This window comes from Rhinatrema bivittatum, chromosome 8, assembly GCF_901001135.1.
Source record: "Rhinatrema bivittatum chromosome 8, aRhiBiv1.1, whole genome shotgun sequence".
In the NCBI taxonomy this organism is placed as follows: Eukaryota; Metazoa; Chordata; class Amphibia; order Gymnophiona; family Rhinatrematidae; genus Rhinatrema; species Rhinatrema bivittatum.
Window position 1 is genome coordinate 35489999 of NC_042622.1, and position 144179 is coordinate 35634177.

The 144179-nt window shown below is 44.3% G+C and overlaps 1 protein-coding gene across 1 annotated transcript; it reads left to right on the forward strand.

Moving 5' to 3' along the window:
- The first annotated feature begins 3822 nt into the window (after window positions 1-3822).
- SLC13A3 (solute carrier family 13 member 3) lies at window positions 3823-109216 on the forward strand. Its single transcript, XM_029612300.1, has 13 exons — window positions 3823-4121; window positions 15013-15278; window positions 26695-26858; window positions 60192-60258; window positions 60935-61114; window positions 65268-65393; window positions 69075-69170; window positions 72417-72521; window positions 74232-74329; window positions 81122-81234; window positions 87566-87727; window positions 91747-91884; window positions 108953-109216. The coding sequence occupies exons 1-13, from the start codon at window positions 4011-4013 to the stop codon at window positions 109130-109132; spliced, it is 1806 nt and encodes a 601-aa protein (XP_029468160.1). The 5' UTR covers window positions 3823-4010; the 3' UTR covers window positions 109133-109216.
- Window positions 109217-144179: the final 34963 nt, after the last annotated feature.

The following is a 144179-nucleotide window of genomic DNA, read 5'->3' on the forward strand; positions in this document are numbered from 1 at the left end:
AGGTTAATTGCATGTAGATGAGGGCATTAGCTATTATTCTCAATGCAGTAAAGCACTGAGCACCCAACTTCCACTTTTTAATGCGGCAAATTTAATTCCAGCTTTGGAGGTGTAGTAATGTCAGCTTCAGTCAAGGGGCTCATGAAAAAATTAAAAAATACAGTAGGTTCTCTGTGTTGTGATAAGTATGTGCTCTGCCTTAGTATCATCGTGATACTTTAATTTACTGGTATTGGGGGAGAAAAATAAATTGTATATTTTCACTTGATTAAAAGAAACCCACTTTTCTTATCACCACATAATTTGGACGTCCATAGCAAGGGGCGCCTAATATTTTGCTGAGGTTGCTGAAGTGAATTATAGCAAAAAAAAAAGAAATGGTATGAAAACAGATGCTTGTAGTTCCCGTTGCAATAAACTATTGAGTGCTATGGACACTCAATTGTCCATTAGCACACCCTTTTTAATGCTGCCTCTCGTTTACATGTTGCATCGGGCACCCAAGGGATGCGGCTGTGCACATGTTAGAGTAACGGGCGCGCAATACAAGCGTCCGTTTTCAGCACACGTCTTATTGCATCAGCCCCCCTGCCCCCCCAAGTGCTTAAAGCATGCGCTCCACGTCTCACTCCGCCTAGGAAGAGGACAGAGGCTGGAAGTACTCATAGAAGGAGGCTCAGAAGCGAGAAGATGGGGAGCTGCTGTGTGCATTGTCAGGCCGAGGCAATAAAACGCCTGCCAAAAAATGGGGCTCAACGCAGGCAGAACTACCTCACCTGTGTGCCTGATATTCAAATGAGAGTGAAATCAGAGCGGCGTACATAATGGGCCGCTAAAGAGAAATGTGCTATTAAAGCGCTCAAAAGCTAATTGCATCTTGTGCACGGGCATCCACATTGTGCATTCCTTACAATTTCAGGTTAATTGTTGAAAATGCGTTTTGAGGATACCAATTAAAATCCTGACCTTTTCTTCAAGCTGTACATTCCCTTCACTTATTAAACTGGTTCCAAGGAAAGGAGGTGGCTGTATGTATGCTGTAAAACATATACTGCGACGACCAGGGAACCCGGAGAAGCGGCAAATATATTGCTATGGAGGAGAACACATTTATCGCAACACAGAGGAACAATTTTTTCTCTGTTTTTCATGAGCCCTTGACTGCGAGTAAACTTTGCTTCACCTCCAGAGCTGGAGTTAGATTTCTGTTGTAAAAAAATGCTGGTTATGTGCCCAGCCTTTGGGGCATTGGGCAGTAATAAGTAATGCCTTCCTTTTCATGGACAGTTTTCTCAGTGGAAGGGAGTGGACAGTGGAGTGCCTCAGGGATCTTTATTGGGACCCTTACTTTTCAATATATATATCAATGATCTGGAAAGAAATACGACGAGTGAGATAATCAAATTTGCAGATGACACAAAATTGTTCAGAGTAGTTAAATCACAAGCAGATTGAGATAAATTGCAGGAAGACCTTGTGAGACTGGAAAATTGGGCATCGAAATGTCAGATTAAATTTAATGTGGATAAGTACAAAGTGATGCATATAGGGAAAAATAACCAATGCTATAATTACACAATGTTGGGTTCCATATTAGGTGCTACAACCCAAGAAAGAGATCTAGGTGTCATAGTGGATAACACATTGAAATCGTCGGTACAGTGTGCTGCGGCAGTCAAAAAAGCAAACAGAATGTTGGGAGTTATTAGAAAGGGAATGGTGAATAAAACGGAAAATGTCATAATGCCTCTGTATCGCTCCATGGTAAGACCGCATCTTGAATACTGTGTACAATTCTGGTCACCGCATCTCAAAAAAGATATAATTGCGATGGAGAAGGTACAGAGAAGGGCGACCAAAATGATAAGGGGAATGGAACAGCTCCCCTATGAGGAAAAACTAAAGAGGTTAGGACTTTTCAGCTTGGAGAAGAGACGACTGAGGGAGGTTATGATAGAGATGTTTAAAATCATGAGAGGTCTAGAACGGGTAGATGTGAATCGGTTATTTACTCTTTCGGATAGTAGAAAGACTAGGGGGCACTCCATGAAGTTAGCATGGGGCACATTTAAAACTAATTGGAGAAAGTTCTTTTTTACTCAACGCACAATTAAACTCTGGAATTTGTTGCCAGAGGATGTGGTTAGTGCAGTTAGTATAGCTGTGTTTAAAAAAGGATTGGATAAGTTCTTGGAGGAGAAGTCCATTAACTGCTATTAAGTTCACTTAGAGAATAGCCACTGCCATTAGCAATGGTAACATGGAATAGACTTAGTTTTTGGGTACTTGCCAGGTTCTTATGGCCTGGATTGGCCACTGTTGGAAACAGGATGCTGGGCTTGATGGACCCTTGGTCTGACCCAGTATGGCATTTTCTTATGTTCTTATGTTTCATAGAATTTACATGCATTGGGTGCTATTGGATATGAGTTTGTCTGGGCGCACGTTTTGGGTGGGCTAATCTCCTTACTGCATTGGATGCTATTCTAGCACGCCCAACCGTGTGAGTAAACCTGGGCGCCAGGCTGGGTGCACTTACTGCATCAGCCTGCACAAAGCAGCCAGGCCCGGCGCGACCAGGTGTGCAAACCGTGCAATTGCACGGAGTGGCACACCCAGGGAGGCGGCGGGCTCATACCCTCTTCCGGCGGCGGTGCTCTCTCCTTTTTCGGCCCACGGAAGAGGATATGAGCTCATATCTTTTTCCGGCTCCCGAACAAACAGAGGGCAGCAGTGTGGGGGCAGCAGCGGGGACTCTATGCACAGGGCGGCGCAGAAGCTAGCGCTGGCCCTGAAAGCAGGGTCCAGCTATCCATGCCCTGCATGCAGCCCATTAATGACCACACTCAGGGGCTCACATGCACTGATGACTCTTGCTGCTGTGAGGTGCTGAGAGCAGAGCTCAGGTGCCTGCCTGGATTTGAGCATCAGGTAGTGGTGCCTTTTCCGTGGCACAGCTGATCAGGTGTGAAGGCACACCAGTTTGGTTGGGAAACAGTGGCTTTATCGTATGAAAATAAAGGTCAATAAACACAAATAAAGTGGTACCTATTTATTAATAGTTATCTATATAACTTAATAGATTTCTTGACTGGCTTTTGGGAGTTAAACTCCCTCCACCGGGTCAAAAGAAAATTGCAGGCCCATTTGGAGGCAGTTTAAAAACAAACAAACCCCTAAAACCCGCCTTGCTTGCAGGCCTGTGGCTACAAGGATGTGAAATGGAACCTCCGCAGCAGGTGCAAAGTCTGCCCTCAGTTGAACATGAAATGTCCAGACCCGCCCCTGCAAGCCCTGCTCCTCGCCCAGCCCCACCCCTTCCTGGCATACGTTCAAAGTAGCCAGGCCGGGGCAGGCAATGTCCAACCAGTGATTTAAGTCGGGTAAACATTGTCCTCCTTAAAAATAAACTGATCACACACTGCAATGCACAATGTAGAGAGACCGAACTTTGTGGTTTAGAAGATTCTAGGCAGTAAGAATATTAATCACAGCAACACTATATACTATGAAAAGGAGTCATGTTTTCAGGCTGCACTAGTGATGAATAAACAAAATGTGAGTGGTTACAAATTGGATCTGGGAGATGAACAAAGAGTGCTATGCGGTGTCTGACAAGTTGAAATGACGGGTATAGAAGAACAATGCTGTGCCTGGAGGAGGGCAGATGTGCTAACAACATCTGCAAGCAGCAGCAAAGGAGGCCGAACTGCAGTCGCTTCCCTAACGCACCGGCAGGAGATGTGTAAAATTAGGCGCTGTTAACTTTGGCTCTCCTGCGCAGGAGTTATGAATGGATGGATGGCTGGGAGGGCTTTCCAGCACGTGAGGAGTGCGCGTCGGGACGATGATAACTTGGGTGGTAACTGAGTAAAAGCCTTAAACTGGGCGTCCCGCCAGAGGCCGGACTGCTGACCTGTGACCCCTTTGCACAGTTCTGATAAACCTGCTGGCCCACTGGGAATGAGCCTTATAGTGCAGTGAACACGGCAGCACCTCTTTCTGCAGCCATGGCAGCCCTGGTCACTTTAGTCAAGAAAGTCTGGTGCATTAAAAGACAACTCATTCTGATCATAACGCCATTGGTTCTTCTGCCCATACTCTTCTTCCTGCCTCCAAAGGTAAAGTTGGTTTCATTTTATAAATACAATTATTTCTGTTGGAGTCCGCGGCTGCCTTTCTGCCATTGTCTTTCTCTTGTTGATTTTGTAAGAAGTGGGAAAGGTTTCCTTTTACACATTGTTGTTGATATGCAATCAAGTTGGGGTAAAAAGTTACATTTAAATGGAAAGAAGAAGACAATGTAACAGTATTTTATAGAAAGGGGTTCCAGCTGTGCATGCTGGAATGTACTAAATGCAAACGTTTTGGGCATGTACTGAAATGCTAGCAATTTTTATGCTAAAATTGAAGTGCATCACCTTAAAAATTGCTTGTAAATTCAATACACCTTTTTACTTCATTGCATGCTTAGAGAAGCATATGATAAAGCTGCAAATGATTTTGCATTTTTGGTTTGGAAGAATTCCTTGTTGTGCTGTGTGCCTGTACTAATTTGCTTTTGCCATTTTTTGTGAAAATTGTTGCCAGATTTTGACAGCTTGCATGAACATTTTTTCTATTGCGATTCACCAAAAGAGAAAAAGCAATAGCACAATCTCCGGAATTCAGTGGGGAACTGAGAAATTGACTTTTTCACACAGGCTGCAGTGTTGTAGCCTCTCTGTCCCGCTCAGAAAGATGGGGAAGGGGCCCCTTTCAAACACGAGTCGCCTGCTAAGTGCAATCCAATCCCCTTGTAATAGAAACTGCACACGGAGGCATATTTTACATCGGTATTCTCGTTAACCCCTTGCCTCCCAGGCAGAAGGATGCACGCGCTGGCTTGGGCTGGGCACGTTGGAATGTCAGCCTGCTTCCAGTTTCATGGAATTTGCAAAATTTCCCCACACGTGCTGACAGGGAAATGCAAGGCATTTTCAGAAAAGTCCACTTGGATTCAGTGAGATTCGATGCAGAAATTCATATCTGGTTTTCCCCCTTTATGACTATCTATGACTTTTCTGTTTAAAATCTCTTTTAACCCTCAAAAACTGGTTGAACTGTTTTAAGTATTTGTGGAATTCTTAGGGAATTGAACCAGGGACCTTATGCATAGAAGGGAGCAGCCCTTGTCATTGAGTGGCAGGGCTGGCCTTATCCTTCTGGTTTGTTTTTTTTTTAATATTTACTCGTCTAGTGGGAATAAGGAGCACAGCAGTGACCCCGTGTCTGAGGTTAGACAGACCCACAACCCACCCACCTAACTGATCGGCTGGATAGCAGAGCTGTGTACTTCTTCAGCCTTCTCACACACAGGCATTAAAGGGTTTCTTTGTTTCTTTTCAATTTTTTTTCCCTGCCTTGTTCTTGCTTTAATCTTTTAATCTGACTGCAGACTTATAACTGGTGTGTAATCGGACTGCATAAACAATGTGTATACATGATACTAATTTTAGGTAAAGGGATACACTCCATGGCTGTGTGCGCCAATAGAACAGAATGGTGGCTCTAGTGACCGACACTCACCTTTTATAGTAAAAGGTATGTTATGTAATAAAAGATTATAACAAAAAAAATAAATAAATAAAAGGGAGTAGGAATAAGAGAAAGGCTTAATAGGGATCAGGAAACAGGCTCGGTGAAATTCCTATTAGTATTTCTGCCATAAACCCCCAGGGCCATGGATTTCCTACTCCAGACTTTTCTTAGAATAATGCTGTATGCATACATTTCCAAATGACGCATAATCCAGTTATGCGCTTGCTTTGCCACAAACTCAAAAAGGCTGAGGAGTGAAGGATTCTTCGGTGAGTTCATCTTTCATAAATGTTAGCATGCTTTATAAAATAAAATTTGAATTGCATGGTAGTTTACATTTTATTTATTTATTTAAAAACATTTTTTTGTCCGCCTATAATATTACAATCATGCTAAGCGCATCACACCTGAATATACAATAATAATAAAACCAAATACATACATTTAAACAATCTTCAGTTTCACAAATCAATTAAAGGCTTCTCTAAATAATAATGTCTTCATTATCATAAATAATAATTGTCTAAAAACCCTCAAATCAGACATCATCCACAGATCTAAAGGCAACTCATTCATTAACGACAAAGTTTGATTCCTTATAGACTGCAAGCCAAACTTCCCCCATAGATAGAATCACTAGAAGCTGTTGGGTAGCAGATCGTAATCACTAGAAGCTGTTGGGTAGCAGATCGTAAGCAACAGGATACTTGATAAAATTTAAGACAAATTTGTAAAATATATAGAATAGTTCCCCTTTAAAGCTTTCAAACCATAATTAATGTTTTAAATTTCACCCAGAATGTAACCAGTAACCAATGAAGTTGACACAGTTGGGGAGTGATGTGCTCCTTTAATGGACTTTTTGTAACAAAACCCACTGCAGAGTTTTGCAAAACTGCAAAGCACGCAAATGGTTTTGGGGTAAACCCACATATAGGGGCCAATTCTCAAAGCCTGGGGCACACCAATAGCGGCAGATCCGCACGTGGCCAGGCCACGCGCGCCAAGTGCATTTTCATAGCGGCCTGACCACATGCATATCTGCCACTATGGTTGTTTAATAGGGGCAGGCCGGGGCAGGCCTGGCCAGGTCAGGGCATTTTGCACAGTCTGCCGGCATGCAGAACTTACTCCTGCTCCACTGAGCGGGTAAGTTCGAAGCCAAAAAAAAATAAGATAGTTAGGGTGGGTTTAGGGGTCAGGGTGGAGAGGGGAAAAGGGAGGAAGGTGAGTTAGGGGGATAGGGAAGTTTCCACCCAGTCCACTCCTTAATTGGAGCGGACTGGGAGGGAACTGGGCAAAGAGAATTTAAAGAACTAGAAAGCAAGACAACTGGACAGACAGAGTGGGCCAATTGTTCCTTATCTGCTGTCGTGGACTATGTAATTCATCATTTTGTCTTCATTTCTAGCAAGGAGCATGGAGAGAGAGGACTGGGACTGATGGAACAGAGAGGGAGAGAGAGGACCATATTAGGGAGGAGGAAAGATTGAGAGTGTACAGATGATTAGGGGCGGGGCAGACCAAATCTGAAGAAGAAGGGGACAAAAAGAGATACTCCTGGGGGAATTCTGTGCACAAAAATGTAAAATTCTGCTAAATTATATTGGTCAAAATAACACAGTATACATCACAGTATAAAAATAATTCTTTTAAAATGTAATTCAGAAAAGTTATTACTTAAAGATGGAGAGTTTTTAAATATTTTGAGCAGAATTTCCCTAGATATACACATTGGGGTAGATTTTATAAAGTTGCGACACGCGTACTTTTGTTTGCACACCAGGCGCGAACAAGAGTACGCGGGATTTCATGGCAGGCATAACTTGCGTGCGCCGGGCCGGCTGCCGGCGTGCCATGTTCCGGTCCGGGGGCTGGTCCAGAGGCCGCGGCCACGCCCCAGGGCCGGAACCACGCCTGTGGCCCCGCCCCCGATTATGCGCCACTGCATCACGCCTCCCCAACACGCCCCCGATGACGCGCCGGTCGCGACACACTCCCCGATACGCCACCCCAGGAAAGCCTCGGGACTTACGCATGTCTCAGGGCTTTGCGCGCGCCGGAAGCCTATGCAAGATAGGCTCGGCGTGCACAGGGGGGGGGGGGGTTTGGGGTAGGTTTTCAGGGGTTACGTGCATAACATACGCGCGTAACGCTCTGAAAATCTACCCCTATGAGTGTCCCTTCCACCCTTTCTCTCTACTTCCCTGGCCAGACCCCTTTTACTTTGCCTTCTCCACCTGCCACTATCTCTCCCCTCCCCCTCTAGGCTTAATTCCTTCCACTCTATCTCCACTCCCAGAGTTTAACCTTCTCTCGATACTGTCCCTCACACAGGCTCCCAACTGTCCTCTCTCTCACACACCCTCACAGGCTCCCTCTATCTTGCACACATACACCCTTCTTACAGGCTTCCTCTCTCTCCCTTACACAGGTTCTCTCTTTCTCTTGCACAAGCACCCTCACAAGGCTCCCTTTCTCATTCTCACACAGACATTTTTTCACAGGCTCTCTTTAATTATCACACACAACATCCCGTTCACACAGGTTCTCTCTCACACAAACATACACACACAATCCCATTTTCACACACACCAGTCTCTCACACATATCCATTCACCCTTACAAAGGCTTTCTTTCACATACGCACCCTTGCATACAGGCTCCACCTCTCACACACACACACACGTTAGCTTCCTCTCTTTCACCCCCCCCCCCACACACACAGACTTGTTTTCTCACACACACAAACACACACTCTCTCACTCTCACTGGACTTGTGAGCGGGATGGGCTCCACTTACAGCACACTGGGCCTGCTTCAGCTTTGCCATGACCAGAACAAGCTCTACTCATGGCACACAATGCTTCTCTCTGAATACAGCGCAAAAACTGGAAATTCTGCGCAAATTCTGCACTCCACAGTAGCACAGAATTCCTCCAGGAGTATAGAAGACACAGGGATAGAGGGAGCTGGAGAGGAGAGTAGGGATGGGCGAATGAAGAAGGAAAGAGGACTCAAGGTGGCAGAAAACAGAGGCTGGAGCTAGTGGCAAGGGTGAGTGACAGGAAAGGCACTTGAGTTGAGGGGTAGAGAGGCAGAAGAATGTAGATGAGGGAATGCGGCAAGTATTAAGTATGGAAATGGGGGGAAAGGGAATGGATGAAAGGGAAAACAGGAGACGAGAGGGAGTGAGAATGGGGGAAATAGGAGATGAGAGGGGAGAACAAAGACTATGAAGGGGGGCTAGATTAGAAGATAGAACACTAGTAGGTAGGCGAGAGATGAAAATAGGGAGATTATGATGACAGGGAATGATAATGGGGTTAGGAGTTTGAGTGGTAGGATTGGGAGAGGTGAGGTAGGGTGTAATATGTGGACAAATGGCAAAGCAAGAGATATAAATAAATGGGTATAAGAGAGTTTGATGGAGGTTAGCTGGAGTGAGGAAGTCAGAAAGGAGGCAGCAGTTAGGTAAGGACACTGGAACCAGATAACTGGAGATTGGGGAAGGGGAGATGGAAGGCTGGGATAGTTAGGGAGGTTTAAAGCTGATGCAGTGCAAACTAGATGGGGAGAAGGAGAAAGATGAGGTGAAATCTAGCTAGGTGTGATCAGAGGCAAAGGAAAAGATCAGTGTCAGAGACAGATATAGGGGAGTAAGTGAAACAAACAGAAAATGGAAAGGACACTCTGGAAAAGGAAAATGGAGCAAGGCACTGAAAGCAGAAAATAAGACCAAGACCAACACAATTAGAAAAAAATAAAATGTCCGGACAAAAAAGGTAGAAAACATTTTGGGGTCCATTTTCAACCGCAGACTGACCAGCAAAGTTAGCTGGATAAACTTTCCTGGTTCACTTTGGTGGAATATTCAGTGACATAGCCACTCTATTGAATATATCTTACTAGCTTAAACTTATCCAGATAAGTTAATCAGCTAACTTTAGGACCGCTCTACAGTATTGCTAAATGTGAATTTTGGAATCAGTTGGATAACTTGTCTGGCTAATATAACTTCATCCCGGAACACCCTTGGAACAATCGTATGTTATCTGACTAAATTTTAGCCCGAGAATGAGTTATCCAGCTAAACTATAATCCCAGATGCATGACTCTGCCAAGAAGTGCAGACTCATGCATTTGGGTGCAGTAATCCGAAAGAGCTCTATACTATGCAGTGCACAGACCAAGAGAGCAACCTTGGAGTAATAGTGTCTGCTGATCTGAAGGCAGTGAAGCAATGTGATAAGGAGATACCGAAAGCCAGAAGGATGCTGGGCTGCATAGAGAGTAAGAAAAAGGAGGTGCTAATGCCCTTGTACAGGTCATTGGTGAGGCCTCACCTGGTGTACTGTGTTCAGTTCTGGAGACAGTATCTGAAAAGAGATGGAGACAGGATAGACGCAGTCCAGAGAAGGGCATCCAAACTGATGCGGAATGTGCATTGGAGGACTTATGACGAGAGGCTGAAGGTTCTAAATTTGTATGCCCTGGAGGAGAGGAAGTGCAGGGAAGATAGGATACAGACCTTCAGATACCTTCAGATATTAATGATGCACAAACTTCCAACCTTTTCAGTTGGAAAGGAAACTGTAGAACTAGGGGGTCATGAAATGAAACTCCAGGGGGGACGACTCAGAACCAATATCAGGAAATATTTCTTCATGGAAAGGGTAGGGAATGCCTAGAATGCCCTCCAGAAGAGGTGATAAGGATGGAAACAATAATTGACTTCAAAAGAGCATGGAATACACACTGCAGATCCCTAAATATTTTATTTATTTATTTATTTATTTATTTATCTATTTATTTATTTATAGATTTTATATACCGACAACCGTTTGCACATCGCATCGGTTTACATACAACTTGGAACTATGATAGCATGGCTATCATTTAGGCATGGCCTTTACAGTGAACAAGAATATTAGATATATTGGAAATGAAAAAAAGGGGAGAAGAGGGGTATCAGGTACAGGGTTGCAGTTACTACCCTTAACAGAAGGCATGGGGGTAACCTGCACAGAGCGGCAGTTACTACCCTTAACAGAAGGCATGGGGGTAACCTGCACAGAGCAACAGTTACTACCCTTAACAGAAGGCATGGGGGTAACCTGCACAGAGCGGCAGTTACTACCCTTAACAGAAGGCATGGGGGTAACCTGCACAGAGCGGCAGTTACTACCCTTAACAGAAGGCATGGGGGTAACCTGCACAGAGCGGCAGTTACTACCCTTAACAGAAGGCATGGGGGTAACCTGCACAGAGCGGCAGTTACTACCCTTAACAGAAGGCATGGGGGTAACCTGCACAGAGCGGCAGTTACTACCCTTAACAGAAGGCATGGGGGTAACCTGCACAGAGCGGCAGTTACTACCCTTAACAGAAGGCATGGGGTAACCTGCACAGAGCAACAGTTACTACCCTTAACAGAAGGCATGGGGGTAACCTGCACAGAGCGGCAGTTACTACCCTTAACAGAAGGCATGGGGGTAACCTGCACAGAGCGGCAGTTACTACCCTTAACAGAAGGCATGGGGGTAACCTGCACAGAGCGGCAGTTACTACCCTTAACAGAAGGCATGGGGGTAACTTGCATGGAGCGGCAGTTACTACCCTTAACAGAAGGCATGGGGGTAACCTGCATGGAGTAGCACTTAGTGCCCTTAACAAATTGGCAATATTAAGTCGGAGGTCCTGAAGGGTAAAAAAAAGTAAAAAGAAAAAAAAAATTTGAAGTCGGCCTGCGACTGTCGGGTCGAAAACCAGACTCTCAATTTTGCTGGCGTCTGGTTTCCAAACCCGTGGCTGTCAGCGGGCTCGAGAACCGACGCTGGCAAAATTGAGCGTCGGCTGTCAAACCCGCTGACAGCTGCCTCTCCAGTCCAAAAGGAGACGCTAGGGATACACTGGTGTCCCTAGCACCTCCTTTTGCCCGTTTTAACCGCCGGGCCTCATTTAAATAGAGAATCGCGTGCACAGGAGAGCAGGCATTCGCCCGCTCTCCCGCAGACTTTACTGTATCGGCCTGTGAATGAGGGAAAGTGTATCCTCCCCCACAGCCCTTAAGAGTTGGGTGCATAAGGAGGGAGGAGCGATGTTAATCTCTCCACCTCACCATAGCAAAGCTTAAGGAGTGAGTTGCATTCCTATCACAAAGAGGACTTTCTGCAAGCTCCATTGTAGCGCAAGCTTTTTCTTAATAACACCAGTTAATATTTAATAAATGCCATCCCCAGACTGATCAGTCTTAGTTTTAACATTCTCTTCTTTCCTGAACTTCTTTACTCATGGAAGTAAAGGTCAATAACAAATAGATCAAAGGTGATAACCTTTGATTAGATACAATGAATACTTGACTAGCTTTCGGGATGTAACTTTTTTATGAAGCCATTTCTTATGGGCTTTTGAGCCTCCTGCCTGATAAGGAATAATTCCTCCAGGCTTGAGCTATTATCCTAGACTGCCAGGTTTACTGTTTGCTAAGGGCTGGGAGTACAGCGCTATCCAGTTCTAAAATACAATGGCTTTCCTTGCCTGGGGCAGGGCAGATTAAACTTTGACTTAGATCCCAATGGATTTCTGTCTCTGTCTCTCTTTCTTTCCAGGGCTTCTTTTCCAAAAGCCTTTGCTAATAGTTAATTATTGCCAATAAGTTAACTTACTCACATTTTTTCCAAGACTATTCAGGTTATCTTCTGGTACACATTTGTCCCAAACTCTTCTGTCTGAAATAGGTGGTGGGGGGAATGAGGCTATTTTTAAACCCAGAGCCCAAACCTATAATGATTAGTAATGCTATTAAGCCAGTGGGCTGGTTACGGGTTCTGAAGAAAATATAAATATTACTGATGAACAGTTGTGACATACATATGACTTTTTGACTGTAGTGTTAGAACCATGAGTTAAAATGAAATTACAGACACTTTATTTATATTCCACTTTTTTCAGTGCTTCAAAGTGGATTTACATTCAGGTACTGCCAGTATTTCCCTATCCCCAGAGGGCTTACAATCTAAGGCCTGGATTTATCAAAATGCACTAGTAAATATCGCATGCGATAGGAAAAGGGGCGTGTTTTATGGTAATAGGCAGTTTATGCTGATACCTATGTGAAGTGCCATCTTACCACCAATTGTGATAACTTGTTTGCAGAATTGTTGTATTTCCTAAATACAACCACTTGGCTATCAGGGCCCTCCTACCCCCACTGGGGGGGGGGAGGGGAGGAGAGAGAGAGAGAAGCCATAATGAGATTTGTGCAATGTTCTCTCAACCTAGCTTGATGGACTCTCTACCTGGTTAACATCAAGCTAGGTTGAGAGAACATTGCACCAATCTCATCTTGGGGTGAGTTTCCTCATGCCGAAGGTCATCAAATCTTCACAAGAGAGCACTGTTTTGTTCGTACGTCTCACTTTGAATGTCAAAGTGGCCCCTAATCCCTACACTAATATCTAAACCTCACCTCGAGTTACTAGGTGGGCCTCCCATACAGATATAAATACCTATCTAGTGTGAGAGTATTATGGCTAGTCTCTCTCTCTCTCTGGCAAAAATACCACAACACACCATAAAGTAACTCCTCCACTTAAAATCTGAGAGTGTGAGGAGGGTTGTTATTTGTTTTATGTTTATTTGGGGTTGGGAAGTTTGTTTGTTTTGCTGATTTTATGTTATATTACGTTGAGCCACACCTTTGGCAGGAAAGTGTGTAAGAAATAAATGTTATTGTTATTATTATCCACAAGGGATATATAAAGAGTGTTTTCAGTACATTCCTTTTTATCACTGTGTTTGAAGTGAATCATAGTCCTAAATGAATATTTAAAATTAATCAAATTCATGGTTTCGAGGGTTTTATTTCTTTTTGTTGCTTTGTACACAGCCCATACAAGAAAAATAAAACCATAGTTATCTAAACACTCTTAGCAATGGGAGCCTGTGCTTTCCCAAGCAATTATTTATTGAATTGACTGTTAAAAAAAAAAGGCCAAATATCAAATCATACAGGTTATAATCTCCTGGACAGTTCTAACAGGCGGTCAGTGATTCAGGATGCCATAACAGCGATCACATTCACAAGCTCTCTATGGAAAGTGCCTCAGTTTTATGTATATTTGCTGTTTTTTATTTTATTTTATTAGCTTCAAAGGAAGACCAAATAGTTTTTGACAGTCAGGCAGAGGTCCCCTGGAGCTTCCTTCTCTTAAGAAATTTGATAACTCAAGGTTTGCCCTCAGGAAGACTGCAGTGGATTGTGGGAAGAATGCCCCTAATGCCCCCTCTAGATTTCATGTTTTTTTTTTACTATTTCTCTGAACAGAAAGCCACTGACATACTGCTTACCTAACATTCGGTGACTAATTATTCTTTGCTATTAGTCAATGAGAGACAGGGGAATGACTGCTAATTAGCCAAATAATAGTTTTTCCTTTGAAGATTCTGCTTTAGAATGAGGATCCCTTGGCTTCAGACACACAGACTCTGTGATGTCGACCTTGGGGTCTGTGTCTCTGCTGACTGCTGAGTGGAAATGAAAGTAAATATTTTTCTTTGTGCACAGAGCAACAGGGAAATAGCTTTAGCATTGCTTAGCAATGAAAAAACTTTTGTTTGAAAGTCCCTGGAAATGTACAGGCTCTAGAGAAGTTTAATTGTCTAGAAAGACTTTCCCTAGTCTACATGTCCCTTCTCTTCAGCAAGCTAAGTTAAAATTATTCTTCCTCCCACTCCATCCATTGCCCATTCCCACTCTTACCCCTCCCTGGCCACTGCCTCCACTCCTTCCCACCTAGTTTAATCCGCACCTTGGCAGAATCAAACCAGCAGGAAGGTTGTGTTGAGTGTGGGCCCGTGAGCTGGCACCTGACAGCCCGATCACGTCTTCTGCGGGTTTCTTGTTTGAAGGTGGGGCAATCAAAGCCACGATCACAACTGAAGAATACTGCTCACAGTTTCTGAGCTTCCAACTGGTATTCTTGAGGGCTCGTCAAGAACATTAAAAAACTGAGTTTTGAGGACAAGCCATAGCAAAGTATATAATATTTCGGTTCCAAGTCTGTGCAGTTGGATGATGAATTACTGTAGTTTTTTTTTTTAAACTGTAGAAAGTTCTGGTTATAAAAACATGGTTATACTAATTGTGCACTGTGCTTGCTTACCTTGTAACTCATTCAGCAAAAGGATATTACAAATATCTTAATGATGTTTTGGGTTGTGCCGTTAAGTACAGAAATAAAAAGAAAATGTTTAGCAATCATGGTGGAATGGTAACACGTTTTCTATGTCACTGAACCATCACAAGAGTAATCAAATGATGTTGAGCTTTTGGAACCAAATAGCTTCTTTCTTCAGATCTTATATTAAAAAACTGATCTTTAATTTCTAACCCTATATGCATATATATTCACTTTTTTTTCTTCTTAGGAAGGAAGATGCCTCTTTGTGGTCCTTCTTATGGCCTTATATTGGTGTACAGAAGCCTTACCACTGGCAGTCACTGCTTTGCTTCCGATAATCTTATTTCCATTCTTGGGAATTCTGCCTTCGAACAAAGTTTGTCCACAGTACTTCTTAGATACCAACTTCCTTTTCTTAAGTGGCCTCATCATGGCAGCTGCTATTGAGGAATGGCATCTTCATCGCAGAATTGCTCTTAAAGTTCTCATGCTAGTGGGAGTTAAGCCAGCCAGGTAATCTGAGGAAACGTTTTCCATTATTATTAACACATCAAGTTATAACGTTTTTCACAAGTCAGCCCCATGGCCTGGCCTGTATGCATTGGTGCAGGAGATTTGGTATTGGATTTCCTGTCCGTTGAGAATCTGCATAACTTGGATGTATCGCGGAGGCAATGTACATGGGCCTTGGGTGGGAGGAAGAGAGATGGTTGCGACTTTGGTGAACGCTGATGGTGCTGAGGGTTTCAGACTTGGAACAAACTTCCTATACAGCCATCGATGAAAAAGGAATCCAGTAGTCGCTCAGGTTAATATCAGGATGAACACTCAGATTGGACTGAACCATTCCTTAAATACAGAAGTGTATTGTTGTTTTTCCAGTATTAAGAAAAGATTTCACTATATAACTTTTGCTTATTAAACAGCTCAAAAGTGGAACTCTAGTTGCTTGGTGTATAAAGTTCATGCTCAGCAGAAGAAGTAAAGAACTCAACTCCTCCTCTTCTAGTGGCCTTGATCAGGAGGTGTGGCCTAGCTGTTACCATACTCAATGATGACTCATGAGATGTTCTAGTTCAACACTTGCCACTGACTCTTTGTGAGTGACCTTGGGCAGTTTAGTTTATTTCCCTTTGGCTTTGGGACCCACTTGAAAACAACTTATTTGACTTGATCTGATTTTCTCAGCCAATCAAATAAATACACATAGTAGATGACAACAACTAAGAACCAACTTGCCCACCCAGTGTGCCTGGTTGATTCTTCTCTGGTTATCTACTACTTTTGGTAGATAAGCATATAAACTCCCTTAGTTTAACCAACACCAGTTTCCTCCTCTCTCTCGTCTTATACCCAGCCTCTCAACCCTGTTCAGACCACTGCCCTCCAGATCTGTACCAAGCATGTTTGTATGCCATTACAGTACTGGACTCCACCGCCTCTGTTGGTAGGTTATTGCAGGCCTTGTTTTCCTGTTTGGTTCATATAGTTACTGGGTGTTTTTTTGTGGTTCATATAGGCCCCATCCTATATTTTACTACCGATACAGCAAAAATCGCGGGAGAGCGGGCGAGCGCACAGGCCACTCTCCTGTGCATGATATTCAGTAAATTTATTTAAATTAGAGCCCGTGGTAAAAAGAGGCGCTAGAGACTCTAGTGCGTCCCTAGCGCCTCTTTTTTGACAGGAGCGCGGCGGCTGTCAGCGGGTTTGACAGCTGATGCTCAATTTTGCTGGTGTCGATTCTCAAACCTGCTGACAGCCACGGGTGTGGAAACCGGACACCGGCAAAACTGAGCGCCCGGTTTTCAACCCGTGAGCCGCGGGCTGATTTCACATGCTTTTTTTTTTTTAACTTTTTTTAACTTTCGGGACCTCCGACTTATTTATTTTATTTATTTATTTAAAGCTTTTTATATACCGAGGTATAACTAGCTGCCTTCACTCCGGTTTATATCCACTGGAGCGCACTGTACTGTATTGGCCCGAAACTCTGTAATAATTCAAACAGCTGCCCCATTCTTATTGCTATTAGGGTAGTAACTATTGCCACTGTGTAGGTTATCTCAGGCTTTTTGGAAGCCTAAATCAGTTGTACTGCTGACAATAAGGGCCACTCCATGCAGGTTATCCCAGCCTTCTTGATAACCAGATGCAACCGTACTGCTACAAATAACATTATTTATCCCATTGCTAGTATAAGAGTGTCACCAACATGTATGTCCCTTAATAGTGACTTCAGTGTCTCCACAGACACTGGTAGATGAAGTCAGAGAGAGTAGGAGTGTAGTGATATATCTGACACCCCCCAAAGTGGGTGGTTTAATAAAACTCATGAGCATACCTGGGAACTCTCCTGAAATTTAGACAAATTATCGTCCTGCCTAAAATCTCCAGGCTGCTGGTATTTCCAGGCTGCCGGTATTTCCACACTTCTTGTGCTGGAGCAACTGTATTTCTATGCATGCCGAAAAGCACTTGATGGCTTCAATCAAGGTGAGAGGAGAGAGAGAGAGAGAGAGAACTAACGAACGAACACTATAAAAAGGCAAACACGATGACTATATATACACCACAGTAAGAGCACACTTTCAACTCAGGGTGAGTGGGTTGGGCAGGGTTTCATTGGTCTGCCTGATGAATTGATGATTAATATTAAATATTGATACTGATTATATTGATTGAATAGTAGTGATGAATTGGTGATTAAAACAATGATTATGAATATAAGAATGATAATTAACATACCTGGGAACTCTCTGGATTTGGCCCGGACACTCCGGAATTCTAAAAGAATTACCGGGAATCCGGGCCAATACTGGAAATCTCTGGGTGCTGCAGCAAAACCAATCTGCTTGGACCCGGAAAGAAGAAAGGAACGTCATTGTCTTGCGTGGCTGAAAAAGGAGGAACTCGGCAGTGATTTCTACCATCTCTGGACCTTTTTAACTCTTAACTTCACTTCCTCGTGACACCACCTGCTCCTGCACAGCCTGTTTCCTGTATCCAGCCACTTGCCCGCCCCATCCTGTTTGCCTCGGCCAATTGACATTGCGATTTCCTGCCCGTGCATCAAACGAGGAGTAAGAAACAGGCAGCGTCCACTTCCGTAGCACAGGAGGAGAAGGAAGAGGCTGCTGCTGCTCCAGGAGCCCAAGTTAGAGTCTGCTGTTGCTAGTGTGTTTTGAAAGGGGGAGAGAGAGAATGAACGAGCACGTCTGAGAGAGTGAGTGTTATTTGTGTAGGAAGAAGAGATCTGAGTGTATGTAGGTGAGTAGGAGAGAGCTGAGTGCAAGTGATCATGGGTGTGAAAGTGAGTGGGCATGTGGGTATGGAAGAGGGAGAGACGTGAGTGAGAGTGTGTGAGTGTTGGTGGGAGAATGGCAGAGGTAAAGGTGTAAATGGATGTGAGAGAATGAGCAGTGAAAGTAAGTGTGAACAAGTAAGAGTGTTTATGTGCATCCGGTCCCACTGTGCAGTTGCCCCTCCCTCGCTAATCCATGGTAATCTCAGGGTGACTGGAAGTCAAAAGTTCCCATGTATGCTCATGAGCCGACTTGGCTCCGAGTTCCTTCCCTCCTCTCTTGTCCTGAGAAGCTGGTTGGTGGTCCAAGGGCTGTCAGGCCTTTAGGATCCGGGAGGGTTTGTCTTGGAGTCCTAGAGTAGATTTCTAAAATAATCTGAGGACCTTGGTAAGAGTTCATAACAAGGAAGAGGGGAGCGACTCCCATACTCCTCATCTGTTTGAGAGACGTTTCGTCAATATTTTGGAGAAAGAGGATTGTCTTGGAGGAGAGTCAGAGGGCAGACTGGCTTGCAGGGATCCTGCAGAGCTGACCTTTAAGATAAGCACCAGGAGGAATTTCCGGTTTCCTACTGAGAAGGAACCTTTATCCAGCTTGCAGGTATTATTCAGGGGAGGGTCCCTCGTCAAGAGTTACCTACTGCTAGGGAGTGTGCAGATTTTCCTGTGACTTTATTTTCTGTATTGAAGTGCATTGTTTAAAGGCGTGAATTTTCCTCTGCAGTCAAGCAGAGCTGCCAAGTAACCCGGGTTGTATGAGGGGAGACTTTATGGCCAGACATGGTTTTAAACTTCCATCCCAAAGGCAGTGTGGGATTTGTGGTGCCTGATTCTCCCCATTGTCAGCGTCTCATACTGCAGTGGGTGGGGATCAGAAATCCAGGACTGGCCTGAGAGCTCCCTTGTGTAACAGCTGTGAGCAGTGGAAGGACTGCTTTTTAAACAGCGGCTGACTAGGAGCAATGATTCCTTTATGGAAGAAGCAGAAAGCTGAGGGCCATGAATGACAGACTTCTCCCCCACCCGCCCCTCCCCGTTCAGGAAGGAACCCCTGGAACGTTAGTGGCAATCTGGCTCCCAGCCCTCCCCAGTGAGCCCCTCAGCCCTGTGGCACAGGGATTACCATGGGAAGACAATGCATGCCTTCAAAAAAGCTGCAGAGCTCCGGCAGTGAGCACTATAATCTGTGAACAAATCTTTAAAAAGGCAAGCACCGCCTCAGCCCTCTGGCTGGATGCTACAGTAAGAATGATTTTGATAAAGGCTTTCCTCTAAAATCTAAGCCATTTGTCTCACCCAAACAAGATAAAAGTACAGTTCTACCTCTTCTTGGCTTTTAACTGAAAATGTTCAGTCAAGTTTTCACTATTTTTTTTTTTTTTTTGCGCCAGACTGAAGAACGTGCCTATGATTTGAAACGAAAAAAGGTTTTGTATTTCCCAGATAATAACTCTGAAGTCAGAGGTTGATTTTACAAGTCTGGATTCCTCTTTCTCACTGTCTAGCTAGCATTGCCACTGCCGTTGCCTGTTTTGCATAGAGTGGGACGCTGAGATAAGCACCTGCGAGTAAAGGCAGGAATACTTTTGCCGGAGACTGATACATTACTGAAAGTGAGACTTCAGCTTTGCTGACTCATCATTTTTCTGGGTGGAAATGTAGCCTAAGGGTGAATAGAACTTTAATTATAGGACTGTGCATATTCAGAGGGTGAGAGAGGACAGGGATAACTTCTTTGTCACAAGTCCATGGGCTGAGTGCACATGTGGTTACTCAATAGGGTCCATATTCTGCGGCCTTTAGCAGGATAACTCATGAGTTATCTGGCCACATGCCAGCTCTTTAATATTTCAGCTGCTTATCCAGCCAAAGTTGTTGCTGGATAACTCATTATCTGGCTCAGATTTACAGGCCGATACAGTACAGTGCGCGCCAATGGAGCGCACTGTTAGCCTGCTATTGGACGCGCGTTTTCCCTTACCCCTTATTCAGTAAGGGGAGGAAAACGCTCGTCCAACCTGCAGCACCTAATAGCGCCCTCAACATGCAAATGCATGTTGAGGGCGCTATTAGGTATGTGCGCGGGATACAGAAAGTAAAATGTGCAGCCAAGCCGCACATTTTACTTTCAGAAATTAGCGCCGACCTTTGGGTCGGCGCTAATTTCTTCCGACACCGGGGAAAGTGCACAGAAAAGCAGTAAAAACTACTTTTCTGTGCACCCTCCGACTTAATATCATAGCAATATTAAGTCTGAGGTCCCGAAGAGTAAAAAAAGTAAAAAAATTTGAATTCGGACCAGATGCTCAATTTTGCCGGCGTCCGGTTTCCGAGCCCATGGCTGTCAGCGGGCTCGAGAACCGATGCCGGCAAAATTGAGTGTCGGCTGTCAAACCCGCTGACAGCCACCGCTCCTGTCAAAAAGGAAGCGCTAGGGATGCGCTAGTGTCCCTAGCGCCTCCTTTTACCCGGATCTACCGCCGGACCTAATTTAAATACTGAATTGCGCGTGCCGGGAGAGCGGGCGTTTGCCCGCTCTCCTGCAGACTTTACTGTATCGGCCCATTAGTTAGATAGTATAGAGACATTCCGGGGATAGAGTTAAGTTAGCTAGATAAGTTATCTGGTTATCTTCAACATTCAGAGCTAGCCGGATAACTTTATTTAACTCTAATCATGCTGTAGAGTAGTCCTAAAGTTATCCAGCTAGCTCTAGAATAGTCAGGGTATATTTGGTAGTGCAGCTGCAGCACTGAATATCCAGCCAGAGTTAGCTGGTTAAGTTTATCTAGCAAATTTTGCAAGACAGCCAATGGCTGAATATTACCTCCTGTGTATTTGGTTGTTAGGCTCTTAGAAAGGTCTGAAAACTAATATACATAAAATGGGTTATTCATTGTGCCAAATGATGATGTTGCAGTGTAAGTGTATTTCATCAATTTTAAATAAAAAGTAAAAAACAAAAAAGAGAATGGGGAGTCCCAGAGAGTACCTGCCATTTGAAATCTAGGTTAAATAGGTAAGTCAGTGATGCCAGAATTCTGATGAACAGAATAGAGCTGAGTCATTTCCACCGAGGTGGTGTTTTCTGCTAGACTCCAAAAATTAACATTTTTAACTGGAAACAAAGGTGATGAGCAATCCCATGGGATTCAGTTTTTTTTGTTTTTTTTTGAGGAAAGGATGGAGATAGAATGGTTTAAGTCAGGCTAGGTAATTCTGATCTTCATGTTTCACCAGTAGGTTTAATTTTCAGGATATGTAGAATGAATAGGCATGAGACAGATTTGCATGCACTGTCTCCCAGTTTGTGTCATTCAAAGGCCAGAGCTGACTACCCCTGGTCTTCTCTAGTGGTAGTCCAAGCTCCAGCTCCCAGCAGAGCCTACCACGGGACTAAATGCTCTTGCAGCAGAGTTTTGATAGGCCTAGTAAGAGGTTGTAGGTATGCATCCACAACATATCCCAAATATCATAGAGAAATTAATCTGCAATCTCAAAGTTATTGTCTCCCAAGAGTGCATAATGCTATATTTTAATGTTTTGCTTCCTCTAGTTGCATTGGAATCTTGATAACTATTAGACTCAGTCAGGCTGAAGTGCCTCTTTAGAGAACATTTTCTGAAGGATCTCAAAAATGAAATTTCAGATCTATGTGTTAAAATTTGTAACCTATCATTAAAATCATCCATTGTACCTGAAGACCGGAGGGTGGCCAATGTAACCCCAATATTTAAAAAGGGCTCCAGGGGTGATCTGGGAAACTACAGACCGGTGAGCCTGACTTCAGTGTCGGGAAAAATAGTGGAATCTATTCTAAAGATCAAAATCACAGAACATATAAATAGACATGGTTTAATGGAACACAGCCAGCATGGATTTACCCAAGGGAAGTTTTGCCTCACAAATCTGCTTCATTTTTTTTGAAGGGGTTAATAAACATGTGGATAAAGGTGAACCGGTAGATGTAGTGTATATGAATTTTCAGAAGGCGTTTGACAAAGTCCCTAATGAGAGACTTCTAAGAAAACTATAAAGTCAGGGGATAGGAGGCGATGTCCTTTCGTGGATTACAAACTGGTTAAAAGACAGGAAACAGAGAGTAGGATTAAATGGACCAGTGGAAAAGGGTGAATAGTGGAGTGCCTCAGGGATCTGTACTTGGACCGGTGCTTTTCAATATATATATAAATGATCTGGAAAGGAATATGATGATGAGATAATCAAATCTGCAGATGATATAGTTGAGCGATAAGGATGCACCAAGCTAGAAGTTTTTAGTAACCTACATAAGCATATTAATGTTAAAATCAAACTGCCTAATTTGTTCCTAACAATCAGGTTTAACTTACACACCTAGTTTATTATTTTACATTGTTACCGTTCTATGATGGCACACGAGTAATTTGTAATCTATACCACCCATATTTCTCTTTATCGTGCCCTTCTGTAAACCGTTGTGATGGTATTTAACTTAACGACGGTATAGAAAATTTTTTAAATAAATAAATAAAATATAAATTAATTCAGAGTAGTTAAATCACAAGCAGATTATGATAAATTGAAGAAGGACCTTGTGAGACTGTAAGATTGAGCATCCAAATGGCAGATGAAATTTAATGTGGACAAGTGCAAGGTGATGCATATAGGGAAAATAACCCATGCTGTAGTTACACAATGTTGGGTTCCATATTAGGAGTTACCACCCAGGAAAAAGATCTAGGCGTCATAGTGGATAATACTTTGAAATCGTTGGCTCAGTGTGCTGCAGCAGTCAAAAAAGCAAAGATAAAATGGAAAATGTCATAATGCCTCTGTATCGCTCCATGGTGAGACCACACTTTGAGTACTGTATACAATTCTGGTCACCACATCCAGGCCCGGCGGCACAACCAGTGCGGGAGCAGGGAGAGGCCCATGTTGCTGCCGGTGGACTCGTTCCGACTGGCAGCAGAAGAAGTGGAGGCCGGTGGTGCTGCTGGTGGGATCGGGTCCACCAGTGGCAGAAGAAAAAGTCATGTCCAGTTGCTCCTCCTCTTTCCTGCCTGTGTGGCCCCAGAAGAAAAATGTTTCCAGAGCCGCACGGGTAGGAAGAAGGAGGAATCGTTTTGGCAGCCTGCGAAGACAATAATCTGAAAGTCCGGCAGGAGTAGGGGTGAGGGTGTGGAGGTGGAGGCCGAGCAGCAGTTGCATGCGGAACCATTCCTTGCCAGAGGCTACAGAGGGGAGCCCAGGGCAGTTCGGCATGGTGGTGTCAGTGGAGGCTCCCTCCTGGGGCAGGTGCCAGACGTTCTCTCCACGTGACTTCTGCTTCCTGGCCAATCAGCGGTGCTTCCGAGCCCCACACCTCCAGAGGCAAACAGGAAGAGGCAAGGACTGCCACTCCAAATTTAAATTTGGGGGGGGAAGTTCGGCGACGGAGTAGAGTAGTTTACCTGAAATTTGGATGTTATGGTCTTTCGTCATTTGTGAAAAGATAGTCATGTATGATTGCCAAACAGGGTTGTCAACTTTTAAAAATAGAAAAACCAGCCAGGGTCCTCAGCCCTTCTCACGCCCTCTATCTCCTCCCTTTCTTCACCCCCTTCTCCCTAGCTCCTAACCAAGAGCTTTTTTCCTGAAGCAGGGGCTGATCCTTTGCCCAACTATGACAGCAGTGGCAGGTAGTGAAGGAATGCAGGCCAAGGACTGGCTTCCAGGCACACAGCTTCTGTTCTGTTCTCCGGCCCCCCCCCCCCCCCCCAAGCAGGAAGGCCCGCGGGGGCCGTGGAGGTGCTCATCCTGCCACAGCCCGAAGATGTCAGGAGGCCCGCTCATCCCACCACGACCTGAAGATAACAGGAGGCCATGTGTGTATGTATAGGAGTGATTGACAGCAAGTTTGTGTCTGAAAGCCTGTGATTATGTGTCTGTGTGAGAGCCTATGTGTGTGTGTGTGTGAGAGCCTGTGTGTATGTTTCATGTCTCACATATAGACTCTCACTGGCACACACACACACACATAATGTATCTGTGAAGGAGAGGGAGCCTGGATATGTAAGAGAGAGGGAGTGTGTGAGAGAATGAATGTGTTATTGTGCATGTGTGAGAGAGAAGATAAAATGTGGGCGTCTCTACCTCCCCCACTCCACGACAATCTCAGGGTGACTGGAAATCAGAAGATCACATGTATGGAGAGCAGGAGATTTAAAAAAAATCCTTATTGGTTTTAGTTATTGGGTGTAATTTGATGATTCTGCTCTTTTGAAATATTTAATTTTTTGGGGGGGGGAATAGAACATTTTTAATTATTGGATTTTTTATTAATCAGAGGTTTTGAAATATTTTATTGGTGTTTGGGAAATTTTGTATGTTCTATTCAGTAACTGTTTGAAATATTCTATTTATGAATATGATTTTACCATTATGATTGTTTTATATTTACTGATTTTATTATTTAATGTTTTTATGAAAGAATGGTAATGTTTCTGTTTTTCCATTCTTGCTTTGCTTGTTGTGGGTTCCAATTTAGTTCTTCTCAGCACATTTCTATTTATACTTTCTAATTTCTTTATTCTGTTGGTGAGGGTCTGTCTGAGTTCTGCATATGTGATCGAGGTGAGGTATTTTGTTGGCATGTAATTTCGGTGACGGGATCTGTAGCAACCTGGTTTTCTAATAAGAGCTTTATTGGTGTTCTAAGGCCTTGTGTAATGTGTGCAGTGTTGCCTTTTCATAGATAAGGTTGTTAGGGTTGTTTTGATATGGAAGATTTACTATATTGTAATGGTAATTCTGTTCATGGCTTTCTGAGGGCCAAGCTCACACCCAACATGCATTACAAAAAATCTAATTCCATAGGAGTTCCAAGTGTCTTTTTTGCAGAGTTTCTGGTTGGCACCACAGGACTGCATGAAAATATAATCTGCATGTTATAAGGGTTATTTTTCCTTCAGCAGACTATACTTTTGAATGTTCTTTTTAATGTCAAATTTATTATAAATGCATCATTAAATTGTGTGTGTCTGTAAAGGATGTGGGTGTGTGTGGAGTGACGTGTGTGCAAGGCTGTAAGGCTTTCCTAGAGTACCTAATGCCTTTCCCTATCCATGGGTTCTGGGGTGGGAGGCATGTCAGATTTTAAAAATATAGATTGCAGGTCAGAACTGGGTTTTATTTGATGGGCCTGGGACAGGCACTGAATGAATCGGGGGAGGGGGGGGGAAGCAGAGTAATTTTTTGCACAGGCAGCAAAAAAGCTAGCACCGGCCCTGACCAAATCTCAAAAAAGATATAGTTGAACTGGAGAAGGTACAGAGAAGGGTTACCAGAATGATAGAGGGGGTGGAATGGCTCCCCTATGAAGAAAGGCTAAAGAGGGGAGGGCTGTTCAGCTTGGAGAAGAGTCAGCTGAGGGGGAATATGATAGAGATCTATAAAATCATGAGATTTCTAGATAGGGTAAATGTGAATCGATTATTTACTTTTTCAAATAATAGAAGGACCAGGGGGCATTCCATGAAGTTAGCAAGTAGCACGTTTAAAACAAATTAGAGAAAATGCTTTTTCACTCAATGCACAGTTAAGCTCTGAAATTTGTTGCCAGAGGATGTGGTTAGGGCAGTTAGTCTAGCTATATTTAAAAAAGGTTTGGATAAGTTCTTGGAGGAGAAGTCCATTAATCGCTATTAATCAACTTGACTTATGGCCAGATTTTAAATCGTCAGGGTGTGTAAAAAACGGGGGTTACGCGCCTGGCTGGGCCTTGTGCGTGCCGCACACATAACCCTCGTTACACACACAAGAGCCGGGCTGAAGAAAAGGGGAGGGGCGGGGCTGAAGGTGCTGGTACAGCGGCCATTTGCTGCTATGCCGTAGACGCGCACGCCGGCAGTCAGCCAGCGCGTGCATGTTGCTTCTGCTCTGGAGGAGCAACAACTTAAAAATACCCCCCCCCATGAAGGTACATAACATTTAGGGGGTGGGGAGTAGAAGGGAAGGGGAAGGGAGGTTAGGGTAGGTGGTAGGAAAGTTCCCTCTCAGTCCACTCCTTAATTGGAGTAGACTGGGAGGAAACCGGGGAAGGCTGCAATGTGTCGCCGTGCAAAATTCTACCCCACCTTGCGCACGCTGCCCTGGATTTTATAACATGCATGCACATGTTATAAAATCACACATCCATGTGCACGTGCCGGGTAGTGCGCACACATGGACGTGCGCGTGTATATTTTTAAAATCTACCCCTTAGGGAATAGCCACCGCTATTACTGGCATTAGTAGCATGGGATCTAGTTAATGTTTGGGTTCTTGCCAGGTACTTTTAGCCTGGATTGGCCACTGTTGGAAACAGGATGCTGGGCTTGATGGACCCTCAGTCTGACCCAGTATGGCCTGTTCTTATGTTCTTATGGCTATTTTCTTCATTAAAAAAGTATGTGCTTTGATTGATAGCTCATAGAACATTCCAGGAATCTTGCAGTTCCTTAGGAGTGCCCAAATTGAAAAATATTGGCCTTTAGACATGTTTAGTAGGCCTTCCACTATTATTTCTGATAGTTTTATGATTGCAAATGTATATTTTGACAAGAATAAATAACTTCATCTTAAAACCTAGGTGACTTGACATCTAATTTGCATGTTTTGTAGGTTAATTTTAGGGATGATGTTGACCACTGCCTTCCTCTCCATGTGGTTGAGCAACACAGCCTCTACTGCTATGATGCTTCCAATTGCAAATGCCATTCTCAAGAGTTTGTTTGGAGAAAAGGATGAGCCTACAGAAGATAGCGGGCTTATTGAAGACATTCCAGGTAAATCTAACTCTTGCAGTCTATCATATATTGTATTTATAAACCTTCAATAATATGTAGCAATGTATAGAAATATTGGCATTAAAAGAGAATTTGCAAAAGCTGGAGTTTTGTCCTTTGCCAAATATTACCAAAACCAATACTTTATTTCTTTCAAGTCCATAGAAGAATATTTGAATTGATCCTTTGATTTTGCACCAGATTTTGCTAGTGAGCACTATCAGATTGACAAGAATTCACGACATTTAACCTTTTATTAAGTGAACAGGAAAGCTTATTTTTAATAGAAAGGCAAAAAGTGGCAATTTCTTCTGAAAGTATTCACAAAAACCACAAAGTATGATTTTTGCACATCATTAATTGTATTTCTATGACAGTATGCTTAAGGATAGCAAAACATGAAGTCCTTCTTTTATAAAGAGCTGAATGGGCTGCACTGGTGTCACTTAGGATCGGTATCAACTCATGGCTTAGGAACGGTTTTAGGAAGCCTTTCTCCAGTTGACTGCAAAACGTTTTCTTTCTCTGGCTATCCAACTTGCCCATTAATCATCCTTGACGAATGCCAGATATCCCTGCAAGGTAATGGCATCATCACTGTATACACTGCATGGCTTGTGAATACAGTTTGTTTTCAAATTAACAGGATCATTCATCAAAATGCATTATGGCATTAATGCCCACAATAACGCCAACGCATGCGATAGTAAAGGTAGCACGAGCAAGACAGCGAATGCAAATTTTTCAAAGGGGTGGGATTGGGGAGGGTATAGAGTCCATCAAGTTAGGGTGAGAGAACATTGTAGAAATGTCATCTTTGTGAGACCTTCCTCAGTCCAAATGACATCAAATCTTCACCGGCCTCAAAACCCTAAACCACCACCAAAACCTCATGTCGAGTTATTAGCTGGCTTTCCTATAGTGATATAAATAGTTGAATACTATGATGGCCTTATAAAAAGTCTCTCTCTCTCTCTCTTCCCCCCCACACAGTAAGTAAATTAAAAAATTATCATTAACATGCCCCTTTTTCTTATTGCAGCCATTATCCATGTGAAATTATAGCATTTTGATGAATCTAGGGGTAAAATTGATAAATAAAAGAAAATAGATAATGGCAAAGATTGCATATAGGTTTAGGTCCAATAAATGAATACCTACAAAATCAGTTTATACTTTAGCATTCACCATCCTAGGACTTCTCGCTTTGTATGACCTCTTCAACTTCCAGAGTCCTAGGGTGGTGAACGCTAAAGAATAAACTGTTTTGTTGATTTTACATGCTTGTTCACCAAGAGGCTGGAATACAAAGAAGGAAGTGGACAATACATTGAAATCATTGGCTCAGTGTGCTGCGACAGTCAAAAAAGCAAATTTAGGAATTATTAAGCAAAGAATGGTGAATACAGCAGAGAATGTCATGGTACCTCTGTATCTCTCCATGAACAGTCGGCACCTTGAGTACTGTATGCAGTTCTGGTCATCGCATCTCAAAAAAGATATAGCTGCACTGGAAAAGGTTCAGAGAAGGGCAACCAAAATGATAAAGGGGATGAAACAGCTCCCCTATGAGGAAAGACTAAAGAGGTTAGGGTTGTTCATCTTGGAGAAGAGATGGCTGAGGGGGGATATGATAGAGGTCTTTAAGATCATGAGAGGTCTAGAATGGATAAATGTGAATTGGTTATTTACTCTTTCAGATAATATAAGGACTAGGGGGCACTAAAATGAAATTAGCAGTTAGCACATTTAAAACAAATTGGAGAAAATTATTTTTCACTCAACACACAATTAAGCTCTGGAATTCATTGCCAGAGGATGTGATCAGGGCCGGTGGAAGCACTAGGAGAACTAGGCCTGGGCCTAGGGTGCTGAGTATTAGGGGGCGCCGCGAGCAGTGGTATCCCGAGGGGAGCCAATGCCCCCCGGGTGCAGGGAGGCTCATGCGGCCGCCGGTGGACCTCATCCCACTGGTGGCTTAGCAGCGACACGCATATAGCAGGCAGATCGGCAGGGCCATGATGGAGCTCACGTCACCACGGCCCGAAGAAAAAGATCGCGTTTAAACGCGCTGTTGCTCCTCCTCCTTCCTGCCTGCTCAGCTCCGGAAGTAAACGTTGCAGGAGCCGTGCGGGCAGGAAGGAGGAGGAGCAGTAGCGCATGCAGAAGAGGAGCAGCGCTTACGGGCTCCCGCGAATCCCAAGTTGCAGCGGCCCGAGAAGAGGAAGAGGCCCGGTAGCAGGGCTGCTGCAGAACCCATCATGCGGCGACTCACGAAGAGGAGGCCCAGAGTGAGAGAGAGGCTGAGGGTCTGTAGAGTGTGTGCGTGTGCGTGTATGAGATGAGTTGAGAGATTGTGTGTGAGAGTGAGGGCCTGAATGTTTGCAGAGACAGCATGTGAGAGCCTCTGTGTGTGAGTGAGACAGCATGTGCCAGTGAGAGACTGTGTGTATGAATGATTGTATGAGAGAGCATGTGACAGTGAGAGCCTGTGTATGTGTATGAATGATTGTATGAGAGAGAGCATGTGACAGTGAGAGCCTGTGCTTGAGCAAGACAGCATGTGGGAGTGAGAGAGAGCCTGTGTGTGTGAGTCAGACAGCATGTGCCAGTGAGAGACTGTGTGTATAAATGATTGTATGAGACAGAGCATGTGACAGTGAGAGCCTGTGTGTGTGTGTGAGAGAGAAATGCATGTGAGAATGAGAACCTGACTGTGTGTTTGAGGGAAGAAGATGGAAAGAAAAGAAACAGAAAAAAAGACAATATAAAAGGAATTGGCAAAAAAATAAGAAGGGAAAGTGGAAAAAAATAAGAAAGGGAAGGCAGAAAAAAAAAAGCTTGTGACCAACCGATTAGAAAACTAAGATCAGACAGCAAGGGTAAAAAATAAATAAATTGCTTTTTAGTGATTGGCACATGTAATCTTTGGGAATGTGCAAGAATAGCATTTTCTCTATGCGGATCTCACAATGTACGAGATCAGCATGGAGAAAGTGGAAGCCCACGGGTCTGCACAGAGGAGGCAGCAGAATGGACTTCAGTGTCAGTAGCAGCAATCAGCACCTCCCCAATAGCCACGCGGCAGCAGTGACAGTGGCAGCAGAGGAATGAAAGAGGTTCCGAGGTTGTTGGCAAAAGAAAGAGAGGGGGTCTCTGCCTTTAGTGTGTGCATGTGTATGAATGGGACTCTGCCTGGGGGTGTATGTGTGTGAATGCATGGGTGCCTGCCTGGGGGTCTGTGTGTGTGAGAATGAATGTGTGCATGCCTGGGGGATGGGGAGGGAGTGGTGTGAAAATGAATGGGAGCCTGTCTGGGGGTCAGTGTGTGTGAGAATGACTGGGAGCTTGCCTGGGTGTGTGTGTTTGTGTGTATGTGAGAGAGCCAGTGAGTGTGAGAGCATGAGTGTGTATGAGAAAATCCAAGGGAGTAAGAGTTTGTGTGTGGAGGGGGAGAGAGTGTCTTAGAGCCTGAGAGTGTGTCAGTGTCAGTGAGAGCAAGAGGTTATGGTGCATATAAGAGCATGAATGTGTATGTATGTGACAGTGTATGTGTGAGAGAGAATGGACATGTGAGTATGTGTGAGAGAGGATAACCTCCTAATCCTCGACAATATCAGGGTGACTGGAAATCAAGAGCTCCCACAGAAGGGGACAGCAGGGGCTTTTTAAAATCCTTATTAGTTTTAATTATTGAATGTTATTTGATATATGTGCTGTTTTGAAATATTTTATTGGTGTTTGGGAAATTGTAAAAAATGTATATGATTTTAATTAATAGAAATTCTATTTATCAGTAGTTTTAAAATATTCTTTTATTATGGTTTTACTATTATAACTGATGCTTTATGTTTCTTGATTTTATTTGTTTTATGAGGAATGGTGGTTCTATTTTTCTATTGTTAATACACGGAGTCTGGCTTCTTGGAGTTTCCATTTCAGTTTTTGTGCTCCTTCATTTTGTATTCTGTATTTGATGAGTCTGTCTCTGCTCTGTGTGTGTGACCATGATGAGAGATTCTGCTAGCATAGGGATCTATAGCAATCAGGTTTGTTTTGTTTCCTCAGTAGGTGGTGTATTGTTATTCTAGGGCCCAGTGTAATATTTACCCTTGCTTTTTCACAGGTAGGGTTATTGTTGTTTGAGTCCTTGGTGTTATTACTGTTATGTTACGATGGGATTGCAGTATAGATTTTGAGTGTCTTTTTTTGCGGGGTTTTGTGTTAGTTCACAATATGCCTTGCAGTGGAAGCTGTTTGTGCTGCTGTTACTGTGAAGTGACACCAGAATTTGAAAATATCTTTTACTATGATGAGCTGTAAGGGAAACATCCAAGCTCCATTGTTTGGGGGAATTTCAGTGGATTCACAGAGTTAGAGAACTGGAGGTGCAGGATCTATATTGACATTCTGTCCCTTCCTATATATTCCAGACTTCACTGTCATAGCCATATAGAATTAGTTGAATGAGGCTATCAAATAATTTTATAGTGTGAAACTGGCCAGCTTTTTAAATTACGCAGAAGACCCTTTGGACTTTTTTATTAACACATTTTTTGTAACCAATTTGAAAGCAGGATCCATGCTATAGAGGTGGGTGTGATGAAGAAATGTCATTTTGGCTCCTCCCCTCCAAAAAAAAATTCTTCTGTCTAGCGACGCCAATGATTTTCTGTGACCTTAAGCATTAGTACAAGAAGGATTGAGGGGGGGGATGCTGGAGAGGCACACAAATGCATTAGCCCCCGGGCGCCGGAGACCCTTGTTACGCCACTGGGTGTGAGCCATATGGGGCCACAAGCGGCGGCAAAGAGGAGTGGAGATTTGGCAGGCCCCGAGCAGTGTGCAACCTGCTCGTGACCCAGAAAACCACACAGCTGGTGGGCGTGATCGAGAATGAGGTAGGAGTCGGGGCTGAGACCGGGGGGGGGCGCAAGGGAGAAGGCTCGCCTAGGGCGCCTAATCCCCTTGCACCGGCCCTGGATGTGGGGGAGCGGAAGGAAAGTTCCCTCCGAGGCCGAGGTACACCCCCTTGCGCGCGCCGACCCCGGATTTTATAGCATGCGCGTGGCTGCGTGCGCATGTTATAAAATCAGGCGTAGATTTGTACGCGCTGGGTTGCGCACACAAATCTATATCCACGCGTAGCTATTAAATCCCGCCCACATTGAATATGTCAGTATTCAATCCCGCCCACATTGAATATGTCAGTAGATGCATATAGTTTGTCCTGCTTATCCCGTTCTGCAGAAATAGCAGGGACAATGTATGTGTAACTGTTAGCCACTTCTCAAAGGGAAACTATAACTACTATGCAGCTTTGTGAAAATTACCCCCTGAGAACAGCAGGTTAGTGTAATATTTTATTTTATTTGGGAGTTATATATTATGTTAGATTGTGCTTATATATTGCCTTCACCAAGCAAAAGTTCAGCTCAGAGCTGTTGGATAAGTTACGCTGCAGCACAAACAGAACTTTCAAATGAAATATCCCTGTGCTTTGCATCTTACAAAGGAAAGAAACCTATTCAGGTTTCCTAGTCTTAGAAGCATGAAAACATGGAATATGACAGCAGAAAAAGACCATCATTGTGCATGTCTAAAATCTCTTATCAGTGGACTTTTAGAGCCTGATTTACCAAAACTTTTCTCCCATTTTGTGTCTAAGGGAGAAAAATTTAGTAGGTCAGGCCCTTAATCTAAATATTTGCCAACATTTAAATCAAAATGGTTAAATCGTAGGTGATGACAAGCCTGGGAACAGAGCCAGAATCTAGAGACGAGGTCAAGCGTGCAGAGGTCAAAGTCCTGGAATCAGTCCGAGGAGTGGTCAACAAAGCAGAGGTCAGACGAGGTCACAGGCAGGCTGAGGTCAGGAGGCAGGCAGCAGGCAGGCGAGTTGAGTAGCAGGCTGGAGTCAGAAGGCAGGCAGCAGGCAGGCAGATCGAGGAACAGGCTGGAGTCAGAAGGCAGGCAGCAAGCAGGCAGGTCGAGGAACAGGCTGGAGTCAGAAGGCAGGCAGCAGGCAGGCAGGTCGAGGAACAGACTGGAGTCAGAAAGCAGGCAGCAGGCAGGCAGGTTGAGGAGCAAATCAAGGTCAGTACCAGGGGTGGATTGTGGGAAAATAGTGGCCCGGGGGATTTTTCTCCATACTGGCCCCTGGGTACCCAATTACACATACAAGATAATTTACATATATAATTTACATATATATGTACACATCCCTTAAAACATTAAAAAAAAGCTACCCGGCACGCACACCTCTCCCTCTCTTCCATGCCAGGCCTAATTCTGTCCTCCCTACTCACCCACACACCTTCTTTCCCTTCCCCCCCCCCCCACTCCTCCAATATTCTTCCTCTTCTTAGGTTGTCTTTCTGCTGGGGAGAGGAGAGAGCCTTGCTAGCACCCATCTTCTTTATGATATTCCCTCCACTCACCTCTCATATTCCCTCCTACACATTCACTTCCTTCCCACCTTTCCCTCTCATCTCTCCCCTCTCTTCATTTAAGCCTCATATTCCATACCTTCTGCCTTCTTTTCCCTTTCTCATTCACTCCACTCATTCTCTCAACAATCTCACTCCCTTCACCTCGCTTCCTCTCTCATCTTGTCCCTTCCCTTCTTCCTTAACTCGGTTGTCTTTCGCTGGGGGGTGGGGGGGACGGGACGGAGGGGACGGGACCAGGGGCCTGGCCTTCCCCCCTGCGGCTCTTCCTTGCAGCGGCCCGAGTCCCAGCACTTTTCTTCATTGGCAGGGTCTCACTTCCAGGCAGGGCTAGTGCAAGGGTATTAGGCACCCTAGGCAAACCTTACAGCCTGGCACCCTCCCCATACACAATTTTAAATTATACATTTATAACATATGTCACTTTTCATGTAAAATTCAGAGATAAAATTAATATACAAGTTGTTGTGATAATTTCATGCACTGTTGTGATGCCAACAAGAAAACTTTGCATTTTGGAATTCATATGGCATCACACCTATTGTGATATATTTCGGCATGGTCCTCCCGTATCAACACAGTACTATCTGCCAACACTCAAAGAATAACAACTTCACCTGTGAAAAAGAATACCACAAAATTACACCAGAATCTAAAATATCAATACACCTCCTATCAGGAAAACAGAACAGGCCAAGCTACTACAGATCCCTAAAGAGAAACCACGTGCTAAAAGAATGCTTCATCTCAGTCTTTGCATGCAGAACACAAACCCCCGCCAAATACAGAATAAAGCCATATAAAGTATAAATAGAAATGTGCAGACAAAAACTAAACTGTAAAACGTATCACACCAGACTCTATACAGTGCAACAATGGAAAAACAAAAATGTCACCATTCTTCATGAAACAATCAATAAAGTCAAGATATATAAATCATGAATTATAATTATAAAATCATACTAATAAAATAATTTCAAAACAGCTGATGAATAGAATATCCAAACAATATTTCAAACAGCAGACACATCACATACTACCCAGTAATTAAAATGGTAGTCAATCAAGAAAAATGAACTTAAAAAGCTACTTTTACTTACCTTCTCCAGCAGTTCTCCTATTCCTTTCCCTTGCAGGCCACACTAGAAGCAGCAGTAGCTGCTGAAGCTGTCCTCACAGTCCTCTTCCTTAGTCTCTTCTCTCTCTCTCTCACACACACACACACACCAGTCACACCCTCAAGACCAGTTTGTGTCTCTCACACACCAATCATCTTCCCAACCAGTCTCTCTCTCTCTCACACACAAGCACACACATACCATCATCTCCCTGATCAGTCTCTCTCACATATACACACGTCACCTCTCTGGCCAGTCTCTCTCAATCACACAATGCTCTCGCTCTCTCTTACTTACACACCGGATTTCAATCACACACATGCTCTCTCTATTTCATTTACACACAAGCTCTCAATCACACACATGCCCTCTCTCACAGCCACAAGCCAGCCAAAAACATGCTCCATCTCTCTCTCGCACACACATTGACACATACAAGCACCGTCCCTGACTCACACACAGAAGCACCAATCCTTTCTCACATACACACACATACCATTCCTTTCTCACATACACATAAACACAGAAGCACCATTCCTTTCTCACATACACACACACACACACACACACACAAGCACTCTTCCAATCTCAAATACATCACACAAAGGTCCCCAGCTGAACAGCTTGTCTCCGGCGGCGGTTAGCAGTGCCAGTGTTCATTTCTTCGGCCCCCACCGGCTTGGTCTCCGGTGGCGGCTGGCTACGTGACATCCATCTTCTTTTCTTCGGCCCTGCCAGCCTCGATTTTCATTTCTTTGGCCCCCGCCGGCCTGTTCTCCGGGGGCGGCTGGCAGCCACAGTCTTCATTTCTTCAGCCGCGAGTAGCATGCGACATACCTAGGTCCTGCAGCCCGATCCCCCAATAGGCCAATCTGCCCCTGGTCAGTACCAGAGAGTCAGTCTGGAGGTACTACCTGGGAAGACGGACAGACGAACAGGAGGACGCTGGAACTAGGATGCAGGAACAGAACTGGAACAGAAGGATCCTGGAACGAGACTTGGAACAAGACTAGGACAAGATTCAAACGCAGTGATAATATAGCAGAACGCCGACCCGATTGCCAAGGCAAGGAAGTACAAGCAGAGACTTCCTTATAACAAGGAATCAATCAGGGCGTGCCACGGAGCTAAGACCCGCCCTTGGCCCTACAAGAGGCTGGGCGGTCCGTGCGTGGTAGGGGCATGGCCAACTCAGCCGAGGAAGCCGAGCTCTGGCGTGAGGTCTGGTGCACAGTGGAAGGCCCGGCGACCACCGCCGCGGGACGCCGAGGCCTGGAAGTGCTAGCAGCTGCCGCTAGGGAGGCCAACCCGGGCCCTGCCATGGAAACATGAAGGTGAGCAGGCCCGTGCGTGGGACGGGTGCTGATGGGACGCATAACACATGTCTTAAGTTCTTATACTCTTATTACCTTGGACCGGTTACTGGATTTTTCTTACTCGCTGCCTGCCTTGACCCCGGATTGTGTTGGATCTCACTTGCCTTCCATCTGCTGGACCATCTGCTGTTCAATAGATCCCTAGAAACGGGAGTGGTACCAAGAGATTGGAGAAGAGCGGTGGTGGTCCCGCTTCACAAGAGTGGGAACATGGAGGAGGCTGGCAACTACAGACCGGTTAGCCTCACTTCGGTGGTGGGAAAAGTAATGGAGTCACTGCTGAAAGAGAGAATAGTGAACTATCTACAGTCCGGAGAATTGATGGACCAGAGGCAACATGGATTCACCAGGGGAAGATCCTGTCAGACAAATCTGATTGACTTTTTTGACTGGGTAACCAAGGAATTGGATCAAGGAAGAGCGCTCAATGTCATATACTTGGATTTCAGCAAAGCATTTCATACGGTTCCGCACAGGAGACTGGTGAATAAAACGAGAAGCTTAGGAGTGAGTGCCGAGGTGGTGACCTGGATTGCAAATTGGTTGACGGACAGAAGACAATGTGTGATGGTAAATGGAACTTTCTCTGAAGAGAGAGCGGTTTTATGTGGTGTACCGCAAGGATCGGTGTTGGGACCGGTCCTGTTCAATATCTTTGTGAGCGACATTGCGGATGGGATAGAAGGTAAGGTTTGTCTTTTTGCGGATGACACTAAGATCTGCAACAGAGTGGACACGCCGGAAGGAGTGGAGAGAATGAGACGGGATCTAAGGAAACTGGAAGAGTGGTCGAAGATATGGCAGCTGAGATTCAATGCCAAGAAGTGCAAAGTCATGCATATGGGGAGTGGAAATCCGAATGAACTGTATTCGATGGGGGGGGGGGGGGGGGGGGGAAGGCTGATGTGCACGGAGCAGGAGAGGGACCTTGGGGTGATAGTGTCTAATGATATGACGTCTGCGAAACAATGCGACAAGGCGATAGCAAAAGCCAGAAGAATGCTGGGCTGCATAGAGAGAGGAATATCGAGTAAGAAAAGGGAAGTGATTATTCCCTTGTACAGGTCCTTGGTGAGGCCTCACCTGGAGTACTGTGTTCAGTTCTGGAGACCGTATCTACAAAGAGACAAAGACAAGATGGAAGCGGTACAGAGAAGGGTGACCAGGAAGGTGGAGGATCTTCATCGGATGACATACGAGGAGAGATTGAAGAATCTAAATATGTACACCCTGGAGGAAAGGAGGAGCAGGGGTGATATGATTCAGACTTTCAGATACTTAAAAAACTTTAATGATCCAAAGACAACGACAAACCTTTTCCGTCGCAAAAAAATCAGCAGAACCAGAGGTCACGAGCTGAGGCTCCAGGGAAGAAGACTAAGAACCAATGTCAGGAAGTATTTCTTCACGGAAAGGGTGGTGGATGCCTGGAATGCCCTTCCGGAGGAAGTGGTGAAGTCTAAAACTGTGAAGGAATTCAAAGGGGCGTGGGATAAACACTGTGGATCCATCAAGTCTAGAGGAGGCAGCAAAACACTGCACGGAGCGGCAGTAGCCACAGAGGCATTCACGGAGTGGGATGCCAGTGGCCAGTAGTTGGTGTTCCACCTTCAGGCAGCAAAACACTGCACGGAGCAGCAGTAGCCACAGAGGCATTCACGGAGCGGGATGCCAGTGGCCAGTGGTTGGTGTTCCACCTTCAGGCAGCAAAACACTGCACGGAGCGGCAGTAGCCACAGAGGCATTCACGGAGCGGGATGCCAGTGGCCAGTGGTTGGTGTTCCGCCTTCACGGAGGGCTGCCATCTCCAAAAAAAAAACCAAAAACCAAAAACAAGAAACAAACAAACAAAGCAGGGGTGGGTAAGAGTATGGGGCAGGGGTGTGGCCTGCTTGTTGCGGTGGTTGCTACCCCTGATTGAACTGGATGTTCACTGGGATGCGGATACGGCGCTGCTCTCTGCATGGTGGAGGGGTGGAAGGGAGTTGGGGCCGGAGGGTGCTGGAAGCCAATAGTGATGGGTGGGAGGGAGAAAAAGGGTGGGAAAAAAATAAATAAATAAATGGATGAACTGCGTGGCTTGCTGGGCAGACTGGATGGGCCGTTTGGTCTTCTTCTGCCGTCATTTCTATGTTTCTATGTTTCTAGGTCATTTCTATGTTTCTAGACCTTCTGTCGGATTCTGCTGCGGTATTTTTCAGTTCGGCTTGGTTCCTGAATCCGGTTCAGTCTGGTTCCCGTCTTCGGTTCTGCTCCAGTCTTCAGTTCTGCTCCAGTTCAGCTTTGCATTGTGTAAGTCATCATTCTTGCCTCAAGCCATCAGCGTTGCCCTTGCTAGTTCTCTGTTTCAACTTGTTTTTGTCAAGCCTTCAGCTATACATTCTGCCTTCGTACAGACTCGTGGACTCTGTCTGGTGCATGTCTGGACAAGCTCGCTTGCCGTTGGCGTGGGCCTTGCCTTAAGGTTGCGCCGTGGCACAGGGACTCACACATTCGCTGTTCCTGTTCATCAATCCGAAAGGGCTTTGGAGTAGCTGGAGGGCTACCCCCAGGAACCAGCAGAGGGCTGCCCTGCCCTGACAGCTTTATTAAATCGCAGCACCCAGTGTCTATTCTAAGCATCTAAAGGGCCTTACCACAAAGTTTTCAATCATTGTGAATTCATGAAATTTCAGAAATTGAGAGGCTGCCAAAGTGAAGAGGACTAATGTGGCAGTCCTACCACTTTATGCAATAATTTGAAATTAAATTGGGTCCAGTTTGGACTTCTCCTAGCCTTTTGGTTATTAAGCAGTGAGTAAATGAAAGCTTCTTTGCCATTAGTAAGAAAAGTGCATGAGATCTGCACCTCCATTAGCAGGGCCCAAAGGTTGTATTTGTGCTGTGCCATTTGTGTGCACTTTTGATTTTATTTTAGATATTCTTTGTTGTTTAGTTCTTACTGTTCCTGTCTTGTTCTTTCAGTGTCTCACCCAGTAGTGCAATAGACCTCTGGTCACTGATGCTGGAGGACTAATCGCTTGTATGGTTTTTTTTTTTGTTTGTTTTTGTTTTTTTATCGTCAGCCAGTCCTCGTCTCTTGTGTCATGGAGAGGATGACAGACTTTCAAAGCCATTTATATATGTACAATAGTGATTTACATGCACACGAGCCGGCTGTCTTAAAAATACCTCCCCCCTCCCCATATGCTGCTACTTTTCACCGAATTTAGAGGAGGCATTCTCCTCAGGGAGGAAAATGAGTATGCATTGCATTTTCAAATTCATGCACATTATTTTCCTTAAATAATAATTTTAAAAAAATTAGCTGCATAAAAAGCATCCCCATGGCAAGTTTCAGAGGTGAACAAAGACGTGCACGCTAGCTTTATTTATTTATATTTCGCTTTTAGCCAGTATCCTGCCCATAGTGGGTTGCAGTAAAAGAGCTAATCATAAAATTGAGGCACAGTCTGTGTCCTGAGATCAAGCACCTTGCTCCAGAGATCCTTCTGGAACCCTGGATCAGGGGCTCCAAACACTCCTGGGACCTTGCCACAGGGCTTCTGTGTCCTTCTTACTAAAGAGGAGGTGAAGCGATCCTTGGATTCTCTCTGACCAGTTCATCGCAGGAACTAACAGCTGACCAGTCGTTAGTTCCTGCAATGAATGAAGCAGACATTGTAGGTAATCATATAGGGGCGGATTTTAAGAGCCCTGTTCGCGTAAATCCGGGTGGATTTACGCGAGCAGGGCCTTGCGCGCCGGTGCGCCTATTTTACATAGGCCTGCCGGCGCGCGCAGAGCACCGGGACTCGCGTAAGTCCCGGGGTTTTCCGAGGGGGGCGTGTTGGGGGCGGGTCGGGGGCGGGGCCGATCGGCGCGGCGTTTTCGGGGTGGGCCCGGGGGCGTGGTTTCGGCCAGGGGCGGTCCGGGGGTGTGGCCGCGCCCTCCGGGAGGCGTAAATCCCCCAACAAAGGTGGGGGGGGGGGTTTAGACAGGGCCGGGGGGGTGGGTTAGGTAGAGGAAGGGAGGGGAAGGTGAGGGGAGGGCGATAGCGAATTCCCTCCGAGGCCGCTCCGATTTCGGAGCGGCCTCGGAGGGAACGGAGGTAGGCTGTGCGGCTCGGCGCGCGCCGGCTACACGAAATCGGTAGCCTTGCGCGCGCCGATCCAGGATTTTAGCAGATATGCACGGCTATGCGCGTATCTACTAAAATCCAGCGTACTTTTGTTTGCGCCTGATGCGCCAACAAAAGTACGCGAAGGCGCGCTTTTTGAAAATCTACCCAATAATGGAAGAATACCACCTTATTTCGGCTCACAATGCCTCCATTATTCAACAGTTTTTCTTCACTGTAACAGTTCACGTTTCCTTGTCTTTTTGAGGCGGTGATTCTCTGATATGGCATTTTTTTTTTTTTGGGATAAACTTTCATGATTGTTATGTGTCCTGTGCTGTTTTCATTGAACTAAGGTTCGTAGCTATACTTAAATGACCAGCTTCTGCTTTCTTCGATCTGGGAATATGAATAGGGCAAGAGAAGACGGGAAATCTATTTTACCGTTTAGTCTTTTATTTTTCCTGTGGTAATAAGACTTTATTTTTTATTTTTTCTTCTTCTCCTTTTTTGGTTCACAATCATCTTGGAGTATTGGTGACTCCCGGAGCCTTTTTTGGTTCACAATCATCTTGGAGTATTGGTGACTCCCGGAGCCTCAAAATAATGGAAAAACTTGTCAACTTCCGTCTCACCGACTACTTGGACTCCCACAATATCTTATACCCTTCTCAATTCGGTTTCAGGAAACGCCTAAACACAGAATCCCTCCTTCTTTCTTTAACGGACACCATCCTGATGGGCCTTGACAAGGGACAATCTTACCTCCTAGCCCTACTTGATATTTCTGCGGCGTTTGACACGGTAAATCACGACATCCTCATCAGCCGTCTAATGGAAATAGGCATCTCTGGCTCTGCACTGCTCTGGTTTAAATCCTTTCTGAACAACAGGCACTACAAAGTTAAAATAAACGACAAAGAATCCCACCCCGTCCCATCAAAACAAGGAGTACCACAGGGCTCTTCTCTGTCCCCTACCCTGTTTAACATATACCTACTTCCTTTATGCCAGCTGCTCAATAGCCTCAACCTCATCCATTTTATATACGCAGACGATGTGCAAATCATAATCCCCATCTCGGACCCCATCTCCTCAACTCTAAATTTCTGGAACGACTGCCTACATGCCATCAACCAGCTTCTCACGAATCTCAACCTGGTCCTAAATACGTCCAAAACGGAACTCCTGGTTATCTCACCTAGCGATAACCACCCCTTCACTAATAACACAATAACCCCACTAGCAAGCCATGTCAGAGACCTTGGGGCCACCCTTGACTCCAGAATGAATTTCAAAAAATTCATTAACGCTACAACTAAAGAATGTTTCTTCAAGCTACAGGTCCTGAAGCATCTAAGACCGCTCTTACACTTCCAGGATTTCCGTTCTGTGCTTCAAGCAATACTGTTTTCAAAGATTGACTATTGCAACGCTCTTCTACTCGGTCTCCCCGCCTCTTCGACCAAACCTCTACAGATGCTGCAAAACGCAGCAGCCAGGATCCTTACAAACACACGGCGCAAGGACCACATCACACCTATCCTAAAAATCTTACATTGGCTTCCTATTCAACATAGAATACTGTTCAAAGCTCTCACTATCATCCACAAATCGGTCTACCAACAATCCTCTCTCCAACTCACCTTCCCTCTGGAACTACTTACATCTTCAAGACCAATAAGAACTGCCTACAAAAGTAAGCTCAAGGCCCCTCCCAACAAATCATCAGTTCACAACTCCATCCACAAGCGAGCTTTTTCAACAGCAGGTCCCCTACATTGGAATTCGCTTCCTCAAGACTTACGCCAGGAACAATGCCATTTAACCTTCAGAAAAAAACTTAAAACCTGGCTGTTCACACAAACCTATCGTTGAAGGATTCCACATTAACCAACTCTCTCTCACCCTCCAACCCACCCTTCTCCCTCCCCGCACTCCCAAACTTTTTCTCTTTTTTCCCTTTTCCACTCGCAACCTCAACCCACCCTTTTCCCTCACCCCCGCCACTCCTCCCATCTGACATAACATGTATATTCCAGCTGTATATATTCCATATATATATATTTCCATGTATATTTCCGCTGATTATAATCCATGTTTTTTGTATTATTAATTTATTGTTTTATGTTAATTTATAGCTTGTAATTTTGTTAACTTATTGTTCAATTACTTAATTCTGTCCTATCTTCCGACATCCATGTTTTTACTCTCCCTGTTTTAATGTAACTTCTCTTTTCCACTTATACGTTAATTGATTTTTCCCCTTGTTCTAATGTAAACCGGTACGATAAGACCTGGTCTTGAGTGTCGGTATAGTAAAAGAAGTTAAATAAATAAAAAAAAAAAAAAAAAAAATGGTCATGTATTAGGTCTTGGATCCCGCAGCGGTGGAGTACGTGTCGTGAGAAGAGAAAAGCGGGATCTGGACTTGAGCAGACTGTACTGGGATACAGAGTTATAGTTTGTCGATTTATGGGCAGTTATGTTGAGTGTGTGTGTGTGTTGTAAGGATGGTAGCATGTGTGGTTTTCATCGCTGGGCAAAACAAATTGAGAAATACTGAGCTACTCCCATGGGATGCACGGAGGAGTGGGGAGTGGGATCTGAGCTGGGGGTCCTTCTCTCTTTGAATAATTTTGTTTTCTCTATGGCATTCAATTTCCTAGACGATCATGGGTGTTCTGAAATTTTGTATTTTGAATATCATTGGTTTACACTCTTATTTATTTATTTTAAAACTTTTCTATACCGTCGTTCAGTAAATTAACCATCACAACGGTTCACATAAAGGCACATACAGTAATAGAAATTAATTAGGATAGCTAAAACATTATAGACGTGCCAAAAATATGCGGTAACAGGATTCTTTCAATATAAAACTGTTTGTTAATTATTGATTTTATTAGGCTGAGGTTATATTGCAGTTCATCTAAGAAACTGCTCTCAGATTTGCATGAACGAAAAATATCAGTGGCATTTTCACAAGAAACCCGCTTGCTAAATAAGCATGGCATGCTTCAGAGAGAATGGATAGGTCACAGCTACTACTCTTATACATCACAGCAGTGTGGTGTAGTTACCTTAATTAACAAAGCTGTGCATTTTGAATGTGAAAAAATTCTCAGAGATTTGAATGGGAAGTATGTCATAATAGTGGGTGTTTTGCAGGGTGTCAAAAGTCATTCTTGCCGATATTTATGCCCCAAATTCTTATTCTCATGGCTTCTTTATGGAGGATATGGTTCAATTATCTTAGTGGGAGGATTATTCCATTATTCTTGGGGGGATTATAATTTTGCAACAATCCAAACATAGATTATAAACTTTCTAACCCCCCCCCCCCCCACAAAAAAAACAAACCAAGTTGACTTGGAGGTAGGATATCTTTGCCATGAGCTGCAATTAATTGACTCTTGGAGAACTTTCCACTTAGAAGATAAGGAATTTACCTTTTTCTCCAATGCTCATCATTTTTACACTCGTATTGATTACCTATTGATTGCTGAAGCGTTGTTCAACAAATTATCTCATAGTTATGTTAGTGATTTGCTTTTTTCTGATCACTCCATTGTGGTCACCACACTGAAGTCTGGTCAATGCAACCATGGCTATATAATGATAAGGTCTTTGTTTCTTTCCTCAGGGACCACTGGAAAGAATATGTTGAATTTAACTTCACTGCTGACATAGATCCAATGCGGTATTGGAATGCAGCCAAAGTGGTGATGAGGGGTCATATCTTGGCATATCAGATTAACAAAAAATATGAACAGTAGATTATTAGATCTAACAAAGAAAATAGCTAGATTGAAACATATTCATGTGCAGAAACTTTCCAGTGCATCTAAGTTTACCTAACTGCAGCATAGAAAGAATTGGACGAGCTCTTAACAAGCAAAGCTCAAAATTCTTTATTATATTATAAATTCAAATTGTATCAATGGGGGCATAAACCTGGTAAGATGCTTGCAAAATTGGTAAAACAAACTAGCCAACCTAAAAAACTAGAGATGTGGTTAGATTGGGATTCATATATTTTTGGATCCACCCCTTCAATAATACAAGCTTTTCAGCCTTATTATGAAAAACTGTATCAAGCAGGGGGCAAAACTGAGTTGGAGCGCCAAGCTTTTTTTTCTGATTTGGTGCTTCCCCAATTGGACCTAGAAGAGACTATGAAATTAAATGCCCCAATTAGGGATCAGGAAATCTTGAATGTTATTACTGATTTGCAACTGGCTAAGGCGCCGGGGCCTGATGGCTTTGGCCCTGAGTTTTATAAGTTATTGGGAAGTTAGATATTACCCCAATAAATAATATGTTGGTCAAGCATTGAAGACTGGAAGCTTTGAACCTGGCCACAATCTGGCAACAGTTGTTTTGCTGCCCAAGCCTGGTAAGGACAATAGATACCCTGAGTCTTACGGCCAATTTCCTTATTGAATCGGGATATAAAACTTCTTACAGCTGTGCTCACCTGTAGGTTAAATGGGGTTATATAATCGCTTGTGGTCCCAACAATAATTTGCTCAAGGTTGAATTGGGCCTTCATGTTTCAAATTCGTTTAGTAAAGATGGGGTTTTAGTGAGTGTAGACACTGAAAAAGCTTTTGATAGGGTGGAATGGCCTTACCTAATGTGGATTCTGGACAAATTCAGCCTGGGCAAATCAATTTATACAATGGATTAAACTACTGTATAATGCCCAGGGCGCGCAGTTGTTGGTAAATGGTTCACTTTCTGATATATTTTATTTGCAGAGAGGCACATGTCAGGGGTGCCCTTTGTCTCCTTTACTGTTTGTTCTTGCTTTGGAACCCCTAGCAGTAAAGTTGAGAGCTTTGCCGCGCGCATGTTATAAAATCCAGGGTCTGCGCGTGCAAGGGGGTGCACAGTTGTGCAACTTGCGCGAGCCGAGCAGCCTTCCTCCGTTCCCTCCGAGGCCGAAATCGGAGCGGCCTCGGAGGGAACATTCCTTCGCCCCCCCCCCCCCCGCCACACCTTCCCCTATCTAACGCGCCCCCAGCCCTAACTAAAACCCCCCACTGACCTTTGTTGGAGAAAGTAACTAGCGCACGCCGGCTCTCCATCCCCCTGCCTGGTGGCTGTTCTGGAGGCCTCGGTCCTGCCCCCGGCATGCCCCCAGGCCGGCACCCTGCCCACTGCCCCACCCCCGGAACGCCCATTTTTTCAAGCCCCGGGACTTACGTGCGTCTCAGGGCTTGCGTGCGCCACCGAGCCTATGCAAGATAGGCTCGGCGCGCGCAGGGGGAGGAAGGGGTAGGTTTTCCAGGGTTGTGCATGTATCTTATGCGCAACCCTTTGAAAATCTACCCCTATATTTTTATACTGCTTGCAAATGCTTCTATTTAGATTTGAAACAAGGATATCAAGCAATTGCACGCTTTGACAAGCGCCTTTATATGGAACAGCAGAAGAGCAAGAATAAAGTTCAATGAGTTAAGGCTGGATAAGCATAAGGGTGGTGTAACTCTCCCTGATTTTCACCTTTACACCTTTACAATATCTTCTATGTCATGGTCAAGATTGGGTCTCCAGTCATGCTAAATTTGATGTTGAAGGTCTGATCTTTGATAGGGCACATCCATATAAACAGTGTAATCTGTTACATGGTATTCTGAGACAGTTGGGATGTTGGCAATTCTAATTCATGTTTTTTGGCCATTCGGAAAGCTTGGAGTTGGTGGAGGAAATTATTGGGATGAGGTAGGGCTCTTTCCCCATATCTTATGCTGGTGGGTAATGCTGACTTTCCCCCAGGGTTCGGCTCTTCTGTTTTTGAGGAGTGGTTTTGGAAGGGGTTTATGATTCTGAATCTCTTACTTTATATTCATTTAATCAATTGTGAGAGCAGTGGACTATCCTTACGACCCAATGTTTTGCTTACTTGCAAGGGTATCACTATTATTTGCAATTGGCAAGGGGAGATTTAGGGCAATTAGCTGGCAATGATGATGAGAAGTCTTTTTGGGAAATAATGCCTAGATATAATCAAATTGCTGTTTGGTCCATGCATGTTAAGCCATTGCTTCCTTCTGCGCACTTAGCTAGATTAGCAGTACCATGGCGCGCAGACTTGCAGGAGGTTGTTGATGAGGGCCTTATAATCCAAGCTTTTACAATGCTATATAAATACGTTCCATCTGCCGTGATAAGAGAAATACATTTCAAACTGATTCATAGAGTTTATATTACCAGACTCTTGGAAGTAAAATTTAAGACCCATGCGTGTGTGCACACGTGTGCGTGTTTGCCGGCATGCGCATATGGACACACTGATTTTAAAACATGCATGCGTATATGTGCATATATGTATGCGTGTTATAAAATTGGCTATCCACATGTACATGCATGCACAATTTTATATTGACGCGCGCATGTGCACATGAATTGCATTTGGAGTGCATAAGTGGGGGGAATTTTAGTAGGTACATGTAGCGATGCAATTGGCTTTTATCCCAGTTCACTCCCAGAGTGCCCCAGCAAAGGAGAGGACTTCCTAAACCCCCTAGCTAACTTTCCTCCCTTTCACTCTTTTACCCCTGACCCTTAAAACCCTGCTAACTAGCAGTTTTTTTTTGTTAAATGACTTACTCGCCGTCCATAGCAGAAGTAAAGTTATGCGGTGGAGGACCCTGGTTTGCATTTGTGCACGTAAATACTTATGCCCTGCATTCATGCTACAGACTCAGCTCACCCATGTCCCACCCATGCTCTGCCCAGACCACGCCCGTCCCCTTTTGGCGAGAAACATTTTTATGTGCGTACCCATGCTGGTTTTAAAATCTGTGCGGCACGTAGGGCTTTTAAAATCCACACATTAAGGTATAAAATGAACCTTTGGCCCTCAAACCTATGTCTGAAGTGTAATTATCAAGAGGGTAATTTGGGACATAAGGTTACGGGTTGTCATAAACTGAATGCCTCCTGGAGACAGATTTATTTTACTCTTGACAGGGCTATGGGAATGTCAGTGGATTGGCTGGGGTCTTCTATTTATTTAAATGCAGCCCTTAAGGACTTTCCTCTCCCAAGAAGTTCAGTGCAGTCACATTTCTGTTGTCCAAAAGAGTGATCCTTGCCACTTGGAGGAGTGATGAGCGTCTGACACACAGAATGTCTCAAACAGCTGTCCTAGAGCTCATGCGAATAAAGTCTCTTTGGAACCCCAAAGCTGTGGTTGCTTAGAAAAGTTACCTTTTTATTATGAGAAAAAAACCTAAATATATCATTGAGAGCTTACTTGTATACAACTGGGAGGCTTGATTTGTTCATATAGGGGTGGATTTTAAAAGGGTTACGCGTGTAAGATAGGCGCTTACCCCCCGAAAACCTGCCCCAAGCTCCCCTTGCGCACGCCGAGCCTACGTTGCATAGGCTGCCAGCGCGTGCAAAGCCCCAGGACGCGCGTAAGTCCCAGGGCTTTCCTGGGGGGGGGCGTGTCGGGGGCGTGTCGCGGCCGGCATGTCATCGGGGGGGGGCGTTCCGGGGGCAGGGCCACGGGCGTGGTTCCGGCCTGGGGGCATGGCCATGGCCTCCGGACCAGCCCCCGGACTGGAACATGGCGCGCTGGCAGCCGGCCCGGCGCGCACAAGTTACGCCTGCCTTGGGCAGGCGTAACTTTTCGAACAAAGGTAGGGGGGGGGGTTTAGATAGGGCCGGGGGGGGGTTAGGGAGGGGAAGGTGCGGGGGGTGGGAGGGAACGGAGGCAGGCTGCGCGCTGACCCTGGATTTTAAAAGATACGCTCGGCTACGCGCATAGGGGTAGATTTTCAAAAGCATTTACTCGAGCAAAACTGGTTTTTGCTCAAATAAATACACTTTACTCAAGTAAGTGGGCTTTTCAAAATTGCTACAATATATGCCATTGAATTGTCCATAGGATTTACTCAAGTAAGTGCACTTTACTCGAGTAAATAGCTTTTGAAAATTGCTACGATAGTATGTCACATTTACATGCGTAACTCCTTTGAAAATTACCCCCATATCTATTAAAATCCAGCGTACTTTTGTTTGCGCCGGTTGTGCGAACAAAAGTACGCGCGGACGTAGTTTTTTAAAATCTACCTCATAGTGTTCTTGTAACTGTCCTAAGGGAGCTGGGGTTTCCACTTTGTTCAGCTGCATATTGGTGGATACATTTCTTATCTAAAGGATGAAAGTGTGTGTGGTGAGTGGTGTGTATGAAGGAGCTTTAGAATAAGTAAAAAAAAGTTGATGGTCACTGGGGCAAATGACATAATTGCTCATGTGCTTCATTCACTTATGCTTTGTTACTGTGCACAATTGGTTGTGTTGTCCTTGGTGACTTAATAAAATGATGTTTAAAAAAAATCAATTTGCATATCTTAGTTGCTGCACCACTGATAGGAAAGAAATGTCAATATATATTTTTTTTATTAATCTTGCAATTGTCCATAGAGTTACCTTGCTGTCAATTGAGAGTGGCTTAGTGGTTAGAAAAATAGACAGCACACCACATGTACTGGGTTCAAATCTTGCTTCTGACTCTCCTTATGACCTTGGTAAAATCAATTTATCTCACATATCTTTGTGACTGGAAGTTCTTCTGGTGGGTTGAAACTCCTTGTACCTCTATACAATTTGATTAAAGCACTCTGGCTTAGGGTGTTATATATATAAATGTAATTAGCATTTTTCTCATCACATGAGCCTAACATTGCGGTTGCTACTCCAGGAAATGTATGCTCTGACCTCACTATTATTTTAACATTCTCCTTGATGGGCTCAGTGTAGTATGAAAAATAACTACTTGGTTAGTGTCAGATCTGTCATTTCACAAAGGCAGACCAATCAATCACTATTGAATTTACAGGGCAAGTATAGTTTGCATTCCACTGGAGATAATTGCCCTTTTATAAAGGCAAAAATTGCTTTTATTTTAGTTCAGAACCTACAGTGAAATCTTGACTCATAAAAGAATGTTTGTAAAATTACAGCACAGTGGACAGATGCAAACTCTGTTCCTGAGTCTAATTCAATTGTGGGAGAAAATAGTGTGTTAGTTTAGCCATAAGACCAGAAGTATCAAAAGCGTTTCTTTCTTTTTGTGTGTATTGAAAGCCTTTCTTATGACAGGGCAGAAGGCCTCTCAGACCAGAAACCCAGTTGGTTAAGATTAATGATAACCATATGGAGGCAATTTTCAAAGGAGTTACATGCGTAACATGCTCATAGCGTAGCAGTTTTCAAAAACCCATCTACGCATGTAAATCCTTCTGAAAACTACCTCCTAAGATGGATGCGGCCATTTTAGAACATACACGTGTATATTTTGTCTCAGTTTGTTTGTCATTTGACCAGTATTTTTTTTACCTATGCTTGTCTCCTATATGTGTATTTCATGCTTGTATTATTGTTACCCACGCCGAACTTCAGCAGGTGCAGGATTAAAATGGTTTTAAATGAATAAATAAATGCGCACATGCTATAAAATAGCCTGACCGTGTGCGCATGTGCGTGCAATTTTAAGTAGGCGTGCGCCTGTGTGCACGAATACTGCTTCTACTGCATAAGTGGGGGGATTTTAAAAGACACAAGCGCTGACGCCATTGCCAGTTTTCCCAGTTTGTTCCCAGTTCATCCAGTTATTGTATAGGACTTCCAAACAGAGAATATCATAATGCTTCTGTATGGTGTGACCTCATGTTGAGAATTGTGTGCAGTTCTGTTCATCACATCTCAAAAAGAATATAGCAGAATTAGAAAAAGTATAGAGAAGGGCAAACAAGATGATAAAAGGGATGGAACAATCATCTTATGAAGAAAGGATAAAGAGGTTAGGACTCTTCAGCATGGAGAAGAGACGGCTGAGGGGAGATATGATAGAGGTCTATAAAATAATGAGTGGAATGGAACAAATAAACGTTAATCAGTTGTTTACTCTTTCAAAAAGTACAAACACTAGGGGGACACACAATGAAGTTACTAGGTAATATATTTAAAACTAATAAGAGAAAATAATTTTTTATTCATCGCATAAATAAGCTCTGGAATTCGTTGCCAGAGGATGTGATGAAAGCTATTAGTGTAGCTGCGTTTACAAAATGTTTGGACAAGTTCCTGGAGGAAAAGTCCATAAACTATTATAAAGGTAGAGTTGCAGAAATCCACTGCTTATTCTTGGGATAAGCAGCTTGGAATCTATCTATGTCTTGGGATCCTGGCTCGGTACTTGTGATCTGGCTTGAAAACACTTTTGAAAACAGGATACTAGACTTGATGGACCTTTGGTCTTATCCAGTATGGAAAGTCTTATGTTCTTATGTTCTAACATGAAAATAAAAGCACAGGTGATGTCAGCCTAAGCAGAAGAGATTTGAGGTGTGTTGCAGCTTCAGGTACAATGGAAAATACTTAAGCTGCCCAATGTGATTTGCCATTTTGGGATCTAAGAATACTCAGATATGTGGCTACAAATTGGCTGTGTTAGATGTTTGAACTGGGCCCTTAGTAATGAATTTTCAAAACCTGGTTTCGTGCATAAATGGCGATTTCAAAATAGTCTCAGACCCAGTGCACATGAAGGTGCACTCGTAACCCAGTTTCACCAGCACTGTTTCACAGACTGGGAGCAGGTGTTCTGGAGGGCGGAATTAGGGTGGGGATTGTGCTTTACACACTACAAATTGGCTGTGTTAGATGTTTGAACTGGGCCCTTAGTAATGAATTTTCAAAACCTGGTTTCATGTGCATAAATGGCGATTTCAAAATAGTCTCAGACCCAGTGCACATGAAGGTGCACTCGTAACCCAGTTTCACCAGCACTGTTTCACAAACTGGGAGCAGGCGTTCTGGAGGGCGGAATTAGGGTGGGGATTGTGCTTTACACACTTAAGAATGAATTTTAAAGGCCTGGCATGCCTCAAAACTGTATGTCTGGTCACATCTTGCCGTATGGACTTTAAAAAATGCCTGAGTACACGTGTGTTTCCTGGTACTTTCACAAATAACAAATTGCAAAAAGTGGGCAGGGACAGGGAGTGGGCGTGGTCTAGGCAGGACATGGGTGTTCTGGGACTTTAATATGAAATATGCGTGTAAATATTTACGCACACAAGCTTGCGCCTGGGTCCCCTGCCGCGTAACTTTACTACTGCTATGGATGGTGAGCAAGTAATAAAATAAAACATTCTAGGCTAGTCAGCGAGGTTTTAAGAATTGGTGCTAGAAGGTTAAAAGGGAGGCTATTTAACTAGCGGGTTAGGAAGTCCTATCCTGGACGAACAAGGAATGAACTGGGGAAACACATTGCATCAGCACGTATCTACTAAAATCCCCCTACTTATGTGGTAGAGATGGTATTTGCACGTACATGCACACGTCCATATAAAATTGTGCGCATATGTTCACGCATACAGCCTATTTTATGCCATGCGCATGTATACGCACATATGTTGTAATATGACTGCGTCTTTTGGCCCAAGCCAGCATACACCCATTCGTGTGCGCCTGCACGGCTGTTTCAAAGTTATCATCCCTAGGGGTAATTTTCACAAGGATTTATGCACTTAAAACTGGGTTTTACACAGGTAAATGCATTTAACATGAGTAAATGGGCTTTTGAAAGTTGCTATGATAGTATCTTACATTTACATTTTCCTTTGAAAATTATCCTGATACTATTTTCAAAAGTATGTACATAAGTTACCACGTACAGAGTTACACCTGTTTGGAGCAGGTGTAACTCTGTACGTGGACAATTCCATTCTGTCCAATTAAAGAAGAATTATTGAAAACGTATGCACTCTGACGGCAGCTTTTAAACAGGTGTGCGAGCGCATACGTGTGCGCAGTTCGTCGGCCTGCACCCAGAGACGTGGCCATTTTATAACATATGCACGTACATGCGTGCATGTTATAAAATAGCCTGACTGCGCACACATGTGCGCGGTTTTAAGTGGGTGCAACTTGTGTGCGCAAACCCCACTTCTAAACATAGAAATATAGAAATGACGGCAGAAAAGGTCTGATGGTCCATCCAGTCTGCCCAGAAAGCTTCCCATGGTAGTATCTGCTGCACCGTGCAAGTTACTCCCATGTATCAGTTAGTTTTGCTTGACGTGCTTTGCTTATGGACTTGGCTGTAGAAGCAGTCCTGTATTTTTTTCATGGCTCATGTTGTTTGTCCCTGAATCCAAATTTCTCTTTCAGCCCCCACCCTCCTCCTTTGACGCAGAGAGCAATGTTGCAGTTGCATCAAAAGCATCAAGGTTTATTGGTTAAGGGTAGTAATCCCCCATGCCTCTATTAATGGTTACCCCCATGCTCATCAGTTCCGCAGACCGTGAAAGTCGGGGCCTTGATGGTTGCTGCCTAAATCCAATTCCCCTTTTCCCCTGCCGTTGAAGCAGAGAGCAGTGTTGGAGTTGCATCAAAATTATCAAAGGTTTATTTGGTTAAGGGTGGAAACCGCCACACCAGCAAGTTACCCCAATGCACGCTTTCTTCGATTCCTTTAGGACTTGGCCATAGAAGCAGTCCTGTGCTTTTTCCCTTATGTCCGTGTAACAGTATCCCAGACCATGAAAGTCGGGGCCCTCGGTTGTCATCTGAATCCAGTTCCTCTTATCCCTCTGCCGTTTAAGCGGGTATCAATGTTGCAGTTGCATTAAAAGCATCAAAGCATATTGGTTAAGGGTAGTAATCTCCATGCCTTCTGCTAAGGGTAGTAACCGCCGCACCAGCAAGTTACCCCCCTGCAGGCTCATCTCATTTCTGTCTTCTAGCCTTTAGAGATCCATAGTGTTTATCCCATGCCCCTTTGAATTATTTGACTGTTTTTTCCTTCACCATTTCCTCTGTAAGGGCATTCCAGGCCTCCACCACCCTCTCCGTGAAGAAATATTTCCTGACATGGGTTCTGAGTCGTCCCCTCTGGAGTTTCATTTTGTGACCCTAGTTCCATTGTTTTCTTTCCAAGGGAAAAGGTTTGAAGTCCATACATTTTTTTAAACTTTTTAGGTATCTGAAGGTCTGTATCATATCTCCCCTGCAGCTCCTCTTTTCCAGGGTGTACATATTCAGATCCTTCAGCCTCTCCTCCTAGTTCTTCCGATAGACCCCACACCATTTTTGTCGCCCTTCTCTGGATCGCCTCCATCCTGTCTCGATTCTTTTTGAGATACAGGCTCCAGAACTGAACACAATACTCCAGGTGAGGCCTCTCCAAGGACCTGTACAAGGGCATCATTACCTCTTTTTTTCTTACTGGTTATTCCTCTCTCTATGCAGCCCAGCATTATTCTGGCTTTAACTATCGCCTTGTCACACTGCTTTGCCATCTTCAGATCATCAGACACTATCACCCCAAGGTCCCTCTTCCAGTCTGTGCACATTAGTCTTTCACCGCCCATCATATACAGCTCTTTTGGATTACCGCACCCCAGATGCATGATTACACTTCTTGGCATTGAATCCCAGCTGCCAAATCTTCAACCACTCTTCCAGCTTTCTTTAATCTCTTTTCATTCTCTCTACTCCTTCAGGTGTGTCCACTCTGTTGCAGATCTTAGTATCATCCGCAAATAGACAAGCTTTACCTTCTATCCCTTCCGCAATGTTGCTCACAAAAAATATTGAACAGAACCGGTCCCAACACCGATCCCTGTGGCACTCTGCTTAGCCCCATTCTCTCTTCAGAGTAGGTTCCATTTACCATCACACGCTGTCTCCTATCGGTCAACCAGTTTGTAATCCACGCCACCACCTTGGCGCTCACTCCCAAGCTTCTCATTCTACCGCATAAGTGGGGGAATTTTAAAAGACACACACTCTGATGTGATTGCCTGTTTTTCCCAGTTCACCCAGTTAACTTTAACCCAGCCCTCCTTCCCCCGTTAGCCCTGCCCTTAAAACCCTGCTGATCTGTTTAGTTTTTTTTGTTTTCTGACTTACACGCCATCCATAACAGAAGTAAAGTTAGGCGGCAGGAGACCCCGGTTCGCGCCTGCGCGGGTAAGTATTTACGTGTAGATTTCAATGTGACATCCAGGAACGCCCATGCCCCACGCAGACCACACCCAAACCCCGCCTCCTTTTTTGGAACTTTTAATTTGTGTGCGCAGCGGGGGATCCGTGTGTACTTGGTTGGCTTTTACAAATCACTTGGCGTGTGCCGGCCCGACATATTCACGTATATCCCGGTTTTTGCGTGCGTCGGACTTTTGAAATTTACCTTTATGAAGGAGTTATAAAATTAGCCTCTCTAAGACTATTCCTGTGAAAAGAAACAGGGAAAGCAGATGGATTCTCTTCAATTACTTAGGAGACCAGCAGGCAGTCTGTTTATGAATTACAGAATCAAACTTTATAATTCATCTTCTGTTGCCAGCAAATTAGCAACAATTTGGAATCAGGCTTCAGTTACCCTCATAAAATGTCTCAGTGGAAAACAGAGCCTTGAATCGGCTAGGCTTAATTTTTCCAAAGTGCATGCAGTGAGCTCAGATTTATTCAAGCACTAATTCAACTGTGGAAACCAATAGTGCATTGCTTTTAAATATGAAAGGCCAGAAGTACCTTCTGCTTGTGTTTGGTGAAAGCATAAGCACGAGGCATTTAAGAATAATAATAATTATTATCGTTTTTATGGCTGTACTGGACTTGCATATTCAGCCCCTGACTAAGACGACTTATAATCTAAGGCCCTAATTACTAAGCATTTTTCCCAAAAACACAAAATGGGAGAAAATGTTTACTAAACAAGCACCCAAGTGGGTACCTGACAGAATGGGAGACAGCCACTTGTCCGAGGTCACAAGGAGTGGTCAATGGCAGAGGGAGAATTTGAACCCTGACTTCCCTGGTTTCTCAGCCCATTGCTCAACAATTAGGATTGGTTCACTCCTCCTATTTTCAAAAAGCCTAGTTATCCAGTTGATTAAGATGAATGATAATGATATCATAGATGAAAATGGCAGTGCCACTGAAGTCAGCCCAATAGGGAGAGATTTGTGGTCTCCTGGAGCAGCAGGAAAAAGCCCTGAGCTGCCCAACATGATTAGCTGATTCGGGCCTTGAGGACACTTGGATATGTGGTTACAAATTGGCCTAAGTAGAAGTCTGAATTGGGCCCTTGTAGCAGGGTTTCTGAAACCTGTCCTGGGCACCCCTCAGGCAGTCGGGTTTTCAGGCTATCCACCATAGAATATGCATGAGATAAATTTGCAATCACCCAGTCTCCGATGCAAGCAAATGGTCGTCATGCATATTCATGGTGGATCGCCTGACAATCCAACTAGCTGGGAAGCCCATCTTAGAAATTTTCCTTGTGAGAAGAAATGGGGAAAGCAGATGGATTCCCCTCAATTAGTTAAGAGATCCAGCAGGCAGCCTTCTTTTTAATTACAGTTTCTAACTTTTAGAATTGATCTTCTGTTACTAGCAAATTAGTAACAGTTTGGAAACAGGCTTCAGTTACACTCACAAAAGAACTCAGTGGAAAACAGAGTGCTGAATCGGGCTAGGCTTAATTTTTCATGAGTGTAAGCACACAAAGACAGGAACGCTTGAGAACAGGTCATCACTATATGCTCTATGTTTCATTTATTATTTGCAAAATAATGTGTTCTGGATAAATCCTTCATTCATAGAAACTGGTAATTTAGAGCATCTGGGAGATCCTTCGGAGTATTGCACGTCCCTTTGGAATGCTGTGGAGACTGCATCTGCCCGACTGAACCAGCCCTCCAAGAATTTTATTAGAGGAACAGCCAGATAGATGGCTTAGACTGCTGCTGCATATGCCCATAACTCATGAGCAGTCCCAGGCGTGAGGTGCTTCAGTGATTGATCATGTACTGGATATGCTGAGTACTGCTGGAAAGCGAGCACATCTTCCTCTATAATATTTAAAAGCAGCAAGAGTCCTGATGCAGCCTCGGAACCCGTTCGCAGTCGGAGAGAAGCATTTCCATTAGGGAGCCACAAGTAATCTGAAATGTGCTTGTTAAACTGGAGCCCAGGGGAGGGTAAATTTCAAAGTGGCCTGACACACATAAGCCTGCTTTGAAAATTAGCCTCCCAGATCTACAAGTTACACCAGCTACTACTGGTGTGCAGTGCACAGAAGTTCTTCATGGAAGTTTCCATGTACACTCTTTAATATCCAAAAAAAACAGGAGTGCAAGCCCTGATCCCTCTCACAGGAACAACCCCGCTCAGTTTGGGCAAATTTAAATGTGGACATGAATTACACCCATAGGTGTACTAACATATCAGGTGGGCAATTTTCTTAGTGTCCTCTTCTGTGCATGAATCACTGTTTTACCCACATAAGTCCTTTGAAAATTACCCCCTTAGTGTAGAAATTCAATGATTATGTTATAAAGCTTCCATAAACAGTTAAACAGTTCTGCCAGTCTTAGTGTGGAACGCTTCCAGTATGTGAAGGAATCCCAGATATCTGATCAGCCAACAGATTGGCTGAAATTCCCAATTTTATTCTGTTTGCATGTAAAGAAGTTTCAGAATACTTACTCCCAGTCCTAAAGTCTTTCAAATTATATTTACTGATATGAAATGTAAAAGAAAACAGAACATTAACAAGTCTTTCAAGATATGCCAAATAAAACCAAAACATACTTAAATATATAAATGGATACAAGGCAACATTCATAAAAAAGGGCTGAATTAGCAGTTGTGAGCATTCAGCCCTTTTCTCTTATGAAATAGACTAGAAAATATGGATCGACTGAAAGCCAATCTGAGTGTGCAGCCAAGCGCAGCGTGGTAGAATCCATTGCATAAGGTACTTCATGGCAGTTGTCCAGTAGGATGCCTCATTGGGATGAGATTTATGAAGCTGGGGCTGTGAAATTAAATCTTACACAAACGTTAAGTTCAGCAGGTCACAACATTCTGTCAACAAAGCAGCAGTAATGCAACTAGAATTGTGCATTTTCAAAGCAGGCAAGTGGCAGACTGGCAGCAGGCATTTATTTTTAAGTAGGAGTTGCAGTATCTTCTTGAATGCTAATATTTTTATAATTTGAGAAAAAATGAAAGAAAGATTTCAACCTAAATAAGCAGAGTGATACACACCTTAAGAAGCTAAAAATAATTTTGTAAAATGTTATCCTTCTATAGTTTTTTCCAGTTGCACGTCTTCTGCATTATTATAGGTATCTAATTAGTGTTTGTCTCATAGATGAATAATTTAGAACAACATTTCTATTTCACCTTTTGGGACACTTCAAGATACTGTAGATATTGCCCTATCCTCAGAGAGTTCATACCTGAGGTAATGGAGGGTGAAGTGACTTGCCCAAAATCACAAGGGGCAGCAGTGGGATTTCCATCCTGCCTTCCCTGGTTTACAGCCCTGCTGCTCCGACCTCTGGGCTCCTCCTCCACCGAGGCTCAGATGTCATAAGGTGTGCTCAGCTGTGTGCATATGTTGATGCAAGGCCGTGCATACATTTTTGTGTGTATTTTTATTCCCAATTTATTAAGGCGTGTAGCACACAAAAAAAGTGAGCCACAATTGAGAGTATATCTCTGTACACAGATTTATGTGCATTCATGTAATCCCATGTTAATCAAGGCATTAGCTATTACATAGGTGCATAGGATTAACTCATGGTTTCTTAATACTGGAAATTTAACACCTGGTCAGAGATGGAGTAGTTTTTGTGGATAATGTTAGTCTATGAGGCTGAACCTGAAGTTCATAGTGCTGTACTCAGGAATTTATATGCACACAAAATGTCTCTTTCTGTGTGCATTTTTGGGTTAATGAACCTTTTTTTTTTTTTTAACACTCCTGATGTAGAAATACGCCAGTAGTATATTGCATCGGGGGCTAACTCTGTTTTTCATTGCCTAAGTAAACTGCACTGCAGTTCACTGCACATTTTCAAATCACTTCTTATTACATTGGGGCCAGCATGTGTAACTCCATAGACCACAACCGGGAGTATAAGACCTGAAAACCAGCCAGAATTAAGAAAAAATAACTCTGGATGTTATTTTCTCCAGAAGATGCACAGTAATATACTCTGCACAAATTTCTCTCTGAGTTTACTGTATTTATTAACGACCCTTTCGCAATACAGCTGTGTTTTTAAGAAATAATTAAAATTGGGTTTAATGTACCATTGGGACTGGAAAGGAAAAGTTAATTTGTTGCTTTCTGACTGATGATTATGTTTGGTAAATTTAATTTATCCTTTTTTTTTCAAGTCAGCTCATCAGTAATTGTATTCTGTATCTACATCTGTGCATCATTTCCACATGCCTGATTTTGGTTGGCAATGTTAAGATTATGCATTAAGAAAAGTCTTTTATAAATGACTATCCTACCTGCTAAACATCTTTGTCTGCTATCTGATCTCTGATATGATGCTAATTTGTAGTGGAGATCCAATCAGAATGCATAGAGAGAAAGGGAGTCTGCATAGTCTTTCCTCATTATAATAATAATTTATAGCCTGCACTTCCTGTTTGTTCTCAAGGTGAACCAAATAAAAATAAGCCAAAAACACACCTGAAAACATACATAAAACATAACACCCACATCATAAAAACAACCTTATATATGAAAAAAGTTACCATAGACCAATTATAGCTTTTTCTCTCTCATTGCTGAAATATCAGAGATGTTAAGGGTCTTGCTAACTTATTCCTGGGTGGTATAGGCAGGGCAGTATACAAAGGCATAGGACAGGTAAAACTGTCAGTGCTAATCTAAGGAAATGGCTTGTTATAATATTGTACTCCCGAGATGCAGGTATATCCAGAACTGAGCAGAGGCGTTCCAGAGTCAGGAGTTGGGGAAGGGATTGCACTTATGCGCATACTATCACATTTTCAAAAGTCTGTGCATACATTTTCTGGAAACGTTTCTGTGCACATAATAGCAGATGAGCAGGTAAATGGGGCGGGCGGACTTTCATAGCAGACTTGTGCTCCTAAGTCCACTTTGAAAATTGGTATAACTCGTGAGAGTGCGTCTATGCCGCTGTTATAAATTACCCCCTAAAAGGCCAATTTCGAAAGTCCCCATGGTAATTGCAGGCCTGTGGGTGCAAGCCGATTTTCAAAGAGAAACCCTCCGGGGAGTTTCCCTTTGGAAATCCAGTGCCACAGGAGTCTTTACCCCATGTGTACTTAAAGGGCCCCACTCTAACTCCACCTCCAGTGTCACCTTTTCCCCCATGGGGAGAAGTACGCCCGCTTTAGACAATGCACACACTTTTCCTTCCAGAGAGGTTAACCCCCCTGTTTACCTACGGAAATCTTTTTAATTGAAAATAACCCTCCTAAATTACTATTGCTGCCTGACCAAGATCAAGTTTAACTTATCCATTTCCGGTTTTCAGTTCCCTGCATTTGGGATTCAGGATCCCTATTATAGACAGTAAAAGTGCCAGACTGCAGTAGGAGGGAGTTTAAGGAAAACAAATAGATTAAATGTGGCTCAAGTGGAAAAACCAAGCGAAATCTAACTATCCAACAACTGGAATGCTTTACAAACATTTACAAAAAACCCCCAAAACAAACCATAATTTCCTTCGGCTTTGATATAAAAAATACACCTGATAATTTGTTGGTCTTCATGTTAAGAACATTAAAAAGATGGTATCAGATTTGCGGTAATCCAGCCCCTTTTTGCGTCTGTGCCCGTGCATCCAATGACGGTGAATTGTAAACAGGCGTGCGGGTGCACGCGTGCGGACAATTTTAAGTGGACGCGCGCCTGTGCACGCAAACACTGCTTCTGCCATTTAAGTGGGGGGATTTTTAAAAGCCACATGCACTGACACCATTACCAGTTCTTTCCCAGTTCGCCCAGGTAAGGAACAGGACTTACAAATCCCCCTTGTTTAATAGCCTTCCTTTTACCCTGCTAGCCCCGACCCTTACTAGCCCGCTGATCTGTCTATTTGTCTTTATTTTATAAATTGCAAGTCATCCACAGCAGAAGTAAAGTTATGAGACAGGAGACCCCCAGCGCTCGCCTGTGCACGTAAGTATTTACGCGCAGATTTCGGTGTGAAATCCAGGAACGCCCGTGCCCGGCCCACACCCCGCCCCTTTTTGGGAACCTTTCGTTTGTGCGCGTAGCGGCAAGTACGAGTGTACTTGGGCAGCTTTAAACATCTGCTCGGTGTGCGCCGGCCTGGCTCGTGTGCATAGTTCCAGGTTTTGGTGCGTGCCAGGCTTTTAAAATTCTCCTTAATATGTGTGCGCGTATCTGTCGTGTCATTTTTAAAACTGGGGTTTGTTTTTTTTTTATATTCCAGCTGCCTTACAAGAAAATGGGCTTCACAGTGTGCCGACAGAAATGCAATTACTAACGCTTAATGAGGAGTAAGTACAATTATTTAGGTCGCTTTTGAGATTTCACTTTGAGCAAACCGTCTTTGAAACAAATGCTGTTTTTTCTATTATTTATCAAGCCCTAGAAGTGACAAATCATCACCTTGAAATTAATCACTGCATCACTTAAATCTCTCATGCCATTACTTAATCAACTCCCCAGCTCCCAGACTCACTCACCGTGACTGCAGACATCAATAAGGAATCTAATCTTCCTTGATGGTGGGTTCAATGGATCCTCACTTCCAAAAATAGATTTGGTTAGGACAAACAGATGAGTTGTTAACATACTTAAATTTCCAAACAGTAAAATGTAATTGCAACTTGTGTTTAAGTAATTGATTACTGTCCTTCCAAAGCAAATACATACCAAGACCCAATCAACATGTGAAGTACATGTGTATAGAAGGCAGTGGGCAGTCTTCAACCAACTTATAGCAGTGGATCTGACTGTTCTGCATATATTCAAATATATTCTGATTTAACAGTATCATATCATTGTGTGAGGATATATAATATAATTCGATGAACAGCAAGGTGCGTCTGCATGCTTTGATCCTTCTCTTCAGATCTTTTTGGTTAATCATCTGATTTCTTTCTTACCCTTGCTTTGACCTGGATTTCTCTGTTTTTAAATGGCTTGTTGTGTTTTGTGTTTCTATCACAGCAAAGATTTGCCAAAGAAGATGTCGGTGGAGGTGAATTCTGATATGAGGAAAGAGAAGGAAGAGCAGAACAAGATCTGGAAGGGATTCCTCATCTCAATACCTTACTCGGCTAGCATTGGAGGCACAGCTACCCTTACGGGGACTGCGCCAAACCTCATCCTTCTGGGGCAGCTGAAGAGGTATCTGGCCAGAGGCGCCAGAGCAGCTCCGCTCTTTGAAGGGAGGAAGAGCGGACGATTATAGGGCCAAGATGGGAAACGAAAAAGCATGGGGTACATTTTCAGAGGATTCAGGAGTTAGGCAGTTGGACCTAACCTCTTGAAAATTCACCCCCCATGAGCAGCTAAACACAGCTTCCTTTTTTAGCCCCTCAAAATGCAGGTCATAGGCTGGGAGGAGAAATTTAGTCAGCTAGGACAAATTTTCAGCACTAACTGTCTGTGTTCATGCACATGGACAGCAGTTTTAGAAATCTAATTTGCTGCAATGTTGGCTGATCGCTCCCTAACCTATAAGACGGTAACTTTCAAACCGGCGCACATTTGGGCGCGTGCGTAGGCCTGCTGCTATTTTATAACTTGCGCACATATCTGCGAGTGCATGTTAAATAATAGCCTGGCCGCGCACACATGTGCGCCAAATTTTAAGTGGGAGCGAAAGTCCCGCTGCTACTGCATAAGTCGGGGGATTTTAAAAAGGGACACATGCCGCGCCATTCCTAGTTTACCAGTTTGTCCACCAGTGCACCCAGTTAACAGCTAAATCCTCCCCCCCCCCCCCCGCCCCGGTTTGACAGCCTACACCTACTCCAGTTACCCCAGAACCTTTAAACCCCTCAGAAACGGCTCCTTCCTTTTATTTTAAGACTCGCACATCATCCAGAGCAGCGGTAAAGTTACGCAGCAGCGGGGGACCTTGGGGTGTGCGCATCCTTGGGCAGGGCCCGACTCGCCCAGACAATGCCCTCGCCCTGCACCTTTTTGAAATAGTTTGAGATGTGTGCGCCGCAGCATTTTATGTGCATATCTGAGCGCTTTTTAAAATATGGTTGGTGCACCCAATCCCGACTTTTATTTGGCCATCCCCTGATTGATGTGTATGCCGGGCTTTTAAAATTCACCTCTATCTGTTTAGTGCCCCTATGGGCTAAGTCATGCAAGTAATTAGCAACAAAACCAGGCATGGAATGCCCAAATAGTATTTTTATTTGTAAGGCGCTACAAGGAGACCTGACAGATGCACTATTCATTGGACTTCCTCAGTTCGCTCTCAGCTAGCAGTGGTTACACCTTCCTTTTTTCCTAGCGTGTAGCCAGATGGACTCAGGACCCCAGCGGGTTATGTGCTCTTCTGCTAGCAGATGGGAGATGGAGTCAGATTTCAAAGTTGACGTCACCCTAGATATACCCCTGCGGTGAGCTCAGCTCTTCAGTATCTCTCCGTCTCCTAGCAGATGCGGACACTATCCCACACACTAGAATAGTGTTAAGAGAATTACAACAAAGAACAAAATAAATTTTACCTTAAAGAAGATCCATTTTATACAGTTTCTTTACACAGCCTAAATCATCATGGCAGCATCCATTTTCCCATACAAGGTTATAGCTGATGGGTCATTAAAGAGTCTGAAAGACGGAATGTAAATCAAATAAATAAATACATTACGTTCCTATGCCCTATATCATATTTAGTTGTGTTTTTGTCTTTGTCTCTAATGTCTGTAATCTAGTTTGAACAGGTATTTTCGAGTTTTCTCAGCTCCCCACTTGTGAGTGACTTGCTCATCTTACGTAATGGCTGACTGGCCTCCATTTCGCTCTTGGCCTGTATCTCAGCGTGGGTGTGCGTTATACATAGATTTGCTCATATCTCGACATAGCCACCTGAAACTTCACCAAAACTTCGCCAGCTGTAATATAGTTGGCTAAGCTGCCCCTGAGTGGCTTGTTGAAGATCAATCCCGTAACTCTTTTTTTTTGTCTCAGGTTGAGGACAGAGCAAACAATGGTCATAGAGGTTATTGAACAGTTTGGAATGGTTAATGCTGAACAGTTAACCCAGCAGTAAAGGAAATAATAAACAATAAATTGATAATAAATGAGAAATATTAAAATGTTAAAACAAAATATATGACAATAACAATATAAAAAACTTTAATATACAAGTTAGATAAAACAGCAGAAATGAAACACACATCTTGTATATCATTAAAATACACAACTAGTGTTTCATTTCTAAATTCATGGAATCTGTAGTATTAGAACATCTAGGGAGTTGATATTTAGCTGTCATCCAGCTAACTTGGCAAGGATACTATGTGGATACGTTTATTTGGCTAACTTTAGACCTGCTCAATAGCAGATCTAACTTATCTGATTAATGTACTCAGATAAATATGAATATTGTCACTTATCCAGCTAAGGCCTAGATTTATCAAAATACTTTAAATGTAGCGTAAACAGCGCCCGCGATACAAAAGGGGGCATGGCTAGGCTAATTTCCCTGTTCCTGCATTGCATAGATAATTTCTGCAAGGTGTGATATATGTATCACTTCTGTGCTATTTGTCGCTTCATCTGCTGATCAGTGCACTGCAAAGAGCGTTGCCGGGAAAAGGTTTTTATGGCACATGCCGTTCGGGCACAGGAGAGAGAGAGAAAGAGCACTATGTCACTCTACTATTTATACCACTGTAAGAGGGGGCACTTTTACCTCAGAGTGGGGTTTGGGGGGTGGGATAGGTTTCGGGAGGGGGGGGGGCAGTTTTACATAAGGTACACAGTAGGAGGTATGAACTGCAAAGTTGACATCACTGAAAATTTTCTACTGTTTGAATCGATGAAAGTTACTCTCTACCTAGCTTCAAACAAGCTTGGTAGAGAGTGCAACAAGCTAGGTAGAGAGTGCCTTGTACAAATCAATTCCGCTTGTAATTTTCATCAATTCAAACAGTAGAAAATCTTCAATGATGTCAACTTTGCAGTTCGTACCTCCTACTGTGTATGTAAAACCGCCCCCCCCCAACCTACCCCACCCTCCCAAACTCCAATCCAAGGTAAAAGTGCCCCCTCTCACAGTGGTACAGTATAAATATTAGAGTGACATGGTGCTCTCTATAGAGTCACTCTCTCTCCCTCTCTCTCTCTCCTTCTCTCTTCCAGTTTCCTTTGATAATTGGCCTCTTCACATATTTCATGGGGATTTATATGTATGATTCATCTGTCTATTATCCTTAGCTATTCTAATCTGTTTTCTTTTCTTTGTTGGTCATTCCCCTTTCCCCAAGGGACTAATATTTCACATTCTGAGATGAATGTGGACGTTTAATATTTTAAAATGGCAATGAGTCTGTAAGATAAAAACGAGTCCAATTTTGGCATTACAAAAGATTAGAGAAACTGGGTCTGTCTCTCCCTTTCCCCTGCCAATTCTTCATTTTTGCTTCCTTCTCACTCCTGAATTAGCAGCTATTTGAGAATATGAGGTGGGTGACAAGCTCAGGGCACAGAGGAATAATGAGTATGAGTCCTTTTAAGGATGATTAGGAACAATTTATTCATCTTTCAGCTAAGGGTGGGTGGATTAAAACCCCTTTTGGACCTCCTCCTAATTCGTTATGGCTCAAAATGAATTGGAATTTGTCCAGTTCTCCTATTTAACCTGTCTCACCAAACAAGGGATAGAGGTGACTGATCTCACCATTTGATGTCCAGCTGCTTACAGATTGATTTATTTATTTGGGCATTTTATATACCATCGTTCCAAAAGAAGATCATAACGGTTTACAAAAGCAATATTCATATTCTAGGTCAAACACAACATGAAAAACATGTTAAGTAGGGGGCTAGGACAGTAGTTTGTGATTTCAATTACCTTCAAATATTAATTGGAAAGTTGTCTTAATGTCGGGAGGTTAGTTAGCTATGAGGGCTACTTATATCATGGGCTTTTTTCCTGGTCACCTTCTAGCCAGTGAACCTGGTAAATCCAGATTTTTCGGGCTAAATTTAGATTTCAGTTGCGTACAACCAACTCGAAAGCTAGAGTGAACCCATGAAACCCCGAATTGGGACCGAGTGGCAGAACACTCATCTTTCCCTGAGAATAAGTTTAAATGACTCTGACAAACTATTTTAATGGAGTTACTACTATTTACCCATATACATTTTAGAGCTGCTGTCGTCACTTTAAGTCAGTAGAATATGATGAATGGTTCACATTACAGACACACCGTACCCCAGTTTGACCGTGTTTTCTGCTTAACTGCCGCCTCCTTTGTGTTTTTTGACGTTGATTCTGTTCCTCTCACTGACCGCTCTGTTTTCCTTTCAGTTTTTATCCAGCGTGTGACGTGGTGAACTTTGGATCTTGGTTTGTGTTTGCATTCCCTTTGATGCTGCTGTTCCTCTTCCTGGGATGGCTGTGGATCTCTCTCTTGTATGGTGCTATTAATCTGAGGTATGACAGAGTCCAGGCTTCAGGCAGTTAGAATCCAGGGCACTCATTTGCAAGTTGTGCATTCTGACATATCTATGGGGCCATTGCACCAAAGGTGATCTCTTGTCTCTCACTTTTTGTGTCCATGCTAGGTTCATAGGGCATAGAACTAAACACTGCTTCATGAAGGTGGTTTAAAGAGATGCCTGCTGGCTTCTTTTGGTAGTTTTTCCTCTTAAAATATGCAACCAAATTACAAGGGCATTTTTCCTATAGATGCTTAGGAAGCAATTTTCAAAAAGCCCGCCTAACTGCAAAGTCTGCAAAATCGACCTTGAAGCTACTGTTTGAGGGAAAGCACACATTGTACTTTTCCTTTGTTAACATCCCCCCTCAATCTGCTGAACCCTGTGCATGCTTTTGGTGGTGCCTCCCCGGCCCGCCCCACCACTGATTTTAGGGCAATTCTCAAGACAGTCAAGTCACTATTTACCCGGGAAATGGCTTTGAAAATTGTCCTCAAAATAGGAGAAAAAAACCTTTTTGTGTATCTGGTTCTTTTGGCAATTAAATTTACCAGTTACGGGCTATATTCAAATAGGGCCTTCCTCATTCTGCGCCTTAGTTTTAATTTTTAGCTCACTCACTGTTGGTAGCTCAGGGTAAGATCCATTTCAGGTACCGGAGGCATTTCCCTGTCCCCAGAAGGCATACAATCTAAGGGCCTGATGAAATAAGGTGAGGCTTAAAACTGTGAGCTGAAACTTAGCGCCCAGGTTACGAAAAATTGTAACTCCCATTGCAGTAAGCTAATAGTATGCTAATGCATCGGGAGTTAAACAAGTGCACACACTGGATAATGAGCCCACAAAGCCGGCTTAAAATGTGTGCTCAGCTTACTTATATCAACTTGGGGGAGCAAGGGAATCTCTTGGGTGTGATTTATGCACACAAAAATCTTATGTTGTGCCTGAAAAAGACTTGTACACACAAAACCTGATTTTTGCTTGTTTTATGTGCAGAAAAAATTCTTTCGGTGCTCAAAACATTTTTGGACACACAAATTGTATTTCTGTGCAGAAAACATGCTTTGTGTAGACAAAGCAGGTTTTTTTTTTCCAAGCATAAATCTCATAACAAGTTGTGGTACCAGAACTGCAGCTTCTGCCCGTAGATTGACACTAGCTCTGGAAACTTTACTCCACTTCTGACCAGAAGTAACATGTGGAGCACTAAGAAAACCTGAGTTAAGCCAATGCACCTCTCTGCGTTTGTTGGGGGGGGGGGGGGGGGAGGGTAATAGCTAATGCCTTCGTTTGCATGGAATTTCTCTGCTCGGGCACTAAGCAGGACGTACAGTTTTACATGCAGATTTGCGCCCGTGGCCCTTTTAAAATCCGGCCTTCAGGGCCTGATTTTCAAAAGCATTTACACACTTAAAAATGGGTTTTACACATGTAAATGCACTTTACCCAAATAAGTGGGCTTTTGAAAATTGCTACATGTTGAAACCCCCCAAAGAGCATGGATTTGTACCTTCATTAAAAGGGGGCGAAGTGACTTGTCCACAGTCAGGGTGCACCCGACTGGGAGAAGCAGGATTTGAATGCTGGCTTCTATTCGGTTGTAGTCCACTGCTCTAACCACCGAGCTACTCCTCCATTATCTAGACACAGAGGTTTCCCTACCACACCTCATCCCTCCTTAGTTTCTTTCTCCTTTTTCAAAGTTATTTAATCAATTATTTTCCCACCCTGTGCTTATTATTTTAAATTAACAAACAGCATGGTTTAAACCGATCTAGAACATTGCAAAGCAAATAGAAAACAATTATATTTTTCTGCCTTTAATTTGTTGTTTGTCTTTCTCTATTGTTGGCACATTTTTCATTACCCCCAGTGCTTGGGACTTACTGGAAAATGAACATGTGCAGGCAGCAGACGTCAACCAAGCATGAGGTCAAGTTTAGCACAGTTCAACATGGCCTAGTAGTGGGACTGTTTTAAAAACAATGGGGCCGATTTTAAATGCTACACGTGCGGGGTACATTTGTGCACGCTAACAGGCGCGCACAAATGTACACCCGATTTTATAACATTTGCACGCTGCCGCGCGCACGTTATAAAATTCGGGGTTGGCGCGGGCAAGGGGGTGCACACTTGTGCACCTTGCGCGCGTCGAGCCCTAGGGGAGGCCCTATGGCTTCCCCGTTCCCTCCGAGGCCGCTCCGAAATCGGAGCGGCCTCGGAGGGAACTTTTCTTCCGCTCCCCCCCACCTTCCCCTCCCTTCCCCTATCTAACCCAGCCCTACCTAAATCCCCCCCTATCTTATTCCACGGAGTTACATCTGCCTCTGGCAGGTATAACTTGCGCGCGCTGTGCCGGAGGACTCGGGACCGCCCCCAGACCACCCACGGACTGCCACCCCGGCCACAGCCCCGCCTCCGGACTGCCCCTTTTTCAAATCCCCGGGACTTACGCGTATCCTGGGGCTTGTGCCCGCTGCCGAGCCTATGCAAAATAGGCTCGGCGCGCGCAGGGGGGGTTTTAAAGGGTTACACGCTTATCTTACGCGCGTAACCCTTTGAAAATCTACCCCAGTAGCTTCAGCAGAAGGAAAACCCGTGTTTCCTTTAATTTAAAGGAATTTCCTTAACATGACCTGTGACATACACTTGTCCTCTCTCTATCCCTTTCCAAGGTACAGTTGTTTCAGGTTCTCAGGCTTAAGGTTCAAGGCTCGAAGGTTCAAGGATATACTGAGAAAAATAGATAGCTAAGTGCAGAAATAATATTTGTAAGGAATATCGATGTACATTGTTACTTTGCTAGCTCCAGAATCCGATTTGAAAATGTAATTATTTTGAGTATGGAATACTTGTTTCATAAATGCAAATGGCCTGTTAAGAGAGCGAACACATCTAGACTGTGAAAATACATGATTTAAATATCAAAGCTATGAAAATTAGAAAAGGTATTCATAGGATTCGCCTGGGGCAGCAGTATTAAGCTTCTTCTCACAGTGGCTGCTGATCTGAATTCTAGGCGCCTGTCCCAAGCCTTGGAGGAAGTGAGCTCTTGGGCTGAATGTCATCGCAGGTGTCCTGTGAAAGCACAAGGCTGCCCCAGGGAGGACATTAGAAATAAGGGAACAAATGCACTAGGAGGGTTTCTCTGCAGAGCCGGAAAGCATCAATCCGCTCGGGGAGAAAGACGCGTGCAGACCTTTGCACCAAAAGTGAAATGCAGGCATTTTTGCTTTGGTGAAAAGAAATTGTGCTTTTGGCACATCCAGAGAAGCGTTTTGGAAATGCCCATTGAGTTTGCATTCATTTTTGCAAGATGTTTCTATTGATGCTGCCTTAATTTGGCAATATTTTTCCTCGTTTTGTCTTTACGGGGCAACTTTTGAGGAAAGTTTTCATGACAAAGTACAAGAGGTGCAAATTCCTGAAAAGCTTTCTTGTACTTACGCCATCCTTTCAGCATGGTCGGAGTGAATAATGTCAGTACTTTAACTTTACGGCATCTTTCAGGCTAAGAAAGTGGACAATTTTCAAACTCTCTGCATTGGGACAAGTTCTGTGGGTATTTTTTATTTGGCATTTTTGCACCAGTTTTAAAAATGCAGTTTTGAAAATTGCCTTCGTGATACTGCACGCATGTACAAAACTAGTAAACCTGTTGGCCGGATTTTGACAGATGCGGGAATCGAAAAACATCCGAGATAAGGGCCGATGCAGAAGCTCGAGCCAAAGCGGTTATAAAGGAAGACTATCTGAGGCTGGGGCCAACAAAGTGAGTAAAACTGAGATGGAAAACGTTGTCATTGTTAGCACCTTAAGGAGGAAATAACTGGAGATGATCAGTGTCTTGTAGATATGACAGAAATGCAGTGATGGAGGTAGGGCTATGACCCGCTGAAGGTCTTCTCTCATCAGTCAAGTCATTGGCTCACATCCCAGTTCTTGAGGATATCCACAGTCAGCGTGCACGGAGGCAATGCGTGCTATATATTTTGTACCTTGAGGACTAGATTGAGAGCCACTGAGCCAGGCAATATCAGTTCATATAATGTCACAAGAAAGGAGATGCTAGCACCACTGGCTTAGAGTTCATTGGCACAATGGAAACGTAAGTCATGTTGCAGCTAATTAGAAGTATTTAAGTAAAAGATGAAAATGTCAGCCATCATAGAAAGTGAAAAATCCACAGTGGCATCTATTAAAATATAATAAATTCAAATTTGGAAAGACAACCACCAGGTTTTGGAAAGGGGAAAAGATAAGGTAAAAAGGCCTTAAAAGCCAAGAAAGAATGTAAGGAATACAACTGGCACGCTTCTCTTGTATTATAAAAAGCTGATGGATAAAATGTGCCGGTTGTGGAAATGTGGAGGGGGAATAATGGGGACCTGATCCTTCATGTCAACATATAAAAGCAGTCCATACAGTAAAAATGTCCCCCGGCAGGGTGCAAAACTTTCAAACAATTCTGCGTGGCCCCATAGATGCTCGTGTATGGCTGCGCGCGGAGATCTACTACAGTATTTTATAACCTGTGCGTATCAGGTATGGACAGATTATAAAATTCATGCATATCTAGCCCCCAACATATGCGTGCATGTTTCATTATGCGCGAATATCTGCAATACATTGAAAGTGCATACTTTTATTACCTGTTTTAAAAATACGTGTGCGTACGCCTTCCACATGAAAAATATTGTGACTTCCTCATGTAAAACCCTGTTTGTGCATGGAAGTCAAGTCAGTGTATTTTAAAACATGCACGTGGAGTTGAAAGCGTGCCAAAATCTCAACCAGTTCACCCAGTCCTCCCACCCAACCAATAGTGAACAATGCACGTCTCTGATATCAATTGTGCAAGATAATTAGCAGGTGTAAAATTATGCAAATAAGTTGCCAAATGTGCGCACGTGTCTTATAAAATAGCAACTTGCATAGGACTGCTTTCCCCTACCCTAGAACGCCCCCAATCACTCTCTTTTTTTCTTGTGTAAATGTGTGCCTGAGACCAAAAATATGTGCGTACTTTTGATGTTTATAAAACAGTGTGTTCGTGAGTCCCAGCTACTTACGTGCCTCTGTACTAATTTTATGTGTGTAAATGTTTTGAAAATTCCCCCCAGGCAGGGCCAGGGCAGGGAAGGTAATATATAGTAGAGATATGAATCGGAACCGGAATCGGTTCCGATTCACATCGTTAATTTTTTTTTGAGCGGCCCGATCGCGGTTTTGTTTATCGGCTGCGCCTGAGCCGATAAACAAAAAAACCCACCCGACCCTTTAAAACTGATCCCTTAGCTTCCCCCACCCTCCCAAACCCCCCCAAAACATTTTACAAGTGCCTTGTGGTCCAGTGGGAGTCCAGGGAGCGATCTCCCGCTCTCGGGCCGTCGGCTGCCACTAATCAAAATGGCGCCGATGGCCCTTTGCCCTTACCATGTGATGGGGTATCCATGCCATTGGCCGGCCCCTGTCACATGGTAGGAGTAATGGACGGCCGGCACCATCTTTAAAAATGGTGTGGGCCATCCAGTGCTCCTACCATGTAACAGGGGCCGGCCAATGGCACAGATACCCCGTCACATGGTAAGGGCAAAGGGCCATCGGCGCCATTTTGATTAGTGGCAGCCGACGGCCCGAGAGCGGGAGATCGCTCCCTGGACTCCCACTGGACCACAAGGCACTTGTAAAATGTTTTGGGGGGGTTTGGGAGGGTGGGGGAAGCTAAGGGATCAGTTTTAAAGGGTCGGGGTGGGTTTAGGGATTGTTTTGGTGTGCCGTTTTTCCCGCCCTCCCCCAAAACGATAAGAGAACCCCACGAACAATTTCGTGGGGTTTTCCTATCGGTTTCGGGGAACCCTTGATTTCTGACGATTTTGAAAATATCGTACGATATTTTCAATCGTCAGAAGCACGATTCACATCCCTAATGTACAGGCTCTGAGCCTACTGAAGACACCTACGTTTAGGGGGGAAAAAAATAGAAGACCTAGGTTTGGGGGCTTAAATTTGACAAATTTTCACTCGAAAACTTCAGAGGTCAACATTCAAAAGGTTTGTCTGGCTGACTTTGTGAGTAGGCTGAAAACACTTTGCTGTTTCAGTTATCTCCCCGCCTGGCTCACTGACAGGGTCATTCTATATTCTGTGATGGGCTGTTATCGGGTGCGTTAGGGCCTTATCGTGTGACACCAGCCGCATCGCGGCGGTAATATTAAAATTAGGGGAAGGGGAGGAGTGTGGGTGGAGTTATCTCCCGGCAGCGCTGCGGGCGGTAGTTTTTTTCACATTGTCACCAGCAGCACCGCGGGAAATAACTACATCTTTTACCGTGGCGCTATGGGGGCGATAGTGTGCGGTGCAGGTGCACCGCGGCAGGCAAAACCGCACCGCCGTGATCTGGCCAGCTGCCCACTATCGCCCCCTCCGCCCCCTTTTTTTTTCACGACACATCATTCTGCTATAAATATAGCCGAATGATGAATCTGGGGTTAAGATTTGTCCAGGCAAATCATTGCGTGCCCGAAGTTTAACTGGATAAAAAGAGATGGCGCTGAGGGCAAGGTGTGATTTAGTGTTAGCCACTCAGCTCTGACATTCAGCGCTGGTTAGCCACAAAGTTACCTGGGTATCTGGTCAGTTAAAGAGGCCAAAATTTATCCCGATAACTTTAGCCAGATGCAGGATGTTCAGCGGCGCTTTTATCTCAGTAAGTTCCACGGGATATCCCATAACGTTATCCAGATGTCTTAACTCGCTCGAGAAGAGGGGGTGGGGGGAGGTGTTTGAAAGTGGACTGCTAGGTCCCTAAGGACGGTTGAAATTTTGCCAGAAAACTTTAGGTGCTGAGAACTGAGGTGTCTGGGTCAGGCCTTCAGCTTCCATTGAAATCTGGCCTCCGCATGCTTCCAGTCATTCTGCTCAGGACGTCCCGGGTTCTTCTGGAACACGACAGTGCCAGTTTAGTTTCCATGAGCAGCACACGCCTCTTTGAATTCACTTTCTTCCTCTGTTGCAGGTTCGCGGAACAGGCAGTGTTTTTCTTCTTCTGTTTATTTGCAATCCTGCTGTTCACCAGAGATCCAAAATTCATTCCTGGCTGGGCCAATTTATTCAATCCTGGGTATGAGCACTTTTCTATTTTTTTTTTTTTCAATCATGCGTAAAAATGTAAGGGATTTTGTTTTCCCAACACGAATGTTGTTCTGTTTGCAGCCACCTTCAGCTGGATACGATGATGCTGTACAGGTGTAGATGGGAATAGGTGGACGACATGATAGGGAAGATGGACCGAAGGGGGGGGGTGGGGGGTGGTCTTCTCTACCTTGCTGTTTATGGGGGCGGAGGGGGAGGAGGTAAATAAAATAGGCAAAGGGAGTGGATTTTTATGTTGGCAGTGCAGCGGCGTAGAATTACATCTGAAAGTCAGCTGAATTATCTGGATGAGGAAAGGGGAAGGGGGTCTAAGGTTAGGTGCTGGGGATAGAGCAGTTTATTGGCACAGTGGTAACCGGGTTGTATTACTCAGACATTATGGACAAAAAAATATTTTAAAAGAGCAAGGGGAAAAGTCAGTAATTGTTCAAAGCTGAAAAAGAACAATTATATCTTTTTATTTATTTCGTCAGTTATTCACAACGTTTATGTGGCACCCTTGACTGGGTATTAAAACGTGTTTTAATTTATAATAAAAAAAATTGAAAAACCAGTAAATAAGTTTTGAAAAGGTAATTCCCCAGGACCTCCCCCCTCCCCCAGATTCCAGTGGTGATAGAAATTGCTCCTACCATGTGACAGGGGCCGACCAATGGCACCGGTAGCCCCTGTGACATAGTAAGGGCAAAGGCTATCGGCGCCATTTTGAATACCGGCAGCCGACGGCCCGAGTGCTGGAGATCGCTCCAGGACCCCCGCTGGACCACCAGGGACTTTTGGCAAATCTTGGGGAGGTCAGGAGGGTGGGGGTTTTATTCGTTAATGATACGTTGCATTCGTGGGGGTTCGCCATACGTTTCAGAACCCCACTAATGCAACGAATAGGGACCTATACGTTGCAGATTGCGCATACGTTCAAAACAAATGCACATCCCTAGGTGCTACATGGGGTAGAAATTCAGGTTCGAATCCCAGGCTGCCCTTTGCTTCACAGCAGTACTGCTCATCGAATCCATTGCCCCTCAGGACCTATCACAAGTTAAGGGTCCACAGTCCCTTGGCCGGACCCATGGGATAGGAATTTGGCATTCAGCGCTAACTGCGGTCATGAAAGAAAACCCCACCTGAATATCAATCCCCATAAAACCCCAGTGGGAGAGAGAGATTCTCAGGCACCAAATGATGCAATCAGAGCCCAAGAGAATGTAGCAGAAGGATACAGAAATTGTTCCAGTTGTATTGGGTGTCACTGGCCTGATTTAAAGCACCACCTTCTTTGCTTCCCACTGACGTCCTAGCTCTGCTATCACATCAGGTATATTGGAGGCTCCCTCCCCCCATCACACCAGCACCAGAAACTCTCTCATCCCTTCCTCTCTCCACTCTGCGGGACAAAAAGAGGGATGGAAGCCCCCACTTAGATAAGGGGGAGATGGGGCTGGCCTGGACTGCTATAGCCTGAATATAACAGCACCCCTCCCCTCCGTAGCCTTGTTCCTTCAGAGTTTGTAGCAAGATTATGATCCTCCAGATTAGGGTATAACAAAATTAGGTCTCCCAACAAAGAATGCCATTCAGGTCTGCTAAAACAATTTCTAATCTTCTTTAACAAAAAAATCCTACCTTGCGATGCCGAGGCTCCAAGTGCTTTCAAAAGCTCATTTTCCCCTCCTTGCAGGTTTACCTCCGATGCAGTTACCGGCATTACTATCGTGATCATATTGTTCTTCTTCCCATCGGAAAAGCCCTCACTGAAGTGGTGGTTTGATTTAAAAGGTAGGTATTCAACACGTGGCAGGCATCCTGTTTTGAATGTTTATACCCTTTTATCCCTTCATGTCTGACCTGCCTCCTCTGCCCCCTCCCCCTACCAAAATGGTCAGGTAGCTCCAAGCAGTGGCATCATTTCAAATTAAGGGTCCCCCAAGAGACGCATCAGAAGATTTAAGAGCAGGTGGGCCCCTTCCTTCACTAGGGCCGCACTGCGCTGCACTGCATGGACAAAGTTTCCACTGCAAGGCTAAAAGCATCCCCTCTGCTTTGCATGCTTTATGCTAGCTAATTTGCAAAAGACAACCAGCTAGCTAGTACATGCATTAAAAGTGTGCACCTACTTTGCAACACTTTGGGCTACTCAAAATTGACTCCCCCCCCCCCCCCCCATCCCTGGTGGCCAAATCTCGTACATCCTAGCGCGATCTGACTGGCAACGTGCAGAATGACTGTGATGTACATTGGAATGAATGCCAGAGAGAGAGACTTACATGGCAACACCGTGGAAGCCTGTAAACATGGAATTAGCTTAAAATGTGCTGTGATTATATTTTCTGTGCTAGCCTGTTTATATCGATGCTTGGTGAATTTAGTTTGAAGAATCTAAAAAAAATTCCAGGGCCCAGAGGGTTGAATATAGGGGGGAAAAAAAACCATTTGCGAGTTGTAATGCTTACGTTTGATTATGAAAATCAATAGCTAGTAACAGCAGGATCCTTTTCTCCGAATCAACGGAGACCAGCAGACACGCACGAGGATGACATGAAATGGCCTTGCAGAGGGGAAAGATCCAAGTTAAATATTACATAATGTTTTCTTTTCTTTTTTGGCTGTCTGTCTTTAACCTCTTCCTTTCCATGCACAGTGGTTGGCAGCTGTTCAATTCTGCTACATTGAAATATTCTAGGAAATTTTAGGCGGACCTATTTAAAAGCTAAAAATCTAGGAACAAGTACACGGATACGATGGGAGTCAATAAATATACACATCTGTTACAGGCCATATAATTTCCCTTCACCACATGTTCACTGAAGTGTATTTGAGCATAGTGCACAGGTTCATGCGCCCACTAAGCCCAATCTGCTGCCTGTCTTGACCCTAGAGTGTCCTTAGACTCTTGTTCTCTCTCCATTGCCTTAGGGACCCACCTAAGCCATGCTGGCCACCAGAATCTAAAGGTTCAACCTATGGGGGGAGGCAGCTGGTGAAGGTGAAGCTCCAGTCTGTCCCACTTGAGGGTGCATCTGCCCACTGTTGGCGTAGGCCTTGTAGGTTCGCCTACGAGGCTGCGTCAACTGTGTCACAGCATCAAGGGCTCACTTCCCTGCCATTCATCACCTTGGTTTTGAAAATGAGTGTGTAAGTGCAGTGGAATGCGCAGACTCCCCGATACAAAATTTCATCTGCTTTTCAGAAAGTGAAACTGAACTTAAGCACGCAATTTTTAAAATCCAAAAAGCATGTGTGCGGGTTCCAGTTCCAACCCCTGAAACACCTCTTCCCCAGTTCATGCAAATGTGCATGGGTGACCAGGCCCCAGACTATTTTAGTGCAGCCATTTACATGCAGGTTTCATGTGTGCAAATGACTTTGAAAATTCAGCTCTTGAAGGGCAATTTTCAGAAGCTTTTACGCAGGTAAACTTGTCTTACCCACATAAAATAATTATTGGAAAATTGCCTTTCCTTTATTTTAGTGCAGGTAAAAATAAACCTCCTGTTTTACCTGTAGGGAACAGTGGGCAGGGGTCAGGTCAGAGGAGGAAAAGTACACACGGGGATTTCAAAATATGCTTTAAGATGTTCACTTTGCACACGCTTCAAAGTCCCCGCAGATCCGCAGCCTCCCTGGGCAGTTTCAAATTTTGTCCTTTGTGGTCAGTATTCAAAACATTTGTCTGGTGAACTTCAGGAATTTCCCCAGGCAAACCTTTGTTTTGAAAAATGTTACCTGCACGGGTTGGAGGCATTCCAGGGGCATGGCTAAAAAACCCTGGATGAGTCTTGGGGTGAATGAAGACCAGGACTGGAGTCAACCAGATACACGTATTCATGCATTTATCCAATGTATATTCAGTGGCACCTACACCTGGCAGAAACTGGATGGATGTCGCTGAATATCCGGGTAATGTTAACCAGATAAAGTTACCTGGTAAACTGTGCTGCTCACCGTGTCATTAAATAGCTACCCCTCTGTTATGTTTCTGGCCAGACTTACCCAGCTGACTTTAGTTGGCTAGTACCGAATATCAGCTAAAATGTAGCCACATCCCCCGCAATGTTCGTGAGCCACCTCTTCTTTTACTCAGTTAGAGATTTATGGAAATTTGAAGAGTGGTCGAAGATATGGCAACTGGTATTTAATGCCAAGAAGTGCAAAGTCATAAGAACATAAGAGATTGCCATGCTGGGTCAGACCAAGGGTCCATCAAGCCCAGCATCCTGTTTCCAACAGAGGCCAAACCAGGCCACAAGAACCTGGCAATTATCCACACATGCATCTGGGGTGCAGTAATCTAAAAGAACTATATGCGATGGGGGTAAAGGACTGCTGTGCATGGAGCAGGAGAGAGACCTTGGGGTGATAGCGTCTAGCAATCTGAAGACGGCGAAGCAATGTGACAAGGCGATAGCCAAAGCCAGAAGAATGCTGGGCTGCATAGAGAGAGGAATATTTAGTAAGAAAAAGGTGATAATCCCCTTGTACAGATCATTGGTGAGGCCTCACCTGGAGTACTGTGTTCAGTTCTGGAGACCGTATCTCAAAAGAGACAGAGACAGGATGGAGGCAGTCCAGAGAAAGGCGACAAAAATGGTTTGGGGTTTCCATCAAATGACTTATGAGGACAGGTTGAAGGACCTAACTAAATATGTATTAGGGATGTGAATCGTTTTAGGACGATTAAAATTATCGTCCGATAATTTTAATATCGTCTTAAACCGTTATGGAACACAATACAATACAGATTCTAACGATTTATCGTTATAAATCGTTAGAATCGTGAGCCGGCACACTAAAACCCCCTAAAACCCACCCCCGACCCTTTAAATTAAATCCCCCACCCTCCCGAACCCCCCCCAAATAACTTAAATAACCTGCGGGTCCAGCGGCGGTCCGGAACGGGCTCCTGCTCTGAATCTTGTCGTCTTCAGCCGGCGCCATTTTCCAAAATGGCGCCGAAAAATGGCGGCGGCCATAGACGAAAAAGATTGGACGGCAGGAGGTCCTTCCGGACCCCCGCTGGACTTTTGGCAAGTCTCGTGGGGGTCAGGAGGCCCTCCACAAGCTGGCCAAAAGTTCCTGGAGGTCCAGCGGGGGTCAGGGAGCGATTTCCCGCCGCGAATCGTTTTCGTACGGAAAATGGCGCCGGCAGGAGATCGACTGCAGGAGGTCGTTCAGCGAGGGTTCCGGCGCCTCGCTGAACGACCTCCTGCAGTCGATCTCCTGCCGGCGCCATTTTCCGTACGAAAACGATTCGCGGCGGGAAATCGCTCCCTGACCCCCGCTGGACCTCCAGGAACTTTTGGCCAGCTTGTGGGGGGCCTCCTGACCCCCACGAGACTTGCCAAAAGTCCAGCGGGGGTCCGGAAGGACCTCCTGCCGTCCAATCTTTTTCGTCTATGGCCGCCGCCATTTTTCGGCGCCATTTTGGAAAATGGCGCCGGCTGAAGACGACAAGATTCAGAGCAGGAGCCCGTTCCGGACCGCTGCCGTTCCGGACCGCCGCTGGACCCGCAGGTTATTTAAGTTATTTGGGGGGGGGGGTTCGGGAGGGTGGGGGATTTAATTTAAAGGGTCGGGGGTGGGTTTTAGGGGGTTTTAATGTGCCGGTTTTTCGATTTTTTCGATTTTTTAACGATTTTTAACGATTTTTCACGATATTTTACCCCCCCAAACGGCAACAATACGATTCCCTCCCCCTCCCAGCCGAAATCGATCGTTAAGACGATCGAGGACACGATTCACATCCCTAATATGTATACACTGGAGGAGAGGAGGTGCAGGGGAGATATAATACAGACTTCAGACACTTGAAGGGTTTTAATGTTGCATGATCAGCCTTTTCTGTAGGAAGGAGATCAGTAGAACTAGGGGGGCCACAAGATGAAGCTCCAGGGAGGATGACTCAGAATCAGTGTCAGGAAATATTTCTTCATGGAGAGAGTGGTGGACGCCGGGAATGCCCTTCCAGAGGAGGTGGTGAAGACAAAAACAGTGAAAGATTTCAAAAGGGGCATGGGATAAACACTGTGCATCCCTAAAGGCTAGAGGAGGGAAATGAAGTAAGAGGCATGGGAATATCTTGCTGGTGTAGTGGTTACTACCCTTAACTAATAAACCTTCAGAGTGATGATGCAACTCCATCTTTGCTCTCTGCTTCAACAGCAAGGGGTAAAGAGGAAAAGAGAGATTAGATTCAGACAACAACCAACAAGGACATTGCACTGTACAGTCTGTGAGAATAGATAAGCATGGGGGTAACTTGCTGGATGTGGCGGTTACTACGCTTAACCTATAAACCTGATACTACTCTTCTGATGCAACTCCAACATTATTCTCTGCTTCAACGACAGGGGGTGGAGGGAAAATTGGACTCAAACAGTAACCAACAAGAGCCCTGACCTTGGTCGTCTGGAAGACTGATAAGTATGGGAGCTGGCTGGGCAGCTGAATGGGCCATTTGGTCCTTTTCTGCCGTCATTTCTCTGTTTCTATGTAACTGCTCAGTGAGTCAGGAAACTCAGACATGGGGTTTTGTCCGGGTAACTCCAAAGGTTACCCGGGACAAACTCCTCGACTATCTTCTGCTCAGAGGATAAGGGCAGCTTCAGTTCACCTTCAACTCTAGGTGACCGCCTCGTTAGCCCTCTCCATTGAACTCAGTGGCACCTGTATTCCTTTAGCCGAACTTATCAAAGGCTGGCTGAGCATGCACAATCTGTATTTTTACAGGGACTAGCTTGTATTTTAAAAGGTTTCTATTTATTTATGTATCTATTTATCTATTTATTTATTATTGGGATGTATTACCTGCCTTCTTGAACTATTGTTCACCTAAAGCGGGTGCAGTGGTTTAACTCCAATTGGCTCCTACAGTTTTGGTCAGTAGAGTAAAATAAATAGTTAAATAGGGATGCAATAGGATGAGGTAGCCATTTGAGGTGGAAGTAGCAGAGGCTTAAGTATGCAAGCAGTAGCAAACAATAGATAGGTGGATGTTTGGCTGAGAGTAAGATAAATTTAAGAACGATTGTACAACAATGATGCAATAGCATGCTGTAAACACATAATGTTATGTTTGGTGGTCCACAGACTGCCCCCAGGAACCGTCACATTCACCTTCCCGGCTGGGCTGCCGCTGCTGGATCCCGATGCGACCAAGAGCCACTGGCTCACTGCGTGGCAGGACGCTGACCTCTGATGCAGCACGACACCACTGACTCTGCACGCAGCAGGATGCCACCGGCTCCATTCTGCCGTGCTCCTCTTTAGACATGCGGCCGACCTCTCTCCTTTTAAAAGACCCTTGGCAAGAAAAGACCTGCAGCGCCTGCTGATGACATCACACACCAAGCCCTATAAAGGGCTCTCTCTCTCTCTCCCCTTCCTTCATTGCCTCAGCAACAGGTCCAGCTGCTTTTCAGTGGTGTGTGTTGCTCTCAGCGTTCCAGTCTTCATCCAGCTTGTCTTCAACCTCCGTCCTGCTTGTTCCTGCCCTTGCCTGCCTGCCCTACCTACCCATAGAAACATAGAAATGGTGGCAGAAAAGGACCAAATGGTCCATCCAGTCTGCCCATCAGGCTTATGGCAGTATCTGCAGTGCCGTGCAGGTTACCCCCATGCTTATCAGTTTCCCAAACCGTTACTGTCCGAATCCAATTCTCCATTATCTCTTGCCTTTGAAGCAGAGAGCAAATGTTGACGTTGCATCAAGCATTTCAGGCTTATTGGTTAAGGGTGGTAACTGCTGCGCCAGAAAGTTACCCCCATGCCTATTTGTTTGCCCAGACCATAAAAGTCAGGGCCCTCGTTGCTTACTGTCTGAATCCCATTCCCTTTTTCCTCTGCCATTGAAGGAAGCAGAGAGCAAACATGGAACTGCATTAACGGGTATGTAGGCTTATTAGTTAAGGGTAGTAGTAACCGCCGCACCAGCAAGTTACCGCCATGCACTCTTTTCTTCATTTCCATCCTCTAGCCTTTAGTGGATGTCTCTTACCAAATAGCAACTATCACATGTACTTTTGAACCCCATCCCGGAACATCCCTGGTCCATCCCTTTTTTCCCTGCGGTAAAATGTATGCATGAAATGGAAAATGCGTGCGTACTCTTGACACTTATAAAATAGCATGTATGATGCAAGTACATGCTATTTATGCAAATATGTTATTTTTAGGCACAAAATCTCTTTGAAAATTTCCTCCTGAATGTCTTGGAGTTTGGCTCTCCCATGAAATGCCAGCTTGTTGGTCTATCCCTTCGAAGGCTAGGCAGAAAAGCCAGGCTTTCCCCCGCTTCCTGAATAGAATGAGGTCCTGCAGCTGATGAATTTGGTCCGGGAAAGAATTCCAGAGGGTGGGGGCTGGAATCTTTTGGCTTCCCTCATGTGTGCAATTCCAAAATAAATATTGCAATCACTCTGTCATTGCCGTAATAACCATGGCAAGTGGCTTCTTCTGATTTACTATTAACTGGCTTTACAAGCAGTAGGTCATTTAGTGACTGAATCAGCTGATTAGATGTTTCCTAATAAACGATAGGTGTATAACTAGCTTCTTCTTTCTTTTGACAAGCACCAAATACCGAAAATAAACCACTCCTGTCTTGGAAGAAAGCCCAGGACACGGTCCCTTGGAACATCATTTTGCTGCTGGGTGGAGGATTTGCTATGGCAAAGGGTTGTGAGGTACAGTGGTGGTGCAACTTATTCTTGTGAACATTTGGGGTGTGAATGGAAAAACGTTTTGTTTTATTATGTCATTTTATATTGTTTTGTTTTCCCATGTATATTGTTTGTTTCCTTTTAGCATGTACTATAGATTTACAATGTGCATACTCTTGACTGCTCTGATTTCAGTTCCTGTCCATGAGACACATGGTTCCCTCCTCTTGTAACACCCCTCCCCCCCTTTTAGCTGGCTCAGCAAAAACAACTTTCCTAGCGTGTAGCCAGATGGATTCAGGACCAATGGGTATTGTGCTCTTCTGCTAGCAGATGGGAGACGGAGTCAGATTTCAAAGCTGACGTCATCCTGGGTACATATACTCCTGCACTGATCTCACTTCCTCAGTATCTCTCCGTCTCCTAGCAGATGCGGACACTATACCACATACTAGAATAGTGTTAACAATTACAGCAAAGAAGAAAGAAATGTACCTTTAAGAAGATCGAGCCCCGCTCTCCTGCGGTGAATCCTAAGGGTTCCTCCCCCAGTCGAGAATTCCTGAGGTGATTTCCGAGATCGCTCAGAGGTGAGCCTTGGTCCGGTAGCCGGTTCCCGGCGTGGTCTTAGCCCCCAGGGTGGCTGAAAGGCAGCGGGTGCACAATCGAGTGCGGCAGTGAAGGTATTCCCCTCTCCCCTCCGCAGCTGGAGACTGCCCGGCACACGACCGGTAAGTGCCGAGACCAGGTAAGGTAAAAATCTTTTAATTGAGGTCTCCGGTCTCCAGAGCTCGGATAGCCGTACCGAACGTTTCTTCTGGCGAGGTTTAAAGGGACACCAATGGGGTTGAGCAGCCCGGCTTTGGCTAGGCCCCGATCCGGTGCAAGGGTCCACACACGTGGAGATCCTCTGGGGATGCCATCTTGCGAGCGGGGTCGTTGGTGCCATATTCCCTCCTCGGCCCGCGGTATGCGCGGGGCAGGCTGGGCGGCCGATGCGCCTAACTTGCGCGCACCCAATATAGTCGCACGCATAGCTGTGCGCACAGCGACGCATACAAACCGAGAAGTGCGAACAACTTTCACAAACGGCGCGTGCATCTGAGTGCACCTGGCGCACACAACTAAGCACAACCGGGCGCATAACCACGCACACAAACTCGTGGAAAACAATGGCACCGCGCCCAAGAAGGTCAAGGTACACGCCCTTTGCACAGCCTGCCACAAAGAGCCGTGCAGCCTGAATTGGAGTCCTGCCTATGCCAGCACTGTGAAGAAGCCCAGGGGGAACCAAAACCCGAACCCTTACTGTTGCGAGAGGAGTCCGGAACTACTGACAAGTGCTCTCCGGACCTATGTATCTCCGGCATGTCCTCCCCTCAGGAGGGCACCTCTGGGGCCAATACTCCACCTCTCCCTGGGATCAACATGGACCCAGGGAGAGGTGGAGTATTGGGTCATTCCAGCCCATCCTGGACCCAGGGAGAGGTGGAGTAATGGGTCATTCCAGCCCATCCTGGACCTAAAGAATGTCAACTGTTGTCTGCGGGTACTACACTTCCGCATGGAAACTCTGCGCTCCATTATAATGGCAGTACAACCAGGAGAGTTCCTAACCTCCCTGGATCTCTCTGAAGCCTATCTTCATATCCCAGTCCATCAGGATCACCAGCGCTTCCTGTGCTTTGCGAAACTGGGCCACCATTACCAGTTCCGGGCACTTCCCTTTGGCCTACCAACTGCCCCCAAGACCTTCACCAAAATTATGGTGGTCATGGCGGCAGCGCTGAGAAAGGAAGGAATCCTGGTACATCCTTACCTGGATGACTGGCTGATCAGGGTGAAATCTCCGGAGGAGAGCCGACAAATGACCAGCAGAGTCAAGAGCCTACTGCAGGAACTTGGGTGGGTTGTGAACATGAGCAACAGCCCTCTCTGTCACTAGAGTATCTGGGGGCCTGGTTCAACACCAAACAGAACAGAGTCTTCCTCCCCCCTCTGAGGAGAAGGAAACTGATGGCATATTTGCGATGATTGATGACCAATGCACGCCCCAAGGTATGGGACTACCTTCAAGTCCTCAGCCTCATGGCATCAACCCTGGAGGTCGTTCCGTGGGCAAGGGCCCATATGCGACTGCTCTAGCACTCCCTACTGTCACGATGGAACCCACTGTCCCAGGACTACTGAATTCACCTCCAATTACCAGCAGAGGTTCGTACCCAGCTCCAATGGTGGCTACAGGAAGACCACCTAAGCAGAGGAGTAAGCCTATCCCCACCGAACTGGATATTGTTCACCACGGATGCAAGCCTGCGAGGGTGGGGAGCCCACTGTCAGGATCTGATGACCCAGGGACAATGGAACAAGAAAGAGGCAGAATGGATCATAAACTGCCTGGAAGCACGAGCAGTCAGACTAGCATGCTTGTGATTCAGTCACAGACTCCGGGGCGAGTCAATCAGAATAATGTTGGACAATGCGACAACAGTTTCTTACATCAACTGCCAGGGAGAAACCAAGAGCCAGCAGGTGTCTCTGGAGATGGACCCCCTCATGGCATGGGCGGAGATAAACCTGCAAGGGATCTCGGCCTCCCACATAGCGGAAAAAGACAACGTCTCAGCAGTCTACCTCAGCAGAGAGAGCCTAGACCCGGGGGAATGGACGCTGTTGACTACAGCCTTCCAAATGATAGTAAATCGCTGGGGCCTCCCAGCCATGAATCTACTGACAACCCATCTCAATGCCCAAGATCCCAGGTTCTTCAGCCGCAGACGAGAACCACAATCCCATGGAATTGACGCTCTCATCCAGACCTGGCCGGAGGAAGACCTACTGTACGCCTGCCCTCCATGGCCACTACTGGGCAGGGTCATCCGCAAGATAGAACACCACAGGGGGCTAGTTCTACTAATCGCCACAGACTGGTCAAGACGACCATGGTACACAGACATGCGAAGACTACTTGCGGGGAACCCTCTGTGCCTACCTCCACACAAGAACCTTCTCTAGCAGGGCCCGATCTTCCACGAAGATCCAACTTGATTCTCTCTTACGGTATGGCCCTTGAGAGGACTATCCTGAAGAAGCGCAGTTACTCAAAGGGCGTGATTGACACCCTGCTCTGAGCACGCAAGTTCTCCACATCCTTGTCTTACATACGGATCTGGAGAGTATTCGAAGCCTGGTGTGAAGACCATGGGAACAACCCATGGACAGCCAAAAGTCCCATGATCCTGGAATTCCTGCAGGACGGCATGAAGATGGGATTGTCACTAAACTCCCTCAAAGACCACATTGCCGCGCTGGCCTGGTTCAGAGCCGAAGTGGACGGTATCAAACTATCAACTCTTCCAGATGTGTCCCGCTTCCTGAAAGGGGTTAAACAACTCCGACCACCCCTAAAGTGGCCGGTGCCTCTATAGAATCTCAACCTCGTATTAGACTTCCTAGCAGGGGATTCCTTCAGACCAACACGTGGTTTGTCACTACACCTCTTAACTTTAAAGACGGCATTCTTGATGGCAATATGTTCAGCTCGTCGCATCTCTGAACTTCAGGAACTATCCTGTCGGGAAGTGTTCCTTAGGTTCACGCCTGGAACCAGAATGCTGCGCACTGTCCCCTCCTTCTTACCGATAGTGGTCTCCCAATTTCACATGAACCAAACCATCTCACTACCATCTCCAGATGAGCATAAGGACTCGGAAGACTCACGCCTTCTTCGCCATCTGAATGTCGGCAGGCTCCTAGTCCGATACCTGGAAAGATCTGAATCTGTGCGCAAAACGGATTACCTGTTCGTTCTTCACAGCGGGAAGAAACAAGGAGAAGCTGCATCGCGGGTGACCATAGCCCGCTGGATCAAAGAAGTAATCAAGGCAGCATACATAGAGGCAGGAAAGCCCTTACCTCTACAGGTTAAGGCTCATTCTACGAGGGGCCAGGAAGTCTCCTGGGCGGAAACCAAGCTGCTGTCACCTGCCGAGATCTGTTGGGCGGCGACATGGTCCTCCATACACACCTTTTCCAGGTTTTACCACTTGGATGTTCAGGCCAGGGAGGACACAGCTTTCTCAAGGGCAGTACTAAGTGGGCCACGGGCAGTCTCCCACCCTGTGCAGGAGTAGCTTTTGTACATCCCATTGGTCCTGAGTCCATCTGGCTACACTCTAGGAAGTGGAGAAATTACTTACCTGATAATTTCGTTTTCCTTAGTGTAGATAGATGGACTCAGCATCCTGCCCACAGCTGCCCCAGAAAAGGGAGAACCTCGGATGGCAAACCTAGAGACTAAACAAATACGGGTAAGCCATGGCCTACCCCTAGTTCAAGACACCCACAGTTATCCGGTGTCGGCGTTAATCGGTTGAGTGCATTGGCGGTCTCCAGTTTGGATATCAGTTGAACCAGTCAAGTTTTAATCAAGTTTAAGCAAAGATATATCCACTAGAGATGTGAATCGGAACAGGAATTGGTTCGGTTCCAGTTCTGATTCAAATCTTATAATTTTTATCGTCTGGCCAGATTGTTTTTTTTGTTTATCGGCTGCGCCTGATCCGATAAACAAAAAACCCACCCTGACCCTTTAAAACTGACCCCTTAGCCTCCCCCACCCTCCCGACCCCCCTAAAAACGTTTTAAAATTACCTGGTGGTCCAGTGGGGGCGCGGGGAGCAATCTCCCGCTCTCGGGCCGTCGGCTGCACTAATAAAAATGGCGTCGATGGCCCTTTGCCCTTACCATGTGACAGGGTATCCATGCCATTGGCCGGCCCCTGTCACATGGTAAGCGGGCATGGCGCGGGCATGGCCGTCGCCATCTTTAAAGATGGCGCCGCCCATCCAGTGCTCCTATCATGTGACAGGGTATCCATGTCATTGGCCGGCCCCTGTCACATGGTAAGCGGGCATGGCGCGGGCATGGCCGGCACCATCTTTAAAGATGGCGCCGCCCATCCAGTGCTCCTACCATGTGACAGGGGCCGGCCAATGGCACGGATACCCTGTCACATGGTAAGGGCAAAGGGCCATCAGCGCCATTTTTATTAGCGCAGCCGATGGCCCGAGAGCGGGAGATTGCTCCCCGCGCCCCCACTGGACCACAAGGTAATTTTAAAACATTTTTGGGGGGTCGGGAGGGTGGGGGAGCCTAAGGGGTCAGTTTTAAAGGGTCGGGGTGGATTTTTTTTTATTGGGCCATCGGTGCCATTTTTATTAGTGGCAGCCGATGGCTCGAGAGCGGGCGATCGGTCCCGGGGCTACCACTGGACCACCAGGTGATTTTAAAACGTTTTGGGGGGGGGGTTTGGGAGGGGGGGGGAAGGTAAGGGATTAGTTTTAAAGGGTCGGGTGGGTTTAGGGGTTGTTTTGGTGTGCCGGTTTTCCTGCCCTCCCCCTAAATAACTCCCATTAGTGGACACAAACCCGATTAACGATTTTTCACGATAAATCGGGGGAATTTCTATTGTATCGCACTCTTTAACGATTTTTGACAATTTAAAAAATATCGGACGATATTTTAAATCGTCAAAAAAAGATTCACATCCCTAATATCCACATTGGCTTTTCGAAGACGATACTGAGGAAGTGAGGTCAGTGCAGGGGTATATGTACTCAGGATGATGTCAGCTTTGAAATCTGACTCCATCTCCCATCTGCTAGAGAAGAGCACAATACCCATTGGTCCTGAGCCCATCTGTCTACACTAAGGAAAACTAAATTATCATGTAAGTAATTTCTCCATTATTGCAGCGTTGCCAAATGCCTATAAATATTCAGAGTGCGTGTAAAAACAGCATAAAAAATGGCCCTGTCTGTAAGGTACACAAAGGTATTCATAGTGCCCTTAGACATCTGGGTGGATTCAGCTCCCTCTGATACTCTTTAAGTGGCAAGAAGGGGATTGGTTTGGACAACAAAACACTCTAATATCCTGCCGCGGTCTGCGGGAGAGTCGAATGCTCAGGGACCCACGCGCAGCTACTGACATGGCAACAGAGGATAAAGAATTTAAAGGAGCCCCCTCCACCCCTGCTTAGCCTATTATCTAAGGATAAGGTGGGAGGGGGAGGCAGGCCTTGTACTCCACGCAGCAGATTTTCCGAAGGGAGACATTTATATCGATTTTTAACTGTTGGCCATTAAAAAAAAAAAAAATGTTGGTGCTCACTGGAGTTCGCAATCCTGAGCTATTGTTGGGTTTTTTTTTGTTTGTTTTTTATTAATGCAACAATTCTTTGTTGGTCAGAAATAGCAGAGTTTTCTTAATTCTTCCTGTTTGCTGTGTGCATGTAATTTACACAAAGCAATACAGGAATACTCCTTACATTCTGTTCTGTTTCACATTGCAGGCATCGGGCTTATCCACCTGGATTGGAAGTCGTCTGCAACCCCTGGAGGGTCTGTCGCCAGCCCTAGCTGTGCTTCTCATCACTATACTGATTGCTTCATTCACAGAATTTGCCAGTAATACGGCGACAATCATAGTCTTCCTGCCTATTCTGGCAGAGCTGGTAAGCCCCAAACGTTTTACCTAACCATGTTATTGCAAGCAGAGATGGGGTTAGGGGAAGATGTGAATCAGGCTGCAAAATAATTGATCAATACTATGAACCAAATCCTAACCCTTATTCCTGGTCCAAGATGTCTCTGGAATTCCATTGTAGTAGATGAAGCGAGAGATGTTTATTTTTTTATTTTATTTATTTAAGGTTTTTATATACCGGCAATCATGAGCACATATCTTGCTGGTTTACATGGAACGGGAGTGCATTAAATACAACAACTAGAACTGTGGTGATCGAAGGAGCAGTTACAAATAACAAGGGTAGCAGAACTTGGATAAGAAGGAAGAGATAGGAAAGAATAAACGGTTAAACGGTATACAAATAAATTAAATGCTATGTAAAAATGGCATGATTAATGGCTGAATATTTGAAGTCCTTGGTTTGTTCTCTTCCTGCCTTTATCCTCTGAGTCCCAGTGTTCACTCGCTCAGAACAGATGGGCGAGACGCATTGGGACCACCACACTAAAGTGTGCTAATGCCTTTGTAAATGTTAACGCGTGTTAAAAGCTCCGTTAGTGTGCGCAATCTAGTTCACACACTTTAATAGCACGTCTACTGATGTAAATTCGTTTGTGAGGGATTTATTGCAAAAATCAATGCTGATAATGAGATGCAAAACCACGTGTGATGGGATGCCCATTTATGCTCCTAAGAAGTTAGCCCTGCCCTTTGCAGGCTTCAGCTGGACTGAGTGCCCTCAGAATGATAGAAGTCTCACTAGACCTTGCCTTCATGTGATGACATTGTACTGGCCGTGTGATAGGGAGGAACACCACTCCCCATTGGGAGGGGTACTAGGAGAGGATAAAATCCCCTGTACCCACTGGTGCAAGTACTAAGAAGTGGGAGATTCCACGATCTGCGATTCCAGTTGTGCGTGGAGCTCACCTCTTCACAGAGTGACACGATTTGGGCCTATCTCTGCACAGAGAAGGTTCGGAGAAGATTTGCGGAGGTCGTTAGGGTCCAGAAGGAGTGCAAGTGAAAAGGGGTCCTGAAGAGCATCGGATCCTGAAGAGTCCCGAGAAGAAGGGGTTCCCTGGAAGCTGGGGATGAGTGTACTGGGAGGTGCCAGAGGAGAGGCAGCCTGCCTGGGGAAGTCCACCAGAGTCAAAGCCTGATTCTACTGAAATCAGCCAGAGACGTAAGAGAGAGAGAGGTAGAGAAAAGGAACCGTCAGAGAAAAAGATTTCAGCCACCCAGCAGGAACTGGGAAGGCCCAGGGAAGAAGGGGTACCTGTTCCAAAGAGCTGACCCGTGTTGGGAAGGAGTGTGCAGAAGAGACTGCGCTTACTTTCTTGGACATTTTTGCAATTGAGATACAGAAATGGTGCTGCGTGTGCCAGAAACCTTTGTTACATTCAAGATTTTTTATTTTGAACCACAGCCTGGGAGGGAATTCAGTGTGGGTTTTTTTGGTTTTTTTTAGTGTGGCTGGACTGGTGAGCAGATAGAGCTTCTGTGTGAACAAGGGAAACCCTAAGGCTTGAAAAGGCTGAACTTTATTCCATCCTGTGTGGAACCCCTGGGAGGTCATGGGGGGGGCCCTGTGTGTCCCCGTGACCAGGTGCAGAATGGGACAGGGGCTACATGTGTAAATCAGCATATTACCTGTTAGAGCATAGAAAAAGAATTCATGTAAAAGGATGCAAAATTTAACACAGACCCCTTAACACAAAAAGCTTAATTGTACTTCAGAGAGTTGTAGTTCAATTTGTGTAATAATTTTAACATGCTAACTTTAATGCTAATAAATTAATGCAAAACTCATTTGCATGCCATTGACATGGCCGCTTGAGATGAACTAATTAACACATATTAACTCATGACATTAAGGCACTCCATGGACAATCTCAGCTGGTTATAGACCTAGCAGATAGAGACCAGTCCTCACTGAATTTTCTTATTCAGTGTGTTTGGAAACTAATTACAAACTGGTTTTGTAAACTAAAACAAAGAGTATTCAGCCACCATGGGATGTACAGTACTTAAAACTGATTGGAATGGAAAGTAGTTTCAAAAAGAATGTAATGTGTCGTGAGAAGACTAAAGAAAGGCTAGATTGTAGCTCGTGTGATAACGCATGCAAAAGCTGTGCTTTGTTTGGCTGCTGCTGCCAGTGACCTCACAAAGGCTTTTATGATTACAGTGCCATTCACTGCAAAGTATGGAAGCTGCCGCAAGCAAATCAGAGGATCTTCCCTCTGACAGCAGGAAGAGTCCAATAGGCGACCTCATTACATGGCTCCCTTCAATTTCCATGGGCAGCGCTGTACCTCTGAGATTATTCATTCTTTATTTGTGATCACGAAATAGGTTATCTGGTTTTAACAGCTGATTTGGGGATTTTCCTCTCACTATGTATGTGTTATTGAGCTGAAGAGGAGCCATGAGCTCCAAAGGCCAGTCCCTGAAGTGCTAGGTGGTAACATTTAATACACTGTCTAACCAGAAGGTTCACCTTTGATAGAATGTCCACTTTAAATTTGGAAAGTGCAATTTTGATGCTGCCCATGATGCTTGCAAGCCCACACATACTTTATATCTGCCAATCTGCAAGCTTATTTGAAAATGCAATCATTGTGCACACTTTCCCTCCCCCGATATAACCCTACCCATAGGATGCTTACTTTTATCCGCATATGGAGCTGGGGGGGAGGACTTCAAACTCCATTTTTACATTTTTAGCCACATAATAACTTTTGAATATTGGCCCCATAAAGGCCGATATTCAAAGGCTTTTTTCAGATGCTAAATTTTGACTTTAATGAATCAATTAATTAAAAGTTCATATAGCCCACAAAACAAATTAATGGTACTAAGCGGGTAACAATAAAACATAAATCCATTAAAATATACAAAAGAAGAACAAAAACAATACCGGTATTAACATAAAAACAATAAACAGATAAAATAAAAATAAAGACAATCTGAAAAATAAAATGCATGCTAAGCTAGGTAATTCATTAGCTGCACAAACTTTAGCCAGGTAAAAATGGTGCTGGGCTGAGGCTAGACTTTAGCCAGTGGGTGCTGGCCATCTAGCGTTAGCTGAGTAAATCCTCACCGTAAAGTTCCCGAGTAACTTTAGCTGGGCATATTCAGCAGAATGCTTGCCCAGCTAAATTCCGCTGAATATTTGGCTACAGTTTCCTGTGTAACTTGACTGCTTGCCAGTCTGCTGACTACTGAAGTCATAACGTCTAATGTCGCCACTCGCATCAGAATGGTGAATAAAACGGAAAATGTCATAATGCCTCTATATCGCTCCATGGTGAGACCACACCTTGAATACTGTGTACAATTCTGGTCACCGCATCTCAAAAAAGATATAGTTGCGATGGAGAAGATACAGAGAAGGGCAACCAAAATGATAAAGGGGATGGAACAGCTCCTCTATGAGGAAAGGCTGAAGAAGTTAGGGCTGTTCAGCTTGGAGAAGAGACAGCTGAGGGGGGATATGATAGAGGTCTTTAAGATCATGAGAGGTCTTGAATAGTAGATGTGAATCGGTTATTTACACTTTCAAATAATAGAAGGACTAGGGAGCATTCCATGTAGTTAGCAAGTAGCACATTTAAGACTAATCGGAGAAAATTCTTTTTCACGCAACACCCAATAAAGCTCTGGAATTTGTTGCCAGAGGATGTGGTTAGTGCAGTTAGTGTAGCTGGGTTCAAAAAAGGTTTGGATAAGTTCTTGGAGGAGAAGTCCATTAACGGCTATTAATCAAGTTTACTTAGGGAATAGCCACTGCTATTAATTACATCAGTAGCATGGGATCTTCTTAGTGTTTGGGTAATTGCCAGGTTCTTGTGGCCTGGTTTGGCCTCTGTTGGAAACAGGATACTGGGCTTGATGGACCCTTGGTCTGACCCAGCATAGCAATTTCTTATGTTCACAATTTTATAGAGGTTTGCATAGATTTTCTGGCCGTAACATTAGCTTTTCACCTTTTTTTAGGCTATTCGTCTGAACGTAAATCCATTGTATTTAATGATACCAGGAACTGTAGGCTGCTCGTATGCCTTCATGCTGCCTGTTTCTACGCCTCCTAACTCCATTGCATTTTCTACAGGACACTTATTGGTCAAAGATATGGTAAGGATTTTTTTGTTTCAGCAAACACGTAGAATTAATGTATGAATTTAAGAACATATACAGAGATTCAATACGATTGAAACACTGTAAAGAAAACTGTAACAATTTTATAAGATCACAGGTAACTTATGCAGCAGCTTCGTGCATAAGGTACATCAGTTTGCAAAGCAAAGTGAAGGTGTGACTGGGCACAAAGTCACACCTGCAAGGTGCAGAGCATAGCTTGTGCATGTGAATTTGCATGCATATATTTTTTTAAATTAAAAGTATGTGCACAAATCCAAGCTCTGTCCCCCTCGAAACTTCTCTTTGCTGTGGGGCGGATTTTAAAAGGAGCGCGAATAGCCTACTTTTGTTTGCGCTCCAGGCGCAAACAAAAGTACGCTGGATTTTAGTAGATACGCGCGGAGCCGCGCGTATCTGCTAAAAACCTGGATCGGCGCGCGCAAGGCTATGGATTTTGTATAGCCGGCGCGCGCCGAGCCGCGCAGCCTACCCCCGTTCCCTCCAAGGCCGCTCCGAAATCGGAGCGGCCTTGGAGGGAACTTTCCTTTGCCCTCCCCTCACCTTCCCCTCCCTTCCCCTACCTAACCCACCCGCCCGGCCCTGTCTACACCTCCCCCTTACTTTTGTCGGGGGATTTACGCCTCCCTCTGGGAGGCGTAAATCCCCGTGCGTCAGCGGGCCTCCTGCGCGCCGGGACGCGACCTGGGGGTGGGTCCGGAGGGCGCGGCCACGCCCCCGGGCCGCCCCGGGCCGTAGCCACGCCCCCGGGCCTGCCCCCGGAACGCTCCCGACACGCCCCGAAAACGCCGCACGGTTCGGGCCCGCCCCCTGACACGCCCCCCGACACGCCCCCTCCGAAAACCCCGGGACTTACGCGAGTCCCGGGGCTCTGCGCGCGCCGGTAGGCCTATGTAAAATAGGCTTACCGGCGCGCAGGGCCCTGCTCGCGTAAATCCGCCCGGTTTTGGGCGGATTTACGCGAGCAGAGCTCTGAAAATCTGCCCCTGTATGCATAACAGTCTGCACAAAATCAGGATTTATGTGCACAGACTCTGGGCAATTTTATAACAAGAGCCAGGGGCGGTTCAAGGCAATCTGCTGCTTGAGTCGAGGGAAGAGATGGCGCTCCGCTTTCCTTTCGCCCTCTGAGGCATGGCACAGATCAAATTCCTGAGGTGGTGTCATTCTTGGAGTCTGGCCCTTTCAATGATTTGAAATGCTGGGGAAGAGGGCAGGCAGGGGTCAGGGTACCCAGAGGTGTGGCAGATAAGAGTGTCAGTGATATTTCTAAGAAGCTGGCAATCCTGCCAAAGTCCTCAGAACCCTACCATCTGCTTCCTCATCCTTCCCCGAGTATTTGTATCCTGGGGAAGTGGAAGATGGATGAATGGTAAGGGCCAGATTTTCAAAGGGGTGCGCGCATAAGATACGCGTGTAGGCCCTGAAAACCTGGCCCAAACTCCCCCTGCACGCGCTGAGCCTATGTTGAGTGGGTTCGGCGGCACACGCAAGCCCCGGGACGCACGTAAGTCCCGGGGCTTTCCTGGGGGGGGGGCGTGTCGAGGGTGTGTCAGGGGACGTGTCGTGGCCGGCACATCATCGGGGGTGTGTCACGGCCGATGCATCATCGGGGGTGTTCTGGGGGCGTGGCCGCGGAATCCGGACCAGCCCCCGGACCGGACCATGACGCACCGGCGGCCGGCCCAACGTGTGCAAGTTACACCTGCTTCAAGCTGGCTGTTTTCTTCTTCCCGTGGGGGCCTGAGACACCCTCTTCCCCTCCACGGTAACGTCATAATCCCTTGCCGCTGCTGCCTTTGTCTTTGTGCTCGTGGGGCCAGGAGCCCCGCGTGCGCATGATAAATTTGTGCCACTGCTGCCTCTACCCACTGCTTTCTTCCTGCTCGTGGGGCTGGGAGCCCCATGAGCATATCAAATTCTCGCGACTGATATAAGCACACTAGCTTGAAAACGCCCGCAGGAAAAAAACACACCAGCCGAGTGTGTGACATATCTGAGGAGCCCCGCAGGTACATCACAAATATGTGCTGCTGGTGGGTTTCTGCTGCGGGTATTTTCTGGCAGGATGCAGGATGAGGCGGCTGCGGCACGGATGTTTTGAGGAGGCACTTTTTGCTGCCTCAAAATTTTGCAGCCTTAGGCAAGAGCCTTATAGAAGCGTGCAAGCTGATCTCTTGCCTGTTGTCTCTCCCCTGCAGCCTTCGGGCAACACACAGGACCACGTGGAATGCCATACTTTCTCTTGCTAAAGAATATGGTTTGGAAATCCTGAATAAACTGATTTGAACGTCCTGATTGTCTGAATATTTTTGGATGACTTTTTCAGCTTTTGCTACACACCCTAGCTTTTTCATTCCGTATTCATCAATGAAAATTTTCCGATGCTTTCAATGGGGAAAAAACATGCCCAGGCACAAGAGGAGTAAATATATTTATTTGTTTTGACCTGGAAATGTCTTCCTGCTTCTTTGGGATTTCAGCTCAGTTGGAACCAGAACAGAGATCTCGCCTTCGTTCTCAACTCCCTGCACACTCCCCCCCCCCCCCCCCCCCCGTTTTCTTTCCCTGTCAACGCTTACTTTAGTTCTGTCATTGCAACAAGAGACATCTGCCAAGGGCCATGTGCCAGGGGCCCCTCCAGAACCCTGCCATCATGGGCCCTCAACCCAGCCACCAGATGTCACAGTGATGATGGCTTTCACCCCAGGAGCTGAAGATCCGGGCAACAAATGCTCGAGGATGTGCCCTTACTTTTGTCCTCAGCCTAAATCTGGCCCTTGCTGAATTTGCCGTACTTTTGGCACGTTGTGAATTTGACCCTATTTTAATAGGACTCTTCTTCTTACGAGATTTTGTTTGCCCTAAGCAAATCCTTTTACTGAATATTAGATCCACGTTTGTAATGATTTACCTTTCTTACAGTCCTGCAATTTTTATATTAACAGTTCGGCAGAGCAAAGAAAAATTTAAAATAAGCAGAGTGCATATAGCATTCATTTACAGTCGGGCGTCATTATGGAGGAGGAACTTGAAGGACTTACAGGAAAATCCAAAGGTCCAGCTAAACTAGTGTTCCATTGCAATCTCCTGCAGTTAATTCTCAATCCTGTCCAGGGGTCAGCCTGTGCAACGGGGTCACAGGTGGCCATAAAATATGTTTAGCCAGCTGAACTTTATTACTGAGCTGCATGATGTGAGCCTTCTCTTTCACTCCACATGTCTTAGGAATTTTCCAGGCTCATCTCGTGTGCCTTATTTTTATGGCTTTCTACTTCCATTTCAGCTCCTTAAAGTTAATTCTTAATTCTTTGGGCTGCGTAATCATACTCGGTGTCATAAGAAGATATAAAGTTTGTTCATTCGTAGCCAAGTTAACAGAAATGTAATGTTATCCCACTGCAGGTCATTAAGACAGAAACATTCATCCCAGTCCCTGTTGGCCATATCCCTGCCTGTAGGCCAGTTTATGTTTTACACTTAATTATATGCTGGTTTAGAGAAGAAGGCTTGGGTACACTCCAGATTAGGAGATGTTAGTGCTTAACGATCTCCTTCTGCTTTGCCATTCTGACCATTATGAATTCATATTAAATAGTTTTCCACTGTGGTGATCCTTATTAAAACCCCATGCAGACATTAATACTGATATATGAAAACCACGAGTAGAGCGCCAACAAGTGGAGAGTTAATTTATGGAGGAGATATTTAAAAATAGAGAGGGAGCATGGCCATTATAATTCATTACAAAACATAAAAAAAAAAATGTTTAAGAAAATATAAGAAAACATGTTACAGCAATAAAAGCAGAACAAGGTGTAAAGCCAAATGAGGAACAATGGAACTAAGAAACAAGCCAGCTAATATTATAAAGACAATTGTTTTGTTATTGTTGCTTTAATTCACTATTTTTAGTAGTGTCCAAATTCATATAGAAAACAAATTATCTTTTTGTTTATTTCAATCATCCCCATAAATATAAAAAGTAGTTGCAGACTATAAGGAGGGTAAGTTTCAAATCTTTTTATGTGGGTAAGCACCTATTTACCCTCACGCCGGAAGGAGTGGAGAGAATGAGATGGGATCTAAGGAAACTGGAAGAGTGGTCGAAGATATGGCAGCTGAGATTCAATGCCAAGAAGTGCAAAGTCATGCATATGGGGAGTGGAAATCCGAATGAACTGTATTCGATGGGGGGGGAAAGGCTGATGTGCACGGAGCAGGAGAGGGACCTTGGGGTGATAGTGTCTAATGATATGAAGTCTGCGAAACAATGCGACAAGGCGATAGCAAAAGCCAGAAGAATGCTGGGCTGCATAGAGAGAGGAATATCGAGTAAGAAAAGGGAAGTGATTATTCCCTTGTACAGGTCCTTGGTGAGGCCTCACCTGGAGTACTGTGTTCAGTTCTGGAGACCGTATCTACAAAAAGACAAAGACAAGATGGAAGCAGTACAGAGAAGGGCGACCAGGAAGGTGGAGGATCTTCATCGGATGACGTACGAGGAGAGATTGAAGAATCTAAATATGTACACCCTGGAGGAAAGGAGGAGCAGAGGAGATATGATACAGACTTTCAGATACTTGAAAGGTTTTAATGATCCAAAGGCAACGACAAACCTTTACCATAAGAAAAAAATCAGCAGAACCAGGGGTCACGATTTGAAGCTCCAGGGAGGAAGATTCAGAACCAATGTCAGGAAGTATTTCTTCACGGAGAGGGTGGTGGATGCCTGGAATGCCCTTCCGGAGGAAGTGGTGAAGACCAGAACTGTGAAGGACTTCAAAGGGGCGTGGGATAAACACTGTGGATCCATAAAGTCAAGAGGCCGCCAATGAAGAGTGGGTAACTCGCCAGAATGATGGCTACTGCCTGGACACAATACCCTTATTCAATAAACATACACATGGTTACTGTGACTCCAACATCAATCTAAGCATCAACAGCAAGAGGAAATGTGGAAAAAAGGATTTGCACTCACAAAGCCGGGAGTAGCTGGCTTGTTACGGCGGTTACTACCCCAAACCAAATGTGCCTGATACTTCACTTTCGATGCACATCCAGCATAGCTCTCTGCTCCAAAGGCAGGAGAGAAGAAAAACTGATACTTCACGCATATCCAGCATAGCTCTCTGCTTCAAAGGCAGGAGAGAAGAAAAACTGATACTTCACGCATATCCAGCATAGCTCTCTGCTTCAAAGGCAGGGGAAAAGAAAAACTGATACTTCACGCATATCCAGCATAGCTTCAACGGCAGGGGAGAAGAAAAAAGGATTCACACTCACAAAGCGGGGAGTAGCTGGCTTGTTACGGCGGTTACTACCCCAAACCAAATGTGCCTGATACTTCACTTTCGATGCATATCCAGCATAGCTCTCTGCTTCAACGGCAGGGGAGAAGAAAAACAACCAATAAGGGCTGTATAACATAGTCTGGGTTAAAACAAATAAGCATGGGTGTAGCTTGCTTATTGCGGCGGTTACTACCCCTATTACCCCTAACTAATCAAGCTAGATATTTCACTTGGATGCAGCTCCATCACTGCTCTCTACATTAATGGTGGGGGAGGAAGGGAAATAGAACCAAGAGCTAAAAGAAACAGATAAGTATGAGAGAAAAAATGTGTGAAGCTTGCTGGGCAGACTGGATGGGCCGTTTGGTCTTCTTCTGCCGTCATTTCTATGTTTCTATGTTTCTATGATAAGGACGTTTGAAAATTGCTAATCCCTGCGCTGTGAACAGCCTGCAGGCGTTTACCTGCAGGGGAAAAGGGAGCAGGGCTAGGCTGGGGGAGGGATAGCTCCTGCAGGGATTTAATTTGCAAATCCTTCTGCATTCTTTCATGCATGTATGTTGCACCTGCTTCAAAGCACATGCAGGAACAAAAGTACTGGCGTTACCCCGCCTGCTCAAGTTTTCCAAAGGAAAAGCCACGGGCAGTTTCTCCTTGAAAATGAGATTGCAGGTCTTCAGGTTCTGACACTGATTCTTTTCTGCCAGGTTGCACCAAATTTCCAACCTGGAACCTTTTGGAGCTTGCAGCTGGAATGAGAGGCGGAAAGGCCTCAACCTTTAATTACGAGGGCAGTTTTTAAATCGCTTTAGAAATTGCCCTCCCTACATATATAGTTCAGCTCAAAGTTTTATACATTATGAATGATTCTGGAGTGCATCTCATTGTTTTTTTCGTTATGGCACGCAAAAGTTAAAGAGAAGTGTGTGTGTGTGGGGCGGGTGGATCCGTGAAACATTTTGTAACTGAAAAGGGTCCGTGTTCCATGAAAGGTTGAGAATCTCTGAGCTAGGCCATTTGTAATCATGAAGGCAAGGGGCATTTTTAACCCACCATTTTCACCTGGCATGACCTGAAACAGGCTGGCAAGGAACCCCATGCTAATTGCCAGTTCCCATAGCTCAGATCAGCAAATCTGCCTGTAGGCCATTTGAAGGATCAAGTACTCTGTGGAAATGTGTTACTTTTAACAAGTTGCCTGGTTAAGGAGTTATGCATTTAGTCACATGATAATTTTGTGATATTTCACCAAATCTTCTCTTCCTTGATCCTCTCTCTCCTGTCTTCCTCTCCCCCAGTTTTGACATCTCCTGCTAGAAATGACCCCACTCTTGCCTTTCTTTAATCATCCTGGCAGTTTGATCTTTAGTCATAGTCATTTCTTGTCTCCAGAGCATTCACAATGAGCAAAAGCAGTTCCTAGAATTTAGTTTAAATATTACCAGTTATGTAATAGATTTAGAAATAAAGGTCAACAGACAAGATACAGGTAATAATTTTTTTGTGTCCAAGAGTTATGTATTCTAACCTTGGATTTTATATTGTAAGTTTCGTGGACTTCTTTGGAATTTTTTTTTATTTATATTTATTGACGTCAAGAAGCTATGGGGTAGATTTACAAAAAATGCGCGTTCGCGTACTTTTCTTGGCGCACCAGTCGCAAACAAAAGTACGCTGGATTTTAGTAGATACGTGCGTAGCCGCTAAAATCCAGGATCGGCGCACGCAAGGCTGCCGATTTTGTGCAGCCGGCGTGCGCCGAGCCGCGCAGCCTGCCTCCGTTCCCTCCGAGGCCGCTCCGAAATCGGAGCGGCCTCGGAGGGAACTCGCTTTCGCCCTCCCCTCACCTTCCCCTCCCTTCCTCTATCTAACCCACCCCCCCGGCCCTATCTAAACCCCCCTACCTTTTGGCCGGGGATTTACGCCTCCCGGAGGGAGAAGTAAATCCCCGCGCGCCAGCGGGCCGCTAGCGCGCCGAGACGCGACCTGGGGGCATTTCCGGAGGGCACGGCCACGCCCCCGGACCGCCCCGGGCCGAAAGCACACCCCTGGGCCTGCCCCCGAAAAGCAGCGTCCCGCCCCCAAAACGCCACGCCGATCGGCCCCGCCCCTGACACGCCCCCGACACGCCCCCCTCGAAAAACCCCGGGACTTACGCGAGTCCCGGGGCTCTGCGCGCGCTGGCAGGCCTATGGAAAATAGGCGCGCCGGTGCGCAAGGCCCTGCTCGCGTAAATCCGGGCGGATTTACGCGAGCAGGGCTCTTAAAATCAGCCCCTATGTTAACAAGCAAGCATAAAAGCAGGAACAGAGTAACAAGTAACAGTGGCAATAAGTCATCCACAATAACAAGACAAGACACTCACACATCCCACATGTTTACCAACATATCAACAATTGTCCTTCAAAGATCATCAACACCATTGAGTACGAAAACCCAATCGTTTTAAATGGTCTTTAAGTGATTCAGTCAAAAGATTGTAAAGAGACATCCAAGCTAGCTTATAACCATTAGACAATTTACGATAAGTAAACTCTACATCTAATCTTTCTATATGCATCCAAGCAGCCATGACAGAAAACCATGATGCAAGAGGAGGCGGCTTTGGTTGAATCCAAACTTTCAATATATAGAAAAAAGCTACTAATAGGGCCTCATAAACAAAAAAGCCCTTGGAAGTGGATATATTAAAAGAGGAGACCCCAAAAACAAAAATGATCATCAAAGGAAAGCGGGTCTCAGTAACTCTATGAATTAGAGAGAAAACCTCCTCCCAGAAAGAAAAAAATCTTAGGACATAAGAGACATTTATGAATTCAAGAACATCTTTCAGTTCTGCATCTGGAACAAGAATCGGACTGAGTTATGCTAAATTTACAAGCCTTGATATGATCAATATAATGCAATGTAATAGAGATGTGAATCGGAACCGGTATCTGTTCGGATTCCGGTTCCGATTCACATCATGAAATTTATTTCTTGCAGTCCGATCGGGTTTTTTTTTATCGGCTGCGCCCGAGCTGATACCAAAAAATACAGCCAACTCTTTAAAATGAGTTTGTTAGTATCCCCCCACCCTCCGGACCCCCCCCCCAAAAACATTTTTTTAAATACCTGGTGGTCCAGCGGGGGTCCCGGGAGCATTCTCCCGTGCTCGGGCTGTCGGCTGCCAGTAAACAAAATGGCGCTGATGGCCCTTTGCCCTTAGCATGTGACAGGGTATCCGTGCCATTGGCCGGTCCCTGTCACATGGTAGGAGCAATGGACGGCCGGCGCCATCTTTAAAAATGGTGCGGGCCATCCAGTGCACCTACCATGTGACAGGGGCCGACCAATGGCACTGATAGCCCCGTCACATGGTAAGAGCAAAGGGCCATCGGCGCCATTTTGATTAGTGGCAGCCGACAGCCCGAGCACGGGAGAATGCTCCCGGGACCCCCGCTGGACCACCAGGTATTTAAAATTTTTTTGGGGGGGTTCAGAGGGTGGGGGATACTAACAAACTCATTTTAAAGGGTCAGGTTGTGTTTTTAGGTTGTGTCCTTTCTTCCCGCCCTCCCCCCCATAACGATAAGAAAACCCACTAAATTAATCGTGGGGTTTCCTATCGCTATCGGGGACCCCCAGATATCTGACGATATTGAAAATATCGGACGATATTTTCAATCGTCAGATAAATGATTCACATCCCTACATGTAATAATTTATAATAAAACTCCTGAAATTTAGCATCCTGGGAAAGTTTTGTACAATATTCAAAGCAAAGACTAATATCCTTGGGGGATACATTAAGACTAGTCATTTGAGACCAGGAGTGTGCAAATCAATCAGTAAATCAGGATTCGTCTTATATAAACAACGTTTAAACCACCATGATAACCTATCACCTCCAATCTGGATCTTGCTCACCACAGATGCGAGCCTGCGAGGGTGGGGATCCCACTGCCAGGAACTGATGGCCCAGGGGCAATGGGACAAGGAAGAATCGGGATGGAACATAAACTGGCTGGAAGTCTGAGCGGTCAGACTAGCCTGCCTATGGTTCAATCACAGACTCTGAGGCGAATCTGTCAGACTCATGTCGGACAATGCCACAACAGTTGCCTACATCAGCCACCAGGGAGGAACCAGAAGCCAACAGGTGTCCCTGGAAATAGACCCCCTAATGGCGTGGGAGGAAGCAAACCTGCAAGGGATCTCAGCTGCCCACATCGTGGGAAAAGACAACATCACTGCGGACTACCTCAGCAGAGACAGTCTAGACCCAGGGGAATGGACGCTGTCAACCACAGCCGCCCAGTTGATAGTAAACCACTGGGGAACCGTAGCCATGGATCTCCTGGCAACCCGGCCCAACACCGAAGTTCCCAAGTTCTTCAGCTGTAGACGAGAACTGCAATCCCAGGAATCGATTTCCTCATCCAGACCTGGCCACAGGAAGACCTGCTGTACGCATTTCCCCCATGGCCACTACTGGGCGGGATCATCAGCAAGATAGAACACCACAGGGGGCTAGTACTTTTAGTGGCCCTGGACTGGCCAAGAAGGCCATGGTAAGCAGACTTCTTGCGGGGAACCCTCTGTGTCTCCGGCAAGGACCGATCCTCCATGAAGACCCAACTCGGTTCTCGCTTACAGTCTGGCCATTGAGAGGACTCACCTGATGAAGAGCGGATATTCTAATGCAGTGATTGACACCTTGCTCTGAGCACATAAGTTTTCCACGTCTCTGACTTACATACAAATATGGAGAATATTCGATGCCTGATGTGAGGACCCCAACATCCTTCCGCGGACAATCAAAATTCCCATAATCCTAGAATTTCTGCAGGATGGCTTGAAGAAGGGGTTGTCTCTCAATTCCCTCAAGGTTCAGGTGGCCGCACTGGCCTGTTTCAGAACCAAAGTGGACGGCATCAGTCTATCATCCCATCCAGAAGTCTCCCGCTTCCTGAGAGGGGTCAAGCAAATCCGACCACCACTAAAGTGGCCGGTGCCCCTATGGAATCTCAATCTATTACTAGACTTCCTTGCGGGAGCTTCCTTCAGACCTACACACGGTATGTCACTACAGCTCCTGACCTTGAAGATTGCATTCCTAGTGGCAATATGTTCAGCCCGTCACATCTCCGAGCTTCAAGCACTATCCTGTCGGGAGCCATTCCTCAGGTTCACACCGGGATCCATACAGCTTCACACTGTCCCCTCTTTCCTTCCGAAGGTGGTCTCTCATTTCCATCTAAACCAAACCATCTCGCTGCCATCTCCAGACGAACATAAGGACTCGGAAGACTCACGCCTTCTTCGCCATCTTAACATCAGCAAAATCCTAGTCCGATACCTGGAAAGATCAGAATCTGTACGAAAGATGGACCACCTGTTTGTCCTTCACAGTGGAAAGAAACAGAGGGAATCAGCCTTGTGGGCAACCATTGCCTGCTGGATCAAAGAAGTAATCAAGGTGGGCAACATAGAGGCAGGGAAGCCTCCACCTCTACAAGTCAAGGCCCATTCTACAAGGGCCCAGGTAGTGTCCTGGGTGGAAACCAAGATGCTGTCACATGCCGAGATCTGTCGGGTGGCGAAGTTGTTCTCCATACATACCTTCTCGAGGTTCTACCGCCTGGATATCCAGGCCCGGGAGGACACATCATTTGCAAGGGCAGTACTAAGTGGGCCACGGGCAGTCTCCCACCCGGTTTGGGAATAGCTTTTGTACATCTCATTGGTCCTGCGTCCATCTGCTACATGCTAGGAAATGGAGAAATTACTTACTTGATAATTTCGTTTTCCTTAGTGTAGACAGATGGACTCAGCATCCCGCCCATGGCTGCCCCTAAATCTGGAAACCTCAGGTGACAATCCCCGAGAGCAAGACAAGCACGGGTAAGCCAGGTATTACCCCTAGTTCAAGACACCTGTAGTTGTCGAGTGGCGTTTTTCGGTTGAGTGCACTGGTGGTCTCCAATTTGGAAATCAGTTTAATCAGTCCTAGTTATTCAAGTTAGCCAAGTTAATCAAGTTATTAAAACACACATATATCCACAATTGCTTTTCGAGGAGAATACTGAAGAGCTAAGCTTCCTGCATGGGTATATGTAGGCTGACATCAGATTGAAATCTGACTCCATCTCCCAACTGCTGTTAGGAGTACACTATACCCATTGGTCCTGAGTCCATCTGTCTACACTAAGGAAAACGAAATTATCAGGTAAGTCATTTCTCCAATCCTTAGTAACCTGGATACCTAAATATTTCAACGTATTTTGTACCCAGCTCCCCTTCAATTTAATTTAGTGGGGTCATTTAATATCAAAGCCTCGGATTTGGTAAAATTAATCCTCAACCCCACAAAACTACCAAACCTAATAAAAAGATCCATTATATGAGAGACAGACAGAAAGATTGCCAATAAACAAAAGCATGTCATCTGCACATAACCATATACGATATTCAGAAGAGCCTAACATAAATCCTTTAACTACCTCTGAAGACTTAAGTTTAAGTGCCAAAGGTTTGACAGTTAACAGGTATAATAATGGTGAAAGCAGGCAACCTTGAGTGTCACAATGTAAAGAAAATAAGTGAGAGATTGTCTATTGATTCTTAGCTGAGCCTGAGAGAAGGCATATAATAGACATATCGACCCCAAAAAGGAGCCAGAAATCTCAAACCTTTCCAGCACCCAAGTCATGTATGGCCACTGAACTTTGTCAAATGTCTTTTCAGCATCAAGGCTAATCAACAATCCTGCATGATTTTAGGGGCAAGGGTTATACAAGCCTCTAATAATTCCGCACGCCATGACGCCTTTTGACAAAGCCAGTTTGATGCATCGAAATTATGGAGGGCAAGATCACACTCAAGCGGTATGCAAGAATAGAAGCCAACAATTTAATATCAACATTAATCAAATATATAAGCCAATAGGAGCCAGGATTGATGGAATCCCTTCCCGGTTTCAAAAAGACAGTAATTAAAAAATGATTAGCCCCTGTACAAAAAACCCCTGGGTGAAACAATGATTATAATATCTAGCAGAGGTGCCAAACCTTTGTAGAAAGCAGTTTGTAAAATTCGGAGCCAAAGACATCCAAGCCAGGTGCTATATCTAATTTCAAGGATTTAATGGCAAATCCAATTTTACTTATTGTTATTGGAGCATTTAAAGATGTTAAATGTGCATCCAAAATATTTAGTGATATGAGGTACTGAAAAAATCTAGAACAAACTTTCTCAAGATCTGGTGTGGCTGAATAAAGATCAACAAAAAAAAGTTATGTGCCGCGATAACCCTTATAGTGGTTAGTTAGTAAAAATAAAATGTTTAACAGGGTGATATCACTCACCATACAACATCAAAATTTGAAAAGGATTTAATTGAGAATAATTTTTTACAAGATAGGTGCTTTGATGTTGTATGTTGACTGATACTCACCCTGCTAAACATTTTATTTTACTAACTAGCCACTATAAGAGTTATCGCAGCACACAACTCTTTTTGTTGATTTTCCTTCTTGTTTGTCCCTGTGCCCACTAAGATTGCAACTTTTTGTGCTCAATCAGTCAGGCCGATACAGTACCGTGCGCTCCGACGGAGTGCACTGTTAGCCTGCTATTGGACCCGCGTTTTCCCTTACCCCTTATTCAGTAAAGGGAGGAAAATGCGCGTCCAACCCGTGGCACCTAATAGCGCTAATTTCTTCCGGCACCAGGAAAGTGCACAGAAAAGCAGTAAAAACTGCTTTTCTGTGCACCCTTCGACTTAATATCATAGCGATATTAAGTCGGAGGTCCCGAAGAGTAAAAAAAGTAAAAAAAACCCAAACATTTGAATTCGGCCCGCGGCTGTCGGGCCAAAAACCGGACACTCAATTTTGCCGGCGTCTGGTTTCCGAGCCCGTGGCTGTCAGCGGGCTCGAGAACCAACGCCGGCAAAATTGAGCGTCGGCTGTCAAACCCGCTGACAGCCGCCGCTCCTGTCAAAAAGGAGGCGCTAGGGATGTGCTAGTGTCCCTAGCGCCTCCTTTTACCCGGATCTACCGCCAGACCTAATTTAAATACTGAATCGCGTGCACCGGCAAGTGGCTGGTGCGTGCGCCGGGAGAGCAGGCGTTTGCCTGCTCTCCCACAGACTTTACTGTATCGGCCCAAGTGTTAGGTGAGTCTCTTGAAAAAATACAATATGCCATCCACATTTAAAGAGAATACATTTAATTCACCCATCCCAAACAAGCAGGGGCAATTCAAAAACAATGTATATCAATAGCCAAAATTATCCAGCATAGATGTCCAGGCCATTACCTGTACCAATGTGAAAAATATCCACCCATAGTATAGCTACTATCACTAGCAATAAAGAGCAAAACCCGCCAATACAAATCAGAAACCATTCCACATTCATACCACATACCAGGACACAAGACAAAGACAAACACATAACACCAAAGTCAAATTTCTTCAAGGAACCCCACCTTCTTCATCCAATCTTCTTCCCAAAATGTGTCCTAGAGGGCTCGATTATCAATTGTCATACCTGAATCTCCAAGTGAAGAAGAAGACCAAGCAAAATAAACAGGGGTTAAACAAGCATAGAAACTGCCAATAATATGAACCACCATTATGGTCAGAACACACTGGGGTAGATTTTCAAACCGAGCGAATAGGCCTACTTTTGCTGGCGCATCAGGCGCAAGCAAAAGTACACGGGATTTTAGTAGATACGCGCGGAGCCGCGCGTATCCGCTAAAATCCTGGATCGGCGCGCGCAAGGCTATCAATTACGTATAGCCGGCGCGTGCCGAGCTGCGCAGCCTACCCCCGTTCCCTCCGAGGCCGCTCCGAAATCGGAGCGGCCTCGGAGGGAACTTTCTTTTGCCCTCCCCTCACCTTTCCCTCCCTTCCCCTACCTAACCCACCCGCCCGGCCCTGACTAAACCCCATCCTTACCTTTGTCGGGGGATTTACGCCTCCCAACACGCCCCCAAAACGGCGCTGCGCTCGGTCCCGCCCCCCGACACGCCCCGACACGCCCCCCTCCGAAAACCCCGGGACTTACGCGAGTCCCGGGGCTCTGCGCGCGCCGGTAGGCCTATGTAAAATAGGCTCACCGGCGCGCAGGGCCCTGCTCGCCTAAATCCGCCAGGATTTGGGCGGATTTAGACGAGCAGGGCTCTTAAAATCCGCCCCACTATCAGGGAAGGTAAAAAGGCAGTCGAAATAAAAATAATGGAGTCGGTTTTAAAAGCAGCGTGCTGTTCCTGGCAATTGCACATGGATGTGCCGATTTTATAACATGTGTGCGCATGGAGAGGCCTGGCACTTTGGCACGTACAGGGGTTTATACGCATGGCCGGGCCCATTGTAAAATGCACGCAATGCGCAAAAGGCCCAGCCATGCATGTAAACTCCAAAATTTACATGTGTTGGCAATTTAAAATTTACTTGAAAGTGAAAAAACTAGAAAAACAGGAAAAGGCTCTTATCAATCCAGCAAATATTATCTGAAAACTAATTGCATGTATGCAAAAAAAAAAAAAAAGGTGTCAGAATTACCAAAGGTATCAGAAGTTGCAGGCCCTTGTGGCTTCTCAAGAGAAATATCTTATAAAAAAAAAAATATCGGTCAACCTGAAGGCAATGAGCAAGTATATGGAACAGTATAAACAAAAAAGAAAGAGTAAAGTTTCCATAAGGCCACCACAAAAATAAGCTGACCAAGAGGTAAAATATTTAACCTGGCATTTCAGGAACCATCATCTTCCACTTTTCAAACAACAAAAGGCCTCACAGAGCATCAAGATATTGTTAGGCCTGTTCCTTATTATGTAAAATAAGAGTCCTTCCATTGGTAAATACACAGAGCCTTGCAGGATATTGTAATTAAAATTTAACTCCTTTACGATATAGTGCTGTGCAGATTGGTGCCATTTTTCGCCACACCTCTGAAACTTTAATGGAGAATTCACCAAATAAAAGCAGAGAATGGCCATCCCATTCCAACTTGCCTTTCTGCTTTTGAAATATGTGCATCACTTTGACTTGTCTGCAAAATTCAAGATGCATGCAATTACCGGCCTAGGCCTGGAATCATTATCCTTCCTAACGCCGATCCAGTATGCTCTTTCCACAAGAATGGACTCCGTTTCCAGCGATAGGCCAGTGCCTCCGGAAGCCATATTTGCAAGAAATTCAGCAACTTGGGTTCTGTGATAGATTCAGCAAGAACAATGACAGGGATATTATTCCTTCATGCCCTATTCTCCTGATCTTCAATTCTGTCCAACAAGGCCGCATTTTCTTTTTTCAACTCCACCTTTATTTATTTATTTATTTAGAGGTTTTTATATACCGCAGTACGTAAAATATACATCACCGCGGTTTACAATTAACAATAAATTAGCAACAAGGCTTTACAAATAACAGAATTAATAAATATTATTATTAATATTTATCAGTAAGCTGATCATGCGCTATTTCGTGCACCGTAATCCTGTTGTCACGATCAGATAATTTCATGGCCTGCATGCTAATCTTTTCGGACATTTTCTCCATTGCGGATTGTAATTTGCTAAGTTGATCCGTCAATGCAGCAGTAATGTTTTTTTATATGTCACGTACAAATCCTCTTTGAGTTTCAGTAAAGATTGCTTGCTCATGTCCCCATCTTGGTATCAGGAAGGGGCAGCTTCTCCTTTTCTTTTTCCTTCACTTTAGGGACTCGCACTGAGCGCGTCGACGTTCCAAACTAACTCAACACGACTTGCGTGAAATCTGCACTCATAGATGCCAATGTAAAACCCAAAACTTTCCAAAAAAAAAAAAAAAGGTAGGAGATATGAAAAATCAGGAGGCTCTCATGGAGGTCACCTCACCAGTGACTTCTCAGATGGCCAGTGTCACCAGAAGTCCCCTTCTTTGTAATTTTTAAAGGATAGGCGGGATTTCAAATTTGAGAAAGAAAGAAAGAAGTCCTCACTCATCAGATCATTGGAAGAGACTATAACTCTCTCACAAATTAAGCTGGTTCAATAAAAAGGTCTTCCCTGCGTGCTATGGGATGACCTTTATTATAATTCATTTAAGTGAACTGTTAGCAACTATATTACTTGATTAACAATGGAGTACTATTAATTAGAGGTGGAAACTTAAATTAGTTTTGTCTATTTGAAATGAAATAAACAGCAAAATGAATGAACTCCCCCCCCCCAAAAAAAACCAAAAAACAACCCATGAAGGAGAAAACTAAATGGGTCCAGGACCCCCCGCTGAAAAATCCCTTGCCGCCAATATTAAACATTTCAAGCCATTCCCACTCCATCTTATCTCTTTCCCAAGTCTAAATTCACCACTGGTTCTGTGTTTCACAGTGGGGTCCTTATCCCAGAATTGCAATTGCCTCAATGCTGGCTGATGCCGTTTTGAAATACAAACCTGGTGGGGCAGGAGAGACTGAGGATTGTTCCTGCCTCAGTTGTATGGTGGACCACACAGACGTGGTACGATACGGAGGGGGGCAGGCTCATGGGGCTTGAACTTTTAAATGTTGCCAGCGGAGAGAGGAAGTGGGGATTCATTTTTCTTTAGTTCTGTTTCTGAAATGAAGTGAAAAGAAATGGGAGATTCTGTTGAAATGTCTTAATTCGTTTCGAAAGAAAGCGCATCCCTAATATTCGTGTCGGTATAATTGAGGCTCAGGAGCAGTGAGGTTTTAAGTCTCATAGATCTCTCTTTCTTTACCTTATTTTTAGGCAAGAACCGGGGTGCTTATGAATATTATGGGAGTCCTTCTCCTCAGCCTGGCTATGAACACGTGGGCCATGAGCATTTTTCAGTTAAGCACCTTCCCAGACTGGGTTCTGAACCATCCGGTCAACGGTACTTCGCTGGTGTCAGATGGACAAAATGTCACCGTAAATATCAGGTTATAACCAAGGAAAATGTTCATAAGGAACAGGAAAAAAAAAAAGAGGATGGTGCATTGATGTCAGAGAACTGAGTTCACAAGAAAATGACCATAATATGCAAGTCACTTTATTGCACAAAATTAATGTATAGTTTGTATATGGAAGGTGACTTGAAAGTGTGTAGATTCCAAAGGAAACTATGTAAATGACCCATGATAAGCAAATATTTCACTATTTTAAGATTTTTTTATGCTTTTAGAATTTTTAAAGAGTATTCTAATCTAATTTGGGAGGCTGTAATCAGCTCTTTAACAGAGTAGCTTTACTGTGGGATGATACAGCAACTAAAGAGGAACAAAATAAGCTACTGGATATTATCGGCTTTATTAAAAAATGGTCTTCTCTCCATTCTGTGCCTTTGGGAAGACATTTTTTTTTTTATTGAGTAAGGCCCTGTGAGGTCAATTTTCAAAGCTTTTAGTTGCCCAACTTCGAGAGAGAGGCATCTATATTGTCCCCTTCCAAAATGTACTAGGGCTGAGTACCTAAATTTAGGAGCTTAAAAAGTGAGTGGCCATTCAGGTGGAATAAGGATGGGGAAAAAAAGGTTTGGCGTTTAGCGCTGATTTTCACCACTAGGCAGCCAAGGGGCCTATTTATTTATCCGGCTTAATGCCTCACCATTCCTTGCACATCCACGCGGCTCACAAGAACAATGACTATTTACTAAGCTGTGTTAAAACGGCGCATTACCTGAGTCATTTCTCACAGGATTTGGTACATAGCTCCAATGTGTGTACTGCTTTAAGTATGTTTAGTGTTTTATGCTGCTAGGTCTTCAACAAAACACATGTAACCCTTTCTTCATGGTTTTAATAGATCCCAAAGGGCACCAAAAGAAATTAGGTTTTCTGGGGCTGCCTTCACTATTCTCTCCCCATCCTGCAGTCCCCCAAGGAGTAGGTTCTTTCTACGGGGGGGGGGGGTGAAGGCAGACCTTAGTGGCCCCCGGCAGTGATGTGCTTTTTCCTCAGATCTATGTTTCCTGATGGTTACTCTGATGGCTGTTAATGCTGTGTTGCTGAGGACAGACAAAGTGGGACACAGCACTAGTTATTCAAAAGAAAACTTTACTGATTCTTTAAAAAAATGTAACTCAATGTCCAATCAATCTAAATTTGTGAGGTTACTCTGTGTATCTGTTCCTAGGCTCGGGTGCCCTGGGCTTTAAGCTTAGCACTCTTGTCCTTGAGTGTTTAACTATCCCAGATGACAAATGAAAATCCTACCGGTGAGGGGATCCCCTTTAATATAGAAAAATCCCTCCTGAGTCCAAGGTTATTTTCTCTGTCACCCAGCCTGTGCCTGGCCCCTTAGGATGGAGATTCCTCTGTGAGTCTCCTGTGTCTTTCGCCTTCTTCCTGGTATCTGTGACCTGTCAGACGGAAAGGTCTGGTGTTAAGAAATCCAGGACTGAGCTATTACAGCCCGGCCCCCAGCTGAGGAGGGGTGGCAAGAACCTCCTCACCAACCAAACGGGTGAAACTCTCTGATAGACAAGAAAATCCAAATGACCGTCACTGTAGATCTGTCTCTCTCTCCTAGACGGGGGCTCTACCAGGTCTTCAGTGTCTTGGCCTCCAGATCCAGGGAACTTCCATCAGCAAAAAGGCTCAGGCATCCACTGCAGTGTAACTCCTCAAAATGACCAAAACGCTTAACAAAGTCTCTGTTCCTAACCTGAGGCTGATCCAGACTGGCAGGCAGTGCCAGGAAAGGAATAGCCTCCAAACAAATAAACCCAGTGAGAGGGAGGAGCCTCACGCCGAACTGAAAATACACCAAGAGCTCCTCACTGCTCAAAAGCTTAACCCAAATGCCACACCTCACCTAGTCCTAGCCCCACTTTAATGAAGGGGGTCCAACCATCTCTGAGGAGGGGCGAGGTGCTAATAGGATGGTAACTCACTATCCCTCTCTTTCCTGTTACCTATATGGGCAGGGATTTAGGGCCATCTAATGGGTGACCAGGGGGTTCCCAGACACAGAATAGAAAACTGAAATAGATGTTCTAAATAAGGGACCATCAAACCATCAGTCTGAACCAAGTCAAGATGACGGATCATAAGCAGGAGTAGTAGACAACCTCCAGCTCTTGTGGACACTGATCTACTTAAGCTTTCAGGCCATGCCTAATAACTATTCATGAGATAGAGTTGCATGTGCACTGCCTCAATTGTATGCAAATTTATTTATGGATGTTCTGAAAACCCAATTAGATATGAGGAGAGATTTGAGAAATGCCTTTAAGCCACATTATAGGTAAGATAATATATATCTTACCTATGTCTGCCACAAAACAATCTCTCACTCATTCTACCACTTCCACATGTAAAAATGTTATTACTAATGTAAATACCTATACCTAATGTTATTCTCTCCCTTTTCTTCTCTCCTCCCAGTTCTATTACCTTGTTATTTGTAACTGCTTCCTTCTACACTAATAGGTTATTGAATTGTTCACTGTACACCCCTGTTATATGTAAACCGGCATGATGTGTTTGCAACATGAATGCCGGTATATAAAAATTTTAAATAAATAAATAAATAAAATTCTGTAAATGTATAGCACAAGGTTCCCATAACCTGCCAGCCAAGAAATGTACAGTAAGACTTGTAGATATTCCTGAAGATAGATGCTCCATACGACAGACCAATGTACTGACCACCACATTGTTTGAGCCAGGCCCAAAAAATGTGCTTTCAGTGAAAGTATTTCTGCTTTACACATTTATTTTTAAGCACCATTGTATCTCACATTATTTTTCCAGTGTTTTGAACATTAAAGCTGTATTATTAAAAAAATGTGATTTGACTAATATATTTGATTTTGATAACTTTTTTTTTTTGCATGATGTACAGGAGAAGGTAAAGAGCATATCCTTGCTATGGTACAAAGCAGGCAATATTAAGAAAAGGTGTTTTTTTTTTTACACTTATGTATTAACATAACAGTGTTATCACTTAAAACAGAAGAGTATTTAGTTGTTTTTTATTTACTGTCTTTGTTCAAAAAAATTACATTTAACTTTTAATTTACATGTGAAAAGAACATGCACCAGATACATTGGGAAGAGGATATTTTTTGATATGAATTACTTTTGATTTTAGAAACTGAATAAAATATATTGATCAATATATCAGCTTATTATGTTTTGTGTTCAGGCATGAGTGCACTGTGCCTTCTTTTCCTTAAGCTATTTTTAGACATGGAGCTCTGGATAAGATCATCTGTAGGTAATTCTTACATTGGTTCAATAAAAGCTATTGGTAAAAATTAAATGAAGGGGAAAAAAACACCAACACTGTGAATAACTGTTGCAACCGTCGCTGCCTGACGGCTTCACTCCGCCTACCTTTCTTTTTCTGCGACTCCTCCTGCTCCTTGTGGACGTCTGGCTGCCGCGGCGTCTGCCCACTGTCCTCTCCGGCGTCCCCCGGACCGGCTTGGGCGCTGCCTCCCACCATGCTCCTCAGGTACCTTAGGGCGCGCGCCGTGCGGCCCTCATTCTTATTTCCTCTGTGGTGCGAACCTCAGGGGCGTCCCCCTGTGATGACATCACGCTGCCCGGATATTTAAGCCTATTGTTTATTGCTAGCCGTTGAGTCAGCAAGGGGATTTCCTACGGATGTGATTCACTGTCCGTACCCAGCTACTCCGCCTCCAACTACTATTGGACTCTTATCTGCTAACGGGGTACCCGCTCCTCGGGGGCCTCTCTGCTTCTTTCAGGTCGCTATCAGGTAACCAGTACTCGCTCCTCAAGGGCCCATGTTCCCTGGCTCGCTGCCTGTGTCCAACTCCTCTTCTACTTGGAAGAATTCGCTACAGACAACATCTGTGAGTTCTACTACCATCTACTCTTCAGAGCTGTCTCCCTGGAACCAGGTACTCGCTCCTCCAGGGCCTGCCTCCGTTCCAGCGCCAGTGCCATCTCCTGCGTGGAACTGCTGCGTGAGTACTTGCCAACAAGTCTCTGCTCCCAGGGATCTGGTACTCGCTCCTCGAGGACCAGCTCTCCCTATCTCGGGGCTTCTCCATACTGGGGACTCTGTGAATATCTTATTGTACTCCTTCTCTCAGTTCTTTTCACTACAGCACTGCTACCAGAGGAACTGCTGTTCCAGCGCCCTGAGGAATACTAACCCAGCCAGGCTCCATCTTCTACTCACTACCGCCACCTCTGGTGGCTTCACAAACTGTCAAAATAAAGATATAATCTGTGTTTGTGTGTCCAGAGCTGAGCCTGACCTGTGGCCCCTCACGGGACTTCCCCCCATGGGCGTGGTCAGCTGCCACAGTGTACAAGGGTCCACCCAAACCTTACAAAACATAACAATAACCCAGAACAAAATAAAGGTGATTACTTATATTAGAAAACAATTTTTATAAAATCTTCAACCAAATGTAGCTCCCATCGGGGCAGTCTTTCTGCCACCACAATATACAAAGATATTAATGATGGTCTCAAAAAATAATGTCAATGCAATATTTCAAAAAGGAGAGAAAAAAACAGTATGTTCATATCTACTCTGTTTTCATGCATGAAGGTCGCACTTAGTAATGGATTCAGATCCTTCATCCAATCTTTACATACTGCAAAAAAGCACTCCAAAAATTGTTAAAAGAAATGATTCATCAAAATCTTCAATATCACTTTCAATGCCCCAGAAATTCAAAGCAATAATTTTAAAAAAATCCTCAAAACTGATCACAATCCCCAATCAAATAGACATTGTATCTGCATACCCAAACAAAGGACCCTTGTTTCACCACTGTTGTGGTTTCATCAGGGAATCATTCATATCTTAATATCCAAACTTTATATGAGTCTTATGCATTTGCAAAATCAGAAATTCTGTTACAAAGTAACTGGTTGTAGATCCACAAAAAAACAACTCATAATATACGATTGAAAAACCATGGGGGACACTTTATTTCATCCTCTGATTGCAAATTTCAAGGTTTCACCATAATGATATCAGGCGTCAGTTGCAGACAATCCAGTTTGGAGAAAACAATCGCTGGAATCACTGTGCCATTGATTGACACTAACCAAAGTTTTAAAGAAACATTCGATCCATTATAAGTGATTTGTAAACAGAGTAGTTAAATTAAGGTAAATAATCTAAGAAACCTAACTGTTTTAGCTTATCAAAAGCTAAAATATATGCATAGTAATCTAGCAGCAAGATTGGTGCTATCCCGTTTTTTTTGCAGAGTGCCACCTGTATGATTATCTACCAGTTGGTGAGAGGTTGTATGTGTGCACTCAGTGCAAAGAGATCCTGGCTCTTGGAGAATGAGTTTGACCTGGAGGAGCAAAGACAGACAGAGAGGTATATAGAAGAGATCTTCAGGGACATAGTAGAGCAGTCCCAACCTCACTTTAGCAGCCTCTGTGCTCTTTTGGAGCAGCAAGGTCACTTAGAAGGAGACCATCAGCTCAAAATGGCAGGAAGTGATCCTGTAGCTATGACCTGCCCTCCAGGTGATGCATTATCCTCTGGCACTAAGAATGTGCCTCCAGGGGTCTTTGCCCAGGAAGAAAGGATTAGGGTGGCTGTTGTAGCTAGCAATTCAGTTATTAGGAATGCAGATAGCCAGGTGACTGGTGGGCATGAGGACCGCTTGGTAACTTGCCTGCCTGATGTGTAGGTGATGGACCTCATATGTCACCTGGATAGTATCTTAGAAAGTGCTGGGGAAGAGCTAGCTGTCATGGGACATATGGATTCTGAAGGTGCAGGAGGGAGGTTCTGGATGCTAAATTTAGGCCTTTAGGAAGGAAACGTAAATCCAAAATCTCCAAGGCAGCATTCTCAGAAATGCTCTCTGTTCTACGTGCAGGACCCAGAGGCAGGCAGAGCTCCAGATTCGCAATTCATGGATAAGACGATGGGTGCAGGGACGAGGGCTTTGTGAGGAACTGGGTGACATTTTGTGGAAGGGGGAGCTGAAAGGATGGGCTCCACCTTAAGCAGGGTGTAAGTCGGCTTCCAATGCTAACATTTGAAAAGGAAATAGAGCAGCTTTTACACTAGAACACGGGGGAAAGCTAACAATTAGCTCATGGTTTGGAGGGAGGTATCTTCAAAGGATACTGGCAAACAAAATAAGGTAGAATGTCTCGACAGCGAGGTGGTTGTAAAAGCTGAAAAAGCTAGATGTATTTAAATGTAGAGCATGCACGCAGATAAAAATGATTCCAAACTGCCTGTATCATCTGATAATAAGCAGGTTGTGGCTATATGTAGGATACAGAAATACAAATAAGCCTACTTTCAAATGTCTATGCGAACGCCGTAAGTCTGAAAAATAAGACTGGAGAGTTAAACTGTAGGGTGCTAAAGGAAGACAGACATAATAGGCATCTCGGAGAGCTGGTGCAAGGAGGATAGCCAATGGGACTCTGCGAAACCAGGGTACAAATTATGTCAACATGACAAGACAGATAAAAATCGGTGGAAGGGTTGCGCTATTGTTAAGAATGGCCATTTCTTGATTTCACAGATTTATCCAATTACTGCCCCATCTCTTCCCTACCTTTTGTTGCCAAAATTGTCTGCCTTTCTGAGTCTTCAATATCACTTCCAATCCCCCAGAAATTCAAAGAAATGATAATTTCTTCGACAAGCATTCCATGCTGTATCAGCACCAATTCGGTTTTCATGAATTCCCCAGTGGCGAGACTTTATTAGTGTATAGTCTTGACACAGTCCATTGTGGCTTCGACTCTGGAACTTGCTATTTGTTAATTGTATTACACATTTCTGTAGTCTTCGATACTCTGGATCATACCATTTTCCTTTCATGCTTGTTGGAGATTGGGAAAGCTGACCCAATATTTTCCTGGTTCTCTTCATACATTAACAACTGCTTCCAAGAGATTAAATTCAATGGTTTAACTTAGTCATGGAACCCAATTACATCTGGGGCACCCCAAGGCTCTTCCATCTCAGCTGCATCCTTCATTATGTTCCTTAACCCCCATGCTGTCTACTTGCCCACTTAGGTGTTATAAATAAGATACATGCAGATGACATACAGTTTCTTTTCCTTTTAAAGTCTTTTTGGCCATCCATAATTTAATTTGCTTCCCTCTGTCTTCAATCTATCAGTAGTTGGCTTTTTAAAATAAACTATCCCTAAATTTGAGGAAGACTGAAACACTTGTTCTCGGTTATCTGCCTGCTTTTCAAATTCCTCTCTCATTTCAATTTGACGGTAACTCTTTTCCATTGTCTCAATCTGTCTGTGATCTAGGCTTAATGTAAGGCCCCAGCCCAGACTATCTATGATGCCTCAGATTAAGGCTGTGGTCAAGAGCTTCCTTTTTTAAACTAAAAATGCATCATCTGAAACCACTGTTGGAACCCATGAACGTTTGCACAGTCCTTCGCGTTTATATCCTCCCTAGCATCGATTATTGCAATGCTTTGTATTCAGGCTTACCACCAAAAAACTGCGGGCTCCCCAAATCATGCAAAATTCAGCTGCATGCTTAGTCACAGATACTTCTGTCCGGGAAAACATTTCCCCTATTCACAGATCCCTGCATTGACTGCCAATAAATTGGTGCTACCAATGAAAAGTAGCAACTGTCGCCTTTTCAATGCTTCCTTCCTATGGATTAGCTCCACATTAAGGATCCACACACCAGAGGAGGCATTATGTGGTACTGTGCCCTGTGGGTTGGTCAGGCATTGCTCGAAGTATGGTCAAAATGGACTAATTGTTGCTTTCTTTTTATGACTGGGAAGGTGGATTAAAACTTTTAAATAATAAGGCAGGGTTAAAGGGAAGCTGGTTTGCCGCCATGGGTGGGAATCCTGCATCATTCTCTATTGAAGTCAGTTAGTAAATGTCTATGTGTAATAAGTTTTATTCATATGGCATTCTTATCCCGTAGGTTTGTAGTGTGGTTTACAGCTGTAATGTGAGATCCGGCAGCACCCTTACAGGTGTCTGGGCTGCAGGCTGGGAGGAAGAGCAATAAGAAGCAACTGTTAATGATTTCATTTTCTTTCTTTTTCTCTCCCCTTCTCCTGTCTTTTTCCTTTTCTGTCTCCTCTTCCACACTTCCTCCTCCTCTTGCATTATCACCCTGGATTCCTTTCTTTTCCTCCCCAATCCAGGATCCTCTACCTCTCCATTTCCTTCCATCCCTGGCCCTCTTTCTCTTCCTCCTCTTCCACCCACCCACCCACTCTTTCACAATCCACTCCCCTCTGGCTTTCCTCTGTCTCCCAGTCTTGCTCCCTTCGATCCTTAATCTCCTCACTCTTGCTCTCCTCCTCACAGACACACACTCTTGCTCTCCTCGGTTTTCCTCTTCCACTCTTGTTCTCCCTCTCGCTCTTAGCCACACACATACAATCTCTTGCTCTCTCTCCTCTCTGTCCCCCTTCCCTCCCCACCATCTTCTACTCCGACACTCGCACTTTTACTCTCCCCTGGTAGTCCCAGCTGGAAGAGAAAATGTTTCCCTGATGCTTAGCGGATTCTGCTGGGATTAGCAGCAGCAAACTGAGAGCTTCCTTGCAGCTCCTGCCTCGGCCTCCATCCTAACCTTGAGAACACGGCCAGCTAGGCTGGGAAGAACCTCTTATACCAATTGCTTATGATAACTGTTTCTGCTGATTCCATGTGGTGGCGATGGGGAAGGGTGCTTGAGCTTAATAGCACCAATGGTAGCAGTGGGGAAAAAGTGATACATTGTATCTTGGACAATAAAGTTATCAGACGTCGTTCATTTATTTATTTATACATTTACTGATTGCCTATCAACAATCCTAGGCAATTTACAAAAAACAATTCACAATTCAAGCACAAAAAAATGTACAAACCGATAAAACAATAAAAACAATCTTAAAACGTTTTGCTTTGAACAACAATCATGTGACATATCTTGTAGGCCTGTACAAACAACAAGGCTTTTAGCATCTTTCTAAATTAGTACTGTATCATTTTCAGTTGCTGCGGTAATGAATTCCAGAGTGTGGGTCTCCTGAACATAAAAGTGATCTCTGGATTCTTCTAAGCGCACAAGCTTAACAGAAGGGATATTTAAGTTATTGTGATCCAGAGCAGACAGTACAGCTTAAGGGCAGCTTATACACCATGAGGGGCTAGGCCTCTTATTCCCTTGTATACTAGCATTAACATATTAAACTTAATCAGCCACACCACAGGAAGCCAATGATGTTTTAGCAAACAAGGGGTGATATGACAATGGAGCAGAATCCATTCTATTATGGCTGAGTTCTGCACATATTGTCGGGCTTGCATAGTATTTGGGAGACCCATGTAAAGAGAGCTGCAATAGTCAATGGCAGATACAACTGTAGAATGGATCACTGCTTTTAAATCTTTGGTATTCAGAAATGGTCACATTCTCCTGAGCATATGCAATTTGCAATATGCAGATTTTTTAAAATTATTTACAATTTATTAAGATTTTAAACAAAATTACAATTGTAAAAAATAAAGAAACAATATTACATGTCAGGCATATTTAAGGCAGTATTTTATCACATCAATATTCCTAGTCCCCATACTGGGAGGAGTCTTAAAGGAAAAAGTAAAGAATTATAAAGATATAACTTACAAAACACTGGAGATATACACTTTATTATGCAGCTATTTATATCTCAACCTTCTTTATTGACCAGAAAGGATTCCAAATGGGCTGGGTCCTGGAAAATAAATTTATTTTTTTGCAAAACTACTCAGCATTTGCAAGGAAACATTAAGAAGAATATAGCTCCAGTGCCAAAACTCTAGGCTTTAATACCAGGAACTGATTCCTTCTAAACTGTGTAGTATCAGTCTTTCTCCCCTGCCGTTGAAGCAGAGAGCTATACTATGATTCAGGCGTTTTAAACATGTGGAGTCTTTGAGAAGGGCTTTATTGTAGGTCCCTCTAATGGGAATAAAAGACTGGATATCGTCTGTGAATATTCTATGCTCCACATGTTATTCAGTAGAAATTCGGCCAATAGGAGCCAAATAGACATTAAACCAGACCGCTGAGAGGGAGGAACCCTGTGGCATACTTGTTTTTATTTTAAACAAACTCAAGTATTTCCCCCCCCCCCCAATAAAATCTGATAATTATGATCTTCAAGGAATGAGGTAAACCATTTTAAAACCACATTACCTATTCCCAGTTCCCTTAGACGGTTCAGCAGTAACTCATGAACAAGAGTATCAAAGGCGGCTGAAAGGTCTAAGAGAACGAGAAAAAAATGTGGTGCCATGTCATGTCTTTTGTGAAAATAATATGCCCTTGGTAAAGAGATTAGAGCATTTGTGAAAGAAATTTCCTATAGAAGTAATACAAATGTTATCTTCAATACATATATTCCTGATTTAGACAATTATGTTGTAACAGGAAAGAGCACTGAATCAGTACAGTTCCCATTTATCATACCTGCATTCAGATGAATTCATTACATTTTGTACTTGTTAAATGGCTTATGAATAATGAGCTATAATAGGAATGAAACAATAATTGATATTTATTGACTGGTGATTTTCGGTGGGGGGGGGTTATATTGTAGTGGTGCCTGATATCATGACTAAAATGATTACTTTATAAAAGGGGTATTATATTATAGCTTGATTATATTTTGTAAAGCAGAGTTAAATAATAGGAATGCATACCAAGGCAAGTCTTTTTCTGAGGTAAAATATTCCTTGCATGATCGTGAAATATACCAATTGACCATTAGGTGTCACCCTTTCCCCATAGTTTTCTATCCCAAAGAAAAATAAAAGCTAGTAGGAAAGTTTCTCCAGTTTTTTAAATCTGGTTTTCCACGATGTTCAGCTCTTTTTCATTCAAGCTATATATTATAAAGGGTCATTGTGTTTACTTTTGCACCACTTCTATTGGGATTTGATAGCTCCATCCATGTTGATGTGCAGTGTGTACCTTATGTAATTTTTACTGACCTTTCTTTGCTATAATAAGTTTAGTGAATTGAGTTTCATGATACTGGCCTGCATGGAAGAGGTTTATGTGCTGCACAAAGCCGAACCAGTTAAATCCTCTAGAATATGGGATATGTATATGCACTCCCGGAGCCAAATGTTTGTGTCGAGCCCCACTGAACGTTCACTCTCATTTGCTAAATTCACCCCAAAGCAGTGGAAGACTATTCCTCAGGCTCTCAATGTGTCGCCTTGGGCAAGTCCCCGTGTCTGTACATTTCTGTCCTCATGGAAAGGGAATCACGCTCCTGCCCAGACTCTTCCATTCGCTCCACAGACTTCAATGGCATCACCATCATAAGTATCAGGAGGCCAGGTGGATGTCGCCCATTTACGGCTCCGCAGATGGTAAAATTGCCCTTGGGTAACCGCAGGCGGCAGAGAGCTAGCTTAAGGCAGGCCTGACTCGCAGATTCGGAGGTTCAGGGGGGGGGGGGGGGTGCTGTTTGGCATTTGATTGCAGAAGCCGTCTCAGGAGCAGGCAGTAAACCAAAGTGTCAGCCATCAGCAATACAGGGATGCCGAAGGTTGATTGGCAGCAAAGGTTCTTTTCACTGAGAACGGTGGAGTAATAGACATTGCGGGCGCTGCTAAAATGAACAAATTGCTCCCCGGGGTATCTTCAAGTGTTTGTTTCCTTCCTTCACCTTTACAAGAAAGTTGACATTTAGGGATGTGCAGTCATAAGTTTCATTTGGTTTTAAGCACGCTATTGATTTTAGTGAATGCTAAAGCAATTTTGCACACATTTAAAACTATTTACTGCCTATTAAATGTGATTAGTGTGAGTTAAATTGTTTTAGTGCATGCTAAAAATGAAAAAACCAAAAATGACACAAACGAAACTTCACATAAGAAAAAGAAACAGAACGACATTTGGAATGCCATTTTTCCGTCTCCCCACGCCTATTGATATTACTCCCTCTGCTAATCATTCCAGATGGATGCAGCCCTAATCAGATACCTATGAGACACTCCCTGCTATATTCGAGTCAAAACACCCGGACAAGATAATGCCCAGGTCTTGGTCCTGGCTGACTTTCATTCTGGAGTGAAGACTGCAGGAACCTGTGGGAATGAGGCACTTGTTATGCAGGAATAGGGGAAGACTAAATGCAGACAGGGTGAATTTGTTTCATTGGCTAGGATTTGGAAATTATTGGGTACAGATTAAGGTATTTTCGGTTTATTGTTTCAAGTATATCACTGAGTATGTTTACATCAGTATTTTATTGTACTTTGCTAATTTTTTAAGCAAATGGCAGATTATAACATTTTAAATAAATCAATAACGTACATTACCAGAGGTAATTTCACTGCTGCAAATGGGTATAATTGCTTTAAGGGGGATTTGGCATTATTGTATTTGCTATGCTGTGTTGTAGTTACACATTTTATTGTGGATCACCCTTCTGGTGAAGAAGGCACACACAAGTGTATGAATAGAAGAGAATGATTTCTTTGAGAATAATGACAATTGCATTTGTTTTCATGGGAAAATCATCAAAACATTGAAATAAACTGGCAGTTTCTCAAGGGGAGACCGGAGCCTCAGTCAGCCCTCTTGAAAACTTACTAGGACTGAGTCCCTCAATTAAAGCTTCTTGCTTCACTAGGCTCCTAAAGTTAAGAATCTAAAATGTGGGCAGCAACAGGAGTGGATTTTGGCAGGGAAACAAATGTAGGTGCTTAGTGCTGATTTTCAGTACTGACACCTGACTTCAGCCCTTAACTCCAGGCAAATGAATTGCAGGCCTAAATTTAGCCTTCTGCGTTATAGACCCTAAATGTATGTGAATTTTCAGTTTGGATGAAAATAGGCTCTGAAATTTAGGAGTTCAGCTTTTCTGAATATTGGTCTCCAAGCTTAATAGAAACAAGAACAACATGTAACTGTCTAGCGAGGCTGGTATCAGCAGTTTCAGTGAGGATAAATTATCCAGGGAAATTACCAGGCTATTCTTGCAGTAACTGTTTTGCATTTTAGCTTACATTATAGTACATATTTAATTTCAAAATCCTATTCAAAATCTCTATCATCAGATATATCTTCTGTTCTCACAATTCTGATACGAATCAGTGCAGGATAGCTGAGAGGCATGACTTGAACACCTACCTCCTTGACATTTCACATGCTTGCAACTGTGGTATATTATTATCTGTTGCGGGCCTTCCTGTTGTCCAGGCGGTGGCAAGCACATTGTCTCTGAATGTCAACCATGGCCAACAGGTGACACAGCATTCATAATTTGAAATAGAGAATGCTGCTTTATAGCAGCTTGATTGATTGCTGCACTGGTGTAGTGCATCAGAGGCTGCCGGCATGATCTATTCAAGGAAGAGGTGTGATGCTATACAGAACATCCAATGTCAAGCCTCATTAACATTTGGTGATGAAGTCTGGCCATGTAGATGACACAAATGTTTCCAGAGCAAGACAGGCTGATTTCCATAGTGTGAATTCCTTTCCTAAGACCAGTGAAAGCATCAAGAAACTGTTCTTCTTGACATGAGATAGCAGATGTCTTTGTCTTTACCAAAAAAGACACTAATGGGCTATTGATGCTGCAAGGCAATGCTAACAGTCTCTGCCATCACACAATGGAGACTAGTGGTCACATTCCAAGGCTCAGTAAAGGCCCGTTCTGACCGAGCTGGGAACTCAAAGGAGCAGGAGGAAACAGCCGAGGCAAAAATAAAATGAATTGTCTCTTGGGTGTGGTCCTGTCTCTGTCTCCATGGCTTCCAAACGCAAGGATCATGTAATGCTGAAAAGGAAGGTGGGAAAGGCTTCATGGAAATAAAGACCTCAAATGAAAATAAGTTCTTTTCAATTAAAAGTACATTTCAGGGTTGAAAGAATGGGTGTCCGATACGAATTAAATAAGAAAATCATCATCTGAAGTGTCTGTTAAGCAAGTGTGAGGCTACTGGGGCAATTTCGAGACTGCCCGCGGGAGCTGCAGGCTCTTTTTCTGCCAGGAAGGCGCGAGAGGTGGCTTTCCAAATTAAAGTCCGCTGTGTACTATCCCTCCTGTGCATCACCGGTAAAAAAAAAAAAAAAAATACTCATGCTGTGGACATAGTCGGTGACGGGGGTAATTTTCAGCTGTTTATCTGTGGAAAAAGGTTTGAAAAATTGCTTTATACAATCGCCTGAGGAAAATATCTGAAGAAGCAACCTGTGTGGTCTCTAAAGTTTATGTACAATACCACTTATTTATTTATTTATTTAATTTTATATACCGGCAACCGTTTGCACATCGTGCCGGTTTACAAGTAATTTACAACCAAAAGATATATAGGCAAAGCCTTTACAGAAAACAGTATGTAACATAAACGCAGTATGTCTTTTAATTCTCACATTGATTTGACTAAAGACTGCAGGGAAAACAAGAGACGTTTATAACAAAGAAAAAACCGAAAATGTAAATAATCTCCTCTCATAAAGTTTTTTGTGTTGTGGTGGGGTCCTTTGCTTTTAGTACTATTTTCATAAACTGCTTGACGAGGACAATTTTCAGAGTGATTTAGGTGAGCAAAAGAGTTTTACTTGGGTTCTTTGGCTGTCTAAAAATTGGTTTTCCTCAATTTGGCTAAACGTGCTTGTGTCCCTCCAGCATGTGGGCACTTTTATCTACACTAAGGGGGTAATTTTCAAAGGAGTTATGCGCATAAATGTAACTACTATTGTAGCAATTTTCAAAAGCCATTTACTCACGTAAAGTGCACTTATGCGAATAAATCCTATGGATGATTCAATGGCATATATTGTAGCAATTTTCAAAAGCCCACTTACTCGAGTAAAGTGCATTTACATGCGTAAAACCCAGATTTACGCATGTAAATGCTTTTTAAAATCTGGCCCTAAATGAAGGCATTCCTGGAGTATGTTTAGGGCAGGGGAGTAAAAATATGCATGAAGACTGCATTTCCAACTTCATGCATGGAGGTTCCAACAAAATTCTACCTGCCAAAAACTGCAGGTGCATGTGCCTAAATTGTACCCACAGAAAATGGCAGTATATGACCCCAGGAGCAGGAGCGGGGCAGAACCCAGACGAGGCAGGCTGGAGCAGAATAAGAGTCAGGAAGTCTTCTGTCTATACCAGCCACCTTTCTCTTGGGTTGAGCCCTCAGGGGCTGGTGGCCAGCAGAACGTAGACAGCAAAATAGCAACAGATGTGCCCAGGGAACTGGAAGGCGCCCACGGGAGAGGCGAAGGTTGCTGCAGGCAATAGACACAAGAAGGTACCCACTAAGACAAGATAGGATTCAGAAATACAAATTAAGGCTAGGGCTAAACAAGAACAGACAGGACATTAGATACCGGAAACAAGGCTAAGATAAGATACAAGAAACAAGACTAAGGTAAGACAAGATACCAGATACACAGGCCCAAGAGTAGGGCTAATGTAAGTCCTCAGATTAGGGCCACAGGGACCAGAGACTGGGTGCGCAAGGCTCAAGACAACCCAAGCTCTGGCGGTGTGCATACTGTGAAGCCAGAATACAACTAAAACAAACAGGAACAGCAAGGCCACCAGCAAGAGGTACAGGCCATAGAGCTAGGAGGACCAACCAAAGTGCCTCAACAGGAGGCCACTGTACTAGGATTACTAGACAGATAGCCATATCGAACCAGTGGAGCTTACTTTCTGGGATGCACATGCCCCCGTGGGGATTTGTGGATCCCCCAAAAATATTTGTCATGGTCCTCTGCGTGTGGATAGGACCCCAAACACAAATGATATCAGGAACATGCGCGCGCACCTGCACAGCCATTTCATTAGCCTTCTTTTCCTTCAGAAAGTAGGCTAAAAAGGGAGCCGAAGCATCAGTTCCTTTTTCTTCAGGCAAGCTAGGAAATCCCCAGAAATAGCAAAAATGCAAATTACAATTTTTCAAAAATCAAACGCTTTCCCATAGGGGGAATATTAGTAGAGAGAAAAGCTCCACTGAGTACTAAAAAGGCATTCCCTGCATGGAGCCTGCTGTCCCCAGACCCATGCACACACCAGTGCCGGTGCAAGGACGTCCAGCCGCCCTAGGCAGCGACGCCACTGTGCCATCTCTTTCTCTCTCGGACCGTACGCGCCTCACCCTCCCAGGTCCCATCCATTATCTCGCCAATCTCCGCCTCACACCGTGCAACTCCTTCACCTTTATACATGGCACCCTCGGGTCCACCGATGGCACCTTGCCCATGACTGGCACCCTAGGCAACGCCTAGTGCTCCTAATACCTCCCGCCGGCCCTGGCACACACACACATTACACAGTGATCTCACGAGCCTTTCTCCCTTCGGAAAAAGGTGAAATCTGTTCTGGTAATGGGGGATAGATGATAACCCTAAAGGATCAACCTGTACACACATCTCTGTTTTTGCATAAAGACCAATAAAAAGATTTGGGGAAGATAATCCCTGGGATCTCAGCAGGGCTGCTGGAAGGGGATTAGGCACCTTCTGCCCCCCTCTCATCACACCTCATCCCTCCGGTCGCACCCATTAAGTGCCAAAACTTTTTACTCTTACTTATAATTTTAACAGCAAAAGTAATTCCAGCCATTTGTGTGTACCTGTGGCTTGGCCCAGCCTATTTTATTATTCTTGTTTCATTTTACAGCCATGAAACAAGGAAAACAGGGAATACTCAATATACACACACGCTGAATGTTCAACACAAGTCAAATAAGCACAATTTAAGAGGGAATTCTCCACCCAGATAAGCTATTAGTACATCGTGAATATTATTTTATTTTCTTAAAATTCAGTTTCCATATAGTTGAGAACACCCGAGTAGGAATTTTGAAGCTGATTTTTAGCAGTGTTAGATTGTGACGAGACAATTATCAGTCTTCTGGAGGATTACCAGTCTCAGTCAAGGTTTCACTTCATGTTTCTAATTTGGTCTGTGTATCTTGATTGGTAGTGTCATGGGGCAGCCTCTCTTGCTAAGCTCTTCAGGACAGGAACTCAGGTTCTCTCCCTTTCCCAGAGACGTGCCAAGATGCTTATGTACCATTCTACGTGCTTTATTTCCAATCACAGCACATAACTTCACAACCTGCTTCTAGAAAAAGGTCTTTGCCCCAAGCTAAAGACTTCATGCCTAGAAGTATTAACATTTTAAACAAGTGGTTAAAGATACGACTGATAAAGCAGATAATCAAAACTAAATAATAAAAACTGTAGGTCATTCTGACTCTTCACCATGCAGAACAAGGTTCCTATGCTTAAACTTGCCCTTTGTCAGCCATTTAACAGCGGACTATACTTGAATGTCAAGTCAACAGAGGTCCTCCCAGAGTGGTTTACTGTTGCGCTTTGAGGGCCCTCGTCTTTTCCTGACATCTTAAGACACCATTCCTCCTCTCTCTGCCTCTTCACCAGCAGTTTGACCTTTTACACTAGCTGAAGCTTCCCTAAATAGTTTCAGATGACTAATTCTCTCTAATTGGATTCTCAGCCCAAACTTCCTGAGAACAACACCTTCCAGGAGGCTGTTCTCAAACGTGACCTCACTTCTTGTCAGCTCAGAACACTCAAAGACTACATCTCCCACGAGGCTTCTTTTAACTGTAGGCTCACTTCTTGTCTGGTCTGCAGCCTGCTTTCTCTAAGCACCTCCTTCTTGACTTCAGGCTGTGGCAATTCGAACAGTAGCGGCTTGGGAACAGCCAGAGAAAAAGAGAGATAGGCTCTGGCTGTTCCTTAAGTGCCCTTTATTTATGGCGAAACAAAAGCGCAGTGTAAAGCAAAACAAAGAACTGAGGCAGCTCGCCTTGAGGTTCAGGGTTCTCACAACTAACAAAGCTCAGTGCAAAGCAAAACAAACAATGTAGGCAGTTCACCTTGACACCAGGCAAGTTCGAATATTCAAACATAACAGCTCTTAATGTCACTATTAAACCTTAAATGTAACAGGTCTTCCCACACAATGGGTCTCCGTCTGTTCCCCCCAAGGCCCCCTTAACCTTTCTAGACTCAGAGGTCTTATAGACTGGTGAGGGGCTCCTCCCGTCACCCAGCATTCCCTGTGGGTCTCAATCTTAAGGAAGACTCGGCCAGACATCTGTGCCCGGCCCTTTAAGGTAGCCTGAGGGAGTTTTCTGTGCACTCCCTCACACAGGTCTGATTCCTTGTTCCCCTCACTGGGGAGGTCATTTCAAACAGGCCGATACAGTTAGCCTGGTCTTGGACGTGTGTTTTCCCTTACCCCTTATTCAGTAAGAGGAGGAAAACGTGCATCCAACCCGCGGCACCTAATTGCGCCCTCAACATGCAAATGCATGTTGATGGCCCTATTAGGTATGCATGCGGGATACAGAAAGTAAAATGTGTAGCCGAGCCGCACATTTTACTTTCAGAAATTAGAGCCGACCCAAACTGCTTTTCTGTGCACCCTCCGACTTAATATCATGGCGATATTAAGTCTGAGGTCCCGAAGAGTAAAAAAAAAAAAAAAAAAATTTGAATTCGGCCCGCGGCTGTCGGGCTGAAAACCGAACGCTCAATTTTGCTGGCGTCCGGTTTCCGAGCCCGTGGCTGTCAGTGGGCTCGATAACCGACGCTGGCAAAATTGAGCGTCGGCTGTCAAACCCGCTGACAGCCGCCGCTCCTGTCAAAAAGGAGGCGCTAGGGATGCGCTAGTGTCCCTAGCGCCTCCTTTTCCCCGTTTTTACTGTGTCACCTAATTTAAATAGAGAATTGCGCGCACCGGTGAAGGGCCGGTGCGCGCGCCGGGAGAGCGGGCGTTTGTCCGCTCTCCCGCTGACTTTACTGTATCGGCCCGATAGAGAGCTCGCCTGCTTCTCTCCTGCAGTCTTCTGCCTGCCCCGGGGGTGGGTTTTAGGCCTTTACCTGGAGTGCCCTGGAGCTGGCCTGGCAGAGGATGAGAAAGCAGCAGAGGCCTGCAAGCTGCTAGCCAGCTGGCTTCAGCTTCTGTTGGGCTGACTCCTTTTTCTGGGGTTTCTGCTGCTGCCTCAGGATTTCAGGCTTTTTGGCTGTTTATTCTTCCATATAACTGGGCCCTAATGTGATCTCTTTCAGGGCCTGAAATGTGGAAACAGTACAGCAGAGGGCCAGGGAAGTCTGGAGACCCTGGGGCGACCCTGGGGTGACCCTGGGGCTCCCCCCCCCCCCACAGGCTGTAGTTAGGCATTGGGTAGGAGCAAGCAGGGAAGGAGAAAGGAAGGGGGAGCCACGTTTTATCTTTATGGCAGAATAAAGGTCAGCAAGATAGTAATTGTAAGCATTTTTTTCGTTTTGGCTGTGCATTTCGTTTTATTTTATATATATATATATATATATATATATATATATATATATATATATATATAATTTATTTATTTATTTATTTTTGCATTTTGCTGCTGGTTTCACTCTGCAAGGGAAGTGTTTTGTTGTTGATGTAAGGAGTACAACTCAGAGCAACCCTGACTTAAAAGTATTTCTTTCCTTCTTTTCATACTTTTTGGGTCAGAAAGAGGGGAAAGTCCCTTACTCCTCTTGTTCTTTAAAAAAAAAAAAAAATGACTTCCAGAAAAATGAGCTCCTGGGTCCTCTGCACCCAAAGATGTGGGAAGAATAAAGAAAGGGGTGGGAGGACTGCAGCAGCTGGGTATGGGAGCCATTGATAATCTCTGCTCCCCCCCCCCCCCCGGGAAGCTTCACTCCCAGCCCCAGTTCTGATACCCTTGCTCTTCTTAGTGACATGGAGACCCAGCATGGGGGCCCAGATCCCAGGCAGACTGCTAATAAGAACATAAGAACATGCCATACTGGGTCAGACCAAGGGTCCATCAAGCCCAGCATCCTATTTCCAACGGTGGCCAATCCAGGCCATAAGAACCTGGCAAGTACCCAAAACCTAAGTCTATTCCATGTTACTATTGCTAATGGCAGTGGCTATTCTCTAAGTGAACTTAATAGCAGGTAATGGACTTCTCCTCCAAGAACTTATCCAATCCTTTTTTAAACCCAGCTATACTAACTGCACTAACCACATCCTCTGGCAACAAATTCCAGAGTTTAATTGTGCGTTGAGTAAAAAAGAACTTTCTCCGATTAGTTTTAAATGTGCCCCATGCTAACTTCATGGAGTGCCCCCTAGTCTTTCTACTATCCGAAAGAGTAAATAACCGATTCACATATACCCGTTCTAGACCTCTCATGATTTTAAACATCTCTATCATATCCCCCCTCAGCCTTCTCTTCGCCAAGCTGAAAAGTCCTAACCTCTTTAGTCTTTCCTCATAGGGAGCTGTTCCATTCCCCTTATCATTTTGGTAGCCCTTCTCTGTACCTTCTCCATCGCAATTATATCTTTTTTGAGATGCTGCGACCAGAATTGTACACAGTATTCAAGGTGTGGTCTCACCATGGAGCGATACAGAGGCATTATGACATTTTCCGTTTTATTCACCATTCCCTTTCTAATAATTCCCAACATTCTGTTTGCTTTTTTGACTGCCGCAGCACACTGCACCGACGATTTCAATGTGTTATCCACTATGACACCTAGATCTCTTTCTTGGGTTGTAGCACCTAATATGGAACCCAACATTGTGTAATTATAGCATGGGTTATTTTTCCCTATTTGCATCACCTTGCACTTATCCACATTAAATTTCATCTGCCATTTGGATGCCCAATTTTCCAGTCTCAGAAGGTCTTCCTGCATTTTATCACAGTCTGCTTGTGATTTAACAACTCAGAACTTTATTACCTGCAAGAATGCCAAGCACCACGACATCCCTGGAAGAACAGCTAATGAGGAGGCTTCATTAAAGTGTGTTACTGTTAAGCAGTGCATTCCTGAACTGCACAGACCTCTCAGTGCCCTAGAGTGCTGGACAGGCCTTCGGACACTACACTATTGCTCTCAGATATTCCTACTCCTGAGGAATCCCTGGAAGGGATTTCTGACAGTGTTATCCAGAACCTCCAGAGTAACACTCTCAGAAATGCTCCCAATTCCACACAGAGGACACTGCAGAGCATTGTTTCCCTTAGGGCTGCTCAAGCACCCTCCTTTTCCCTGACAGCCCCCAATTCATCCTTTCCCAGGGCAACCCCAACAACCATCAAGATCTGTCCGGTTGGTGCAGCCTCCGGAAACACCTGCCCCTGGAAGCGAGGGTTCTGTCCCTGGAGTCGAAAAGGTAGCTCCATCTCCCCTTCACTATCAGGGTTGGTGTAGGGCATCCCCCAGCATCAGCACCTTTGGATGCTGAGCCTCAGAAGTTTTTGGTTCCCCCCTCTTCACCACTGGCTAAGAAGTCATGATGTGGATAAAAGTCACTTGCCCCTAATTTTGTTAAGGTTAACAAAACGAGGGCAGGTATTGTGTAGAATCACCTCCATTGGGAAGACCAGAGGAAAGGATGGTGGCTAAGAAGATAGAGGCAATGGAAGGAGATGAGATAATAAGGCTCTGTGAAGCATAACCTCATTCCAAGACAGGTGGTCCTGGGGAACACAGAGCCTCAAACACTTCTGGAGGGTGATATTCAACGCTACTTAGCCAGATAAGTTAGGACATATCCGGCTAAGTAGCAGTGATTGAATATTTGGCCTCACCAACGCCACTTAGTTGGATAACTAGTTATCTGGATAAATAGCCGGCTAAGTGATGGGCGTTTTGGGGAGCGCCTGACTATTTTTTTAATTTAAATTTTATTCAGCTTGAAATCATATACATGAAATAAGGCAAAAGAAATAATGATAGAGAAAGCCTTTAAACAGAAACAGTATGTCATAATATAATAAGCATCAAGCAAAGCATTCCATCTAGGGAGATCAGAGAGAGAAAATTCAAAAGAAGTTAAAGAAAAAGCACGAAAACTGAATGGAGTAATCTAAATTAATCTATGTACCTCCCTTCAAAGATGAGCCAGCTAATGGGGTCCTGTTGGACTTATCCAAAATGAACCGTTGAAGATGCAGTGGATCATAAAATACAAATATAAGCTTTTGAAAGAAAACAATATGTTTGCAAGGGTATTAAAAAAAGATGCTCCTATATCACTATGCTGCTGTTATTGTAAAAAAGCTTTCCTAAGAACCTGTGCAGGACGGGAAACATCGGGAAATGTCTGCAATTTCTGACCACAAAAGAACTCGTGTTTATACAGTCTCAAAACCATATCCATATCCTCCACTACAAAGGAAAAATTAAAGCTGCCCTAGTGGAAATGTTATCATTGAATTTTGGGGACTTCAGAACTCTCAAAGGAAGCAAATACATGCAGACCTCCCTCTTCTGCATTCATTGCATGTCCAGCTTCTGGATCGTAGTAACATTTAGATAAAGAAAACTCTTTTTTCACATGCTAATTGTAAAATCTCATCAACTTACTTTCTAAAAAGCCCTAATGGTGCCAATAGCCTAGTTTTAGGAACATTTAAGAAACATAAATTCTTGGACCTAATAAGGTTTTCCAATGATTCTGCTCTGTTATGAAGAAATAAACTATCTTTGGCCTCATGAGTAGCTTACACTGCAGATATCTGGTCTCTTACAGAAACAACATCGGTTCCCATGTCTTCTATTCGTTTCTCCAGCTCAGACAATTTGGAAGAAGCCTCAACTGAAAACTTACATAGCTGGGAAGCAGTCCAGATCAAGGTACTCTCACTGCGTGCAGCTGTCCACCATATATCCTGTAAGGTGAAGTCAGATGGGTCAGCAGAAGCTTCTCCTACCTTACCCTTCTGGCAAGGTATTGGAGAGGGCACGGCCACCGGTACAGGGATAGCACCAGTTCCAGGGGTTGTCCACATAGATGAAATTGCAGATGGTGAACCTTGATCCCCAATCAGTGGAGAAGAAATTGCCACAGGGAGGGGAAGAGGAGGGGTAGGTTTTTCGGGGCTCAGTTATTCCAGAGCCCTCGCCGCTCATTTCCCCCAAATGAACGTGTTTCAGACGAGGTACATGAGCATCCACAGGGCCGAGCGTCAGCTTTGCCATAGCAGATGCAGCAGTAGATTTTCCCTTCCTCTTTTTTTTCTGATGCAAATTGTTGGAAGAGAGGAAAGCCAAAACGCGCAAGTTTTGGTGCGCGCTGGCGGCTGTGCACTTGCTGCCCCCACACTGATATGAGGGGCTTTGGTCGCCGGTAGGAGAAGGAGCCCGGGAAATCTACCACCCTAGCCCAGCCCCTCCACAACAGGCTCTCCTCTCTCCAATCTTGCACCGCTGCACCCGTGCTCGTACAGGAGGCCTTGGTTGCCTCAGTGGGATATCAGAAAGAGAAAGAGCTTGGGAAATCCCCAGCCCCTCCACAACCAGCTGACTTAGCCAGAAAAGTTGTCCAGATAACTCAGATATTTAGAGTTAGCTGGATAATTTATCTGATCAGCCCATAGAACTGTCCTAAAGTTGACCAGATAAACATATCCAGCTAAAGCTTTAGTTGGATACATTTATCTGGCTAACTAGCTGAGCCACACACCGGCTGAATATCTTCTTTCTGGGTTTCTTCTGCCAAGTTCACCCCTTGTGGGTTTCCTTTCTTCCCTTAAATCACGGGGAGAAAAGGAGAATTTATAAGTGCAGTAGTACAGCATATGAGAGTAGATGAATCACATAATCCAATCATTTTTCCTGGGGGAATACTACTAACCCAAATAAAAATCAGAAGGAAGGAGGGAGGAGGGAGGGAGAAGAAGCTCCCTGTATATATCTAGGAAATCTATCTCTTTGATAAACTATGAGGTGGATACCTCTACCCTCGATAACCCCACAGAATATTGTGGACTCTAAAGAATGGGATGCAGAGCTGCCCCAGACTATCAGCTTTGGAACATTTGACCCCTCCCACTTTTCTTCCAGAAGGATTGGGTTCCCCTTACTACTTTTAAGAGGGTCTCCATTTTCTTTTTCCTGGCCAGATGAAAGTTTGTTGAGGAATGGCCCAGGGTATGGGGCTGAGGATCTGTATGATCTTCCCAGCCTGCACCAACTGATTGTTGGCTATAGGCAAGCATTTCTACCATGCTCCAGGAAGCAGTTGCAGGTTGGTGCATCTTCAGGTGTAAGGATAGGGTTTCTGATTTTCAATTATTGTATAACCAAAAAACACTGATGAAATACTCCCAGAATGAAAATTGTTTTTTGGGTTTTTTTTTGTTATCACTGAAAAATCTTTCCCCCTGCTCTCACAGTAACATTAGAAGAAGGACAGCAAAGATGCCATCAAGGCATCATGAGAACAGTGCAAACACAAAATAGGGGGAGTGGGGGACAGAGTTTGTGAGTAGCAGTACTTCCATTTTATCTGCCACTGGGACCTGCTGTGATGGCTGTGTATATCACCCCCCCTCTTCCCTGCCCCTTCCCCCCCCCCCCAAGGTGATTCCAAGACCAGAAGGAGTTACAAAGGAGAGAAACTGCCGGGTTCCACACCCTCCTTATGGCAAGAGGGAGCTGCAAGGGAGAGAATCAGCAACTTCCACTTCCTGTTTCTGCTAACTCTCGCCCTTATCCCTCCTCTGATGTTGTATGGAAAATAAATCCAAGTGCAAGGCTTTATTTTTTTAAAGCTTTAGGAGCAATAAGTAGTCAGTGAATACAAACAAAAATGAAAGTACAAATAATTAAAAAGAAAATACTTTAAAATGTCTGTATGCAAATGCCAGAAGTCTGAATAGTATGATTAGAGAGTTAATATGTACAGCATTATTTGAGGATATAGACATTACAGGCATTACAGCGACGTGGTGGAAGGAGGATAACCAGTGGGACACCGTGATGCCAGGGTATAAATTAAATAGGGTAGATCGACTTGATGAAGGGGTGGCACAGAGTTCAGGCATAAAAAAATCCTACAGGAAACAAAATGCACGTGGACTCATTCTGGATAGAAATTCCTTGTGTGATGGGTAGGAGGATAGATACGGTCTGCATTTCAGTTGATGCAGGCTTTGGATGTATCAGGTGGGTTGGCCGAGTTGAATACAATTAGCTCACCTCTGCATCCTGGACTTTCTGGTTGGTTACTAGTATGGCAGAGAAAATGTATGGGGTTATGCTGTAGATAGTTAACAAGTCTTTGTATGAAGGTATTGTACCAGGATGTACCAGTGGTAAATCCTACAAAGAAAAATGCCAGCATACCTAATTCTGATTTCACTAATAATTGTTCTGTTTCTAATTTGTCTACTGTTAGTAAGATTTTGGACAAATGGGTGGCAATGCAGTTGGATCTTTTCTTAGAGGAAAATAACATGCAGATGGGTTTCAAATGGGATTTCAGAGAAATAATGGAACAGAAACATTATTAGATTCTTTGATTGATTATTTCCTGATTGAGAGGGATAAGGGCCATTCTGTGTTGTTAATACAGTTCGATGTTGCAGCAGCATCCAATTTTGTAAATCATGAGCGGTTGTTGGCTGTTGCAAGCTGTTGGTATCTCTTCCATAGTTTTATCATGGTTTGCCTCCTATTTAGCCTGCAGAAAGCAGCGTATTATTATTAGAAGAAATTCTTCAACATGGCAAAGTTTGTTTGCTGATGCCCCTCAGGGATCTGCTTTATCTTCATCACTATTTAATGTCTACTTAGAGCCTACAGGGGCTCTTTCTCGATCATTAAAATGTACCTTATTACATTTATACTGATAAATTACAATTTTGTCTGAATTATAATGAGGATGGTACTCTGCCAGTACAAAGATTTAACGAACATATGACAGCTATATGGTCTTGGTTGGGTAAACATCAATTGGTTTTGAATATAAAAAAGACCATTGTTTTGAGGGTCAGTCAGCAGCAGGTGGATGACTGTCATGATATTAAGTTTGGAGAGGAGCTTATTCCTGTAGTCAATGAAGCTAGGAATTGTTGAGAGTCCTGCAGCCGGTTCAAAATGAGGCTGCACAAATTATGGTGCCAGTCTCGAAATGTTACACCAGTGGCGAAAAGAATATCTTTTAAATTAATAACATTGTTTTATAAATTAGAGGTGAAATTTAAAAGCCGAGTGCACGTCAAAATTGGGAGGTGAATGCGAATGTAGGACCGTGCGTGTGTTCACCTGATTTTATAAAAGGGGATGAGCGTGCATGTAAGGAAGAGCGCACATCTTGCTTCGGAGAAAAAAGGGGCATGGTGTGGGTGGGGCATGGTGGGCGGGGACAAGAGAAGTGTAAGCAAATACTTACGCACTTGGGCGTGTGCCCAGGTTCAGTGCTGTGTAATTTTACTTTTGCTATGGAGTAGGTGTAAGTTAAAAAACACCCAAAAAAACAGGCATCCTTGAGTGGATTAAGAGACTGGGGTAACTGGTGGAAATGCACGCTAAAGAACCAGGGGGTTTGGAGGACCAAGCTGTAGACTGGGAGAACTGGTGGATAAACCGGTGAGACCAGTCATGGTGTGGACGCTTGCCTGTTAAAAAATTCCCTTGCACGATTCATACCTGGATGTGTGCTGCTGTGCACGACCAGTTGCAAAATTGGGTGCACACATACATGTGCCCAGGCTATTTTATAACATACATATGTATGTGCATGTATAAAATTGCCATGTCCCTGGGCGCGCACCGACGCACACACGTAAATGTGCGCCTGCATTCCCCTTTGAAAGTTACCGTCCCTATGCAGAAGGTTATCCTTATACGTCTGTTCATGCTTTCTGTTCTGATAGACAGCATTTATTGCAAGTACCTAGTCTTAAAAGTTGTCAAGACACAGGAAACCAGAGTTCGGGCATTTTCACAGAGAGGCACACTTCTATGGAATTTATTGAACATACATCTTAGAATGGAGGAAGAATATACATGTTTTAGGAATAAACTGAAGGCTTGTATTTTTAAACAAGTTCATTCTGGTTAGTCAGTAAGATTTTATTATGTTTTTATTGGATATTGAGGATTACACTATTTTTGAATGTTATAAAAAGATATCTTTTTTTATTTATTTTTTTTTATTAGTCCTGTTAGACATCTCCGCGGCGTTTGACACCGTCAACCACTCCATTCTCCTGGATCGCCTAACAGATATTGGTATCTCAGGATCTGCCCATAGTTGGTTCAAATCTTTCCTCTACAATAGATCCTTCAAAGTTAAAATCAACAACAAAGAATCGCCATTAACAAAATCCAACCTAGGCGTACCACAAGGATCTTCCCTTTCCCCAACCCTTTTAAATATTTACCTCCTCCCCCTTTGCCAATTGCTTTCCGACCTTAATTTAATTCATTATCTGTATGCAGACGATGTACAGATTCTTATACCTATTACAGAATCTATTTCAGAAACACTCTCCCACTGGAATAACTGCCTTATATCTATCACTAACCTCCTCAATAGACTAAATCTGGTCTTTAACTCCTCGAAGACGGAGCTCCTCCTCATCTCTGCAAATGAAGAAAATATTCCCATACCATACCCTCACAACGCATACATCACTCATAAGCAGGTGAGAGATCTAGGAGTAATTCTGGATAATAGACTAAACCTTAAGAAAATGGTTAATACTACATCCAAAGACTGCTTTTACAGACTCCAGGTTCTGAAACAACTCAAGCCACTTCTTTTTTTCAAAGATTTCAGAACAGTACTCCAGGCGTTGTTATTTTCCAAGATAGACTATTGCAGTGCCCTCCTCCTTGGCCTACCCAAATCGACCACTAAACCGCTTCAGATGATACAAAATGCTGCAGCGAGATTACTGACTAACACCAGCCGAGGAAATCACATCTCACCCATCCTCAGAAACCTACATTGGCTACCAGTAAATTTTAGAATCCTTTACAAATCAATCACCCTAATACATAAATCCATCCATCACCAACTCCAACTCAACCTTGAAATACCCTTCAAACTTCATTCCTCCAACAGGCCAATTAGAGATAATCATAAAGGTACTTTGAATTACCCCCCAACTAAAGCCTCACGCCTTTCCTCGACCAAAGACCGAGCTTTTTCAATAGCAGGTCCATCTATTTGGAACAACATTCCTTCAAGCCTCCGATTAGAACCCTGTCTCATTACGTTCAGAAAAAAACTGAAGACGTGGCTATTCCACCAAGCCTTCGATGATCCTCCAGACAATCCTTAGTCTTCTTTTTCCTCACTTGGAAGTAGAAGATTAAAGTCCTCCAACCATTCAAACGAAGGACTCTGGCACTCACTGATTAAAGCATCTTTTGCTCTAATCCAAATTCCTTTTTGTATTATACTTCTTTAATTACCTTTTGCCTTTAACTTTCTTCCAGCTCTTAAGCTTCCCAAGTTTTTTACTCCTTGTTAAATGTAACTTTACCTTATTCACTTCTCTTGTTAATTACTTTTATTTATTGCTTCAGTTATACCCTTGTTTTATGTAAACCGATCCGATATGGTTTTTTACTATGAAGGTCGGTATAAAAAAGTGTTAAATAAATAAATAAATATCTTATGTGTTGTTAAATGTATTGCTGTTCCAATTGCATTATGCATGTAATCCACCCTGATCAACTTGTGGTTGTGGAGTAAAATAAGGACAACAAACAAACAAATAAATTATAGAAGTGGGTGTATACTACCATCCACCTGGCCAAAATGAAAATACAGACGGTGAAATGGTAGCTGAAATTAAAATAACAAACAAATTTAGCAACACAATAATAATGGGAGATTTCAATTACCCTAGTTTTGATTGGGTCAATGTCTCATTGGGACATACTAGAAACATTAACAGGATCATTTTTCAAAACACGGGCTGTTATCGCATGCGTTAGGGCCTTATTGCATGCAATACTACCCTAACACACATGATAACGACCGCATTGTGACGTTAAAATTAAAATGAGGGGTTAGAGCGGGGTTAACAAAATTTTGGGCCCGGTAGCGCAGCAGGCGATAATGTTTTATACATGATCACTGGCAGTAGTGCCGAAAATAGCTATACCTTTTGCAGGGGTGCTATGGGAGCGATAGTGTGCGCTGTGGCCACAATTTTGGCCGGCGAAAACACCGCTGCAATGCGGCCAGGTGCACACTATCGCCCTCCCCGTCCCTTTTCTGACTGCAGTTCTTTATTCCGCTATATTTATAGCAGAATGAAAAATCTAGGCCTAAGTTTCTAGATGCCATAAACAACTGTTTCACGGAGCAGCTGGTCCTAGAACCAATGAGAGAGGCAGTTACTTTAGATCTATTCCTCAGTGGAACACACGATGTGGTGAAAGGGGATACTATGGTGGGGCCACAAAGCAATAGTGATCATAATGCAATCAAATTTGACATTACTGCAGGGAGGACATTAATTTATAATAATGCAGTAGCTTACAAATTTAAAAAGGGAGACTATGATAGAATGAGGAAATTAGGAAAAAACTAAAGGGAACCATTACAAAGGTTAACATTTTGCATGAAGCATGGACATTGCTTAAAAATATCATTTTGGAAGCCCAGATAAAACAAGTATCTGTGACACTGGAGTATATAATAGATCAACTAAAGAGTAGCAAGTCACCAGGACTAGATGGCATCAACCCCAGAGTTCTAAAAGAACTAAAACATGAAATTGCTAACCTGTTACTAGTAATCTGTGACCTTTCATTTAAAACAGCCATGAAGGAACAAGGAAGCAACAAGGAAGTCATGTGATGCCAATTTTTAAAAAGGGCTCCAGGAATGATCTGGCAAACTATAGACTGGTGAGCCTGATATCGGTGCCAGACAAAATGGTAGAAGCAGTTCTTAAAGTCACTAGCCATATAACATGGCTTAATGGGAAAGAGTCAGCATGGTTTTAGCAAAGGGAAATCTTGTGTAAGAAATCTAGTAGATTTTTTTGAAGGTGTAAATGAATATGTAGATGAAGGTGAACCAGTTAATAAAGCGCATTTGGATTTTCATAAGGTATTTGACAAATTCTCTCATGAGAGACTCATCAAGAAATTAAAGTCATGGGATAGGAAGCAGTGTCCTGATATGGATTGGTAAATGGTTAAAAGACAGGAAACAGAGAATAGGAAATTGGATTCAAACAGCATCCAAGGGCCCTGACTTTTAAGGTCTGGGAAACTGATAAGCACGAGGGTAACCTGCAAGGTGCAGCAGATACTGACATAAGCATAAGCATGCTGGGCAAACAGGGTGGATCATTTGATCCTTTTCTGCCGTCATTTCTGTGTTTCTATGTTTCTATGACTATATGGTCAGCTTTCCAAATAGAGAAAGGACATTAGTGGAGTACCACAGGGATCAGTGCTGGGACCTGTGGTGTTTAACATATTGATAAATGATATGGAAAAGAGAACAATGAGTGAAGTGATCAGATTTGCAGATGACTCAAAATTATTCAAAATTGTTAAAACAGTAGCGGATTGCGAGATACTGGAGACAGACTTTGTGAGACTGGGCATCTGAATGGTGATGCACATAGGGAAAAATAATCCTAACTACAGGTACACAATGCTGAATTCTGTATTCGGAATCACTAGTCAGGAAATAGATCTTGGGGTCCTTGTGGACAGTATGTTGAAATCCTTGACTCAGTGTGAGGCAGTGGTCAAAAAGCAAACAGAAGTTAGGAATGAAGGAATTAGGAATGATCTGATTAACTGCTATTAATCAAGTTTACTTAGGGAATAGCCACTGCTATTACTGGCATCAGTAGTAGAGATGTGAATCGTGTGCCCGATCGGGTTCGGCTAGAGGGGAGAAAAAATCTGATCGTGGGTGATGTGGGTGATGGAATTGGTTCCGATTCACATGGTAACTTTTTTTTTTAGTGAGGCCCGACCCTTTAAAATTAACCCCTTACCTTCCCCCACCCTCCTGAACCCCCCAAAAACATTTTATGATTACCTGGTGGTCCAGTGGGGGCGCGGGGACCGATCTCCCGCTCTCGGGCCATTGGCGCTATTTTGGCTGCCACTCAAAAATGGCGCCGATGGCCCGATAAAAAAAACAAAACACCCGACCCTTTAAAAATGACCCCTTAGCTTCCCCCACCCTCCTGAGCCCCCCAAAACATTTTAAATTTACCTGGTGCTCTAGTGGTGGTCCCGGGAGCGATCTCCCATTCTCGGGCCGTCGGCTGCCACTCATAAAGATGGCGCCGATGGCCCTTTGCCCTTACCATGTGACAGGGTATCTGTGCCATTGGCCGGCTCCTGTCACATGGTAGGAGCACTGGATGGCCGGCACCATCTTTAAAGATGGCGGCGGCCATCTTTACGACGGCGGTGGCCATCTTTAAATACGGCAGTGGCCATCTTTAAAGAAGGTAAGGGATTCATTTTATAGGGTCGGGTGGGTTTAGGGGTTTTTTTGGTGTGCCGGTTTTCCCCGCCCTCCCCCTCCCCCGATTTACGGTTTTTCACGATAAATCGGGGGAATTTTTATTGTATTGCGACTCTTAACGATTTTTGACGATTTAAAATATATCTGACGATTGTTTTAAATTGTCAAAAAACGATTCACATCCCTAATCAGTAGCATGGGATCTTCTTGGTGTTTGAGTAATTGCCAGGTTCTTGTGGCCTGGATTGGCCACTGTTGGAAACAGGATGCTGGGCTTGATGGACCCTTGGTCTGACCCAGTATGGCAATTTCTTATGTTCTTAAGGAATGGATAATAAAATGGAAACTATCAAACTGCCTCTGCATCAAGCCATAATGCAACCAAACCTTGAGTACTGTGTGCAATTCTGGTCTTCCCATCTTAAAAAAGACATAGCAGAACTAGAAAAGGTGCAGAGGAGGGTGACAAAAATGATAACTGGGATGGAACGGCTCCCCTATGATGAGAGACTGCACAGGTTAGAGCTCTTGAGCATGGGACAGAGACAGCTGAGAGGGGGCATGAGAGAAGTTTATAAAATCATGAGTGAGGTGGAACGGGTAAATAAAGGACGGTTATTTACTTTTTAAAAAACTACTAAAACAAGGGGACGCTCCATGAAACGAACAACCAGCAGATTTCCCTCATTTCACAATCAAGCTGTGGAATCTGTCGCCAGAGGATTTGATCAGGGCGCGTAGGTTTGATAAGTTCCTTGAGCTAAAGTCCATAGAACATTATTGGCCAGGTAGACTAAAAGAAAGCTATTGCTAACCCTAGGAGTAACAGGAAATAGACCCTACAGTACTATGGGATTTGCCCAGTACTTGTGGCCTGGATTGGCCACTGTCAGAGACAGGATGCTGGGCTTGATGGGACCTCATTCTGACCCAGCATTGCAATTTCTTATGTTATTTTTGTTTAAGCTATAAGTGCATGACCTTTTACACTTTCTCCATCCAGGGAGACAGGGCCGGGAGACGAGGGCTCCTCCAGCCCGCCCACCAAGCAGCAGGTCAGCAGCAGCACTTATACTAACTAACTATGTTTATTGTTTCTTGTTTACTGACAGCAGGAACAGGGGAAAGGGTGAGTGGTTTATTAAATTGCCATAAAAGTAAAAGTAGAATCCTAGAGTTAGCTAGTATTACAACTAATCTCAACTAAATGTAGTGCATGGCTCAAAGATTGGTGTAAGGAGCAAGATTTTGGATTCATTGGAGACTGGGGCCATGTATGGAAAAGTAAAAGGCTCTATGGCAAAGATGGTTTACATCTATCCGTGGCAGGAAAAAAGATCCTGGGGGACAAATTCAAATCCTATGCCATAAAGCATTTCAACTAGTCAAGGGGGGTGGCAAAGGCAAGCAGGATAGTCACCCCCTGAATCCAACTCCAATTCATAATCATAAAGCAACAGAGTTATCAAAACTCAACACAACAAGTACGCAAAGAACACTAACACAAATGAGAGCAGCTGGAAGGCTATGAGCAAAAATGTCGTAATCGGAGCGGAAAAATCCCAGAACTGCAAGCCATAATGGTGGAGGCAGAATTGGACATTGTGGCTATTAGAGAGACATGGTTCACAGATTTGCACGATTAGGATACAGCCATTCCGGGATACAACTTGTTAAGAAAGGACAGAGAGGACAGAAAAGGAGGAGGAGTAGCTCTTTTTGTCAGAAACCACATCCAAGCTACCGAAATGCAAGGAAAGTGGTGCAAAGAATGAAGCACTGTGGGCCATCCTGAAAAAAAGAGGACGGTACATCCATTCCTACTGGAGTGGTTTACAGAGCTCCCAATCAGAGGAAATAGACAGAGATCTCATTGAAGACATTCACAAGGTGGGGAAAAAAAGGAGAAGAGCCGATTGTGGGAGATTTTAATCTGCCGGGCGGGAATCCCCTCTGCGGATTCTAACAGAAGTAGAGTGCTAGTGGATGTCCTCCAAGGGCCCCTGTTCAAGAACATTGTAAAGGAACACGTGAGAGGCGAGGCCACTCTTGACTTAGTGCTCACAAATGAAAATAATGTCTCAAATGTCCGGGTGGGAGCTCACCAGTGATCACAATTCAGTATGGTTTGATATCACAAACAGGACACGGAGATTTCACTCAAAGACCAGAGAGCTGAATTTTAAAAAATACGGACTTTGTCGAAATGGGGAAGTACCCGGAGATACAATCAAAGGAACTGGGAGGAAAAGGAGAGGGTAGAACAACTGTGGGCCAGTCTAAAAGGAATAATCAAAAAGGCAACAAATATATTTGTTAAAAAGAAAGTGGCTGATACTATAAGAGCAAAAAAAACCCCCAAAAAAACCCCCAACAACCCAGCATTCAGGAAATGCAAAGGATCCCAAAAAGTGGAACACAGGGAAGAATATCAGAGGAAACTGAGAGAAACAAAAAAAAAGTAATCAGGAAAGCAAAAAGTCAGGCGGCGGAAAAAATTGCCAAAGAGGTTAAGAGAGGTAACAAAACATTTTTCAGATACATCGGTGAAAAGAGAAAAGTCCAGAGAGGCATACTGAAACTAAAAGATGAGACAGATCATTGTGTGGAGGGGAACAAAGAGATGGCAGAAATATTAAACAAACACTTCAGCTCAGTGTTCACATAGAGGACCCAGGAGAAGGACCTCTGTTGGGTGACTAAAATGATAAAGGGGATGGAACAGCTCCCCTATGAGGAAAGGCTGAAGAGGTTAGGGCTGTTCAGCTTGGAGAAGAGACGGCTGAGGGAGGATATGATAGAGGTCTTTAAGATCATGAGAGGTCTAGAACGGGTAGATGTGAATCGGTTATTTACTCTTTCGGATAGTAGAAAGACTAGGGGGCACTCCATGAAGTTAGCATGGGGCACATTTAAAACTAATCGGAGAAAGTTCTTTTTTACTCAACGCACAATTAAACTCTGGAATTTGTTGCCAGAGGATGTGGTTAGTGCAGTTAGTATAGCTGTGTTTAAAAAAGGATTGGATAAGTTCTCGGGGGAGAAGTCCATTACCTGCTATTAATCAAGTTGACTTAGAAAATAGCCACTGCTATTACTAGCATCAGTAGCGTGGGATATACTTAGTTTTTGGGTACTTGCCAGGTACTTGTAGCCTGGATTGACCACTGTTGGAAATAGGATGGTGGGCTTGATGGACCCTTGTTCTGACCCAGTATGGCAATTTCTTATGTTCTTATGGTTAAAAAGACTGTATAAGGGGGTGAAATAAAAGATATGCCTTTCATAGTAGAGAATGTATGGGAAGAACTAGGTAAAATGAAAGTAGACAAAGCCATGGGGCCGGACAAGATCCACCTCAGAATACTGACGTGCTGGGAGGTGGGAGGTGCTGGGAGGTGGAGGTGCTGGAGAAGTGCGATGGTGGTACCACTACACAAGACTGGGAGTAGGGAGGAGGCTGGAAATTACAGGCCAGTTAGCCTCACCTCGGTGGTAGGCAAACTAATGGAGATGCTATTGAAAGAATGGATAGCAAGCTATCTACAATCCGGCGAGTTGCTTGATCCGAGACAGCATGGATTCACCAAGGGAAGGTCGTGTAAGATGAATCTGATCAACTTCTTTGATTGGGTGACTAAGGAAGTGGATCAGGGAAAGGCACTAGACATGATCTACTTGACTTCAGTAAAGCTTTTGATACGGTCCTGCACAGAAGACGCATGAACAAAATGAGAAGTTTAGGACTGAGTGACAAGATGG

Excerpts from the sequence above, each read along its gene's own strand:
- SLC13A3 (XM_029612300.1), top strand. The coding sequence starts at position 4,011 with ATGGCAGCCCTGGTCACTTTAGTCAAGAAAGTCTGGTGCATTAAAAGA. Across the intron at positions 15,279-26,694 it reads GTGGGAGTTAAGCCAGCCAG|GTTAATTTTAGGGATGATGT; the intron begins GTAATCTGAGGA and ends CATGTTTTGTAG. Across the intron at positions 61,115-65,267 it reads CTTCTGGGGCAGCTGAAGAG|TTTTTATCCAGCGTGTGACG; the intron begins GTATCTGGCCAG and ends TTTTCCTTTCAG.